The sequence below is a fragment of the Saimiri boliviensis genome, chromosome 14, assembly GCF_048565385.1.
Source record: "Saimiri boliviensis isolate mSaiBol1 chromosome 14, mSaiBol1.pri, whole genome shotgun sequence".
Taxonomy (NCBI): domain Eukaryota; kingdom Metazoa; phylum Chordata; class Mammalia; order Primates; family Cebidae; genus Saimiri; species Saimiri boliviensis.
In genome coordinates this window covers 63,777,913-63,922,091 of record NC_133462.1, presented here as the reverse complement: position 1 = coordinate 63,922,091, position 144,179 = coordinate 63,777,913, and the positions used below count along the sequence as shown (strand labels likewise).

Here is a 144,179-nt window from a genome sequence, read left to right as displayed (position 1 = left end):
ATCTAATTTTGAGGCCCCTTTTGAGATCTTAAGGCTCAAACCAAAGGATCTTGAAACTGACCCAATAGTCTCATAGACAGTTTTCTAAAAAATATAAACATGGAAATGATCCTTCTGGTCTTAAAGCTGAAAATGTACATTCTTTTATCTGAGTTCCTGCCTCAGGAAAAGACCCTCCAGGCCTCTCAAAATGTATTAAAGAACTGAAACTCACCAGATCATCTCATCCAGACAATGAGATGCCAGGTCCCTCATACATCTTGAATGCTTCCTTACCCTCCCCTTTTCTTACACATAGTTACATTTCTTCCCTGCTGTATAAACCCCTAATTTTAGTTGGTTGGGGAGATGGATTTGAGACTGATTTCCCATCTGCTTGTCTGCAGCACCGATTAAAGCCTTATTCTTTGGCAATAATTGTTTGGCAATAATTATTGTCTCAGTGACTGGCTTTCTGTGTGGTGCACAGCAGGACCCAGATAGAACCCCTGGTGTTTTGGTAACAGTCTTCTGAACATGAAATGCAAACTCCAAGCCTCCTTTACCCTGTTTGGCTATTGGGAGTTTATTAATAATGCTAATTACAAAAGTTGAAAGTGTTTTCCAATCAATTCTAGCTTTTCTAAGAACACATTATAAATCTAAATATTTTTCATTCTGGGAAAAGATAAATAAAGTGATGGAATTTATACCACTTGGTATATTCTTACTATATAGTCAGGAAAATGAAAATAAATATATTAGAAATGTGTATTTAGACACTGTGTATTAGATAAGTGTATTGAAATGCTAGATCTTGAAAACGTTAAGGGTTAGTGACAATACCAAGCTGTACAGTATTATGTATAGCATATTATTTTTGCATTTATTGGTATTTTTAATAGCATTATTTATGCAAAGTATAAAAACACAACAGGAACTTATGGGGAAGGAAGAAGAAGAGTAGGTGGGATGCAAGAGGAAACATAAGGATTTCAACCTTATTTTCAAGGTTTCCAAAAGAATCTGCTATGAAATTTCTTCTGATTTTCTCAAAGGGCCCTAAAGGGTAAAAGTTCCTTACCACTTCCTGACCATTTAGTAAGGTAATATTTTGATCTGACTTTAGGTTGCATTTCTATTTCATCTGACTTGAGATTGCATGCCCTAATTCTGGAATTCCAAAATTTGTGAATTTAATTTTTTCACTCTATCCTTACAATTGTGATTTTATAGGAGGTAGCCAGAAAGAGTTCAATCAGAGTTCATCAGACCCAGGGTTAAATCCTAGTTGTATTAATTGTTAGTAGTTTGGTGTTAAGCTAATTATTTGATTCTGTTCCTTTGTCTGCAAAATGGTAGTAGCAAAAACATTCCTCTCTGGTTGGGGTGAGGTAATATATTAACAGAGATATGGAAGTGCTGGGAAGGGAAGAGCATGGTCCCCTTACAATATGGAAGCGGGGGGAACAGAGGTGCTAGGTAGAGGAGGGTGTGGTCCCTGGCTAGGGCTCCACTCCCATGGACCTGGGTGAGGACAGGTATTTCTGAACAAATGTTGCGTTTCCCAAGACCATGGCCTGCAACAACCGCATCCTATGCCTTATTAAAAAAACCCCAAGACCCTAACAGGCAGACACAGGCGGCAGGATGTCAAGAGAAGCACATCAGCGGAAGAAGACACTAGTGGCTGGATGGTGAGAAGATGTAGAGGGGAGCACACTGGCAAAAGAGCACATCAACAAATGCTGGCATGCCAACAGGCCAACCACTGGCAGGATGAGGCAGGTTTGTCCCAGGGCAGTTGGAGGAGAGCTGGGGCTGCCAAGCGCCCGACACCAGGGGAAAACCATCTCCCTCCTGGCTGCCCCATCAGCTGAGAGCTACCTCCATTCAATAAAACCTTGTACTCATTCTCCAAGCCCAGATATGATCTGATTCTTCCAGTACTCCAAGGCAAGAACCCAGGATACAGAAAGCCCTCTGTCCTTGAGACAAGTCAGAGGGTCTAATTGAGCTGATTAACACAAGCAAAACTAAAAGAGCACCCTGTAACACATGCTCACTGGGGCTTCAGCTGTAAACATTCACCCCTAGACACTGCTGTGGGGTCAGAGCCCCACAGCCTGCCCCTGTGTATGCTCCTCTAGAGGTTTGAGCAGCAGTGGGGCACTGAAGAAGCAAGCCACACTCCCATCGCATGTCCTGCAAGGGGGATAAGGGAACCTTTCCTGTTTCAACAGCAACTGGCATAAAGCTAGTACTCAGCAAATGCTAGCTTTTTTAAGACTTAAATCATATTCTTCTTCAGTCTTTGAGTTTCTTTTCTTCAGTCTTTGAGTTTGCAGAAAAATGAATGACTGAATTCCAAGAGAAGTATCTAGTCTGCAATGTAGTAGGTACATTGAGGCAGATGGCTAAAAATTTTACAGGGAAATATAAGTGATACGATAAAATATAAATTACAGTTCATGGATAATTATATTTTAGGGATTAAACAAAAAATAAGTGATATTTTCAAACACACCATTGAAGAGGAAGGTTATACATTGTAAAATGTGTAATGTAAGGAATTAAGTGATTTTTCCTAGCTTCAAAATACCATCAACAGCATTAACTGATTTAGGTATGTTATATGACACATCACATACATTACCTGTATTAACTACAAAAGAAATGTTACGATCCAGAGTTACTAAGAATGAAATGGGTACTGGGTAAACTGCATAAGTGATTAATAAATGTGAAGGTGTGTTGTAGTTTAAATGTAATAGCAGCTGTGGTTAGTGTGTGATCATATTCTAAAGTAATTAGACTATAGTTAATAAACCCTTTAACAAATCACAATCATTCAGAACATTCAGAATAGAAGTCTTGTGTTTTTTTTTATTAGATTCTGAGGCCCCCTTAAACAAAAAGTGGCTAGTCAAATATCTTTCAAAGTAGTCAAATATTTCTTAAGTGTGGTTTGTCTCTCCAAGAAGAAGCAAGTGTATATCATGTGTCTACAGAGACAACACTCTGAAAAGAATATCATTTACGTTCAATTCCAGTCAAAAATGCATAACCTGAATCTAATCCAACAGACAACATCAGCCAAACCCACAGTAAGAGATGGTGTTTAAAAGAACTGGCTTTTATTCTTTAAAATATGTCAATGTCATAAAGAACAGAGATAGGCTGAGGCGCTGTTCCAGACTGAAGGAGAAAAAAGGAATGTTATTCTAAATATAAGATGTGATCCTGGATTGAATCCTATAAGGGGGAAAGGTATTATTGAGACAATCAATAAAATTGGAATATGTGTAACGTATTAGATAGAAGTATTTTATCAATGTTAAATTCACTGAATTTAATAACTGAACAGTGGTTATGTAAAGAGAATATCCTTAGTCTTAGAAAATATACACTTAAGTTTTAAAGGCTATAGAGACATGATATGCAACCTACTCTCAAATAATTTAAGAAAAATTTTATAGAGACAGAGAAAAAAGACTGATATATTAAGTTTGCAAAATATTTAAAATTGATGAATCTTGGTAAAGTATATGTGAAAAATTTGGGGTTGTTTTTCCAACTATTCTGTAAATTTAAGATTATATCAAAATTAAAAGTTAATTTTAACAAGTATCCATGAATCACCTGAGTCAGAATACTGGAGTATTTGCTACAGATGCAGATTCATGAGACCTGCCACTGACTACTGAATTAGAAATTCAGGCAGTGTGGACAGGAGAGGTTACAGCCTGGCAATTTTCATTTACAAAACATTCTTGGTGACTGTTATTCACACTAAAGTTTGAAAACCATTGGGGGTGTACTTCAACTAAAAATCAGTTATGGCCAGTACAGTGGCTCACACCTGTAATCTCAGCACTTTGGGAGGCTGAGGTGGGCAGATCACCTGAGTTCAAGGCCAGCCCAGCCAACATGGTAAAACCCCATTTCTACTAAAAATACAGAAATTAGCTGCGTGTGGTGATGCACACTTGTACTCCCAGCTACTCAGGAGGCTAAGACAGGAGAATTGCTTGAACCCGGGAGGCGGAGGCTTCAGTGAGCTGAGATCGCGCCACTGCACTTCAGCTTGGGTGACAGAGTGAGATGCTGTCTCAAAAAAAAATCAGTTACAATGTGGCTGGGTACAGTGGTTCACGCCTGTAAAACCAGCACTTTGGGAAGGAGAGGCAGGAGGACCCCTTGAGCCCAGGAGTTCAAGATCGGCCTGGCAACCCAAAGAGACCCTGTCTCAAAAACAAACAAAAAATATCGTAATTATAATGCTTTCATTGGCCAATCTATTTTATTTTCTTTAAAAAAAGAAAAAAACTTTAAAACTCGAAAACTTTTTGACTTTCTTCCATTTCTTATTTTTTAATTTTTTTACCTTAAAAAGAAAAAAATTAAATTTTCTGATTGTACAGCTACCCTCCTTCAAGCCAGTGCATTTTTTAGCTTAACTAAATGCCTTAAAGAATACTGCTAGCTAAAATGGTTCATGTGTTTATCATGAGGTAAACACGATACATATTTTATTCAATTCTCACAATAATTTCTATGAATTGCTATAATTATACTCCTTGTAGATAAGGAAATGGGGGCACAGAGAGGTTACACAAATTGCCAAGATCATATAGCTATTAAGGGATAAAGCCAGGATTGGAACCAAGGACAATCTGACTCTAGGGCCATACTTCTGCCACTCTGCTTTTGAGCCTTGCTAGGAAACCACATGGTAAAGTTATTGGCTTTGGCTGTCATAAAATTGACATGTTATTTATCTCTTATAAAGTCAGCCTTTAATTGTACATTAAGGAAGGAAGCAGTGGTGCAGCTAATACAATGAACATTATGATAAGGCATGGAATTCCCCCTGCTAATCTTCCATCCTGGTGACAAAGCCTTGGCTCTGTACCTAAAATAAGGCTACAGCTTGTTGTTTCTTTCTGAGCATTACTGTGATTTTCCCATCACAGATCCTTAAGATACTCTTCAGCCTGCAGGTACCAGGCTGGGTGAGATCTGGGTATACGTTCTTCAGAAATCCACCCTTTGCATTGGTGGATTTCTTCAGTGAGATGGAATGTCATCACAGTTTTAAACTAGGAAAGAAATTGTTCCTGATGAAAGCCAGGAAGTGACTTGACTAAAATAAAAAGTAAGCACTGCCCCAGGGTATAGCTCAGCCTCTTCTGGTATCTCCATTCTTCTGAGGCCCAGTTCTCTGCAGAAACAGCCATTCCACAGAGAGGAGCCTGAGAGGTAGCTTCCTGGACTCTCAACAATAAGCCTGTGAATTGAGTTAGGTGCCCATTAGTCTCACTGATAGTATGGATAGAGATGGACTGAAAACCAGCCTTCCAACTCCCGAGGCCAGGTTCTTCCATAAACCACATTGCCTCCTGAATAAAAGAGATCAATACTGAAAGTTTGTTGGAATCATGGCCTCATGTGTTTGTGCAGATTGATAAGTGCAACCCTTGTGGTAAAAAGTAAAAATGTGTTTTTTCAGCTGTGGCCAGCTGAAATGTAATATATAAAGAGTTAGTAATAATTTTTATTGACAGATTCATCTTTTCTAATGAGAAAAATGGAAAGTTATCAGCAAAAAAATCACTATTTTGAAAAGATTGATGAAGCACCCTCAGCTCAGCCAGACCACAGCGCAGTTGTAATCCTCCATAAGAACCTTCAGGTTGCAGGTGACATAATCTTATCTAAAAAAATCCTAAGAAATCCACTTAAAAACCCTAAGAACTAATACATGAGTTCAGCAAAGTTGAAGGATACAAGATTAATATACAGAAATCAATTATATTTCTATGTGCTTGCTATGAAAACTGTGAAAATTAAATTAGGAAACCAATTCTATATACAACAGCACCAAGAAGAATAAAATACTTAGGAATTTAATAAAAGATGTATAAAATCTCTACTCTGAAAACTACAAAATATTGTTAAAAGACATTAAAGAAGACTAAAAAAAAATGAAAAGACTTAATATTGTTAAGATGGCAATACTCCCCAGGGCATTATAGATACAACACAATCCTTATCATAAATCCATCTGGCTTCTTTATAGAAATCAACAAGCTGATCCTAAAATTCATATGGTAATTCAAGAGACCCAGAATAGCCAAACAATCTTGAAGAAGAATAAAGTTGGAGGACTCACACATCCTGATTTAAAAACTTACTACAAAGCTACAGTAATCAAAACAGTACAGTACTGGCATAAGGAGAGACAGTCATACAGACTGATAGAATTGAGAGACCAGAAATAAACCCTCACATTTATGGTCAATGAATTCTGACAAGGGTTTTAAAATCCTCCAATGGAGAAAGGATAGTCTTTTTAACAAGTGGTACTGGGAAAACTAAATAGTCATATGCAAAGAATAAAGTTGGATCCCTCCTTACCTTGTACTACATATACAAACAAAATGTAGGACTAAAACTTACGTCTTAAGTCTTAGAAAACGTATGTGTAAAATTTTGTGATCTTAAGCAATGGTTTCTTAGCTATGACATCAAAAGCACAAACAACAACAAAATATAAATTGGACATTATTAAAATTAGAAGTTTTGTGCTTTACCCTCAAAAAAGTAAAAAGAAGCCAGGAGTAGTGGATTATGCCTGTAATCCCAGCCCTTTGGGAGGTCAAAGTGAGAGGATCACTTGAGTCCAGAAGTTCAAAACCAGCCTGAGTAACACAGCAAGACTTCACCTCTAAAAAAAAAAAAAGGCAAAGAAAAAGAAAAAGTAGCCAGGTGTGGTGGTGTGCCCTTGTGGTCCTAGCTACTCAGGAATCTGAGGTGGGAGGATAGCTTGAACCCAGGAGGTTGAGATTGCAGTGAGCCATGATTGTGCCACTGCACTCCAGCCTGGGTGACAGAAGAAGACCCTGTTTCAAAAAAAAGAAAAAGAAAGAAATAATGAAAGAAAGAAAATAATAATTGAAAAGAAAATCTGCAGAATGGAAGAAAATATTTGTCATATATACCTGATAAAGAAGTTGCATTGGCCGGGTGCGGTGGCTCAAGCCTGTAATCCCAGCACTTTGGGAGGCTGAGGCGGGTGGATCACGAGGTCGAGAGATCGAGACCATCCTAGTCAACATGGTGAAACCCCGTCTCTACTAAAAATACAAAAAATTAGCTGGGCATGGTGGCTTGTGCCTGTAATCCCAGCTACTCAGGAGGCTGAGGCAGGAGAATTGCCTGAACCCAGGAGGCGGAGGTTGCGGTGAGCCGAGTATCGCGCCATTGCACTCCAGCCTGGGTAGCAAGAGCGAAACTCCGTCTCAAAAAAAAAAAAAAAAAAAAGAAGTTGCATTTAGAATATACATTACAACTTAACAATAAAAAGACAATCCAATTAAAACAAAGCATCTCAATAGAGCTTTCTCCATATATATACAAGGCAGGGTGCAGTGGCTCATGCCTGTAATCCCAGCAGTTTAGGAGGCCAAGATGGGCAGATCACCAGAGCTCAGGAGATCAAGATCAGCATGGCCAACATGGCGAAACCCTGTCTCTACCAAAAATATAAAAATTAGCTGGGCATGGTGGTGAGCGCCTGCTATCCTAGCTGCTTGTGAGGGTGAGGCAGGGGAATCGCTTGAGCCCAGGAGATGGAGGTTGCAGTCAGTAAAGATTGCACCATTGCACTGCAGCCTGGGTGACAGAGCAAGACTCTGTCTAAAAACAAAAACAAATACATAAAAACCAATAGGCGCATGAAAAGATAATTAACATCATTAGTCATCAAATCAAAACCACAATGAGCTACCACTTCACATCCACTAGCATGGCTATAATCAAAAAGAGGGAAAATAAGTGTTGGCAAGAATGTGGGAAAATTGGAACCCTCCTACATTGCTGGTGGGAATGTAAACTGTATCACTATTTTGGAAAAGTCAAGCAGTTCCTTGAAAGGTTAAATGTAGAGTTACCATATGACCCAGCAATTCCAATTCTGGGTACACATCCAAGAGAACTGAAAACCTATGTCCACACAAGAAGTTGTACCTGAATGTTTACAGCAGCATTATTCATAATAGCCAAAAAGTGGACACAATCCAAATGTTCATCAACTGATGAACTAATAAATAAAATGTGTTATATTCAGATAATGGAATATGATTTGGCAGTGAAAAAAGTTAAGTCCCAGTACATTCTGTAACTTGGATGAATCTTGAAAACATCATGCTAAGTGAAAGAAGCCAAACACAAAATGCTACATATTGTGTTATTTCATTGATACGAAATGTCTACAAAATTCACAGAAACAAAAAACAGAATAGCTGTTTCCCAGGGCTATTGGTACTGAGAAATTTGGGGGAAAAGAAATGACTGCTAGTGGGATATGAGGTTTTTGGGGTTGATGAAAATGTTCTAAAAATGATTTTGGTGATAGTTGCACAACTCTGTGAATACACTAAAAACCATTAGATTGCATACTTTAAATGGGTGAATTGTGTAGGAAATGTGAATTATATCTCAATATATCTGATATCTGTTATATATATTACTATATATTTATATATGCTTCTTTACACATATGACCATATATATTTTAATATTTGTCCATATACATGTTTATGTGTATCATCATATATGTATTCATTTATATATGTATAATTATATATAGATATATATGTCTATATTTATATATTTATGATGATACACAAATGAATAAACATATAGTGGTATAAATATATATCTTTATATATTTAAAGAACCCTCAAGTTGCTCAATAGGTTCTTTACTGCTCAGAAGTTTGACGGATTTTAAATAGTAATGGCCAGGCACAGTGGCTCCACCTATAATCTCAGAACTTTGGGAGGCTGAGGCAGGTGGATCATAAGGTCAAGAGTTTGAGACCAGCCTGGCCAAAATAGTGAAACCCCATCTCTATTAAAAATACAAAACTTAATCGGGCATGGTGGTGCACGCCTGTAGTCCCAGCTACTCAGGAGGCTGAGGCAGGAGAATCTCATGAACCCAGGAGGTGGAGGCTGTGAAAATCGATATAGATGGTCTGCCACTGTGGGCTTTATCTTCAACATTGTCTCAATCCTTCTTATTAACAAGAGTTATCCATTTGTAAACTGCTGATTTCTTTGGGGCATTGTCACCATAAACTTTTGATAAGGCATCAATGACTTCAACATTCTTCCACCCATCTATATCAATTTTCAAGGAAAAAATAAATGTTGTTCATGCTGTAATTGAAAAGGACCGATGATTAATAGCACACACAATAGCCAGCACCATAGACATCACAACTGGTTTAGCTTACATAATTCTGACTGAAAAATTAAAGTTGAGCAAACTTTCCACTCGATGAGTGCCAAAATTGTTGTGCTCAAATCAGCTGCAGGCAAGAGCAGAGCTTTCGATGGAAATTTTAAATAAGTGGGATCAATACCCTGAAGGATTTCTTTGAAGAATTGTAACAGGAGATGAAACATGGCTTTACTAGTATGACTTTGAAGACAAAGCACAATCAAAGCAATGGCTGCTAAGAGGTTGAAGTGGTCTAGTCAAGGCAAGACAGACTGGTCAACAGTAAAGGTCATGGTAGCAGTTTCCTGCTCAATGGATTTTGCTTTTTGACTTCCGGCGGGGGATGGAGGGGGCAAAAGAATAATAACATTTATTTATTATGAGAATGCTTAGAGCTAACTGAAGCTTTAGTAGAAAAATGCCTGGGAAAGCTTCACCAGAGAGTACTTCTACACAACAGTGCTTCCACTCATTCCTCTCATCAAATATGGGCAATTTTGTGAGAGTTTTGATGGGAAATCTTTAGGCATCCACCTTATAGTCCTGATTTAGCTCCTTCTGACTTGTTTTTGTTTCCTAATCTTTAAAAATCTTAGGGCACCCATTTTCTTCAGTTAATAATGTAAAAAGACCCCATTGACTTGGTTAAGTTCCCAGGACCCTAAGTTCCTTAGAGACTGAGGCTGGTATCATCACTGATAAAAGTGTCTTGAATGTGATGGAGTTTATGTTGAGAAATAAAGTTTATAATTTTTATTTTTATCTTTTAATTCTATTTTTCTATGAACTTTTTGCAGTCCCCTCATACACAGTTTGTTATACTTATTAAAAAGGTGAAACATCTTCAAAGAATGTTAAAGTTATTACAAAGCCACAATGACAGTCATAATTTCCCTCACTATGTTTAGTGCATGAGTTTAGAAATTTGAAAGAAGCAAATGAATATTTGCAAGTATGGCCAGAAGCACAGTTCTTATGCCAATAAAACCAAGATAAGTAGCTCATGGAAATGACTGAAACACTTACTAGCAGGAGGAAAAAACATTTTAGAGCATATCCAGGTGTAAGTTTTTTTGGCTTAATTTATAGTCAATCTGTGTTGGGTTAGGTGTGGTTGTTAGGCTATAAAGATCGTTTTCCTTGAGGAACACGTTGATTTGAGGTGGCTGAAGTGCTTAAAGGCAGCAAGTTAAGAGCCATAACTTTTCTTTATGGCCTTTGATTTCTGAAACTAAGGCTCAGACCAGATAAGTTTATTTGAGCATACATCGTTTTATTGCACTTCACTTTATTGTGCTTTGCAGATATTGTGCTTTTTACAAATTGAAGGCTTGTGGCAACACTGTATTGAGCAAGTCTAACAGTGCCATGTTTGCAATAGCATGTTCTCACTTCTTGTCTCTGTGTCGCAATGTTTTCAACTTTCATTATTATTATTATTATATCTGTAATGGTAATTTATAATCAGTGATCTTTGATGTTACTATTTTAATCGTTTTGGGGTTCCAAGAGTCTTGCCCATAGAAGACGGTGAACTTAATTGATAAATGTGTATGTTCTGTGTTCCACCAACTGGCCATTCCCATCTTTCTCCCTCCCTTTGAACCTCCCTGTTCCCTGAGGCACAACAATATTGGAATTCGACAAATTAACAACCCTACAATGGCCTCTAAGTGTTCAAGTGAAAGGAAGAGTTGCGTTTTTCACTTTAAATCAAAAGCTAGAAATGATGAAGCTTAGAAATGAAGAAGGCATTTTGAAAGCCAAGACAGGCCAAAAACTAGGTCTTTTGCGCGCTATTTACCAGATTGTGACTGCGAAAAAAAACATTATTGAAGCAAATTAAAAGTGCTACTGTAGTGAACACATGAATAAGAAAGTGAAACAGCCTTACTGCAGATAGGGGGCAAGTTGTAGTGGTCTAGAGATCAAATCAGCCACAATATTTACTTAAGCTAAAGTCTAATCCAGAGCAAGGCCTAACTCTTTAATTCGATGAAGGCTGAGACAGGTGAGGAAGCTGCAAAAAAAAAGTTGGAAGCTAGCAGAGGTTGGTTCATGAGGTTTAAGAAAAGAAGCCACTTCCATAAAATAAAGTGCAAAGCGAAGCAGCAAGTGCTGATGTAGAAAGTGCAGCAAGTTATCCAGAAGATCTAGCTAAGATGATTGATGAAGGGGGCTATTCTACACCCTAGATTTTCTTTTTTTTTTTTTTTTTTTTTTTTTTGAGACAGAGTTTCGCTCTTGTTACCCAGGCTGGAGTGCAATGGCGCGATCTCGGCTCACCACAACCTCCGCCTCCTGGGTTCAGGCAATTCTCCTGCCTCAGCCTCCTGAGTAGCTGGGATTACAGGCACACGCCACCATGCCCAGCTAATTTTTTGTATTTTTAGTAGAGACGGGGTTTCACCATGTTGACCAGGATGGTCTTGATCTCTCGACCTCGTGATTCACCCGCCTCGGCCTCCCAAAGTGCTGGGATTACAGGCTTGAGCCACCGCGCCCGGCCTACACCCTAGATTTTCAATGTAGACAGAATAGCTTTATATTGGGAGGAGATGCATCTAGGACTTTCATAAGTAGTAGGAAGTGAATGCCTGACTTCAAAGCTTCAAAGGATGGCTAAGGCTCTTGTTAGGGGCTAATGTAACTGATGACTGAATGGAAGCCAATGCTTATTTACCATTCTGAAAATTCTAGCCCTTAATAATTATGCTAAGTTGACTCTTTCTGTGATCTATCAATGGGACAACAAAGTGTGGATGACGGCGCATTTATTTATAACATGGTTTACTAAATATTTTAAGCCCACTGTTGAGACTTACTGCTCAGAAAAAAAATTCATTTCAAAATATTATTGTTCATTGACAATGTACCTTGTCAACTGAGAGCTCTGACAGAGAGGTCCAAGAAGATTAATGTTGTTTTCTTGCCTGCTAATAAAGTATCCATTCTGCAGCCCATGGATCAAGGAGTAATTTTGACTTTCAGATCCCATTATTGAAGAGAAATATATTTTATAAGGCTATATCTAACATGGATATAGCGATTCCTCTGATGGGTTAGGGCAAAGTAAATTGAAAATCTAGGAAGGATTCTACATGCCATTAAGAATGTGATTCGCCGGGCGTGGTGGCTCAAGCCTGTAATCCCAGCACTTTGGGAGGCCGAGGCGGGTGGATCATGAGGTCGAGAGATCGAGACCATCCTGGTCAACATGGTGAAACCCCGTCTCTACTAAAAGTGCAAAAAATTAGCTGGGCATGGTGGCACGTGCCTGTAATCCCAGCTACTCAGGAGGCTGAGGCAGGAGAATTGCCTGAGCCCAGGAGGCGGAGGCTGCGGTGAGCCGAGATCGTGCCATTGCACTCCAGCCTGGGTAACAAGGGCGAAACTCCGTCTCAAAAAAAAAAAAAAAAGAATGTGATTCATGGGAGGAGGTCAAAATATTCACAATAGCAGGAGTTTGGAAGAAGTTGATTCCAACCCTCATGGATGACTTTGAGGGATTTAAGTCTACAGTGAAGGAAGTCACTGCAGATATGGTAGAAATAGTAAGAGAACTAGAATGAAAAGTGGAGCCTGAAGATGTGAATGAATTGCTACAATCTCATGATCAAATTTGAATGGATGAGGAGTTGCTTCTAAGGATGAGCAAAGAAAGTAATTGCTTGAGATGAAATCTTCTCCTCCTGGTGAAGATGCTGTAAACATTACCAAGATGACAACAAAGGATTTAGAATATTACATAAACTCAGTTGATAAAGCAATGCCAGGGTTTGAGAGGACTGACTTCAATTTTTAAAGAATTTCCACTGTGAATAAAATGCTATCTAACAGCATAGCATACTACAGGGAAATCTTTCATGAAAGGAAGAGTCGATCAATGCTGCAAAATTCATAGTTGTCCTATTTAAAGAAATTGCCACAGCACCTCAACCTCCAGCAAGCAGCCATCAACACAGAGGAAAAGACCCTTCACCAGCAAAAAATTAGTTTGCTGAAGACTCATGATTGTCAGCATTTTTCAATAATAAAGTATTTTAAAATTAAGATTTATACTTTTTTTTAGACATAATGCTACTTCACACTTAATAGACTGTAGCATAATGTAAACATAACTTTTATATGCACTGGAAACAAAAAAATTTTATCATTCACTTTATTGTAGTGGTTTGGAACCAAAATTGCAGTATCTCAGAGGTATGTGTGTACTTTGGATAAGGCAAAATCCTTTTGTATAGACCCCACTGTTTTAGTGCTCAAGAGTATATAATTAGAGTAGTCCTATATAGGAATTGAATCCAGATTTCACTCTTATACTTGAGTTAATCTATGCAGTCTTAGAAGTAGCATTTCCGTGCTCGCTTCGGCAGTACATATACTAAAATTGGAACGATACAGAGAAGATTAGCATGGCCCCTGTACAAGGATGACACGCAAATTTGTGAAGCGTTCCATATTTAAAAAAAAAAAAAAGTAGCATTTCTATCTCTCACCATGTCCTGCCAATTTTACCCCTAAATTTTTCTCAAACTCATCCTCTTTTCCTCAACTCCACTGTCATCACCCTAGCCCAAGCTACCATCCTTTCTTGTCTGAATACTGCAATAACCTCCTAATTGTCTTCTCAATTGCACTTCTTCCTTCCTACAGTTAGTTTTCTATAAAACAGCCAAAATATAAACTTTAGGAAAAAATCAGATCATATAACTATGAGGGTGACCAATCTTTTGGTTTGTCTGGGGCTGCTCCAATTTTTTTTTTTTTTTTTTTTTTTTTGAGATGTAGTCTTGTTCTTGTCACCCAGGCTGGAGTGCAATGGCACGATCTTGGCTCACTGTAACCTCCGCCTCCTGAGTTCAAGTGATTCTCCTGCCTCAGCCTCCCAAGTAGCTGGGATTACAGGCGCACACTACCATGCCTGGCTAATTTTTGTATTTTTAGTAGAGATGGTGGTTTGGCATGTTGGCTAAGCTGGTCTCAAATTCCTGACCTCGTGATTCGCCCACCTCGGCCTCCCAAAGTGCTGAGATTACAGGCATGAACCACTGCACCCTGCCAGCTGTTCCAATTTTAGCACTGAAAGTCTCACATCCCTCACTCCTAGGCAAACTGGGATGGTTGGGCACTCTCGGATTCTGCTGAAAATCTGCCAGCACTTTCCAATCATCCTTGTAATAAAATGCTTTATGATGGTCTGCAAGACCCCATAGGGTGTATCTCTTGCCTATCTGTCCAGCTCATCTTTGACTAGGCTCCCCTTGGACTCACCACTGTGGGTGCACTAGTTTTATCTTTATTTAGAGAACTCATTGTGACCTTTTTCACCACATGGCCTTTCCCCTTCATTTCCCTTCAGAGGATGTACTTTCTGCCTCTCTTAGTTAACCCAGGTTCATTCTTCATAACCCAGCTTAATTTCGCTTCACTACATTCAGTTCCTCTAATACAAGCTATTGGAACATTCTGTTCCTTTCCCTCAGGTCACATACCTCAGTTTGTCATTATATAATTATCCATTAGTAGTTTTATGTCTGACTGCCATACTAGCCTGTAAACTCTTTAAGTGTAAAAACCATGTGTGTTTTTGTTTATCACTGTGGATTTGACTCCTGGAATATGCCTAGGACATATAAAATGGGATTCAATAAATATCCACTTCAGTTCCACTGCTAATATCACAGGCCAGACTTGAGATCTCTGAAACCTTTCCCTGCTTCTAATCTATTCATCTCCCAAATCATAATGCCAACTAGTGTCATGCTAATCTTCTACATGTGGATGTCCTGTAAATTTCCACAGACATTACTGTGTCCTATATTGGTTTGCTGATATGCCCATTGTATATAATTAGAAAAGGTACACTTATTAAGAGTATACTATGCACCAACACTGTGCTAAATACTTTATATATTTAATATAATTTGCTCCTCACAATCACCCTTGAGGAATGTTCTTCCTATTTTACATGTGAGGAGACAAAGGCTTAGAGAGATTAGGTTACTAATCTATTACTGCATAGAGTTTGTAAGAGATGCAACCAGAATGGTACCTGATGCATAAACCCTTGCATTTCTGTTTTTCAGTTGCATGTTTTATTAGTTACAATTAGGCTTGGCTGTACAAGACAAGAAAATCCAAAATCCCTATTTAGTTAACAGGAAAAAGGAAGATGTGTCTTTCATCCTTTAAGGATACCTTAGAGAAGTTACAGCTGATACTTCTGTTTATATTACATTGGCCAGATTATAGACCTTACTGCAAAGATGCTAGGAAATGTAGTCCATGCTTTTGTTGTCCATAGGCTGAACATAAAAAAAAAAAAAAATCCTCCTCCAATAAGGAAGAAAGAATGAATGGATACTGGGGAAATAACAGCATCTGCAAAACACACGATAGAGCAAGTTCTACTTATGACTTTCAAAATTATCTACAATTTAGTTTCATCCTACATAATGTTCCAGTTTTCCACTTCTCCCTTTAAACCACTGCCACAATGGGCCACTCACCTCTCTGTTTCCCAGACATATGAAACTCATTTTCAATTTTACTCTCCTTGCTTTTTCTCCTACTTAGGAGGGCTTCCTGTCAACCTACATAAATTCTACCCATACTTTACTGATTAGCTCATCTTCCTCCTTCACCATGGGTGTTCCTCTGACTATTCTAGACATTCATTACCTCTTTACTCAAACTCCAATTGCAAACACCTAGTGCCCACATAGCACAGGGATATTTCATTATCCTCTAAAAGTTTCCTCTATATTAGCTTTCTCTCCTCCAAATAGAATGGAAGAAGCCAAGTTCTAGGTACATAGCAAACACCTAACAAATACTTACTGATTAATATATAAAATAGCCTTACTTAACTCTTTTAGCTCTTATGTGGACCTCTGCTTTATTCAGGATTTTTCGGTGTTAGTTTACACCAGGGGACTTCTATAGACCCTCTCCCCATCTCTTGTGAAAATAAATCCACCTAATGAATATTTATTAAGTACATGTTTGGTTTTATTTTAATTTTTTTGGAGACAGGGTCTCTCTCTGTCTCCACTCCCAGGCTGGAGTGCAGTGGTGCAATGACGGCTCACCGCAGTCTCGAACTCCTAGGCTCAAACAATCCTCTTGCTTCAGCCTTCCTAGTACCTGGGACTACAGGTGCATGTCACCATGCCCAGCTAATATTTTTGTAGAGACAGGATTTCGCTATATTACTCAAGCTGTTCTCAAACTCCTGGCCTTAAGCAATCTTCCAGTCTTGACTTCCCAAAGTGCTAGGATTACATGTGTGAGCTACCACACTGGCCATTAAGTACATGTTGAAAGTCCCCATTGCTCCACGATATCCACTCAGAGCTCTCACTTGGTTTCAATTTCTGGATTGGTGTGGTGGTATTCACTGTATTGTAGGGCACTGCTTCTTACACTTTATGTGCATACAGATTACCTAGGAATCTTATTAAAATGCAGATTCTGATTCAGGAGATCCAGGGTGGAGCCTGAGATTCCATATTTCTAAAATATCCAATCCCAGCACTTTGGGAGGCCAAGGCAGGAAGATGGCTTGAGGCCAGGAGTTCAAGATCAGCTTGGGCAACATAGCAAAACCCTGCCTCTACAAAAATACAAAAAGCCAGGCATAGTGGTGTGTGTGTCTGTCTGTTGTTCCAGATACTTGGGAGGCTGAAGTAGGAGGATCACCCGAGCCCAGGAGGCAGCTGAGATCACACAACTGTACTTCAGCCTGGGCAACAGAGTGAAACTCTGTCCCAATAAATAAATAAACATAAATAAGTAAAAAATAAATAAAATATCCAAGGTGATGCCAATGTTGGCAGATGTAAATAGCAAGGCTGTAGAGATCCTTAGATCATCTGCCTCAAATCACATGAAAATGCTTTTTAAAGCCAAAGATCCCTGGGTCCCACTCCAGGCCTATGGGATCAGAATCTCTGGGATAGGACCCCAGAATCTGCATTTTAACAAGCTCTCTAGCAGATCTGCATATATACTAATATCCGAGTTTAAAAAGAACCCTAAGTGATTCTTATGACTAGGCCTGTTTGTGAGTAAGCAGCTTTTTGAAATAATGTTATTCAGTTCAGCATAACATGGAGTAACTGAAGCTACCAAAACTTCAGAAATTAAACAATATATTTAGATGGTTCTAAATTTTAAAAATCCCACACATAAAGCCGCAGCATTTTAGCATCACTCTTCTGCCCATAGCTTTGTTTGATTCATAGCACTCAGAACAGGAGAACATCCCCCAGCCCCACTTTGGGATTTCTCATGGCTGTAGGCTTGCCAGCAGCTGGTTTCAAATAATTCAGATCTCTACTTCAGTATATGATTTGAAGATAAAATCTAAGAGAAACAAAATATTTTAAATTGTGTTTCATAAAATATTTCTTGAAGACATTTCAAGAGAAAATCTTTCCTTAACTTTATTCTTATTTCTTTCAACCAGTAAATACCTGCCTGCTTAAGGGGGTTACTGATAGCATCTAACAAGATTATGTGTGTGTGTGTGCACGCGTGTGCACACGTGTGTGTCAAAGAACTCTGTCAACTGAAAAGCGCTGGAGAAATGCAAGGTGGCATGACTTTCATTACAACAGAGTATCAGTCAATAGGCTCAGCTCCAAAATGATAAATTAATCTTAAACATACAGTTGGAGTAGGAACAGAGTGAAAAGTTCTTCTCAAATCCTTTATGATTTAAGCTGATGTGATGCAAAGCATGGAAAAAGCCAAGCTACACTACAAAAGGCTTGGGTAAGAGAGGGAAATTTAACCCAGGTAAGGACAACTAATATGCTTTAGAGGAAACATTAAACACCACTATCAACCCTGAATGTCTTGTTAACTTCTGATGTATCAGATCATCAGGGATTAAGTATAGCAGATCAAAAAGTGGGGAGGGAGGGGAGCAGGGAGGCTGGATCTCCGTAACCTAAAGGACTGTATGGGGACCCAGGAATCAGGAGATCACATATAGAGCTACCAACCATTTGCCAGGACTGAGGAATTTCCTAGGACGCAGGACTTTCAATACTAAACTATAGAAAAAGTCCTGGGTAAGCCAGGCTGATCTGGTCACCTTGATACCACACCAACTTGATTTCCGATCTACTCTATGATGAACAACTTGCATAATTTCTCCACACTTTATTTTCCTCATTCATAAGTGGAATTATTCTGTGTTCCTTCCTTCCTTTCTCTATCTCTTTCCTTCCTTCCTTTTTTCCTTCCTTCCTTCCATCCATCCATCCATCCATCCATCAGTCCATCTTTCATTTTTGACAGAGTCTTGCTTTGTCACCCAGGCTGGAGTACAACGGCACAATCTTGGCTCATTGCAACCTTCGCCTCCCAGGTTCAAGCAATTCTCATGCCTCAGCCTTCTGAGTAGCTAGAATTACAGGCATGTGCAACCACATCTGGCTAATTTTTTAATTTTTAGTAGAGACAGGGTTCACCATGTTGCCAAAGCTGGTCTTGAACTCCCGGTCTCAAGTGATCTGCCCATCTCAGCCTTTCAAAGTGCTGGGATTATACTCATTAGCCACCACATCCCATCCCTGTCTTCCTTTTCTACAGAAAAATTCCTTTCTCTTGTCAAATATCACTAAATTACACCATCTCAACCCTAGAACAAAGATGTTCCAATTATTTTTTTAAAAAATTGTTGGGGGAACCCAGAAACTTAGGTATTTAGGAGGTAAAAGGTTCCAAAAGAGGTTAGGAGCTTGCTGTCAATGATAGGTCTTAAAGTTATAATATGAAAGAAAGCTTGAGATGTGAGATTCAGTGGTCTCCTGGAGATGGAGGTGAGGACAGAGGAAAAAGGGTAGAAATCAGGGCAAATCACTTAACCTCCCCATTTGTACAATGCGGGTAACAATACGGTCCTTTTAAGGTTCTTGTGGGCTAGGCGCAGTGGCTCATGCCTGTAATCCCAGAACTTTGGGAGAACAAGGCAGGTGGATTGCCTGAGTTAGGTGTTCAAAACCAGCCTGGGCAACATGGCAAAACCAGCCTGTTTCTACAAAAAATAATTTAAAAATTAGCTGGCTGTGGTGACATGCGTCTGTAGTCCCAGCTACTTGGGAGGCAGAGATGGAAGGAATGCTTGAGTCTGGGAGGTGGAGGTTGCAGTGAAGCAGAGATGAGGCCAGGACACTCCAGTATGGGTGACAGAGTGAGACCCTGTCTCAAAAAAAAAAAGTCATTGTGAAGATTAAATGAATTAACGTATGTAAAGCACCAAGAATGTGGCCTGGATTGTTGAAAGTGATCAATGATTGCCAGTGATTATTATTATCTTAACATAATCAGCAATAACATGTTATTATTTTGAATATTATGTTACAAAAATACAAGTTTAAATCTGAACTTGTCCTATTCATAGGTGTACTATGTGGTTTTGTAGGTTCTGTGAATAAAGGAATTTGCCAAAATATCCTTCTCCAAAACATCTTACAAATATATTAAACCATTACAATACCTGAGAATCTGCCAGCAGAATTAGTTAAGGCTTTGGGGATTTTAGGAGTTTCTTTATAAAATACTAATGTAGGCCAGGCGCGGTGGCTCAAGCCTGTAATCCCAGCACTTTGGGAGGCCGAGGCGGGTGGATCACGAGGTCAAGAGATCGAGACCATCCTGGTCAACATGGTGAAATGCTGTCTCTACTAAAAATACAAAAAATTAGCTGGGCATGGCAGCGCGTGCCTGTAATCCCAGCTACTCAGGAGGCTGAGGCAGGAGAATTGCCTGAACCCAGGAGGCAGAGGTTGCGGTGAGCCAAGATCCCGCCATTGCACTCCAGCCTGGGTAACAAGAGTGAAAGTCCGTCTCAAAAAAAATAAATAAATAAAATAAAATAAAATAAAATACTAATGCTTTAGGAAGAGAATTCTCTCTTCCATTTTTTACCCATAAGCACCTTGTCATGAATTAGTTGACCACACCAGGCATGGGAGATAAGGACTGAGCCAAGAAAACACAACATTGGACAGGTGAGAAAGAAGGTTCTAGCTTAGAGTATTATCTGGGGAACAGAGGGAGGTCTTCAGGGCCCTTTGGAAACTAGGGATGATTTTAGTCTTAAGAAGGGAAAAGAGAAGCTAGCTGAACAGGAGAGGAGCCTGGAGGAGACACAGCTGTTTACTTCACAGCATTGTTTAGGGCCAATTGTATTAATAAAAAGAGTTGCTGAAATGGCTTAAAGAGAGCTGCAGTTGGGCCGGGTGCGGTGGCTCAAGCCTGTAATCCCAGCACTTTGGGAGGCCGAGGCGGGTGGATCACGAGGTCAAGAGATCGAGACCATCCTGGTCAACATGGTGAAACCCCGTCTCTACTAAAAATACAAAACATTAGCTGGGCATGGTGGCATGTGCCTGTAATCCCAGCTACTTAGGAGACTGAGGCAGGAGAATTGCCTGAGCCCAGGAGGCGGAGGTTGCGGTGAGCCGAGATCGCAGCGTTGCACTCCAGCCTGGGTAACAAGAGCGAAACTCCGTCTCAAAAAAAAAAAAAAAAAAAAAAAGAGAGCTGCAGTCAAGTCTGGATGATTTGTTTCTTTGTTTTCTTTGAAACAGTCATGCTCTGTCACCCAGGCTGAAATGCAGTGGCACGATCTAGGCTCACTGCAACCTCCGCCTCCCAGGATCAAATGATTCTCCTGCCTCAACCTCTCAAGTAGCTGAGACTACAGGTGGGTGCCACCACGCCGAGCTAACTTTTGTATTTTTAGTAGAGACAGGGTTTCACCATGTTGGCCAGGTTGGTCTTGAATTCCAGACCTCAAGTGATCTGTCTGTCTCAGTCCCCCAAAGTGCTGGGATTACAGGCGTGAGTCACCACACCTGGCCAAGTCTGGATGACTTGGCTCACCCTGTCTAAAAAAGTTTAAGGTTATAAGCCCTAGAACATTTTACATTAAAATAATTACTGACATGAATATAGAAGAGAAAACCCATATATAGTTCCACTTTTTGTTTGAAGTTAAAGCTGACAGCAGTCAGAATGCATGACCCTCTTGGGCTGCTGATTTCAAGCTTGCAACTGTTTCCTAGTAATGTGTGTGTGGCGGGGGGAGGGGGTGCTGTGCCAAGTCATTGATGGCTATTGCTGGTAGGGTTTCTCCCTAGAGAGGAAATAGCTCATTGGAGCTTTAGTGCAGAAACCAACACAGGTAGGCAAAATGTTTTTATAATTGCCACTAGGAAAAAGAGAGGGCCCAGGGAGTACTCTTCTGCTCAAGGGAACCTCTCCCTGGTTATAACCTAATTTGTTGTGTGTATGTGGACCAGATGGGTGGAATTAATCCTTTCAAGGTTATATGGTTAGATTGTTTTCAAATCAGCGGAGATTCCAAGAAATGTAAGAAATCCTCTTTCTCTTTCAAACGACCATTCTCTTGTGGTTCAAAAGTGGGTTTTAAAAACAGAAACAATAATGTATGGGTGGAGTTTGTTTCCCTCTTTTCTCTGTAGGGGTGTTGAAATTGTTGGCTTCATGTTTGTGTTTTGATAAAGATGGCTCTAAGGTAGCAAGATAGGGGACTAGAAGCTAAGTAGTCATTGAAGAAGTTCCTTGTTTTCTACAGACCGGTCTACCCTGGATAACTGGCTGTTCCAACCTTCCTGTTAAAGTCATTCAGAGCGTTCAAACACCTCTCTGACCATGTTGCAGTAAACTAAGCTATGGAAAACTTCCTAAGTGGTTAAAAGGAGGCAGGGCAAAAAAGTTGTAGTATAGGCAAGAGGAAGGTACAACTAACTTAAATGAAATTTGAAATACAAGAAATAAACGTTAAGCGTCATCTGAAATTGTTCCCTGAAGAAGTCAGCCCAAACAGTTTCTTATCTATTATAGGAGCTGAATTATCTTGAAACTGAATGTGATATTTTGGTCAGAAAGTTAAGAAGATTACCACTCTCCTACACCCTTGGCACAAAACCAGGGGTATCTATACCTGGAACATAATGTGTTGTACTGTTTGCTGAGCTTCAAGAAAGTCTAACGAGGTTGTAGGCAATTAATAGGAGGACATCTGAAAGACTGAGGAGATTAGGTTCTCCCTACTCCTTCCTTGAGGAGATACTGAAATGGCAGAACTTTGCAGTGAACACCAAATGGGAGGTGGTGATCAGCAAGCCAAGGAGATAGGCCTAAGAAGAAACCAGACCTGTGTACACTTTGCTCTCTGACTTTGGCCTTCAGAACTTTGAGAAAATAAGTTTCTGCTGTTTAAGCCACCCAGTTTACAAGTTCTTTGTTATGGCAGCCCTGACCAACACACATGAGAACAGATATGATCAAATAATTTAAAATTATGAAGGGACTAGAAAAGAATGTGATCATCTCAGAATACCTCTAGGTTAAGTTTTCTTAAAGCAAGGTCTGCATACTACCTGCATCAGAATCACCTATGATACTTTTTAAAAAGCAGGTTCCCAGGTCCACTGGACCTAGAGTATTAAAATGTTCTAGTATGATACCTAAGAATCTGTTTCTTTGGTAGACCCCACAAGTGCTGTTTTTGTATACTAAAGAGCCAGAGGTCCTGCCTAACCTCTGGCTCTTTTCTGAGCCTGAAAACGAATTCTGGGCCTGGTACTAAATTACATTTCATCAGGTGCTGCTGTGTCTGGTCCTCTGGCAGATGGTCCCTGATCCAGAAATCATGTTTAAATCCCATTGTAGGTTATCTCTCTCCAGGTGTCAGCCAACGTTTACTGAGCATGTGAGAAAGCCGAATGGGATGGACCAAATGGAATCCTTAGAGTTTATTCTTGATTCTGGAAATAAGTATGTGCCTCACCTATGTTACTTAAGAATATAATTACATATTTTGAACAATATTCTAAAGTACATATATTATCACTCTCATGAGATTTATTTAACGATCTTACTACCCATGTCAATTAAGAGAGAATGCAAGGAATAGAATGGGGCATATCTTTCCTTCACCTGTGGACCTAAGAGGAACTGAAATTAGAGAAAGCTGAGAGTTCAGAGCAAACTCTGTGATGAATATTTTCAAAGTAGGCAGAATAGGTGGCATTCTGATTCAAATATGCCAGTTCCCTAGGGAGTGTAAAATCTGCTGTACCCTTATCCCCTCCATTTACAAATGAGATTAAGTGACATAAGGTTTTATATACAGGGTTTTTAAAAACTAAAATTTAGGTAGATCATTTAAGAACGTTCAAGTCGGTAGGTCAATGAACTATTTCTCTATTTTCCTTCAGGTGGTCCAGCCTTTGAGTCAGAATGCAGTGACAGGGACCTGTCTAGGAGTTCTCATGGCCACCGTTTTTTTTTTTTGTTTGTTTTGTTTTCATTTGTGTGTGTGTGTATGTGGGGGGGTGAATATTTACTTAATGCCAGGCACTCGGCTATTTTTTCCTTTTTGACTAACCAGATTTCAGTTTCTCTGTGTAGACCATTCATTCCCACTCAATTTCTCGGACGGGTGGTGGGGGGAGGGGCGACAAATGGGAAAGTGGAATTGCCATTCATGTTCCAACTGCTTTCCTGAAACAAGTCTTTTGACACTAAAAAGAATGAATTTAAAACACTAGACAATAATACTCTGCAGAGGTTAAGAAGAAAAGCCATTAGCGCAACTGTGTTTCATTAAGAATGAAAAGAGGACATTCAGTCTTCCAGGAGACAGGTTCCCAGTTTGGGCAAAGAGAGCCCTAACAATGAGAGGCGGCCGTGTGGGCTGGAACGGGGCTCCCGACTGCTCCGAGGCACTCCCGGGGCGTGAGGGGGGGTGTTCGATCCCAGACCTTTCCGAGCGGCCCTTTCCCTCGGTATGTTCGGTACTCACCGAGGTCCTGGCCGAGCGTCCAGCTAGCCCCGAGGGGCCCGACTGGCAGGCGAAGGGGTCTGAGGCGAGGGCCAGGCGGGGCGCGCGGGCCGGGCGGCAGCGACCGCGCTTTCCTTAGAGGGCGCTGTGGGGGCGGCTCCGCCGCAGTCCCGACTCCCGCCGCTTCCTCCCGCCGCCCCTCCCCGCCAGCCTGGGCGAACGCGGCCGGGCCCTCGGGGACCGAGTCTCGGCGCCGCTGGGGACCGGGCACGAGCCGTGCCACAGCCGGAACGGGGCTAGGGCCGCGCCGCCACCTTACTCCGCCGGCCTCGCCGCCGGCCATGCATTCTTCCGGCTCCTCAGGCTCCCAAAGCCCGGGCCGGGGCCCGGCCAGCCCGAGGTAACCCCCGGCTCAGCGGTTGCAGGCCCGGGAGCGGCAGCGGAACCGGGCCTGGGGAGGCGCTGGGGGCGGGGAAGGGGTGTCGTCGTCGCGTGGCCCGGGGAGGCGGTGGCGGCCTGAGGGACGAGGGCGCGGTAGGCCCCGGGGAGGAGGTGGGGGCGCGGGGCATCCGCCCGCCTCCCCGGGACCCGCCCCGGTGACAGGTCCGGCCTCTGAGTCTCCGCCGTCCCTCTGTCCGCAGGCAGCCGCGAGGGGAGTAGGGCGCCCGCGCGCCCGCTCGCGCCGCGCCTCGGGCCGCCTGGGCCGCCGCCGCGTCCATGACCGCGACCCCTCGGCGGGGCACACCCGCCCCCGCGCTCCGCAGCCGCCCGCCGTCCGCGCCCGCCGAGGTGAGCCCGGCGCGCGGGCCGTGCCCGCCGCCACGACCCCTCCACATCCGCAGAAACCGCTGCCGGCTCTACCGGTCCCCCGCGCTGCGGTGGCCTCCTCTTCGCTGCTGCTTTCATCATCCCCCGCTTCCCTGCCCTCTGGTCGGAGATCTCATTCTCTTCGTCCCCGGTTCCTTGGCTTTTCCCTCTTTTTGCCTTTTGCTCCCCTCCCCCTTCTCCTGTCCTTCCTCTTTTTCGCTGTATAACCCCCTACTTTCTTCCTCTCACCTTTTAAGCTTTTTTTTTTTTTTCTGGGCCCCCTATTTTTTTTTTTCTTAAAAAAAAAAAAAGGAAAACAAAAACCCTATTGCTGCAAATGAGAATTTGGAGGGTAACTCTTCGCTAGCGCCAGAGACCTTTTAAAGGGATGCATCCGTTTGCAGGAATGGTGGTGGCGAGGGGACCGGGGTCCTCAGTATCTGGGAAATCTGATCGAGAGGACCCTGTTTCGGTTGTGTCACTCGTGTCTTCAGTTTGGAGATCCTGAGGGTGTCTGAAGCGAGTGGATCTATTTTTCTAAGTCCACATTGACGACTGCAGTGAGACGCGGTGCGGGGACGGCCACCGGTTACTGAATGGGAATTGTGTTACCATTTGCTAAATATATTGTGACATACCCAGTGCCTTGGTTAACAGCTCCCTTGACCTTGTGCGGCTCCTCCTCCCTCGCGCTCTGTCCCCCCTCGGGAATTTCCCCCGAGAGATCACCGAGGTACTACAACACCCAGAAGCTTAGACCCTCGCCCTGTATTTTCTGCTAGGGGCGATTTCCATGTTGGTGACTGTTTAGATGTGTTTAATCCATTTTCCTTTTTAAGTTAATTTTTCTTTTACCCCAGAAAGACAAGACGGACTCCCATGTGAGAATGGCTATGACTTTGGAAGAAGCTCCATGGCTGGGCTGGCTCTTGGTGAAAGCACTGATGAGGTTTGCCTTCATGGTGGCCAACAACCTGGTTGCTATTCCATCATATATCTGCTATGTAATTATTCTTCAGCCCCTTCGCGTGCTGGACAGTAAGCGGTTCTGGTATATCGAAGGAATCATGTATAAATGGCTTTTAGGAATGGTGGCTTCCTGGGGATGGTATGCTGGATATACAGGTAAGAGTGAGAACACTTTTGTTTAATGCATAAGACAAAATTTGTCAGGAGCCGTGATTAAATATACATTACACTTTGGGTTGAGGATGCTTTCATGTCTTCACTATTAAAAAAAAAAAAAAATCAAACAATTCTATTGGGTTTCTCTTCAGAATCTCCGTTAGAAAGACTGATGTTTTCAGATGTATAATATAATTATATATTGATAAATTTCTTAGATAATGTTTTTATTGTGGATTGAGATACATTTATTAAAACTGGTCTGCAAAAGCTCTGGTAGAGGAAAAGGAGAGCGTTGTGTAGGACTCGAGAGCTTATAAAGTGAAGATGTAAGATATTTCATCTGTTTCATGGAAGATGCCCGTAAACACTGGAAATTTAGAAAAATGATGCAGCCATATTTGTGCTAAGATAGTTTAATAAGTTTCTTCATTTGATGTGCTGTTGCACTGTTAGCAATTTGAAGAAAGCAAAAATGGCTTTATTTTATGTATGTTTCTTTTGTTTACTAGAATCTATATTTTATCTCATAAATTTGAGAGTGTTAAATATAAAAAATTAAGTTAACTTTGTTAAGCTAATTGATCTTCTGAGTGTCTTTAAATAGATTGCGATTTCCACCTTTGAATTGCATTTTGGGAAGCAAGAGTAACACTATTCTGTAGTGGACTTTTGTAGAACTAAATAAGAAGTGGTGTTTATTTTCTGAGCTAGACCTTATATGCTTTGAGAACTTACGCCCTTGCTGTGAAAATTATGTATCACTTATTGTATTTATTTTATTTTTTCCCCCTAAGAATTAAGATAATTTAAAAAATCATGGAGGTTTTTAGCACAGAAATTTCTACCTGATAGGCAGACTCCTTAGAGGTAATGCAGATGCTGTGGTCAGTAGAGGTGCAGTTCATAGCTTGGCAGAATGAGGAGGGGTACTGTCAGGGTCAGGCAGTATGGCAGTTCTCCATTCGATATTCTGTCTCCCTCTTTCCCGCCCAGGCTGCATCTGCAGATTTTATCCACACACACAAAAGAACGACTGACAGTATACAGCTTTTATGGAGTCTGACAGACTCTCGCTATGTCTGAGTGCTCTCAGTTGCACCAGATGAAGCCTTTTCTCCTTTCAGGCAGTGCCATTTATTATTATGCAAGAGCTGAAGCCCTTGGGATAGTGTTTGCTTTGCTTCCTTGTCATCTGTCTGGTTGAGATTCCAATGCTCTTTGGATATAGTAGGTGAGCTTCTGGCCTTTTTTTAGGACTAGGTGGTAGCCATAGCACTGGTAGAGAAAAAAATGAAGTTCCAGTCTATGGTGCTGAATTCTTAGTTGAATTGCACTGCTGTCTTAGAATTGCTTCGCTTGGTATAGTTTGAGTGTTCTCAAATATATGCTATATGGTACTAGTGGCTTTATTCTTTTATAGTATACTTAAGTTTGCTTGTTTTAAATTAGCTTATAGTATTTTCAGAAACCCGTTCTAGAAGTTCATTCTGTTTAACAATTAAATTACTGAAATGTTTGTGCTGGTGTATGGTATATTTAAGCGTTAGCATGCTGGGAAGGTAAAATTAATTTGGTATTGACCTTGAGATTAGAAGGAGTGCAGTGGTGCTGCTTGATGTCAACATTAGTTATCCTACGGCCATAGCATAACTGCAATGCATTTTTTTTTTTTTTTTGAGACGGAGTTTCACTCTTGTTACCCAGGCTGGAGTGCAGTGGCGCGATCTCGGCTCACCGCAACCCCTGCCTCTTGGGTTCAGGCAATTCTCCTGCCTCAGCCTCCTGAGTAGCTGGGATTATAGGCACATACCACCATGCCCAGCTAATTTTTTTTTGTATTTTTAGTAGAGACGGGGTTTCACCACGTTGACCAGGATGGTCTCGATCTCTTGACCTCATGATCCACCTGCCTCGGCCTCCGAAAGTGCTGGGATTACAGGCTTGAGCCACCGCACTCGGCCACAACTGCAATGTATTTTTAAGCATATTTTCTTGGGGTGTCTCTTCCTTGCTGACTATAAAACTGTAATTGCTTTTGCCACCTGCTTGGAATGTGGTCTTGGCATGATCTGCATATTTTAGTCTCTCTGAAGCATCTGCTTTTCTTCAGGCTACTGCATTTTGACAATTTGATCAGTTTGTCTCATTTAAATATAGACTGTTTTAATGTATATATTTTAAAAGGTTTTCCTGTAGGTAGAATACTTGATTTCAGAGGGCCCGGTCATAGTCTGGTCATAACAGAAAATAGTCAAAAAGTCAAACAAATATAGGAATGAATTTGGTTGAAAGCCTCAACTGAGTTTAAAGAAGTACATCTAAGCAGAGGTTGATGAACAGGTATACTCATAAAATCTCAGTGGTTATATTAGCCTTTCTTTAGATTATATTTCACTTTTTCCCTTTACATCAATAGGAGGGTGGGCTTGTGAAGAATTTTTTTTTTCCCTATGCCCAAGTTTCACAGATGGAAAATTGAATATTGCCAAAGGAATTCTGCTCAGCAGATTAAGTATGTTCATGTTTTAGAATAAAAATTGCCAAAATTTGTTGAAAACCACTTATGAGGAAATCTTAAATACTAATTAGGAAGCTAAAAATCGAATATGGGTATATTGGTATAATATGTATATATATTCCAAACTATGGCATTCATTCTAATATGAGTGAATTATTCAGCTCTGCTGATGGGGACTTACGTTGATTATCCTACACAGCCCCATACAGTAGCCACTAGGCATGTGTCACTATTTAATTAAAATCAAATAAAATTTAGCTCCTCAGTCACGCCAACCACATTTCAAGTGCTCAGTACTAGGTGGCTAGTGGCTACTGTATGGACAAGCAGATACAGAACACTTCTGTCATCACAGCAAGTGCTATTGGACAAAGCTGATGTAGTAAGCATAGTTTTCTTAGGAAAACTAAATTTTATCTTTATTTTAAAAAATCTTTCTTTAGTTCTAAACAGATTACTTTTGTGAAAGACAGGAAGATTTATTAAAGTTTTATTAAACTATCTCTTAACTTGAGGCAAACATCTCAAAAATGAGCCCTTTAAATTCACACATACTTCTTGGATGGGGAATGGTGAGGCCAGTAACCTAATAACTTAAATGAACATTCTTGTACTTTAGTTTGCATTCTCAGAGCTGGGGAACTAGCTGTAGACACAGAAGATGGAAAAGGGATTTTCTGGTCTGTTTCTGACTTTTAAGTTACACATTTTTAAAAGTACTCTGAAGACATTGGGGTTTGTACACCCACAGCTTGCTACTAAAGTAGTAATGATTGTTGTTTTCACATTTTCTTGTTTCTTTTTTTTTTTTTTTTTTTTTTTGAGATGGAGTCTCAGTCCATTGTCCAGGCTGGAGTGCAGTGGCACAGTCTCTGCTCACTGCAACCTATGCCTCCGTGGTTCAGGTGATTCTCCTGCCTCAGCCTCTCAAGTAGCTGGGACTATAGGCTCATGCCACCACACCCAGCTAATTTTTGTATTTTTAGTAGCGATGGGGGTTTCCCTATGTTGGCCAGGCTGGTCTTGAACTCCTAACCTGGTGATCCGCCCACCTCAGCCTTTCAAAGTGCTGGGATTACAGGCATGAACCACTGCACCCAGTCTATTTTTACATTTTCTTTAATGGGAAGTGCTGTACAGATATGTTGAGGAACCATTTTATATTGCCTTTGTCTTCATATTTCAAGGGCAAACCAAAAGAGAAAAGAGATACCAGCTTAACTAATGATCCACTTCTGCATGCTTTATTTGGATCTAGGATAAGTCAGTATCCCCCCACCCCCACAGTTTAAGTGACGATTGGCAAATTTTAGAGAGAAGTTTCATATCAAACAAAATGTATTCTATTTATTTAAAATACTTTATTTTAATTTACTTATTTTAATAAAGTAATTGTTATCCAAACACATTTAATTAAAGCCTCAGCCAGGCACAGTGGCTTATGCTGGTAATCTCTTGGGAAGCCAAGGTGGGAGAATCACATAAACTAGGAGTTCGAGGTTACAGTGAGCTGTGATCATGCCACTGCACTCCAGTCTGGGTGACAGAGACCCTGTCTGTTAAAAAAAAAAAAAAAAAAAAAAAAAACAAAAACACTGTGCATGAATACTTTAAAAATATTTATTGTTAATAGAAACTCCAGAAATTTTATTTTTATATAGGATGAGAGTTGCAGGTCAAAGTCTGACTGGAAGGGACCTGGGTGCCAGGGGACTTGCTGCCAAGCTGTTTTTGTATAGCAAACACTATTTTCCTTAAATTGGGCATGATTTGGGGAGGCTTTAGGGAAAGCTGATGGAGATTAGGTATAGTTACCTCCTGCCCTCCAACTGACAGCTGCCATGTCTTTCTGGGTTATTTGATTATTTGATAGCGTTCTGCTTTTGGGAAAGAATACATTGCGTGAAAAAAATTAATTTTTAGGAATTACTTCTGACTTTGAAATTCTACAGAAAGTTTCAAAAATGTATTTCAAGAGCAGTATCTTTTAACCTTTGAGTCATAAAAACATTTAGTATGTGAAGATGAACATTTTAAGAATGTGAAATAAAATAGAATTAAATAGAATATGTCAGAAATGCATGAGTTTGTACTGAATGGTGCTGCACAGTTTATTTTTTACTATGAGTGCAGCCAACATTTGAAAGGCATTGTTCTAGTGGAAAGAGCAATGGGATTTTGGAAAACTCTGGGAGTCAGTGGTCTAGCTTTAACTTTAAATCTGTTCTCACTGGTAGGGGTGAGATCCTTACCTACTCTGTGCCCATTGGCTGGATCTTTATAACCTTAGGGACTAATTTGTTATCTGATGCTCACAGAGTATTCAGTAAGTGTCTAGTTCTTTAATGATCCTTTTTTATTTTATTTTCTTGAGACAGTCTCACTCTGTTGCCCAGCCTGGAGTGCAGTGGTGCACTCTCTGCTCATGGCAACCTCTCTCTCTCAGGTTCATGCAATTTTCATGCCTCAGCCTCCTGAGGCATGAAATTACAGGTACCCACCACTGTGCCTCGCTAATTTTGTATTTTTAGTATAGACAGTTTCACCTTGCTGGCCAGGCTGGTCTTGAATTCCTAACCTCAAGTGATCCACCTGCCTCATCTCCCAAAGTGTTGGGATTACAGGTGTGAACCACTGCACCGGGCTGAATGTTCTCTTTTTCCTTTGCTGTTTCTGAGATTCCCTAGCTGCCTACCTTCCTGAAAGGTCTATTATCAAGGTCATTGCAATCCACAAAATATGAAACCTTGAATCACATCATGTTTAATGTAAGAGATTACATATCTCTTACCACATTCATTGATTATTTTTTGAGAGACAGATTCTCACCCTGTTGCTCAGGCTAGAGTGTGGTGGTGGGATCATAGCTCACTGCAGCCTTGAACTCCTAGACTCAAAAGCAATCCTCCCGCCTCAGCCTTCCAAGTAGCTGGGACTACAATTGTGCACCACCTGCCTGGCTAATTTTTTTAAAAAGTTTTTTGTAGGAATGAGATCTTGCTGTTGCCCAAGCTGGTTTTGAACTCCTGGCTTCAAGGGCTTCTCCTTCCCTGATCTCCAAAAATGCTGGGATTATAGTAATGAGTCACTGTGCCTGGCCACATTTGCTAATTTAACACACCTTTATTGAACTTCGATTATATGTGGGAATAGGTACCCTAGAAGTACCTAATAGACACAAGATGTAATCACTGACTTTTAGGACCTCACAGCAGCCTTGGTGGAGAGACTGCACCAACAATGAGAATATAGAAGTGTACAAAAGGAGGTAAGAGGAGGGGCTCCTGATCTAGCATCAGTGGTAGGTGGTGACAGGGAGGGAATAGGGTGTTTCAAAGTCCTCCTTCAAAGGACTTTGAATTCTTCAGTAATTATAATACATTTAAAAGATGCAGTTTGTGGTGGGCAAGGTGGCTTACACCTTTAATCCCAGCCACTCAGGAGGCTGAGGCAGAAGAATTGCTTGAACCTGCAGGGCTGAGGTTGCAGTGAGCTGAGATTGTGCCACTGCACTCCAGCCTGATGACAGAGTGAGACTCTGTCTCAAAAAAAGAAAAAAAAAATGCAATTTTAATCTTTGTGGCGATGATATTAGCTAAGATTTATTGAAAAATAAACCAGGCAGTGACCAAAGTGCTTCAGTCCCTTAATGCTAACAATAATTTTACCAGGGTAGTACTGTTACTCCTTTTCCTTTTGCTTTTGATGTTGACATTGAAAGAGGTTTCACAGTTACTTTCCCAGAAGCATTAACGGGGTTGATGTTGCCACAAGTTTATTTTTGTATTTAAAGAGCTAATATTGACCTTTATATAATGTTCCTAGATATATGGATATTAAAAGGGCATTTTACTACCCATATGCCCTTTTGCTTTTGAGGCATAGAATCTCTTTCTGAAAATACAACTCTTTAACATCTGAAAGCAATATCATAGCTATAGATTTCTTCAAGAGGTTAAAAACTTGGTGCTTCAGTGGAAATATAGTATAATGGAAATTTCATAAAATCCAGCTTCCTTTAAGACTCTCTACTCATAATGGAGAATAAGAACTCCACTGGAATTTTTGGTTTTGGGTGCTTGAAAGTAGATTGTCATCAGAGTGAGGAGTTACTGCATGATGTTAGGTTGACAACTGATATATATATATATATATTTGAGAGACAGAGTCTCGCTCTGTCGCCTAGGCTGGAGTGCAATGGCAGGATCTCGGCTCGCTGCAATCTCTGCCTCCTGGGTTCAAGCAATTCTCTTGTCTCAGCCTCCTGAGTAGCTGGGATTACAGGCGTGCACCACCACACCCAGCTAATTCTTTGTATTTTTAGTAGAGATGGGGTTTCACCATGTTGGCCAGCCTGGTCTCAAGCTCCTGACAGGCGATCCACCCACCTTGGCCTCCCAAAGTGCTGAGGTTATAGGCATGAGCCACTGCGCCCAGCTGACAACTGATCTTGACATAAATCCAGGAGAAGAGTTTTCAGTGCAGTGTTTTGATTTTTATATGGAAAATATATCATGAAAGGAAATTTTTTTTTCTTCTCCATCCCTATGGTAGTAATTAAAGGTAAATATTACTAAATGCTTTAAACTCAGCAATCTGGTGGTACTACAGATTTGATATCTGGTCTTATTTCAAAGTTAGTTTCTAATTGAATAATTTGTTTTAGATACTTATTTTAAATTATATATAATCATGCATGCACATGTCCCTACATATTACAGAAGCTCAGGGGGAAGTATTTGTAGTGTTTGTAGTAAAACTTCAGGTTCTGGAGTCAGAAAGAGCTGGGTAAAATAATTTTTGGTTTATTTTTGTTTACATTTGCCCTGCATATCTTTGCCAATCCTTTTGTTTTTAAACTCAAACTTTTATAATTTGCCTTGATTTAGATGTGTCTCTAGTACATAGCATGGGTTAGGTTTTGCTTTATGAGTGAATTTGGAAATCTCTTTCTGTTAATATGAGTTGAATTCATATTTATATTTATTCATATGCCAAAAATTTGTTGTGGTTCTGCTATTGTATTTTATGTTTTCTGTTTTTATATACATAAATGTTAAGTCTTTCACTGTGTAGTATCTTTTCTTTGCTTTTCAGTTGTTCTGATTTTTAGGAAGTTTTGTATTTCAGCCTTATTACTTTAATATTCTTAGTTCTTTATTGATAGTAACCATTCATTCTCTTCTATGACCAAAGGTAAAACTCTTTTTAATCCTTCTGTCTTCCCTTTTCTCTTCTCCTTCACCCAATCTTAGTCAGTGATATTTATTTAAAATAGCATATACATTTTTGCTATTATGTATGCTTATACTTTACTACTTGAGCTTTGAGACTATACTCTGACTCCCAGCTATTACATCAAGGTAATCAGTAAGCTTTTTATACTTCTCCCTGCTTTCTCCCTTCTTTCAATTTATGTTATTTGAATTTATACAGTTTTATAGCCTATGATATTTATATCCTATTTTATTAACCTCATTTCCATTTGTTTTTTGTCTTAATTCTTCAGTTAAATGTATATAATGTTGACCCAGGTACTTTTGCAGAGTCATTCTTTGGTTGACTGAAGTTTATCATCTAGCAGTGTCTCAATAAGGCTCATGGGAACAAGATGGGGATATTATTCTTACAGCATTTTCAGAATTTGCTTTTTGTTGCTTTATGCTTTTTTTTTTGAGACGGAGTCTCACTCCGTTGCCCAGGCTGGAGTGCAGTGGCGTGTTCTCAGCTCACTGCAGCCTTGGCCTCCTGGGTTCAAGCAGTTCTCCTGCCCCAGCCTCCCGAGTAGCTGAGGTGACAGGTATGGACCACCATGCCCAGCTAATTTTTGTATTTTTGATAAGATGGGGTTTTGCTATGTTGGCCAGGCTTGTCTTGAACCCCTGGCCTCAGGTGATCCTCCTGCCCCAGCCTCCCAAAGTGCTAGGATTATAGACGTGAACCACTGTGCCCAGCCTGTTGCTTTATCCTGAAGGATAACTTAGCAGGTTATAAAATCCTTGGCTCACACTTTCTTTTTTTGAGTATCTTGCAGGTACTATACAAATATCTTCTGGCATTAAATATTATGTGAAGCCAGATTTAATTTTTTCCCATTATTGCTGACTTGGTCTTTTTGCCTGTCTGCCCAAAGGAATTCTCCCTTTATCTTTCATATCTAGTAACTTTATTAGGATATAGTGTATAGTGGTATTGACTGTTTAGCTCAATTTTTACTGGTACGTATGTGACTTTTTAATATTTAGATTCAAATGTATTTTAATTTCAGGAAAGTTTTCTTTAATCATATTTTTAAATATTTACTTTGTCTCGTTTTGGTTTTTGTTTTTGGAGACCTTAGTTATATATATGCTGAATCTCTCTTTGTATGTCTTTTATATCTGTTATTTTACCTTTAATCCTTTTAAATACTTTTTCACTTAAACATTTGTTTCTTTCCTGTCTCTTACTGTGTTTTCTGCAATATCTTTTTGTTCTTCTATCAGTTTCTTCATTTCTGTGATGGCTTTTTTAATTCTTCCATTTTTTTTTGTTTGTTTGTTTGTTTAGTTCTGCCAATTCATGCTTCTCTATTCCTGTTATCTAGACATTTCTTCCTTGAGTTCTTGTATTCCTTATTTGTGGTCTTGCTCATAGTAATGGTGGCTTCCCTATAGTTTTTGTCTTCTCCACTGTAATAGTTTTCTAGGTGATTGTACTTTGACAGTTGGTACATTATCTATCATTTTTCTTATAGTATCTCACAGTCAGTACCATGCCAGTTACCTTTTTTCCTTTTGATTTACTCTGTTATTTGTAGGAGATTTGGGTGGGGCCGGGGTAGATTTCCAGATTTCTGCCTCAGAGGTAGTTGTTTTCACATGACACCTGGGTGTGTTTTTCTTCTGCCTCTCAAACCAGAACCAGTCTAGAAGACCTTTTTCCATTAATTCTGGACTTTCCAATCCTTCCTATGTAGCTGTGATTGGAGGGACATGGCTCCAGCATGCCAGTGTAAACCACTCCCCCCAACTTTTTTTTTTTTTTTTTTGAGGTGGAGTCTCAATCTGTTGCCCAGGCTGGAGTGCAGTGGCGTGATCTTGGCTCACTGCAACCTCTGCCTCCCTGGTTCAAGCAATTCTCCTGCATCAGCCTCCCAAGTAGCTGAAAGTACAGGCAACTGCCACCATGCCTGGCTGATTTTTGTATTTTTAGAAGCGTCGGGGTTTCACCATATTGGACAGGCTGGTCTCCATGAACTACTGACCTCAGGCGATTTGCCTGCCTCCACCTCCCAAAGTGCTGGGATTATAGGTGTGAGCCACCGTGCCTGGTAACTCTTTTTTTAAAGAAATGTATTGTTGCTGTTGCTGTCTGAGATCTGCCATTGTCAGGCCGTCCTTATCACATGCCATACTGTCTGTCCCTATAGCTGCTCTCCACCCCAGCATAGATTGCCTTGCTCTCACTTTGGTGGTTTTATTTTTTAGATTTTTTTTTTTGGAGACAGGGTCTTGGGGTCTTTCTGTTACCCAGGCCAGAATACCATGGTGCATTCCAACTCACTATAGCCGGTAACTTCTGGGTTCAAGTGATCCTTCTCATCTCAGCACAGGTAGCTGGTCTGCCTTGAGAATTTTAAAGATCACTAGTGCCACCCAAAGTTTGACTAGTAGCTAGAACTACAGGCATGTGCCACTATGCCTGGGTAATTATTTTTATTTTTATTTTTTAGAGATGGGATCCTGCTAAGTTGCCCAGGTTGGTCTCAAACTCCTGGCCTCAGGCAGTCCTTCCACCTGGCCTTCCAAAGTGCTGTGATTACAAGCATGAGCCATTGCACCTGGCCTGGGATTTTTAAAAATATTTTTGTTTTCCTCCTTGGTTTTCTGAAAAAGGAGTTTTGTGCAGTTTTTTCTCCTTGTTGCTATTTGTGTTTTCCCAGAAGATTCGTGCCTTTAACACTATTATGTCCGTTCCAAAAAGTACAACACAAGATTTTTGTTTAACTGTGTAATTATAGTTCAAATAGCACTATCACCATCCTATTGTACATTGGTTGACTATTATAAAATGGAGAGCAATTTTACCATCTAATTAATTTTCTTTGAGGTCTGTTCAAAAGCTTAAAGTAGCCTCCAAAATGTATTTCTTTTATATCCCAGTGGTTTCCAAACTGTTTTAATTCTTAGATTGCTTACCAGTGGTATGTAGTTAAGACATCTACTCCATTTCCATTTGGCTACAGTAAGAAAATGTCATCAAAATAAATGGAAGAAGTACCTTTGGTATTTTAGTAAGGAATATGAAATAAATGTGACATTAATACAATAAAGCTCTAGGGTCTGGTCTGCCTTGAGAACTTTAAAGATCACTAATGCTACCCAAAGTTTGGCAAATATTGTTACCAAAGAGTTTACCATTCCTAATCTAAAATTAGGGTTTACTTTATAGTCTTTGTTTTAGGAGTTAATGTTCAGAGTTTGTAAATTAGTGGCTATATTCAGAAGCTAATGTATTTTATTTGTCCTTAGCAGTATTTAAACTTAAAAAAAATTAGTTGTCAACATTTCAAATTAGGGAGATTTCACAAAACATGAAAATAAATGCCACATTTCCAGCTACTCTTGAGAAACTAAAGATCCGGTCATGCTGATCCTTCATTCCTGCCTAGTAATGATTTGCTGGAGCTGCATGATGACCACCCCTTTACTGTCCAGTTTATCCAAGAACCTGTTTCTTCTTGTCTTATTTTGGGCCTACTTCACTAATTAAGAATACTTGCTTGGATCCCAGAGACTTGAGTGATGTTCATATTAAAACATTTAAGTTATAATTACTAGGCTATTTCTGTTAAGCATAGTTTTGCATTTATATGCCCTGGTAGTGCCTAAGTTGGCCAGGTGCAATGGCTCATGCCTGTAATCCCAGCACTTTGGAAGGTCGAGGTGAGTGGATCACTTGTGGGCAGGAGTTTGAGAACAGCCTAGCCAACATGGTGAAACCCCATCTCTACTAAAAATACAAAAATTAGCCTGATGTGGTGGTGTACATCGGTAGTCCCAGCTACTCGGGAGGCTGAGGCAGGAGAATTGCTTGAACCTGGGAGACAGAAGTTGCAGTGAGCTAAGATTGCGCCACTGCACTCCAGCCTGTCTCTGGACAGAATGGGACTCTGTCTCAAAACAAAAAAACAAACACACAAAAAACTGAAAGTTTGGTAGTAACCTCAACTACTGAGTTCATGAAGCAGAGGGATGTAATAGGAAAATGAAGCGCCATTACCAAAAGCTGTGGTCACAAGGTTTTTCAAGTTTCATGTATCCTATTACTGACATGGTCAAATGTTGCCCAATGTTTATATACTTGTTAGTAGAATGTCTTATTTCTTCGTAAGAATATAGTTATCTAAAATCTAGATTATTTAAAAAAAATTTTTTTCTGTGTTTTGAGATGGAGCCTCACTCTGTCTCCAGGCTGGAGTGTAGTGGCATGATCTCGGATGACTGCAACCTTGCCCTCCCGGGTTCAAGCGGTTCTCCTGTCTCAGCCTCCCAAGTAGCTGGGACTACAGGTGCCCACCACCACACCCAGCTAATTTTTATATTTGTAGTAGAGACGGTGTTTCGCCATGTTGGCCAGACTGGTCTTGAACTTCTGCCCTCAGGTGATCTACCTGCCTTGGCCTCCCAAAGTGCTGGGATTATAGGTGTGAGCCACCGCACCCAGCTAAAAATTATTTCTATTGCTGTTTTATATTTTAAAATATGAAAAACAAAGAAAACCAGGTTGATTTCTGTTTCTTACTTGAAATTATAGTACAAATAACTAAAAATTATATAGATAGTATTACAGAAAGAATAGTTATGATGTTATACTTTTTCTTTCTTTTTTAAAAGTTATTTCATCACATTTTATTTCCTTGGTTATACTTTTCACTTTCTTACATAGGCCTTGCCTTTCAAATGCCTGGAATTAGATTCAGTTTCCCAGTGCTATCTATGTGTGACTATATGTATTTAGATTTAAGTGAATTAAAATTGTATAAAATATAAATTTCAGTATCCTAGTCACATTAACTACGTTTCAAGCACTCAGTAGCCGCATGTGGCTAGTGACCACTGGTTATACTTTTTCTTAAGGTTTATTAGATTTCATCAGCCAGGTACGGTGGCTCAGGCCTGTAATCCCAGTACTTTGGGAGACTGAGGTGGGCAGATCACAAGGTGAGGAGTTGGAGACCAGCCTGGCCAACATGGTGAATCTCCGTCTCTACTAAAAATACAAAAATTAGCCTGGTGTGGTGGCATACGCCTGTAATCCTAGCTACTCAGGAAGCTGAGGCAGGAGAATCCCTTGAACACAGGAGGTGGAGGTTGCAGTGAACTGAGATCACACCACTGCACTCCAGCCTCGACGACAGAGTGAGACTCTGTCTCAGGGAAAAAAAAAAAGATTTGATCAAATTTTACTAGGAAGAAACTTTCCCCAAACTTCTTTTCTTCATTAAATGTTAAGAAAACATCTGAGGCTGGGAACAGTGGCTCACACCTATAATCCCAATACTTTGGGAGGCTGAGTCAGAAGGATGGCTTGTGGCCAGGAGTTCCAGACCAGCCTGGGCAAAATAGCAAGATCCCATCTCTACAAAAAAATTTAACAATTAGGTGGGCATGGTGATACATCCCTATAGTCTTAGCTACTCGGGAGGCTGAGGCAGAAGAATTGCCTGAGCCCAGGAGTTTAAGGTTGCAGCAAGCTGTGTTCATGCCACTGCACTCCAGCCTGGAGGACAGAGTGACATCATATCTCTAAAAAACAAGATAGAAAAGAAACCATTTGAATCATATATCTAATGTACATTTTGCATGTGCTTTTAATTAGAAATTTGTATTATTTGACACTAAAGGAAAAAAATTATAAATTTAAATACATCAAGATGTTTCTGAATCATCAAAAGACAAAACTGTGGGCCGGGCGCGGTGGCTCACGCCTGTAATCCCAGCACTTTGGGAGGCCGAGGCGGGTGGATCACGAGGTCGAGAGATCGAGACCAACCTGGTCAACATGGTGAAACCCCGTCTCTACTAAAAATACAAAAAATTAGCTGGGCATGGTGGCACATGCCTGTAATCCCAGCTACTCAGGAGGCTGAGGCAGGACAATTGCCTGAACCCAGGAGGCGGAGGTTGCGGTGAGCCGAGATCGCGCCATTGCACTCCAGCCTGGGTAACAAGAGCGAAACTCCGTCTCAAAAAAAAAAAAAAAAAAAAAAAAAAGACAAAACCGTGTTCAGTATAGCTTTAGTGTTAAGTGCATATATATGTGTGTTTTTTAATTGTGATATGATTCACCTACCCTAAATTAATCATTTTGAAATATATAATTCAGTAGCTTTGTGTATATCTATGCAAGTATGCATCCATCACCACTATCTAATTCCACAACATTTCATCACCCTCAAAAGAAACCTCAAATGCACTCCACATTCTTTCCTGCCTTTAGTTCTTGGCCACCACTAATGTATGTTCTGTCTCTATGCTGTTGCCTATTCTGGACATTTCATATAAAGAGAATTATATACAACATGTGTCTTTTGTGTCTGGCTTTTTAAACTTAGCATTATTATTATTATTATTATTATTACTACTACTACTTTGTTTGAGATGGAGTCTTGCTCTGTCACCCAGGCTGGAGTGCAATGACACGATCTTGGCTCACTACACCCTCTGCCTCCTGGGTTCAAGCCATTCTCCTGCCTCAGCCTCCCAAGTAGCAGGGACTACAGGCACCCACCACCATACCTGGCTAATTTTTTGTATTTTTAGTAGAGATGGGGTTTCATCGTTTTAGCCTGGATGGTCTCAATCTCCTGACCTCATGATCCGCCTGCCTTGGCCTCCCAGAGTGCTGGGATTACAGATGTGAGCTGCTGTGCCCGGCCCAGCATTATGTTTTTAGCATTCATCTATGTTACATCATGTGTCAGCACTTTATTCCTTTGTGTGGCTGAGTAATATTCCATTATGTCGATAGACCCACCTTTTATTTTTATATTCATCAGTTGAACATTTGGGTTGTTTCCACTTTTTGGTTACTATGAATAATGTGGTTATGAGCATTCATGTAGAAGTTTTTGTGTGAATATATGTTTTCAGTTTTCTTGGACTACGAGTTAAATTGCTGGGTCATATGATAATTCTGTGTTTAACTTTTGAGGAACTGCTAGACTGTTTTCCATAGCAGCTACACTATCGTACATTCCCACCAGCAATGTAGGAGAGTTGTAATTTCTTGACATCCTCACTAATAGTTATTTTCTGTTGTGTTTTTTTTTTATACTAGCCATCCTAAGTGAGTGTAAAATGGTAGTTCATTGTGGTTTAGATTTGCATTTCTTTTATGACTGTAATAGTCTTTTTTTTTTTTTTTTAAACAGAATGTTGCTCTGTTACCCAGGCTGGAGTGCAGTGGCATGATCTCAGCCCACTGCAGTCTCTGCGTCCCAGGTTCAAGCAATTCTCCTGTCTCAGCCTCCTGAGTAGCTGGGATTACAGGCACATGCTACCACGTCCAGCTAATTTTTGTACTTTTAGTAGAGACTGGGTTTCACCATGTTGTTCAGGCTGGTCTCAAACTCCCTACCTCCTGACCCACCCACCTCAGCCTCTCAAAGTGCTGGGATTACAGGCATGAGCCACGGAGCCTGGCCAGACTGTAATAATCTTTTCATGTGTTTGTTGGCTATTTGTCTATCTTCATTGGAAAAATGTCTATCAAGTCCTTTGCACATTTTTTAATTGGATTTTTTTAAATTGTTGAGTTGTAAGAATTCTTTCTGTATTCTGTATACTAGACTCTATTTATTTATTTATTTATTGAGACTGAGTCTTATTCTGTTGCCCAGGCTGGAGTGCAGTGGCACGATCTTGGCTCACTGCAACCTCGGCCTTCTGGGTTCGAGCAATTCTCCTGCCTCAGCCTCCTGAGTAACCGGGATTACAGGCATGTGGTACCACATCCAGATAATTTTTTATTTTTAGTAGAGACAGGGTTTCACCATGTTGGCCAGGTTGGTCTTGAACTCCTGACCTCAGGTGATCCACCTAGCTCAGCCTCCCAAAGTGCTGGGATTACAGGTGTGAGCCACTGCGCCCGGCCCCTATTTATATTTTCATTGGTTACATATGCGTTTAGTGTCCTCTCTAAGAAACCATTGCTTAATCCGAGGTAATGAAGATTTATATCTATGCTTTCTGTTGAGAGTTTAGCGTGTTTTTTGTTTTTGTTTTTGTTTTTTTCTTTTGAGACAGAGTCTCGCTCTGTTGCCCAGGCTGAAGTGATTCTCTTGCCTCAGCCTCCCAAGTAGCTGGGATTATAGGCACCCACCACCACCATACCTGGCTAATTTTTGTGTTTTTAGTAGAGACAGGGTTTCACCATGTTGGCCAGGCTGGTCTTGAACTACTGGCCTCAAATGATCCACCCACCACGGCCTCCCAAAGTTCTGGGATTACAGGCATGTGCCACGTCACTCAGTCAAGTTTGGCTTTTATATTTAAATCTTTGATCCATTTTGAGATAAATTTTCATATAGTATGAGCTAAGGGTCCAAACTTCATTCTTTTACATGTACATATCCAGTTGTCCTAGAATCATTTGTTGAAAATGTTTTTCCACATTGAGTAATCTTGGTACCCTTGTTACAAATCAATTGACCTTAGAGGTATGGCTTCACTTCTTGACTCAGTTCTGTTCCATTGCTCTGTATGTCTGTCCTTGTACCAGCACCACACTATCTTAATTAGTTAGGGTAGCTTTGTAGTAAGTTTTGAGTGTTAAATAATTTTGTTCTATTTTAGTTTTTCAAAAAATTCATGATCCTGGCCAGGCACAGTGGCTCAAACCTGTAATCCCAGCACTTTGGGAAGCTGAGGCTAGGAGTTTGAGACCAGTGTAGGCAACATAGCAAGTCCTTGTCTCTAAAATTTTAAAAATTGGCCAGGTGTGGTAGCCTGCACTGGTAGTCCTAGCTACTTGGGAAGCTGAAGTAGGAGGATTGCTTGAACCCAGGAGTTCGAGGTCATAGTGAACTGTGATTGTGCCAGTGCACACTCTAGCCTGGGTAGGAGAGTGAGACCCTGTCTCTAAAAAAAAAAACCCGATCCTTTTTATTATGTATTATGATATTAATAATGAGGCTAGTTCATGACACAAATATTAATTTAAAACCGTTTTGGATTTAAAAGTGTTTACTGAGTTAGAACAATGTTTTTCAAGAATTAACATATATAATTTGGGTTAAATGATCTTTATCTCCATGTTGAGGAAAATGTTTACTAAATATGTATTTCATTATTAGGAATAACAATAGTTCCTGTTTAATAGTTCTTTAAAAAGCTGGACATCCGGCCGGGCGCGGTGGCTCAAGCCTGTAATCCCAGCACTTTGGGAGGCCGAGGCGGGTGGATCACGAGGTTGAGAGATCGAGACCATCCTGGTCAACATGGTGAAACCCTGTCTCTACTAAAAATACAAAAAACTAGCTGGGCGTGGTGGCGCGTGCCTGTAATCCCAGCTACTTAGGAGGCTGAGGCAGGAGAATTGCCTGAGCCCAGGAGGCGGAGGTTGCGGTGAGCCGAGATCGCGCCATTGCACTCCAGCCTGGGTAACAAGAGCGAAACTCCGTCTCAAAAAAAAAAAAAAAAAAAATGCTGGACATCCGTTGTAGAACTGTGTTTATTGTGTGATTAATCAATCAAATTTTTATTGACTGCCAAGTTATTGATTTATAAATACTGGGCTAGAGTATTCCTACCAAAAGAACTTTGGGAATAGTTTTTATGCTGGTTGGTTTTGATGGATTTTTTTTTTTTTGAGATGGAGTTTCACTCTTATTGCCCAGGCTAGAGTGCAATGGTATGATCTTGGCTCACTGCAACTGCTGCCTCCTGGGTTCAAGTGATTGGGATTACAGGCATGTGCCTCAGCCTCCCAAGTAGCTGGGATTACAGGCATGTGCCATCACGCCTGGCTAATTTTGTATTTTTAGTAGAAACGGGATTTCACCATGTTGAACAGGCTGGTCTCAAACTCCTGACCTTAGATGCTCTGCCCACTTCTGCTGCCCAAAGTGCTAGGATTACAGGCGTGAGCCACTGTGCCCAGCATTGGATGATTTTAAGAATAGTTGAGTTTGTTATGAACTGTATATTCAAAATGCATTTGTGACAAGTTTTCTGAAAAGCAGAGATCAATATATACATTTCCCCCTAATATGGTGTTCCATTTGTTAAAATTAACAGGTTCTTGAAGAGAAGAAAATTAATTGGAGGCTAAATTTGTTTTGTGAAATAAAGTATAGGTTGCATAGATAAGGAACAAGGATGTCATTTAGAATAATTGATGCAGGCTGTTTTATATGGTTAGGATAGAATTTGTTTTGTATACAAGAGACTGCATTGGGCTGCCATTTTAAATAATCATTCTAAGCTGCATTAAGCCTCAGATACCTGTATATAGATGTATTTTCAACAAATAATAGATACTGCAAAATAAGTATAATGTTAGAGATAGCATGATGTATTGGGAAAAAACATTGACTTTTGAGTTAGTATGAGGTTGGTTCCTGTTTCTCCCACTTGCTAGTTATATCTTTGAGCTAACTGCTTAATTTCTCTGAGCTTCAGTTTCATCATCAGTAAAAATGGAGATTATGAAGCTTGAAGGTAAAGTGAAGCATGGTGTTTGGCACTCTATAAATGATTATTTCATCATTACTATTATGATCATTATTATATTAATGCCTAGGAAAAGAATTATGTTAAACTTTTGGGAAAAGGCATATGTAAATGAATAAAAGCTAACTTATGAGGTAGTTTTATAAATATATCTGAGGCTACTCAGGCTTAGCTAATAGTGTAGCTCAATAGAGCTCTTGCTTTAATAAATCAATAAAAATAATTTAGGCCATAGTCTAAATAAAATATTAACTAATTAGATTTTATGTTTGTAAATTTTGCAATGCTTCAAAGCAATTTATTAATTCAGTCACCTATTCTAATGCAAAAATTTGAGTGCCTTCTCTGTGTCAGATACTATGTTGGTGGCTGGGAGTACAGTGGCAAACAAAACAACATAGTTCCTGTTGTTCTTTTTTTTTTTTTTTTGGAGACAGAATTTCACTCTTGTGGCCCAGGCTGAAGTGCAACGGCAGGATCTCAGCTCACTGCAACCTCCACCTCCTGGGTTCAAGTGATTCTCCTGCCTCAGCCTCCTGAGTAGCTGGGATTACAGGCATGCGCCACCACACCCGGCTAATTTTGTATTTTTAGTAGAGACGAGTTTCTCCGTGTTGGTCAGGCTGGTCTCGAACTCCCGACCTCAGGTAATCCGCCCACCTTGGCCTCCCAAAGTGCTGGGATTACAAGTGCGAACCACTGTGCTTGGCCTAGTTCCTGTTCTTAAGGAGTTTACATGTTAGTGTGGGAAACATACAACAGGAATCACATAACTATGGAATCAAATCTTTGAAAAGGGCTATGAAAGGATGAGACAGAGGACTTGATCTTGAGACTAGTGGTGTCAGGGAGGGATGACCCCCTTGAGAAAGGGACGCTGAAACTGAGACCTGAGGAATCAGTAGCAGTTGGCCAGGTGAAGCTAGGAGGAGGGGCAGCATGCACAAAAGCAGACAAGGGTTTGTCATGTTCGAGGAACAAAGGGAAGGCCAGTGGCTACAGCAGGGAAGGAGTGAAGGGGAAGAGGAGCTGAGTGGTTGAGGGAAGCTGGTAAGGCCAAATCCTTTAATGCCTTATAGTACATGTTAAGGATTTTGAAATTTATTTTAAGAGGAAACCGTTGAAACCTTTTAAGTGAGGGAATGATGAAATCAGATTCTTACTTATAATTCTACTCTGCATGCTTTGTAGAAGTGGACTCAAGATAAGCAAGTGTATGTGGCCGGTCAACCACGTGGAATAGTCTCACCTTATCAGGTGAGGGTGATAGTTGATTGGTCTACTGATGATGGCAATGGAGATGGAAAGTGAACTAATTGGAGAGTTTTATAGCAGGGAAAATTGTCAGGACTTGCTGAGAGATTAGACTTAGAGGATGAGGTAGAGGGAGAGGTGACAGGGATGCCCCTAAGGTTTATGGTGTGAGCTGCTGGGTGGATGGGGAAGCTCAGAGAGGAGGCAAAATTGAGAGGAAAGATTTTAAAAATTTAGCATATAGGGTAGATGAAAAACATCCAAGTGGAGCTATGAAATTGACATGGATGTGCAGTCTGGAACTTGTAAGGGAAACTTGAGCTAGAAAGAGAAATTGGGAAATTATCCATTGTATTTAAAACTGCGATCACCTAGTGATATCTCAGTATGATATGATGAGAGGCCCAGGATTCACTTGTGAGGGAATGCTACCATTTGGAGGTTAATAGAGTAAGATAGTGCAGACTTAGGAAGAGTGGCTAGAGAAGTAGAGGGAATGCCAGCCTTATGAATGTAGGGTCACAGAAGTCGACAGTGTTTCAAGGCAGGTGCCTGCTGCATGCAGCTGAGCATTTATTTACATTTTCCAAGATGAGAGCTGACATATCTTTTATTGTATATATAGCAAGACCAGCTTCTTTGAGGTGGTAGAAGTGGAACTAGATTGGAGTGGGTTGGAGATGAATGATGAATGGGAGGGGACAAAATGGAAATAAGAACATATGACTTTCCAGAAGTTGAGCTGTGAAGGAATAGAGAGTGATCATTGGAAGGAGTGATACAGGTTCAAGGGAAGACTTTTTACATTTTTTTATTTTTTAATGTGGAAAAGTAGGTCCTGACTCACTTAGAGTTGTACCTCATGAAATAAATCAGGATCATTTACTTACACACCTAGTGTATTAGGAAACTGTTCTTGGTGAGGATTGAATGAAAGAGTGCATATCAGCACTCCATACATGGAAAGCACTTAAATGTTGGCTCTGTTGGCAGAATCAGGCTGAGATGTCCAGAGCCCCCATGGATCTGGTCCTGTTCCAAGCTCTTTATTTAGTAAGGCTGCTCTCCTGCCTGCTCTCCTGCAGCCCCTCTGCATTTTCTCAGTTTCATTCTTCCTCTCCCTAAAATCTGTTCTTTCATTTCTTTGAAAATTTCTTCCTGCCTATCTAACCCCGTGACACCCATCCACAGTGGTCCAGTTTCCACTCTTTTCCTCCTTCTGAACCTCTTTGGCATCAGCTCTGTAATTGTGGTTCGTAACTATTGGGCTGACATTTCCTGCAGTGCTTCAGAGTTATCTCAGGGGGTCAGGAATCCATAGGCATATTAAGTACAAACTGTGGATGAATAAATAAGGTGTTTTGTAAATATGTGCTAATGTTTTTTAATTATATGTGACTGCTATTTTGATTAATCCTTTAAAAGCATTTAACTTTGTTGTTACTTTTGTTGTGGGTATTTTCACTCAATTCTAAAAGAACTGGTCTATTAAGGCTGGCCACATTTTTTGAGCTTAAAAAAGAATGTTCATACTTGACAAGGTTAGGAATCATTGCTCTACAACATTCAGAATTCTGCTTCATGTTCTTGACTATTGTCTTTTCTTTTCCTGTCTCTTTAACAGATTTGTAAATTGCTTAAGGGCAGGGGTTGTGGTTCTTTCTTCTTCCTTGTACCTTACTGTAGAAGTTGGCAAGCTACATCCCTTGGGCAAAATCCAGCTCACTGCCTGTTTCATAACTCCCCTCCAGCTAAGAAGCTTTTACAGATGAACATTTGCAATCAACCTGATGCTAAGAGAACACTAAATTTGAACTCCAATTAAGCAAAATGTTCTCTCCCAAGAAATAATTCCATTCTTATCATTAGTAGACCTGTATTACAAAAATTGCATTCAGTTATTATTACTTTTTAATTTGAATTTTGTCAATAAAATTCTCATAGAAATTTGTTAGAAATTATGTATGTATATAAGTACATACATAATACTCTCATTTGCCTCTTGGCCTGCATATCTGAAAATTTTGCTGTCTGATCCTTTATAGAAAGTTTGAGGAACCCTGCTTTATAGTCATAGTTCCTAACCTTGTCTATACATCTGAATTATTTGAGAAGCTTAAAGTAAGAAAGCATATATATTTATAAGCATAAGTATATGTATTCCCCTACCCTGGAGATTCTGAATCAGTACATCAGGGGTGGAGCCTGGGAACTTACATTTTTAACAAATTATTGAATTTTTTGGGAATCACTTCCTTTTAATGCATTCACAGAGTTGAACCCCAAGAGATAATGAAATGAATATTAAGTTATATGTCAGAGGATGAATTCTTACTTTAGCATTTAGTAACTATGAGATTTTATTCAAGTAACTACTTGTTTTGCTGATTTAAAAATTTTTTAGTCCTTTGATTTATAGACAGCTTTGCTTACTTTCTACAGTGGTACTTCTTTTACCTTTGAAGGTTTATTAGAACCTCTTTCAGTATCTGATGAAAGTAAATAGCCGCTCCCTCTAGAAGGGTGCACCTGTGTTAGTTTCCTGTGGCTACCAAAACAAATAACTACGGAAGTGCTTAAAGCAACATACATTTATTCTGTCACTGTTCTGGAGGCCCAACATTCAAATCAAGGTGTCAGCAGAGCCAAGATTGTTCCAGAGGCTCTAGGGAAGATCCTTCACCTCTACCAGGTGAAGATCTGAGCTGTGTTCCTGGGCTTGTGGCTACATCACTCACCCTTGGCCTCCAGGGTCACATTGCTGCCCCTTCCCCATGTTATTTCTTACACAAGGACTCTTGTCATTGGATTTAAGGTCCATCTGGATAATCCAGGATAAGCACTTCCTCTAAAGATTCTTAATCACACTTTTTATCATATAAAGTAACATTCACAGGTTCCAGGGATTTGACATAGATTTTTGGGGTTGTGAGGAGCGGGGGTGCATTTTTCAGCTTTCCATAGAACCTTTGCACATGCTCACAATTTTATAGTTCAAGGAATCACAACTCTGAAGTCCACATATGGATCCTATGGACTTTAGGTTTGGGCTCCTTGCTCAGTGAGAACCTTATATCTGTAGTGTGTTCTAGCTAATCTTTTTATTCTTTCCTGTCTCTGTGTCATATTCTTACATTCATCATCCTATTAATACCATTCTTGAAATGATGTTTTTTTCTTATAACCTTAGAGTTTTCCATGTATAGTTTGCTGTTTGGGTTAATTTCTCTGATTCTCTTAAGAACTGTTTATCCTTTGATTAGACTTCTTGTTAAAAAAGAAAGCTCACCCACGCCTTTTTACTTCATTCTGCAGTAGGGAGACTAACTTCTCTGCCAACACAGATAACCAGTAATGCTTCTAGTGAGAAGAAACACCTTGATTGAGTATCTGCTGTGCCAGGCCTTTTAACAAGTGCTTGCACGTGACTTCTTATTTAATATTGAAAACAATCCTGTCGAGGGAAGGTAGTATCAGTGAGCAAATGAAGGCCTGTGGTAACGTGCACAATGTGAGTGATAGAGCTGGCAAGAGCTGAGCTGATCTTTGAGTGAAGATCTCCTCTAAAGCCTGAAAACACAGCACACTTCACTTTTAGTTAAATGATTAGTAATCTCATTAGACAAAGGCTACCTATGTTTTGGTTTCACTGGATTCTAGTCAGATTTACAGTGCTTACTTACAGTATTACCTTACACAAATATCTTTTCTGATCCTTAGCTTTAAATAAGTTTAATACCTGGCTGGTATATCTTTCAGGGTTTTGTAGAAATTGAGAAAATATAGATTGAAAGCCCTTTCAAATAGGAAATTTTTGCTAGCATGTAGTATAAATGCAATTAATTGGTTTCTCATTTCAGTATATTCTTAATACTTTATTCTTTTCCTTTTCTAGATTTCAAGATTTGGAAATGTGGCCAAGCCTCAAGCCAGAGGATATATTAACCCCAACTATGAATTTCTTTGCTTAAAACTTCTTTGATATTTGGCTGGTGTGAATTCTTACATTCTACTTTCTGCTCTTTTATTTTAACGTGCGTCCCCAACTTTGTGTAGCTAGTTTCACTTAGGATATCTACATTTGCAGTAACTTTCTGAGCAATTCTCTTTCCTAGGTCAGTTTTTAACTCCTCTCATTACCTCTTTGCCATGGGTTTACCTGGTAGCTTGGAACTGTGCTCTGGACACTTCCTCTTTTTTCTTGTCTCCCTCCCCTAATTTATTCACACCTTATTTATCTATAGATAGACTCTTCTGCAGGGTTAATATCCCACCTTGCTTGCTTCATCTCATTAATACTGTTTCCTTCTATCTTTGCTCTTATCCTCCAGGATATAAAGATACTCTCATCTTTTTTGTTCTTTAGGCAGAGTCTCACTCTGTCATCCAGGCTGGAGTGCAGTGGTGGGATCTCGGCTCACTGCAACCTCTGCCTCCCAGTTTCAAGTGATTCTCGTGCCTTAGTCTCCTGAGCAGCTGGGACTACAGGTGTGCACAACCACCATGCCTGGCTAATTTTTGTATTTTTTTGTAGTGACAGGGTTTCATCGTGTTGGCCACGCTTGTCTCAAACTCCTGGCTTCAAGTGATTCACCCACCTTGGCTTCCCAAAGTATTGGATTACAGGCATGAGCCACCATGCCCAGCCAAGATCCTTTTATCTTTCAAAAAATCCCGATTTAGCAAACTAGCCTCTCTCATTCCCAACAGCTCATCATTCCTTCCTTCTGACCTACATGTTATCAGTTCCTTTTACCTACTGGCTTTCTGTTGTTTATAACATAATGTTAAGGATTCTGATGCTGTAATAACCTGGCCCAAGCCTGCTTTATCTTTTGGGTGCTCCTTCCCTTTGTTCTTTCTGCTGCAGTGTAGAATGTCCCTCCTATCAAGACCCAGTTCTTTTGTTTGGGTTTCATTTCTCCCTGCTTGCTCAGACACCTTCCTTCATTGTTAATGTCCTCTTTCTTTAACTTTCATAAAAACTCTTGATTTTCAAATTACTTTTAAAGAATTAGAGGATATGGTAGCCTGGGTTCATGTTTCCAAATATCAGCAAGAGACTGGAGCTGAATAGTGGCTCCCCAATTTGGGTGGTGAATGTTCTCTTTATTTAAGCACAGTCCCACTGTTCCCTGTTGTCATATAGGAAGTCTACTTCCCTCTGATGTCACCTGTGTGGTGATAAAACAGGAATTTTGTATTCCCTGGCCTAAAGTCTAGTATCTGACTATTAAAAGTAATCCTATAATCTGAATTTGTATTTAAAGATATAATCTTATTTCCTCTTATTCGTAGTACCAGCTATCTCCCCAAGAAGGTTTCTACCTGGGTATGTTCCCCATGTCTTTGGTATCTCTTCCCTTCATATTTCAGCTGACAATGACTTCTTTTCCTAGATTCTGTGGTACATATTTTCATGTATATTGTGTTATTTCACAGTTTGTTTTTTATTCCCAGTAAGTGAGCAAACTTCTTGAAGACAGGGATTGTATTACCTCAGTTTAAAAATTGACTTAAGTTTTATATAGAAGAAAACATATATTTAAAAAACAAAAGGCACACAGCTAAGTGAGTTACTGGCATGGTGATGGGCATGAGAGCTGAAAATGACAGGGAACAGCATATTCAAGATTCCAGTCTCGTGTACTCCAGGGTATACATCTGTTGACTAGAAAGGCAGGCAAATTGCGTATGCTATTTAAAATGTTTACCTGTTTTTATCTTTTTTTTTTTTTTTTTTTTGCCACCTTCTATCTTCCCTCACTTTTGACTTTCTCTTGAATTACATTAGTTAATTATTTCTTGATAGAATTCTAGTATACTTTTTTATCTTCTGCAGTGGTGGAACCCTGTGTCTCTGAAGAAAATAAAACTAGTTGAATGAATGAATACATCAATAAGTGCTTTGAGGGATAGTGAACAGGAGGTGATATAAATTAATTACATTTACCATCTGTGTTTTTCTTTGCAACTAATTCAATCAGGCAGGGAGGAACCATAGAGTTATGTTTCTTCTACTTGATTTAAAATATCTCAGAATTCATTTCTGGCTCTAAATTTCTTTAAGATCAAAACCCTTGCTGTATATAATAGTTCAGTTCTAAAGCTTTTTAGAGCTCTGTGAGCAAAGCAGAGAGGTATCCATGTTGTACACTTTTTCCTGGCAATTTGGTGTGATCCTTTACCCTTAGGAGAGGTTAGAATATTCTTTTTTCCGGCCAGGCGCGGTGGCTCAAGCCTGTAATCCCAGCACTTTGGGAGGCTGAGGCGGGTGGATCACGAGGTCAAGAGATCGAGACCATCCTGGTCAACATGGTGAAACCCCGTCTCTACTAAAAATACAAAAAACTAGCTGGGCGTGGTGGCTCGTTCCTATAATCCCAGCTACTTAGGAGGCTGAGGCAGGAGAATTGCCTGAGCCCAGGAGGCGGAGGTTGCGGTGAGCCGAGATCGCGCCATTGCACTCCAGCCTGGGTAACAAGAGCGAAACTCCGTCTCAAAAAAAAAAAAAGAGAGAATATTCTTTTTTCCATTTACTCATTTTAGGAATTGTATTAGTACATACCCAAGACTGAGTAATCTATAAAGGAAAGAGGTTTGATTGACTCACAGTTCCATGTGGCTGGGGAGGCCTCACAATCATGGTAGAAAGCAAATGAGGAACAAAGTCATGTCTTACATGGCAGCAAGCAAGAGAGAGCTTGCGTAAGGGAACTCCTCTTTATAAAACCATCAGATCTTGTGAGACTTATTCACTATCATGAGAGCAGCATAGGAAAGACCCACCCCTCATGATTCGATTAGCTCCCACCCAGTCCCTCCCACTACTCATGGGAATTATGGGAGCTACAATTCAAGATGAGATATGGGCAGGGAGACAGCCAAACCATATGAGGAATCTAAAGCAGATACTACTAAATTCCATTACTTTTAAAGTTTTCCCAATGTTATAAAATTAAAGGACCTTTGATTTACATTTGAATCTCTGAATTCAGTGTAGTGTTCTGTTGCTCAACTTATACATAAATGAAAGGAGCTATTTAAAAGGATGAGACAAGAAACATTTGAGCAAGTTGGGGATTTTGTACAGGTGGAAGTACTGTTATTGAGGACATACTGTAGAAAGAAACTTAAGATGTAAAGTCTTAGCTACCTCAACTCTCAGTGGCTTAACATAATTATTTGAACCAGGCTACTTTAGGGGAGAGGTTGTTAGACAGTAAATGGAAGAAAAGAAACAAGAAACAAAAAGAGTGCAGTCCATTTAGTAATGTCCCCCATCATTACTTTGATCTGGAGGAAAAAGATATTTACAATTTGGCCCATTACAGAAAAAGTTTTCTGAGTCCTACTCCAGGATAAATATCCAGAAGTGGGTTTGCTGAGTCAAGTTGTGAATATATGTTTACTTTCATGAGAAACTGCCAAACTATTTTCTAGAGTGGCTGTATCATCTTGCATTTCATCAGCAATGTTCTAGTTGTTCTGCACCCTCACTAGCTCTTGGTATTGCCAATATTTTTAAATTTTACTCATTTTAGTAAATGTATAAAGGTAGCTTGTCATAGTTTTAATTTTTATTTCCCTAGTGGCTAAAAAGTTTGCTGAGTCTTGCTGCAGGATAAATACCAGTGTTTTCTTACACCTGGATAGTGAGATCTGGGGTAATTTTCTGCCTTGCGTTTTTTAGTATTCTGATTTACTACAATGAATGTATGTTATTTTAATATTCAGAAGGCCATATCTTTTTTGAAACCTATTTAAAATAACATTTTTAAAATAAATTTTTGTTGGACATGGTGGCTCACACATGTAATCCCATCACTTTGGGAGCCCAAGGTGGGAGAATTGCTTGAGCTCAGGAGTCTGAGATCAGCATGGGCAACAAAGCCAGACCTTGTCTCTACAAAATTAGCAGGGCGTGGTTTCGTACACCTGTAATTTGCAGCTACTCAGGAGTCTAAGGCAGGAGGATCACTTGAGCCTGGGAGGTTGAGACTGCAGTGAGCTATAATTGCGCCACTATACTCCAATTTGGGTAGCAGAGCAAGACCCTACCTAAAAAAATAAAAATAAAAATAGGTCAATTTTGAGGGTGGATACGGTGGCTTATGCCTGTAATCCCAGCCTTTTGGGAGGCTGAGGTGGGCAGATCACCTGAGGTCAGGAGTTTGAGACCAACGTGGCCAACATAGCAAAACCCTGTCTCTACTAAAAATACAAAAATTAGGTGTATGTGGTGGTGCATGCCGATAGTCCCAGCTACTTGAGACTGGGGTACAAGAATTGTTTGAACCTGGGAGATGGAGGTCACAGTGAGTCAAGATTGTGCTACTATACTCCAGTCTGGGTGACAGAGCAAGACTGTCTAAGAAAAAAAAAAAAGACTGAAAAATAAGCACATTTTCTAGGTTGTATTTGAATTTTATTGTAATTTTGGTGATATCAGTATTTGGAGTTTTTCTTTATTATGAATATGTAAATCTACTTAGAGCTGGGCTATGTATGAAACTGTATACTTTTACTTTCCTGCACAGAGTTTTCCCTAGATTTAATAATTTTTGTTTCTTCTTTTGCTTACTTTGGTATGAAATGATCACTAATTCACCCCCAACTCCTTTTCAGTTTTTGATCTTAAGTCATTCAGATGCTGCTCTGCCAATTTCATCTTTTTTGGAAAGTCTGTCTGGGAAATGCCCAACTTGCTCCAATTTGGACTGGTATACTAAACCTGGTATACAGCCGACATCTTGATTATCTTCCTTCCCTGTCATCCCGGAAATCCTTGTTGCATTCCCAATTTCTTTTGTCACATGTCTTTCTCTTTCTTGGTTTATTTCTCATTTTGGTGAAGCACATCATCCAATAGCTTCATGAGAACAAGAGGTTCATACATTTGAAAATATTTTTCTGTGCTTTCACCTGGTTATTCTAGGTTGAAAGTAGTTTTCCTTTAGGATTTATTTTTATCTTTTTTTTTTTTCCCCAAGTCAAGTGCAATAGTGAGAAGGAGGGAAGCATTAAAACAAGTTTAGTCTTTGTGAACAATCAATTGGAATAACTCACTACCTTTGGACCAGCCTTTCTTCAGGATTTTGACAATCATTATTATTTTAATAATAATCTCCACAATATTTTTTGCTTTCAGTAGCTATTGAGAAATTCAAAGTTAATCTGAATCCTTATCCTTACATGTGTCCTTTTTTTCCTTTCGTACAGTTTGTTGGATCGTCTCTGATTTATTGTTTTGAAATTTCATGGGGATGTATGTCTTGGTATAGGTCTGTTTTTATCCGTTGTGCTAGCTATTTGATGTCCCATGTCAGTCTGGAAATCCACATACTCAAATGCTCTTTAACTATATCTTTGATTTCTTTTTCTCTGTTCTTTTTTCTGGAACTCTTGTTATTTGAAGGCTGGATTTTGCGGAATTGTCTTCTAATGTTCAAGTCTTTTCTCTCTTGTGTTTCATCTTGTTTTTAAATCTCCTGTTTGGAAGATTATGTCAACTTTATCACTCAGTTTTTCTATTGATACTTTTATTTTTACAATCATGTTAATTTCTAACAGGTCCTTTTTTTCTTGTTCTAGTCTCATGGATATTATCATCTCTTCTCTTACCTCATTATAGATATTAATGCTGGTCTCTTTTGAAGTTTTCTCTTTTGTGTAACGCCTCTGTTTTCTCAGATTCTTTATTTTTCTGTTTGCTTTGCTCTGTCTTCCACATTAAGAGCCTTTTTTAGGTCTCTGGCAATATGTGACTATGTAGGGGAGGAAAAACTTTTCCTCTGCCCTCAGGTTTCATAGGTATGGCCCGTGAATTGGCAGGAGAAAAGCATATACATCTTATTTGATGTTAGCATTTTTTATGTGGCATAGGGAGCTTCATAGAAAAGAAGTGAAAACTCCAAAGAAGCATTTAGATTCAGGATTTTATATACCTTTTTCTTTTCTTTTTTTGAGGCAGAGTTTCACTCTGTTACTCAGGCTGGAGTGCAGTGGTGCAATCTCAGCTCACTGCAACCTCCACCTCTCAGGTTTAAGCAATCCTTCTGCCTTAGCCTCCCAAGTAGCTGGGACTACAGTTGTGTGCCACCATGCCTGGCTAATTTTTTTGTATTTGTATTTTTTTTTTTTTTAATTTTAGTAGAGAGGAGGTTTCACCATGTTGGTTAGAATGATCTTGAATTCCTGACCTCAAGTGATCTGCCCTCCTCTGCCTCCCAAAGTCCTGTGATTACAGGGTGGCCACTGTGCCTGACCTTTCTTTTCTTTTCTTTTTAAGAGACAAGGTCTCACTCTGTCTGCCAGGCTGGAGTGCAGTGGTGTGATCATAGCTCACTGTAGCCTTGAACTCCTGGGTATAAGTGATCCTCCCATCTCAGCCTCCCAAGTAGCTAGGACTAAAGGCTTGCATTAGCATGCCCAGTTAATTTGTTTATTTTTAATCTTTTTGTAGAGATGAGGTCTTGCTTTGTTGCCCATGCTGATCTTGAACTCCTAGTCTTTTTTTTTTTTTTTTTTTTTTTTTTTTTGAGACGGAGTTTCGCTCTTGTTACCCAGGCTGGAGTGCAATGGCGCGATCTCGGCTCACCGCAACCTCCGCCTCCTGGGTTCAGGCAATTCTCCTGCCTCAGCCTCCTGAGTAGCTGGGATTATAGGCACGCGCCACCATGCCCAGCTAATTTTTTGTATTTTTAGTAGAGATGGGGTTTCACCATGTTGACCAGGTTGGTCTCGATCTCTCGACCTTGTGATCCACCCGCCTCGGCCTCCCAAAGTGCTGGGATTACAGGCTTGAGCCACCGCGCCCGGCCGAACTCCTAGTCTTAAGCAATCCTCCCATGTCAGTCTTAGCACTGGAATTACAGGTGTGAGTCACCAAGCCTGGCTTTATATACCATTTTAATGAAGGATAATAAATTGAAGAGAAGTGACTAGATGAAGGAAAGGGGTTTGAGCTTTTAAGAGTGGCAAACTGTAGGAAAGTGAGTAGGAACTACATGGGAAAAACTAATGGAGGGAAAGGATTATTTTAGTATTGTTTGTTATGCAGACTCATCTCCATGTTGACTCCCCATTCCTGGTGATAAGAATGTTTTCTTCCTAGTGTCTTGAGATTAAGTTATTCATGGGGAGTTTATGCCTTGTTTCAAGCCAGAAGTGGGGACTACAGAGAGCCCTTCACACATCTGCTTTTCTCATTCCCTTCAGCTGTCTGTTCTTGTTTTAAGAGTAAGGGATTAACATAAAACCTCTACAAGCAAGTGGCTATGTCTGATCAACATTGAGCCTCATTGTAGGTTGATCTTACTGGAATATTTCACTGGGGAACCCCACATCTCAATATTTTTAGGTCTTTCGTCTTGAGGTAATCAGATTTCCTAGAGAAGATGGTTCCAAACTCTTGGCTGTCATATCCTGGGAGCTTAGTGGTTGAAGGGAAGGGAATCATAGAGATAGATCTTTGTTTCCAATATGTGTTTATTTAGTCCTAATATTGTTAGGATGATTCTCACTTATTATTTAACCTCACCTTGATTTTGCCACAGGCTTAAATTCATTTTGACGCTTTAACTTAGTGGTTCTCAAAGGAGATTGGGGTGGAGTCAGGATGTTTAGAATTACCTTTTGGGTTGTTACAGTCTGTTGGGCAGGCAAGCTAAAAGTTTTGCAATACTAATGAGCTGTAGGAGAAAGAATTGCTGCACCTAAAATGCCGCTAGCTCCCCTTTGAAAACAGTGCAAGTTTAACTTAAGGCAAATCTTAATGCCAGTTAACATTAATTTCCAGTTGTTATCTTTGACTTTCCTTCTCTTTCCTAATTCATGCTTGCCAGGGGTGTTTCTGATTTTAATGATATTTGAAATTGGAATTCTAAAGATTTTTTTTACATAGGTATGTGGAGTTAGGAAGTCATTGCAGAAGTCCAGGCAAGAATTATTGGTGGCTTGGATTAGAATGGTAGTAGTAGAGAAGGCCAGGTGTTATGGCTCATGCCTGTAATCCTGGAACTTTGGAGGCCAAGGTGGGCAGATCACCTGAAATCAGGAGTTCAAGACCAGCCTGGCCAACATGGTGAAATCTCATCTCTACTAAAATAAAAATTTAAAAAAAGTTAGTCAGGTGTGGTAGCACATGCCTGTAGTTCCAGCTACTCAGGAGGCTGAGGCAGGAGAATCATTTAAAACTGAGAGGGGAAGTTGCAGTGAGCTGAGATCATACCACTGCACTCCAGCCTGGACAACAGACTGAGACTCTTGTCTCATTAAGAAAAAAGAATGGTAGTAGTAGAGAAGAAGAAAAATAGAGGATGCTGAATATGTTTTGAAGGTAGTCCACTGGACTTAGAGACGGATTGAATGTGGAAGATTAAGGAAAGGGAGTAGTGAAAAATAGTCTTAGGTTTCATCTTCAGATGACTGGGTGAACAGCAGTGTTCTTTGCTAAGATGGGGAAGACTAGAGAAAAGAGCCATTCTGTATTGAGCATATTATATTTAAGATGTCCCATCTGGACCCAAAGAGTATGTCGATTTTTTTTCATGGACATCCATTGCCCCTTTAGACTTGGTTATTATTCAACTGTCATTGAAAAAAATACTTGATTATTTGGCTATATGCCTCTCTACCCCTCCTTATTGCTGCTATCTGGCATCCTTATTTGTTGAAGACTTTGGGACTTGGCTTGTCCACCCTATTCCCTGGCATAATCATGGGCAACTTTAGGGACTGCAAGGGCAATTTATCCAAGTTCCTGTCCTTAAGGTTCTTTGACCTGAAGCATGCCAGCAGTGACAATATGATATTGTGCTTTTGAATCCGAGTACCCCTCCTTTATAACTATGTAAGTTTGAAAACAGTGCTTAACTTTTTATGTCTCATTTTCATCATTTGCATATTGGGGTTGATAGTATCTGTACGGTTGGAATTTTGTGAAGATTAAATCAGAAAATAATGTAAATTATTTTCTATTACTAATTACTAGTGCATGGCAAATAATAAACATTCCATAAATGTTAGCTATTATTACTTAAATGTTTATGTAATAATATCTGCTACTATTATTATTTTAGTTATGTAATCCCTCCGAAAGCTACCTCTTGAGCCTTTCCCTCTCAAATTTTAGCCTCCTAAAATTTAAGTGCCAAAGGGACACTGACCATGATTTCCTAGTGTATACAATGTACTTGCTTTAAAAAAAAAATTAAACTTATCAGCACTTCAATTCCAGTGGTTCTTATTCAGAAGTATGTATCAGGAGGGTTTTGAAAAGTCTGGGTCTTCCCTTGGGAAGTGTTACTAGAATGTTGTGGAGATGGGCGTGGCATCAGCATCTCTATGTGTGATTGCCCTCCGTCCCTTTCTTTTCTAGGTAGTCTGCCATTTGTTGCAAGGCTTCTTTTCCTTACCAGTCTCCCCTCCATTAATCAGTACTTTAAGCCACTTTCACATGGCTTAACACCTTAACTCTTTATTAACACCCTCCCTCAGATGAATCCAATCCTGTCTGCCTCAAACCTAGACTGCTTAAAACCATAGTTCTTCAGCTATGTGAAATTCACTTACGGATTATTTTGGCTGTCTAATTTTTTTTTTTTTTTTTTTTTTTTTTTTTTTTTTTGAGACAGAGTTTCGCTCTTGTTACCCAGGCTGGAGTGCAATGGCACGATCTCGGCTCACCGCAACCTCCTCCTCCTGGATTCAGGCAATTCTCCTGCCTCAGCCTCCTGAGTAGCTGGGATTACAGGCACGTGCCACCATGCCCAGCTAATTTTTTGTATTTTTAGTAGAGACGGGGTTTCACCAGGTTGACCAGGATGGTCTCGATCCCTTGACCTCGTGATCCACCCGCCTCGGCCTCCCAAAGTGCTGGGATTACAGGTTTGAGCCACCGCGCCTGGCTAATTTTTTTTTTAAGAGAGTATCTATATGTGTCACCCAGACTGGAGTATAGTGAGTGGCATGATCACAGTTCACAACAGCCTTGAGCTTCTGAGCACAAGAGATCCTCTGCCTCCGTCTCTAGAGTAGCTAGGACTACAGGTGTGTGCCACCACACCTGGCTAATTTTAAAAATTTTTATAGGGACAGGTTCTCAGCTTTGTTGCCCAGACTGGTCTTGAGCTTCTGGCCTCAGGGGGTCTTCCTGCCTCAGCCTCCCAGAGTGCCGGGATTATAGGTGTGAGGCACCGTGCCCAGCTAGCTCTTTACTTTTTACTATTAAACTGATTTTCATATAACACAGTAGGCATAGGGCTCTTTCAGTTACTAGTGATTCCCAAAGTGACTTTACTATCATATAATCCCATTACCATTACCCAGGATCTCTATGATACTATCAGTTATATCTCCTTAATTTTTTGCAACATGTTTAAGTGGCATTAATTTTATTGTTGTTTTATAAGTGAGCAAATGAAGGCACAGAATGGTAAAATAGTTTGTTGCATCAGCTTGCAGGTATAATAGGCAACCTTTCTTCTCTACGTTAATTCTGTTTCATAGGTCAGTATAATGGATTTAGTGTCACTGTCTTTAAAGAGTTTTTGATGGGTTGTTGTTTCTGTTTTCTTTTTGAGATGTGAAGTGTCCAGATTAATTCTAATCTGTAACTTTTGGGGAAAGTGTATTGATATACATGTTAGAGTGTGTGTGTGTGTGTGTGTGTGTGTGTGTGTGTGTGTTATGTGTATGTAGTAGATGATAACCTTTAGCTTTGGTTTTTCAATAAGAATTTTAAAATGTATTATAATTGGAAAATTTTTCTTCCAGTTTTTATTCAGTTGTCCTTTATTCCTTTGGAAATAGTGGACCTGACCCATTTCTTTTTTGATAATTCATTTCATAGAGCAATGTGTTAGAATATTTTTGTTCTTCTAATCAAGTGCATTGTAAGAACTGGCAGGCATCCATAACTTCTTTTCTATCTCTTGGTTAGGATATTAGCTTTATTACTGTATGTACAGGTCCTGGGATTGTTGGGCATAATCTGAGGAGCATAGCTACTTCATCTGTGTAATAAATTGCCTTTTTGCTACAAACATTTTAATCTTGATTTTGTTAGCCATTTAACTTTCTAACAGTGGTCCTTAAATTATATTCTAAAAGAAGAATACCATATATATTAGAAATATTTGTTGAATAAAATTAGGATTATTGTAAAATTCAACATGACCTTATTGCTACCTCAGGATAATTTCTTGGTAAAAAGTTAATCAAAGCTGAGTACGGTGGCTCATGCCTATCATCCCAGCACTTTGGGAGGCTGAGACAGGAGGATCGCTTGAGCCCAGGAGTCCAAGACCAGATTGGACAACATAGTGAGACCCTGGCTCAAAAAAAGAAAAGAAAAGACGGGTTGATCCTGGTACCTTCCCTTTTTTCTTTTCTTTTCTTTTCTTTTTTTTTTTTTTTTTTTTTGAGACAGTGTCTCACCCTGTTGCCCAGGCTGGAGTGCAGTAGCACAATCTCGGCTCACTGCAACCTTTGCTTCCTAGGTTCAAATGATTCTTGTGCCTTAGCTTCCCATGTAGCTGAGATTACAGATGTATGCCACCACACCTGCTAAGTTTTGTATTTTTAGTAGAGATGGGGTTTCACCATGTTGGCCAGGCTGGTCAACATGTGATCTGCCTGCCTCGGCCTCCCAAAGTGCTGGGATTACAGGTGTGAGCCACCAACCCAACCGTCTTCACTTTTTGATTTAACATGCTATATGAGTCTTCGTAAATTGACATTTAGTCTGAAAATAAATTTTGGCTAAGTTCTGGCTGAGAGATAAAACATGTTGTGGATTAACTCTTAATAATTATACTTTAAAGTATGATTTCTGAAAGTAGAAGTGAACATTAAAAACCATTTGTAATATATAATGTTAGATTATGTATAATGTTCTGAATATTAAAAGTATAATGCAATTCTTTTTCTATACTTGATAAGAAAGACTATAATTTTGGGGGAAATAGAATGGAAAGGGGAGAGAGAGGATGGGGAAAATTGAGGGAGGGATTATATTAATTCCTTAGGGCTGCTGTAACAATTTACCACAAACTGGGTGGGTTACAGTAGATATTTATTGCTTCACAGTTCTAGAAGTTAGAAGTCTTGAAATCAAGGTATCAGCAGGGACTTGCTCTCTCAAAAGACTCTCGAGGGGCTCTTCCTTTGCCTCTTCAGCTTCTGGTGGCTGTTCACCATCCTTGGCTTGTCACTTCAGTCTCTGCCTCTGTTGTCGTCACATGGTGATCTCTCTGTGTGTCTCTCTGACCATATTTTCCTCCTCTTAAAAGGACTCCAATCATATTGAATTTAGGTTTAGGGCCTACCCTAATTCAACATGACCTCACCTTGATTCACAGATTCTGGGTGGACATGAATTTTTGGAGTATACTGTTCAACCCATTACAGAGGGATCCAAATTCAATTCATATTTTCATATTTAAACCAGTCATACTTACTAGATGTATCTGATTTATATAAAGCAAACAGGTAAGATACATTTTATGTAAAAAAATTATTTTTATTTGCAATTATATTGACGTATCTGCTTTCCCACTGCGTGGGCCTAGGTATCTTGTTTTTTCCATTTATGTAGCACAGATTGCATTAAAGGACTATTTGGTTGTGAAACATCTATTAGTACAGATGGAGAGCCAGAAAACTTTCCACATTACCTCTTAATAGCCCACTATTTATAGAAACAAGCTAGACTTTTCTTGAGTTTTAACTGCTGTTCACCTCAGAATAATACTTGAAATGTTCTTATTTATTTTATATCCACAACATCTAACCGTGCCTGATGCTGATTTATTGAATGAAGAATGAGTTAATGAAATATGTGTGTGTGTGCGTGCATGTGTGTGTTTGTATGTCTGTGTGTCTCCATTGGAGGGTTGTCAACGGGCATATGGGGAGTTTTCATTTGGTTAGTATATTCTCTTTCCTTTTTAAAAACACAACTATGGCATCTCTCTTCTATTCTAAACTTTGCTTTTATTACTTAAAGTATATCATTCCATATTAGTACATAAGTGCTATGTTTACATAATATTTCATTGCATACATATATCATAATTTATTTAGCTTGTGTCCCTTAAAATATTTTTAATTGTGGTAAAATACACTAACATAAAATTCACCATCTTAATTTTTTAAGTGTACCGTTCAGTTTTGTTAAGTATATTCACATTGTTGTGAAACCAATATCTAAAACTTTTCCATCTTGTAAAACTGAAACACTGTACTCATTAAACAACAATTACCCCCTCCCCCAGCAACCACCATTCTACTGTTTCTGTGAATTTGAGCTAGTCTCCCTTTCTAGTTGTTTTTCTCTTTGCTTTTAAAATCAAAGTTGTGATAAGTAGCCTTGTGTACATGTCATTTTGCACATAAATGAGTATATCTGTAGGGTAAATTTCTAGAAGTAGAATTGCTAGGTAAAAAAGTTTGTGCAAAATTAAATTTATTAATTTTGAAGTATAGTGCAAAATTGACTTGTAAACAGGTCTCCCCATCCCTATTTCATCCAGAGCTTTTACATAGAGGTGGCTTGACTTCTTTTCTTGTAGCAGTGAGTGAGATAAGGATAGGGTAAAAGAGAATACTAACGTATAATCAGCCTTTGGTAATTCATATCAAAAAATGCTAGACTCTTCTTTGTGGAATCCTGATGTTTGAAAACTGATGCTTGAAGTAAATTTACTATAAAATGAGGTGGCCGAGTGCAGTGGCTCATGCCTGTAATCTCAATACCTTGAGAGGCTGAGGCTGGTGGATTGCTTGAGCCCAGGAGTTTGAGACCAGCTTGGGCAACATGGCAAAACAAAAAACAAAAATTACGGCTGGGTGCCATGGGCACACCTGTAATCCCAGCACTTTGGGAAGCCAAAGAAGGCAGATCACCTGAGATCAAGAGTTTGAGACTAGCCTGGGCAACATGGTGAAACCCCGTCTGTACTAAAAATACAAAATTAGTCGGGGGTAGTGGTGCATACATGTGATTCCAGTTACTGGGGAGGCTAAGGCAGGAAAACCACTTGAACCTGGGACATGGAGGTTGTGGTGAGCTGAGATTGTGCCATTGCACTCCAGCCTGGGCAACCAGAGCAAAGTTTTGTCTCAAAAAAAAAAAAAAAGAAAATTAGCTGGGTATGGTGACACATACCTGTAGTCCTGGCTGCTTGGGAGGCTAAGGTGGGAGGATCACAGAGCCCAGGGAGCTTGAAGCTGCAGTGATTCATGATTGCACCATTGCACTCCAGCCAAGGTAATACAGCAAGATCCTGTCTGAAAAAAAAATAAAAAATAAATAAATGAAATTTGGCATAACTACATGGAAATAGCACTGTTTCCCTTAGAGTATACATAGAGATTTTGGTGCAGTGACTTTTCATCTGATAACTTTAAATAAATTGGCATTTTTATTAGTTTTCTTATTTTGAAATAAAAATATGTATTATTATGTCTGAATATTTTCTTATTAAAGTAGAATTTGGAGGGTTGGGAACCACCTCTCATCAATGATTAGTATTAACAGTTTGAAATTTATTTTTCTAGACTTTTTTCAGTGCATTGAACGACACGTAAATTGTATTTCTGCTTTAAAAAGATGGGATCATGCTATATTTACTGTTTTGTGATTTGTTTTGTTCATAATATGTGTTTTTTGAGTTAGTGAATAGAGATTTCCTCTATTCTTTTAGTGGATTTATACTCTCCTATTACATCATAATTTTCTAGTTCATTCCCTTGTTGGTGAACATTTAAGTTGCGATAAACATTCTTTACACATATATCTTTGCTTATTTGAACAAAAGTTTCCAGAGGCTAAATTCTAGGAAATAGAACTTCTAGATAAAAGGTAGGACCATGGCTGGGCATGGTGGCTCATGCCTGTAATCCTAGCACTTTGGGAGGCTGAGGCAGTTGGATCACTTGAGGTCAGGAATTCAAGACCAGTCTGGCCAACACAGTGAAACTCCATCTCTACTAAAAATACAAAAATTAGCTGGGCATGGTGATGCACACCTGTAATCCCAGCTACTTGGAAGGCTGAGGCAGGAGAATTGCTTGAACCCGGGAGGTGGAGGTTACAGTGAGCCGAGATTGCACCACTACACTCCAGCCTGGGTGACAGAGTTAGACTCTGTCTCAAAAAAAAAGTATGACTATTTTATATTTTAATGTCTATTTGGGGGCTCTATAAAAGTTGTATCAACATTCTAAGTGTATAGGAAATACACTTAGTTCTAAACTTTCAGACATTTTAGCTAGGTGATGTATCATCATTAATATGTATCATCATTAATGTACATCAGTTTTTTCTAAGATAAGTTTTGTGATAATATAAAAATCTTTAAAATGACAGCTTTGAAACTTTTTATTCTTACAGTGATGGAATGGGGAGAAGATATTAAAGCAGTTTCAAAAGATGAAGCAGTGATGTTGGTGAATCATCAGGCAACAGGAGATGTGTGCACACTGATGATGTGCCTCCAGGACAAAGGACTGGTAAGCTACCCTCAAGGCAGAAGGTAGAAATCCAGAAAGGAAGATAAAAAGTAATTAATTCAGCCGTGGTGCCTCACACCTGTAATCCCAGCACTTTGGGAGGCTGAGGCAGACAGATCACAAGGTCAAGAGATAGAGACCATCCTGGCCAACATGTTGAAACTCTGTCTCTTCTTAAAAATACAAAAAATAGTTGGGCATGGTGGCGTGCACCTGTAGTCCCAGCTACTTGGGAGGCTGAGGCAGGAGAATCACTTGAACCTGGGTAGGCAGAGGTTGCAATGAGCCAAGACTGGGCCACTGCATTCCAGCCTGGCTGCAGAGCAAGACTCTGTCTCAAAAAAAAAAAGGAATCTGTTCAAATATCTTACTATTCTTTGGAATATATACATAGACTTTAATATGTATACTTTAACTAAAAATTTAGAAAATATTAAAAGGAAAAATATATCATTCTAAGTCACCTGGAAGGGGGATTTAGAGACTTTAAAAAAAATAACTGGGACAATGTGAATTATGTTTCAATAAGACTTTTTAAAAATAGTAACTGGGATGAAAGCAGGTTAATATAGTTCAAGTTGAGGGCTATCTGGAGGGGAAGAAGTGAATTGCCAATTTGAAAACTACAAACACAAAAAGCAGCTTTGGCCTACAAAGTGGTGCCACTTGTCGTCTCAGCTACTTGGGAGGCTGAGGCAGGAGGATTGCCTGAGCCCAGGAGTTTGGGCTGTAGTTCTCTATGGTGATAGGGTGTCTGCACTAAGTTGAGCATAAATATGGTGACCTCCTGGGAACAGGGAACAACTAGCTTGCCCAAGGAGGGTGAACCAGCTCAGGCTGGAAATGAAGCAGGCCAAAACTCCTGTGCTGATCAGTAGTGGGATCATGCCTGTGATCCACTGCACTCCAGCCTGGGCAACACAGCAAGACCCCATCTCTAAAGCAAAAGGTGGGGAGAATGCTTAAGATGGAATAAATATTTATAAACCGAGTGGATTTAAAAAATAAATTCAGCTTTTAGCCTTAAGAGAATTGTCACCTTAGAAGTTAAAGAGGTTATGTTCATAGAAAAGTACATAAATAGAAAGTATAGAAATTAATGGAGTCGCCGGGCGCGGTGGCTCAAGCCTGTAATCCCAGCACTTTGGGAGGCCGAGGCGGGTGGATCACAAGGTCGAGAGATCGAGACCAACCTGGTCAACATGGTGAAACCCCGTCTCTACTAAAAATACAAAAGATTAGCTGGGCATGGTGGCGTGTGCCTATATTCCCAGCTACTCAGGAGGCTGAGGCAGGAGAATTGCCTGAACCCAGGAGGCAGAGGTTGCGGTGAGCCAAGATCGGGCCATTGCACTCCAGCCTGGGTAACAAGAGTGAAACTCCGTCTCAAAAAAAAAAAAAAAAGAAATTAATGGAGTTAATGTGTGACCTAATAGTAAATAATCAAATCGATGGAAGTTCTTTAAGGGCTTAATAGTTATGATCAGTGACTATAAGACGTGTAAACACCGTCCTGTAAGATACCATTCGTCTCATCAAGGTGCCAATACCTTAGTGGCAGGTGGAAAAGGGTATCACAATGTTTTTGTTTGTTTGTTTGTTTGTTTGTTTTGATGCAGTCTTGCGCTGTTGCCCAGGCCAGAGTGCAGTAGTGCAATCTTGGCTTGCTGCAACCTCTATGTCCCCGGTTCAAGCAATTCTCATGACTAAGACTCCCAAGCAGCTAGGACTAGGGGCATAGGTACCATGCCTGGATAATTTTTGTATTTTTAGTAGAGATGGGATTTTGCCATGTTGGCCAGGCTGCTTTATCTCAAACTCCTGACCTCAGGTGATCTGCCCCCCTCAGCCTCTCATAGTGCAGGGATTACAGGCATGAGCCATAAACAATACTTAGTTGCAAAGTGAGATGGCTTCAGTGAAGGTTAAGTTCACTGTATACTGATGGACGCAGAAAACTTTATGAAGGAGAGAGAACATAAACTTGTCCTTTAAGGACGAGTAGAATTTAGTTAGGTAGAGTGGTAAAGCAAGGACTTCTTTGTTAATGAAACAATCTTGACAAAAACATTTAAGTGAGAACAAGCTCTGGTGTGTTTAGGTTCCAGAGATTTTGATTGACTAGGTTAGGGTAGGGTCAGAAAATAAGAGGAGATTGAAGAAAAATATGTTTGATTATTGTAGTATCTGTTTTTCTTATTTATCTGAAAAGCAGTGGCATAATCTCGTTGAAATGTGGAATAAATTAAGTCCTTTCTTATATTATGGATCTTGAATTGTTAAAAAAGTATCACTGTGTAGTTATATTTGCACTTATTATGAGATTTATTGCCTCTCATCTAAGTTCATAATGTTAAAATTTTGCACAACTAGTTGATTTGGCTTTGTATAAAAGAGAATCTTCAATTAGTTGACATTGTTATTCTTACAGATGGGATCATTACATTTATAGTGATTATCCTTAGGGCCTACAATGTCCTTAAGCATTTTTTGAATCTAAAAGGATGATTAAAATGGTCAATATAAATAGGTCTAACTATTCTAACACCAGTTTGGCATGGATGATAACTGTATTAACCAGAGTATTAGGTAATTTGAAATTCCCCAGTCATGTGGACAAAAGAAAGTTTGGCTGGTTTGTTCGCCTTTATAAAAATATTTGAGTTAGTTTTCTAGGTTCATTTTTCTGTCCCAAGTAATTTTCCATTTTCAGATTAGTTAATACTGAGTATTCTAAATAATGCTCTGATAATATTGAATAATTTGAAATATAGAAGGATTTTTAATTTTTTTCATAAAGGAGTAACTGAGAAATATAGGAGCGGAAGCATTATAATTTTTCCCTGCTGCCTAATAATTACAGAGCAATATTAATTTGTATTTACTAGTAGGAGTATTTACTTATTTTATATGTTATGGGTACATTCAAAGAAGGAAGGCTGTTGTGGGCCAGTTAAAAAATATTACTTGGATAGTAATGTAATTGTAACACAGCTTTTGAATTCAAGAGACTTCTTGAAGCCCCCATCAGTTTCTCAGTGGGAGTACTGTTGGCATTTTATTAGGACAACAAACACTGTTATTCAGAACTGTGCCTGGGCATTGCCAGATATTTTGTGTACCCAACTGCTACATACTAAATTCTAGTAGCACTCCTTGGTCATTGTGACAACCGAAATTATCCTGCAGTTTCCATACTCACCCAATGGAAAACCATTGGCCCTATTATAATTTCAAAAGGACAAAGAGAGTGCAGTCATTTATTAACCTTTCTAGACGATGTTTTGATATGTAGAAAATCTGTGCATCCAGATAAAGAATAATTGATATAGATTGATTTTGTCTCTTAGAAATAATGGAAAAGCTCTGAGTGACAGACCTATCAAACATTGACAGAGTTGATTTAGGCAGCTTACGTTTACTGATCCTTTTTTTGAAAAATATGAAATAAAGGATTAATTGTATTTTCTGAAAGTGTTAGTACCTTTTTAATAAGTGTCTGTGAATTGTCTTGGCCCATGATAAAGCTAAGCATTTTTATTTCTGTCAAAAGAACTTTATTAAATGTTTTATAAACATTTATTGACTTATAACATTTGCCCTAAAATAAGTTGGAACAGAGCTATTCATACAAATCCAGAAGATAGTGTGGCTGTCTTTACTGAATTTATGTGTTTTAAGTGACCCTTCTAACGGAAGAGATAAATCCACTATGAATGAAAGGTTAAATATAAAAGCTACTTATTTGGCATTTAAAACCCAGAAGTCAGTAAATTACAACTGCACTTCATAATGTGTCTAAAGCTAAAATGCTTTATAGGTTGAATCCACTGCTTTTTGTTTGCTTGGGGGACACTTTTCAACAAATTTTATTTAGTCCAAATCTCAGTTTATTTAAACAAAGTACTGTAATCATCATTGCAAAGCAAAACAACATGGGATGCTGGTGATTATCTTACTCTGTATTAGTTGCTTGAGGAATCAGTTCTTTCTTTACTAGGCACATATCTTCACTTTTTAAAAAAGTGATGTAATATAGTAAAGCTGATGGAGTAGGAGTTGTGTAGCTGGAAAACTAAGGCAGAAGCTGTAATATTATATTATCTGTGGGCTTTTACAATGCTTTTATAAAAGCAGCACATGGATATCAGTGTTTTAGTTTTTTCCATATGTGCAAGTTCACATAATTTGGTTCTTAGGGATGACGTTTACATCTATTGTTCCCATGGGAAACCGAAGTAGAACTCGATGCATTCTTGATTGAGTTTATAGCTTTCACTTTAGTTAAGGCTTATAACAAGAAATGCTATTTCCTCAGCAAGAAAAAACAATTCTCCTGCCTCAACCTACTGAGTAGCTGAGATTACAGACATGCACCACCATGCCCGGCTAATTTTTGCATTTTAGTAGAGATGGGGTTTCACATGTTGACCCGACTGGTCTGAAACTCCTGACCTCAAATGATCCACATGCCTTGGCCTCCCAAAGTGTTGGGATTACAGGTGTGAGCCACTGTGCCCGGCCTGTACTTTTAATTTTTAAATTTGCATGAAAGTCTTCTTCTCTTGATATAGGTATTAAATCTTATCAGCAGTGTATAATATTTTTGGGTTTAAGGACTGAGGCACTACAAATATTTTTATCCTGGCAAAGAGCATGTTTGCATAAACTAACAAATATTCTTCATAATAGAATATGTAAATCAGTCTATATTTTAGAATGATTTTTATTAATTAAATGATTTATTAATTAAAAATTAATCAATATATTAATTTTTAATGTTTTATTTCAGACACTAACTTTTTATATTTTAGCTATGAAGCTACACTCAGATTTTAAAAAACCACAAGTGAATGTTCATTACATGTAGAGTCTTGTTTGATAACCATTTTATTGTATTGTTTCAAAATAATTTTACAAGTTATGTAAGAATTACCAGAGACTTTGTTTAGGTAGAACACGTTTGAAACCGTTAAGTACAAATTTAAGAAGTTGATTCAGTTTCATTTTTTATACAGTGATTTATGTACCTGTGACTTAGGATTTGAAGACTTGGAATCAAGACCTGTAATTTTTCATGTAGACTCTATTAGTAACTATGCTTTATTTGTAGAAATAGAGTTAGATTTAATATATTTTGGTTAATTAAAAGTACGCTTGGATGATTATACTTAAAGCTTGGAGACTTGGCTAGACTATTATAGTGACGTTTCTTCTATCCAATATTATTTCTTGCTTTTAAATATTTTAGGTTGTCGCTCAAATGATGTGGTTGATGGATCATATTTTTAAGTACACAAACTTTGGAATTGTTTCTCTAGTTCATGGAGACTTCTTTATAAGACAGGTAAGTAATAAGCATTTTTTTCCCACAGTGATAGCCTGGTCAATTTGATTCTTTATTATAAAAAGAGGTATAACAAAATCAATTATAATAGGTAGGGCTAGTTCCAACTGATCTCAGGGAGCTCTTTTTGAGACAGAGTGTTGCTCCGTTGAGCAGGCTAGCGTGCAGTAGCACCATCTTGACTCACTGTAACCTCCACTTTCTGAGTTCAAGTGATTCTCATGCTGCAGCCTCTGGAGTAACTGGGACTATAGGTATGCCACTGTGCCCAGCTAATTTTTGTATTTTTAGTAGAGATGAGGTTTCACCATGTTGGCTAGGCTGGTCTCGAACTCCTGGCCATGGCCTCCCAAAGTACTCAGATTACAAGTATGAGCCACGGTGCCTGCTTCAGGGAGCTCTTTCTCTGAATCTTTGTTCCCTAACCACTTTTTTCAATCTAAATTTAAGCATGCATAAATATTAAAATGCTTAAAATGCAAATATTCCAATCTCTTCTCCCATTTAGAAGGTATAATTTAGTTGAGTAAGCGTTCCCAACTATTCAGTTTCTTAGCTATGTGAATTGGACAGATTATTTAAAACACTCAAGTTTCTTCATTTTCCAAATTTGAATAATATGTAGTATCCCCCTCAATGGTGGTTGTGGGGATTAAGTGAAGTAATATCTATAAACACTCAAAGTACTCAAAACAGCGTCAGCTACCTTCATCGTCATTTTTATCTTGATTACTACTGTTGTATCACTAGTATTTTTATTTACAAGGCACTGTTATGTAATATAGAAGATATCTAAATTACTAATAAGCAGATTATTAAATAAATTAACCAATAAATAATATAATAATAATAGGAGATGTTTTGGGAGTTCATAGTGGGAAAAGTAAGTATATCAGATTTATGTGAATCCAGAAAAACTTTAGAGAAGAAGATAATATTTGGCACAAGTTTTAAAGAATGGGTACGAATTTGATGGAGGAAAGTGAATTGGGAAGTCCCAAGCATAAGAAATAGTTTAATGTAGAAAGAAGAATCATAGTCTTTTATCAGCACTACATTATTTTCTTGATTTGTTACTAGTATTACATGCTTTATTTTCACCAAAATGGATAACTGAAATACAGTATGTAAGAGATTTTGTGTATGATAATACCACACTCATTTGGTGTTTACATATTTAACAACCTGGATTGTATGGTGCTTTGCACATAATGATTATTTCATAAATAACTGGTGAATCTAATTAAGCCTTTTCCAAGAACCACAAATTCAGAAATAAACTGGAAGTGAGCAGAAAAACTTATAAGTTTAATGAAAATAGGTGTCACAGAACACATACACTTGACTCCAGACGGTTTTATGTACTGGGCATCATATCATTTCTTTTTGGAAACACCCTTCATTCTTCTGAGCAGAGAAACAAATATAAGCATAGCCTGGAACCACAAGAAGTGGCAATGAGGATGGGACACAGGGTCAAGACAAAATAAACTGATTAGGACAACCTAACAAAGATCCTAGCCTAATATTTCAGAGAAGGCAGCAGAACCAACAATTAGAAAGCCTTAGCAGTCTCAGGGATCCAGTGGAAAAGCTAGTTGAGCACCTTACCTCATTTCCACCCTTAGGAAATGGTTGAATTTACAGTATAGTGTAACAGTTGACCCTAATGATGATCCTCAGGCATCAAGAAGAGAGGCTGGGCATGGTGGCTCATGCCTGTAATCTCAGCACATTGGGAGGCTGAGATGGGCACATCGCTTGAGGCCAGGAATTCAAGACCAGTCTGGCCAACATGGTGAAACCCCATCTCTACTAAAAATACAAAAATTAGCAGGGCATGGTGGCACACACCTGTATTCCCAGCTACTTGGGAAGCTGAGACAGGAGTATCACTTGAACCTGGGAGGTGGAGATTGCAGTGAGCCAAGATTGCGTCACTGCACTCCAGCCTGGGTGACACAGTGAGATTCCGTCTCAAAAAGAAAAAGAAAGACTAAATTATACTAAATTATCAGTGGACTTTTAGATAAAAGTCGAAAATTAGGTACTCCAAAATATTTTCTTGTGATTACTATGTGAAGTTTTGTTTACATAAAGATTACATTTCAAAGTATCTGGAAAATTTGCAAATTTATGTCTAAAGAGCAACGTTTTTTTCCCCTGATAAATTAGTAATAAAAATCTATAACATGAGGGGAAGAAAGGGAAAAAGTATTAATGTTTAAAAGAAAAATTCTCTTAAGACTTTGCTACTAGACCATTTTGACAAGCCTTTTCCAAGAATAGTAAAAATATTTTACATATCATCTTGAGAACTTAATAACTTTTAATCATAATTAATTCACCTCAGTAAACTAAGAAAATGTCTTACTTGTTTTCCGTTTGGCATACATTTGAAATGTAAAGACTGAAAGCATACTAATTATTTTGAAGAGCTTCTGTAGTTTTATTGGCTGGAAGATTATTGGCAAACTGATCACACTGAAAGACAAAGAAATCTTTGTGATATTTAGTTGTAAGCTTTGGGCCTTCCTGCAAGTTTTTCTGGATTCTTCTTTTTATATTTCAGATTATTTTATTTTCTCTATTTCCTTCTCAACTAAGATACAGTCCATTAGAATGTCTTTTTAGCCTTACTTTCACATTTTTCCCCAAATGTAACTACTTATCATCAATACGATATAATTGAATCTCATCAAATTCCCTTGTGTGGAATACTGCCAGTCTTCTGACTTAGGTCCTATAGTCTTTTGGTCACAAGAGCCAGCCAGCAGATTTCTTTTTTCTTTTTTTCTTTTTTTTTTTTGAGACAGGGTCTCACTCTGTCACCCAGGCTGGAGTGCAGTGGTGCCATCAGGGCTCACTGCAGCCTCGAACTTGTGGGCAAAGGTGATCCTCCCACCTCAGCCTCCTGAGTAACTGGAACCACTGACATGTGCCACTGTACCTGGCTAATTTTTGTATTTTTTCTATAGATGGGGTTTCACCATTTGCCCAGGCTGGTCAGATTTTTTAAACATGAATAAGATTATAACACTTCCTTGTGCAAAACTATCCAAAGATGTCTGTTCCAAAATGACTTACCATGCATAAGGCTCTTCTCATTTTGTCTCCACCTCGCTCTACAGTTTTATCTCTTACCACTGACTTTCTTGTTTATCACACTTCAGCCACTCTAGCCTTGGTGCTGTTCTTTGAACATGCCAAACTCTTTCCCACCAAATGACCTTTGTCCTTTTCATTCTTGTCACCTGAAATATTCTGCCTTGCATCTTCACATGACTTATTCCCTCACATTATCAACTCTGCTCAAATGTCACCTCATAGGAGCTTTCTCTGACTCTCTTGACCTTTTCTGTCCGTTTACTCTTTTCTTCCTAACACATATTACTAGTTGAATTTGCATCCCACATTTACCAGCTTCCCAAACTAGAGTGTAAGCTCCATGAAGTTCTCTTACTTCCTCCTCTATGTCTGGTGCCTAGGACAGTGCATGGCACATAACAGGCACTCAGTAAGCAGTCAATGAATTGATGAATGACTGAACTTTCAAGGGCAATCAGAACAATTTGCTTTTCCTTTGGAAATAATGGTTTATTTATATAAGTCCTAATACCTTATTTTTACCACTGTGGTCAAAAAGGGAAGTAAGGGGAGTGAGAGTCACTATTCTATTGTATAATTGGATTTTAATTTAGAAGCTGTAATTTCTATTAATTTTATGGCATTTTAATTTTGGATGTACCTGTACTTATTATATGTGTGTGTACTTTCTAGGGAAGATCTTACCGTGACCAACAGCTGCTGCTTCTCAGGAAGCACTTAGAAAATAATTACAGGAGCAGAGATCGAAAATGGATTGTTTTGTTTCCAGAAGGGGGCTTCCTCAGGAAGAGGCGAGAAACAAGTCAGGCATTTGCCAAGAAAAATAACTTGCCATTTCTTACACATGTTACTCTGCCAAGGTCTGGGGCAACAAAAATTATTTTGAATGCACTTGTAGCACAACAGGAAAATGGAAGTCCAGCAGGAGGAGATGCTAAAGAAATAGGTATGATGGTTTTTAGCATTTTTTTTTTTACCTTGTTGGAATTAAAGGATTTTCTGGAGTTACAGAAGATCATTGTTTTTTTGTATTTGTAATTTTTGTTAAATAAAAATAATACTCAAGGGGAAGATGAAACTGTGATTTAAAAGTTTCTGTTTACAAAAGTAGTCCATGCTTATAATAATCTTCTCAAATAATACAGAAATGCATAAAGTCAAAGATGTCTTTCTCCTGTCCTGCTTGTATGGAGCCATTTCCATGGCTGCAGTAAACATTCTTATAAATATCTTTACATATTGGTGAAACTCTTTCTGTAGTACAGATTCCTAGAAGTGGAATTGCTAGGTTGAAAGATGTAACTATAGAAATGACATGTTTGAAAAACTAATCTTTTCATTTATCAAATAATACGTATTTTCATTTATTAAATTGAGAAAGCTTTTTGGTTTTCTGTTCTTTTGTTTGTTTGTTTCTGGGATTTCTTGGGAAGCAGTCTTGCTATATTATCCAGGCTGGAGTGTAGTGGTACAATCATAGCTCCCTGTAGCCTTGAATTCCTGGGCTCAAGTGATCTTCCCACCTCAACCTCCTGAGTAGTTGGGGTTATAGGCACATGCCACCATGCCTGGCTAATTTTTTAGTTTTTTTGTAGAGATGGGATCTCACTATGTTGACGGGACTAGTGTCAAACTCCTAACCTGAAGTGATACTCCTGCCTCGGCCTCCCACAGTGCTGGGAGTACAGGTGTAAGCCACCATGTCCCACCTTGTTTGTTTTAAATACAGAGAACTAATTTAATGCAATTTGACAGTATTAAGAGCATTAAGTGTTAATAAATGACTCTGTTATTACACTACAAATAATATTTATCAAAAGGAAATAATCTGAAATGCAGGCAAAGAAGTTTATTACAGATAATAGCCAAAAAACGAATTAGCCAGAAGCAATAGCCAAAAAACTGGAATTAGCCAGAAGCAATAATGGATTAGTAATTATCAAATATCCATGCAATGGAATACAACACAGCTATTACAAATGACGTTTATGGAGTATATTTGTATTGGCTTGGAAAAATGTTTATGTTCTAATGTTAATAGGGTGAGGAAACATACAACTCTGGTGAAAACAATTTGAATTCAAATATGTAAACAACAAGGCAGTAGGAAATGCGTGAAAGGAAAGACACCAAAATGTTAGCAGTGATTGCTTTTCTGAGTTACAACATTATGGATTATTTTGCTCTATTTATTAATGCTTTTCTGAATTTTCTGTTTTTAAAAATAATGTGTATGTATTACCTTCTTACCAGGAAAAGCAAATCATAGTCAAAGATGCAACTACCTTGGAGATAGCCTGGTAAATTGCAAGTTTTGCAGAAGATGTTTATGTCCATAGTATGAAGACTGTTTTGAACAAGTTTAAGATACTACCGTGAAAGTTTGGTTATAAACTAAAAAGCTGAAAGGCATTCATTAGGCCTGTTTCCTTTGTAGTGTTTTGCTGTTTCTTTTCATATTCTTTAGATGAGAATTGAAATGATTGCCCTTCAGAAATAATGTGTTTTTAAAAGGCAATGAGGACCAGACGTAGAAATAATGCCTGTGAGATTTAACTAAGTTTTCCTTTTATTTGTTTTTCCCAAGCAGCTGCTTGGCAGTCAGCTCTTTTAATCTTTCATCATCTATTAAAAAGACAAATTGAAAGAGTCTTTTAATAGAAAAGGGAAGTTCAGAATAGCCTCACTACTGTAGAGACACTGGCAATGGCAGCCAAGCCAAAGCTTGAAGGCAAATGCCTTCCAAACAGGATTAGTTGCACTAATAAAGACTTCTGTTTTAAAATAGTTTCACCCAGTCAATACCCTGTGGTGTTCTAGATCTCAAAGGTGGGGCAATTGTTATACTGATTGCATAATAATGAAAAAAAATGGTTTGTTCTTTTAGAGAGAACTAGTTTATGTTTATAACTAAAGCAATCTATTTTTTAATCCTGTCTTAAAATTTTTCATTCTTCCTGTTTAGAAAAAAATCATAAGCATATCTGAAAACCAGTTTTACCTATATTTTATTATTTCCTATATTTTGGTACTTTGCATTTTATTTTCTTTCCTGTCCGTATTTACTAGCATTTTATTCCATGTATACACAAACTGTGCCTTTGTGTTTGTTTTAATGTGTGATCCATGCATACATACCAAAATTAAGTTCTGTCTGATTAACTTTAAAAGGATTAGTATTTTTGTTATCACATGATTTAACAGATACTAAACTGAATTTTGGTGTTTCTTTCTCATCATTTTATTATAAAAATTTTCAAACATACATAAGAGTTGAAAGAATTTTATAACGATTATCTGTGAGCTAACTAGATTCTATACTTAACATTTTAATATATTTGTTTGAAATATATATATATTTACTTATATATATAAATTTTAAATATGTATATTTACTTTTATATATATATATATATTTCAAACAAATATATTAAAAATATCTTCATCCTTCTGTCCATCCATTAATCCATCTTGGTTGTTTCATTTTTTAATGCATCTCAAAATAAGCTTCAACAGTATACTTTACTCCTAAACATTTCAGCAGGTGTATCATTGGTAGCTTGTTAAAATGTGTTGTTTTACATAAACCCTATTCATGTAGCAATATGTTATTTAAAAATTAATTTTTTTACTTGTTTTACAAGTATATTTTTCTTCTGCACAATGTTGTTCTAAAATCTTTACAGAATTTAAGGCCAGGTTTTAAATTATTTGACATACAAAAGTAGTATGTCATTGATTCCTTATGCACATTTGGACTTAACACTTAAAAATGAGTTTTCTTTTTTTAGGGATCTCTTACATACATCAAATAAATAATGGACCATTCTACTCTAAACTCTGGCCATCAGTATCCTCTGTGAGGATTCCCTTCTCAGTTCTCACTCACCTTTGTACCCCATGCTGGGATAAAAATAGTGTGCTAAGGATCAAACTTAGAAGAACTTACCATCCCCTCTTTACAACAGTAGTCACCAGTTGTACCTTCCAAAGGACAGGAAGCTTTATTGCTTTATGTATGTATAACTCTTGCTAAAATTGGGGGAGATATTTTACTTTATTTTATTTACTTATTTACTTATTGATTTATTTATTATTATTTTTTGAGACAGAGCCTCTCTCTGTCACCCAGACCTGAGTTCAGTGGCGCTATCTTGGCTCACTGCAACCTTCACCTTCTGGATTCAAGCAATTTTCCTGCCTCAGCCTCCCAAACAGCTGGGACTACAGGCACATGCTACCATATCTGGCTAATTTTTTTGTATTTTTAGTAGAGATGGAGTTTCACCATGTTAGCCGGGCCAGTCTTGAATTCCTGACCTCAGGTAATCTGCCCACCTTGGCCTCCCAAAGTGCTGGGATTACAGGCATAAGCCACTGCACCTGGACTGCTTTGTTTTAAATAAGAGCAACAACAAATAAAGTGTATCCATAAAGAATGCTTAATTTTGGCTGGGCGCGGTGGCTCAAGCCTGTAATCCCAGCACTTTGGGAGGCCGAGGCGGGTGGATCACAAGGTCAAGAGATCGAGACCATTCTGGTCAACATGGTGAAACCCCTTCTCTGCTAAAAATACAAAAAAATTAGCTGAGCATGGTGGCGTGCGCCTGTAATCCCAGCTACTCAGGAGGCTGAGGCAGGAGAGTTGCCTGAACCCAGGAGGCGGAGGTTGCAGTGAGCCGAGATTGCGCTGTTGCACTCCAGCCTGGGTAACAAGAGCGAAACTCCGTCTCAAAAAAAAAAAAGAATGCTTAATTTTGTGCCCATGTTTCAGTATTTATTAATGTCCATCCTAGTATCACAAATCTTGGTGTTTATATTATATTATATTTAGTGAAGGATTTTGTTTTGTTTTGGAGTCTGGTTTTTGTTTTTATGATGTGAGTGTAGTTTCTGACCTTTTCATAGGTCAGTTTTTTTATAGGAGTGTTAAATATAAATTAGACCTTCATAGTGAGTGCATAATTGTATCAGATACTTGAATGGTTCATGTTCAGTAGATAATAGTGTTCTTTGTTTTGAGGTTCATCTACTTTATAACATATTAGCCAATTCTTAGTTTATTCTGAAGAGCATTATAGAACAACAGAACTAAAGTTCATCCTTAGAATTTTTCTTAAAGCAAAAGGTATATTGACATACCTTACACTGGTCAAGTACTATGTCATTTGCTGCAGATAATATAAAAGTTTATTTAATTTTAAGTCTTTTTTTCTTTGGTCTCAGACAGCAAATCAAAAGGCCTCCAGTGGATAATAGATACAACAATAGCTTATCCCAAAGCTGAACCTATAGATATTCAAACCTGGATCCTTGGATACAGGAAACCAACAGTCACACATGTACATTACAGGTAAGAATTCTATATTAGTACTCATAATATATTCAACAATACTATCTTAGGACAGTGGGAATGTTTTAATATTTAGTTTTTAATCTTAGTAGAAATAATTGGCTCAAGTTCATTTTTATGCTGCATTTTTAATATTAAAATACCATTTGAAGTAGCTATTTCACTCAGTGATAGAGACCTCTAAAAATTGTATTCTAAAGGCACTATGATTATTTGGTTGTCTGACACTTTTCAGTAAAAGTTAAAGGGCAAACATCAAGGATAAATATATACTCACTTGGTTAAGAAGGTATGTATTAATAGAAAAGGGGATCCAATCCAGACCCCGTGAGAAGTTCTTGGATCTTGCACAAGAAAGAATTCAGGGCAAGTCCATAAAGTGGAAGCAAAGTTTTAGGAAAGTAAAGGAATAAAAGAATGGCCACTCCATAGACAGAGCAGTCCTCAGGGGTTGCCCATTTTTATGGTTATGTCTTGATGATATACTAAATAAGGGGTGGATTATTCATGCCTTCCTTTTTAGACCATATAGGGTAACTTCCTGACATTGCCATGGCATTTGTAAACTGTGATAGCACTGGTGGGAGCATAGCAGTGAGGATGACCAAAGGTCACTCTTGGTGGCCATCTTGGTTTTGGTGGGTTTTAGTGGTTTCTTTACTGCAACCTGTATTATTAGCAAGATATTATAACCTGTATTTTGTGCTTGCCTCCTGTCTCATCCTTTGACTTAGAATGCCTTAACTGTCTGGGATGCAGCCTAGTAGGTCTCAGCCTCATTTTACCCAGCTCCTATTCAAGATAAGAGTTACTCTGTTTCACACACCTCTGACAGAAATTAAATTTGTTTTTAAATCATTAATCCACATAGATTTTCTGAATGATTAAGTTGGTAATATAGCTATGACTTACACTTTTAAATTTTTAATACTTTAATATGTCTGTCATTTGCATAAACAGTAGCAAAAACATTTATTGAAATCTGTGCTAGCTTTTTTTAAATGTTGGTTTTTTTTAAGGAGTTTATATAAATAAGATAGGTATTTATATGAAGCACAGGCTGATAAGGCCTGTTTGGTTTTTATCGCTTTATATGCCTTTTAGTCTTACTGTGTTTCCATGTGAAAGACCTCAACCCATGACGACTACCTTACAAAGATGAGGAATTGGTCCTAAGCAAGATCACAGTTGTTACAAAATCCCTCAATTCTAGAGGAAAACAACTCAAATTATATACCCATTGATAGTATATAGGTAGCATATTTTTATATGTGTAAACCTTCAGAGTTTTATTAATACAAATATAAGTACAGAGTTGGAAGAATTTGAAACTTAAATTCTGATATTTAAAATTACATAGTTATAGTTGGGGTTTTTGTTGTGTGAGGAATGACTGTACAATTACAGTTGATTCTGGTGTGTGGCTTACATTGAGTAAGGCAGGAGTGTAATTCTTCATGTCTGTTTTCTCAGTCCTTTCCACAGGTTGTCCCTTTTACTTAAGTTATTGAGGACTTATTATGTATAAGGCAATGTGCTAGGCCCTGGAAGAAATTGCTCTAGGAACAGTTTTATTTCCACATATTTGAAATATAGCAAACCTTCAGTAAGTTTTTAAATTGTAATCTATAAACGAAAGACAATGTTAATGCCCAAGCTAGGAATATGGCTCTTGGGTGTATGACTGTATGTGCACTTGATATATGTGCATTGGATATATGTAGATCTTCCTAGCAAATCATACCCAAAAAAGAACAGATGAGGAAGAAAACATTCTGTTGTATAGGCAGTCTAGTATAGGTGACCCTGCTTTTCTCTTTTAGTCAATAACTAGAGGAAATTTTAGTTTATAGATAATCAGGAAAAAATGAATCATAAAGGATCATGGAAATGGAAGAAATGGCCCACTTACGCAAGATTACTTTAACAGGCTCTTAAATTCACTTGAGGTTGGGCGCGGTGGCTCACGCATATAATCCCAGCACTTCGGGAACCCGAGACGGGCAGATCACAAGGTCAGGAGTTCGAGACCAGCCTGGCCAACATAGTGAAACTCCGTCTCTACTAAAAATACAAATATTAGCCGGGTGTGGTGGCACACGCCCATAGTCCCAGCTACTTGGGAGGCTGAGGCAGGAGAATCGCTTGAACCTGGGAGGTAGAGGTTGCAGTGAGCCATGACTGTGCCATTGGACTCCATTGTGGGTGACAGAATGAGACTCTGTCTCAAAAAAAAAAAAAAAAAAAAAAATTCACTTGAAACAGAGGTTTTTATGCTGGGGCTCATGGATAGACCTCAGGTAATTTTTTAACTGAATATATGAAATTTTGAGAATGTTTATACTTTTCTACAGAGAAAGTTCATAGCTTTCACTCTATTCTCAAAATTATATATGACCTCAAGAAATTAAGGACCCCTGACTTAGAGATGAAAACCCCATAAGAGATAGAAGATGAGGAATGATCAGTTTGATACAGAAAAATACTTCTAATAAAGAAAATTCAATGTTAGACTGGTACAGATTAAATCATATGATAATCATACTCCAAGATAGTAAAGTACAAATTATACCTGATTATTTATGAATATACACATACATACAAGCCCTAGGAGTCTTGAGACAGGTAAGGAAAATGCTTTTCTTCCCAGGAACTGATATTATTGTCTAACCAATGTCAGGGGAGAGAAAGGACCTGTATTCAGAAATGGAGAACAAATGAAAAGGGCAAGAAAGAACAGAGGTGTCTTGGTGTCAGGATGGTACTGTGGTTTTGCAAGAAGCTTGTGAGAGAGGATGTGGGCCATATCTTTAGTAGCTTCCAGGAATAGTCTCTATCAACCATAGAGTGACTTCTCACGTATTGTTCTTGGCCATCAGGACACCATGAGGCATAGTGAAAGAAAGAGTGGTTTTAATTCAGACTCTTCATTCATTGGGTTATATTTTAAAAATTTTAAACAAGGAAAAGATGTTTCCAATTAGTTTTTAAATAAAAGTTTTTAAATGCAGCATTAGAAATCACATTATATATAAAAATGTGAATAATATAAATAATTGGGGTTAGATCCCTTTCTCTTTTAATGTGAGGAGATTGGCAAGAAAAACTGGATAGTATCAACTGCTTAAAGTGGGGAATGGGTGCCCAAAACATAAGAAAAGGTTATCTGGAAACTATAAAGTTCAGTAAAAAACAGTTGTTTTGTTTAGTGTTGGCTTGCTTATCTTCACCTATAAGCAGATTTGAAAAACTGTTAATGAAGGTTTTGGTTTTTTTTTCCTGCAGTTAAGCATAATTTCTCCAGAACTCTGGAACTATTAACCCATATGGTACCAGCCAATTTTGTTCCCCGTGATGTAGAAAGGATTTGTTTTTGTCTTAGCAGACTTAAAAAGATAAATAAATAAAGCAGCCCTCTTTCTTGAGAATTTAACTGAAGTGATCACTTAGTGAGTATGGTATATAGCTGGGCAAGTCAGTACTATTGCTAGTTTTTTTGTTTGTTTTTGGTTTTGTTTTGTTTTGTTTTGTTTTGTTTTGTTTTGGAGATGGAGAGTTTCACTCTTGTTATCCAGGCTGGAGTGCAATGGCGCGATCTCGTCTCACTGCAACCTCTGCCTCCTGGGTTCAGGCAATTCTCCTGCCTCAGCCTCCTGAGTAGCTGGGATTACAGGCACGCGCCACCATGCCCAGCTAATTTTTTGTATTTTTAGTGGAGACGGGGTTTCACCATGTTGACCAGGATGGTCTCAATCTCTTGACCTCGTGATCCACCCGCCTCGGCCTCCCGAAGTGCTGGGATTACAGGCTTGAGCCACCGCGCCCGGCTTGTTTTGTTTTATATTTTTTTGAGACACAGTTTCATTCTGTTGCCCAGGCTAGAGTGTAATAGCACAATCTCAGCTTACTGCAACCTCTACCTCCTGGGTTCAAGCAGTTCTCCTGCCTCACCCTCCCAAGTATCTCGGATTACAGGTGCCTGCCACTGTGCCTGGCTAATTTTTGTATTATTAGTAGAGATGGGGCTTCACCATGTTGGCCAGGCTGGTGTCAAACTCCTGAGCTCCAGTGATCTGCTTGCCTCAGCCTTTTAAAGTGCTTGAGCCACCGAGCCTAGCCTGTTGCTAGTTTTTTAGTGTAATCTTGAGGAATATGACATATGACAGTCAGAAAGTCATTATTCCATCCTGCTCAGCATTTATTAGATCCCACTTAAGTTATTTCGTGTATTTTAATTTCTCCGTTTTAAAAGAAATAGTTTAGTTGGTAAAATTTTATCAATAGAGCTGACAAACAAGCATCAGAAGCCTAGAGAGTTCTGTAATTTTAAAAAAAGAGCTAACATAGATAAATCCTAGAACACTAGTACCACTTAAAAGGCAGTTATTATGGATCAAATCAAAACAAATTCATAGGTAGTAGTAATTAAATGAAACACAATTCTAAGAGAAACTCCCAAGTTGAAAGTTCAGATTAAGAGAAAGTTTAATAATTCATAAATACTAAATCTATAATAAGTTTCTATATATTTGAGATACTTTTATCATATTTTAGGTAGATTTCATAGAGGGCAATAACTGTGCTCTTACATGCAGTACATCTTGGTGACTGCCGAGAGCCACAAAATGTGGCTCTGGGTGGCTGGGGTATTATATTGTTATGCAATAGCATTCCTTACCATCAGAATTCACTTGGGAAACAATATAGTTAGCATAATTTATTTAACATTAATCAGTAGTTTGTCTATTTTATATATCTATTTATTTTGAGACAATCTCACTGCAACACCGAGGCTGGAATGCAGTGGTGCAATCTCGGCTCACTGCAACCTCTGTCTCCTGGGTTCAAGCAATTCTCCTGCCTCAGTCTCCCGAGTAGCTGGGTTTACAGGCACCTGCCACCACACCTGGCTAGATTACATATTTCCATAATACATTTATTTTCACTTCTTATAAATTATAGTCCAATATGCCAAATAAATTTCACTACCTGTTCTGTACCTCATTGGAACATAATATGACAAGCGAGTGTATAGAGATCACTGAGCAAAAATGGCATTTTCCCACAGAGTAACTCCCTTCGTACTGTGTTAATAAGTTCTTTAAAAAAAAAAAAAGTTGCAGGCCGGGCACGGTGGCTCAAGCATGTAATCCCAGCACTTTGGGAGGCCGAGGCAGGTGGATCACGAGGTCAAGAGATCGAGACCATCCTGGTCAACATGGTGAAACCCCGTCTCTACTAAAAATACAAAAATGTAGCTGGGCATGGTGGCACATGCCTGTAATCCCAGCTACTCAGGCAGCTGAGGCAGGAGAATTGCCCGAACCCAGGAGGCGGAGGTTGCGGTGAGCCGAGATCGTGCCATTGCACTCCAGCCTGGGTAACAAGAGCGAAACTCCGTCTCAAAAAAAAAAAAAAAAAGAAAGAAAAGTTCTTTATTTAAATAGAAAAAGAATATCTAGATTGCCAGAACGTGCAGCAGAATGTTTTTCTTGATTCGAAATTTCTGTACTGACACTTAGAAAAAAGCATAAGAATGTAATAATTTATTTTAAATACTCTGAAATAAACTATTTATTTCTTCCAATAATAGCAGTTTTCCAGATTAATTTACTACTCAGATTTATGTTGGTTTTTGGGATTTCTAGAGGAGATGACATGTTATATATAAAACACCATAAAATACACGTTATTTTTATGTAAAATACTACTTAAGTACTTAAAATACCACATATATGAGAAAGTAAACATTTGTGGCAGAGTTATATACTAAAGCCTATCTTACAAATAGGTAGTATTGCTGTGTTTCAGAAGTTGAACTTTTAGGGCATGTGTTTAGAGCATATTTCTTAGAAAACTTGTGGCAAATGATGGTTAAGTGCCCAGGCAACTTTGCTAATGCTGGGACTCTGGTGGCCAGAAGTTGCCCTGACTTTAGCAGATGCATTGTTATGAATTGCAAATAATATACAGGTAAAAGAGTCTTTTAGGCTGTACAAGGTGGCTCATACCTGTAATCCCAGCACTTTGGGAGGCCAAAGTGGGCAGATCACTTGAGGCTAGGAGTTTGAGATCAGCCTGGCCAACATGGTAAAACCCCGTCTCTACCAAAAATACAAAAATTAGCCAGGCGTAGTAGCATGTGCCTGTAGTCCCAGCTACTCAGGAGGCTGAGGCAGGAGAATCACTTGAACCTAGGAGTTGGAGGTTGCAGTGAGCCAAGATCGCACCACTGCACTCCAGCCTGAGCAACAGAGCAAGACTCTGTCTCAAAAAAAAAAAAAAAAAAAAAAAAAAAAAAAGACTTTAAACAAACACAAAGCACCTTGTAAATATAAAGCACCATTATTAAGATATAGAAAAAATGATAGATTATTGATAAAACTGGTATTTATAAATCACCATTCTCCATATATTGGATCTCAGCCAATATATGGAGAATATCATCTTTAAGAGAAAAGGTGCTTTTTTAAAAATTCATTTCTTACCAATATTATTGATTGTTTAGGTAAATATTTTTAATTAGTATGCATACAACTACATTATTGAACTTTTTCAAAAGTAATGCTTGTTTTAAAAGAACTAAGACTTACCTAAGGGAAATATCTGAAAGTAAAGAACTGTCTTCTCCTCCTCTCCTCTTTATATTTCTATCAAACTGGAAGACAATTTGTTCCTATTAAGCAAGTAGGAGGCACAGTTCACTGCCGTTCAGTGGTTAATAGGAAAATTAAACATGATTTGATTTAATTATGGGGAGACTATTTATAGAGGTAAAAGCAAAAGTAACATCTGTCCTTTAATATAAATGTCTGTTTCACTTCAATTAGGACAATGAGTTAGAGGAAATGATCCTTGTGCAGAAGTAGCTTATCTTTTCATGTTTAAAATCTTGAGAAACGATATAACCGTAAGCATAGTGGCATAGATAGATTACTAAAAGCAGAGGTGTTGTTTTCATGTCTAAATTGATTAGGACTTTGGTTACTTGGGAGAAGGTATTCAACCATGAACTTTGGGAAATAACTTATTTTCAATTTGGGGAGGGGGGAATTAATTTAGAAAAGAAATATTTAATATTTAATTTAAAGATACATATGCTCTCTACCAAGAGTAGACAAACAACATTTTGACATATTTGCTTTAGGGCATTTGTAGTTGATAAAAGAAATGATACACCACTCAAGCCAGTCAGATATGGAAAAATCAAAGATAGTGACTTTGACACTGATATGGGAAAAGGTGACCTCTTATATACTGCTAACGAGATTATAATGTACTGTGACCACTTTGAGAACTAGTTGACTGTACTTATTAAGATGAAAATGCACATATTCTGTGATCTAGCAATTTCCGTGGCTGGGCACATACATAGCCTACATTAGTTTGGAAAGTATTATTGATTACATCTACACAGTGAGAATTATTGTCAGAGAGATAAGGGAGAGGTTATTTGTGAGAAAAATTACCAACACTTAAAAACAGAGAATAATATTTAGTAATTTTATGGCTAAACCATTGTGTATTTTTGATTAATATATCATTTTGATTTTTCCTTCTATTTTACCCTTATTCTCTAAGACAATGAAACAAAAACTTCATGAGTTTTCATAAGTTTTAGGGGCCATAATTTCAGAAATAGTTATTCCCTCAAAATATTTTTAATTACGGAAACTTTCAGACCTGTACATGAAATCTCGTGTACACATCATACTCCTTCAATAATTACCAACTTAGGGTCAATGTTATTTCCTCTACATTATTTTCAGATCCCAGTGGATTATTTTGAAGCAAGTCTCATATATCATATAATGTCATTTGTAAATATTTCATTTCATTACATATCTCTAAAATGTAAAAACATAAAAGACCAGAGTATTTAGAAAGAGAATACATGTGTTCATAGAGGGGAAGACTCAATATTATAAAGATGACAGTTCTTCCAAATTAACCTACTAATTTAATATAATTCCAAACAGAATTCAGGATCGTTTTTCAAGACACTTGACAAAATTTTGGCTCTAAAATTCATTTGAGAGAGTAAATATAAATGAATAGCTAAGATAGTTCTGAAGATGAACAAAACAAAGGAGTTCTTCCTAACATGTCAAGTTTAGTTAAACTAATGCAATTAAAACAGTGTAGTTATAGGAGGAAGTCTAGATCAACAGAGAGATTAAAAAGTTCAGGTCTAGATTTATTTGTGAACTCACGTATGATTCAGTAGCCCTCTCCTACCAAGGGAGAAAGGACAAACTATCCAATAAATGGCTTTGGGACTATTGATTCACAATATGGGAGAAAAAGTTAGAATTTTACTCCATGCTATATACCAAAATAAATTCCGGGTGGATTTTAATCTCAACAACAATAATGAGATCCTAAAGTATTTGGGTGGGTGCAGTGGCCTGTGCCTGTATTCCCAGCTACTCAGAAGGATCGCTTGAGCCCATGTGTTTGAGGCCAGCCTCGGCAACATAGTGAAATAGGGTGTCTCTAAAAAAAATTAAAAAGTATTTGAAAAAAATATAGGAGATTCTTAATGTCTTCAAGTGAGGTAGCCCTTCCTTACAAGACACAAAAATCAGAAGTCATAAATCATTAAGGAAAAAACAAATATGAGTACATCAAAATGAAAAACTAGGCTGGGCACGGTAGCTTATGCTTGTAATCCCAGCCCTTTGGGAGGTCTGAGGCAGGTGGATCCCTTGAGGTCAGGAGTTTGAGACCAGCCTGGCCAATGTGGTGACCCCATCTGTACTGAAAATACAAACAATTAGCTGGTGTGGTGGTGGGCGCCTGTAATCCCAGCTATTCTAGAGGCTGAAGCATGAGAATCACTTGCATCCAGGAGGTGCAAGTTGCAGTGAGCTGAAATAGCACCATTGCACTCCAGCCTGGGTGACAGAGTGAGACTCTGTTACAAAATAATAATAATAAAAATAAATAAGTAAATAAAAATAAAATGTCCAATTAAAACTAAAAACTAGAGTGTTCAAGAAGCACAATAAAGTAGTGTTTGAAATGCACATAACGAAAATAAGTATTGCATATACAGTCATGTGTCCCTTAGCAACAAGGATGCTTTCTGAAAAATGCGAAATTAGGTGATTTCATCATTGTACGAACATCATAGAGTGTACTTGGACAAACCTAGATGGTGTAACCTATTACACACCTAGGCTATATGATAAAGCCTATTGCTCCTAGGCTGTAGACCTGTACAGCATATTACTGTAGTGAAGACTGTAGGCAATTGGAATACAATAGTAAGTATTTGTGTATCTAAACATAGAAAAGGTACAGTAAAAATACAGTATACAAGTGGGTTTTTTTTGTTTTTTTTGTGTTTTTTTGGGACAGCGTCTATCTGTGTCACACTGGTGGGGGTGCAGTGGCACGATCTCAGGTCACTGCACCCTCCACCTCCTAGGCTCAAGCGATTCTCCCACCTTAGCCTCCTGAGGTGGCTGGAATTATAGGCATGCATTACCATGCCCAGCTAATTATTGTATTTTTTCTGTAGAGATGGGGCTTCACTATGTTGTCCAGGCTGGTCTTGAACTCCTGGGCTCAAGTGGTCCACCCACCTTGGCCTCCCAAAGTGCTAGGGTTACAGATGTGAGCCACCATGCCTGGCTAGTATAAAGGATTTTTAAAATTATACACTTATCATATATGGAGTTAGCAGGACTGGAAGTTGCTCTGAATTAGTGATGAGTGAATGTGAAGGCCTAGGATATTACTGTATACTACTGTAGACTTTATAAACACTGTACACATAGGCTACACTAAATTTATTGTAAAAATAAAGTAATTGTGCTATGGTATTACAATGACTATGACATCACTAGGCAACAGGAATTTTTCAGCTTCATTATAATCTATGGGAACCATTGTCATAATATGCAGTCTGTCATTGACTGAAATGTCATGTGGTACATGACTGTATATGTAAACAGTTCAACAGTTTTTTACAAATAATAATAATATTTAAAACCCAGAAGAAAAATGTACAAAAGAAACAAAGACTTTTCATTATTTATAGAAATAAACATATATGGAAAGATCAGGAAAATGCAAAACAAGGGAAAATACTATTTTTACTCATCAATATCAAATATTGGTGAGCTTTTAGAGAAATGAACACACACAAATCGATGCAGTCAATCTGAAGAGCAGTTTAGCACTATTTTAAGTTATCTATGAAAAATCAATTTTACTTGGGACTATATATCCTAGAGAAGGACAGAGGTATTACCGCAAGATATATTGTAAGAGTAACAAATTAAAAATAATCTAAATGTCCATTATTAGAGGGATGGCTAAATAAAATATTATGTATTATTTTTTGTTGGAAGTTGCTGAGTTAGTGAGTGAGTGGTGAGTGAATGTGAAAGCAGAGAGCATTAAAATATCATGTATTCTTCAAAGGAATATACTAAACAGATTTTTATTTCTGAGTGCTTGACTCTGCCACTAGTATATATGCCTGGCTAGTATAAATAGTCTAATAGTCCTCTTGTCAGAGGTGTTTGAACCAGAGCAAATCCATCTTGAGTAGGGGCTGCGTAAAATAAGGCTGAGACCTACTGGGCTGCATTCCCAAATGATTAAAGCATTCTAAGTCACAGGTTGAGATACAAGGTCGGCACAGGATACAAGTTATAAAGACCTTCCTGATAAAAACAGGTTGCAGTAAAGAAGTTGGATCAAACACACCAAAATCAAGATGGCAACAAGAGTGACCTCTGGTTGTCCTCACTGCTACACTTTCACCAGTGCCATGACAGTTTACAAATTTCATGGCAATGTCAGAAAGTTACCTTATGTGGTCTAAAAGAGGAGGCATGAATTATCCACCCCTTGTTTAGCATATAATCAAGAAATAAACATAAAAATGGGCAACCAGCAGCTGTCAAGGCTGCTCTGTCTATAGAGTAGCCATTCTTTTATTCTTCTACTTTCTTTTTATTTTTTTTGAGACTGAGTCTCACTCTGTCACCAGACTAGAGTGCTGTGGCATGATCTCAGCTCACTGCAACCTCCGACTCCCTGGTTCAAGTGATTCTCCTGCCTCAGCCTCCTGGGTAGCTGGGATTTCAGGCATGAACCACCACACCCAGCTAATTTTTGTATTTTTAGTAGAAATGGGGTTTCACCATGTTGGGCAGGATCGTCTTGATCTCATGACCTCGTGATCTACCCACCTTAGCCTCCCAAAATGCTGGGATTACAGGTGTGAGCCACCATGCCTGGCCTTATTCCTCTATTTTCTTTTTTCCTTTTCCTTTTTTTTTTTTTTCTTGCTCTGCCGCCCAGGCTGGAGTGCAGTGGTGTGATCTCAACTCACTGCAACCTCTACCTCCCGGGTTCAAGCCTCTCAAGTAGCTGGGATTACAGACACGCACTACCATACCCAACTAATTTTTGTATTTTTAGTAGAGATGGTATTTCACCGTATTCGTTAGGCTGGTCTTGAACTTCTGACCTTGTGATCCACCCACCTCAGCCTCCCAAAGTGCTCGGATTATAGGCATGAGCCACCAAGCCCAGCCTTATTCCTCTACTTTCTTAATAGCATTGCTTTCACTTTAGTCTATGGACTTACCCTGAATTCTTTCTTGATGTGAGATCCAAAAACCCTCTCTTGGGGGCTGGATCAGGACCCCTTTTCTATAACACTCTCAAACTGAACTGTGGATTTTCCTAAAAATATATACTTCTTCATAGCCTTTACCATCTCATTACTGATAGCAGCCTCCATCCTTCCCATCACTCAGATCAGAAGCCTTGGGGTCATCCGTGGCTCTTCTTTTTCTCTCATATTCCACACCCACTCAGTCAGGAAATCTTTTTGCATCTAAATTTAAATATATATCCCCTGACTACTTTTCACCCTGGTCCTAGCCACTATCACCTCAACCCTACTCCTGGATTGCTACATAACCTCCTAATTTATCATCCTATTTTTACCTTTGTCCCCTGGAGAATTCCAACATTGTATCCAGAGTGCTTTTATTTATTTATTTATTTTTCAGACATAGACTCTGTAGCCCAGACTGGAGTGCAGTTGCATGATCTCGGCTCACTGCAACCTCCACCTCCTGGGTCCCAGTTCAAGTGCTCCTTCTGCCTCAGCCTCCAGAGTAGCTGGGATTACAGGCACACACCTCTGTGCCCAGCTAATTTTTGTATTTTTAGTAGAGATGGGGTTTCACCATGTTGGTCAGGCTGGTCTTGAATTCCTGACCTTGTGATCCACCCACTTTGGCCTCCCAAAGTGCTAGGATTAGAGGCATGAGCCACCACGCCCAGCTGGGTGCTCCTTTTAACAGTCAAGTCATATCAGTGCTAGGTTCAGAATTCCGTCATGGTTTCCCATCTAAAAACCCTGGAAGTCTTACAATGGTATGTAAGGCCCTATTTGACCTCTTCCTTCTACTTCTTAGTCATTCCCCTGTATCTGTACTGGCTTTCTTGCTGTTACTGAACATCCCAAACGTATTCCTACCTCATGTTCCTACTGAATGTTTCCTCTTCCACGAAGAGTCTTCCCTTGGAAGTCTGTGTGAGGATCACCCTCACTCCCTTCAGGCCTGCTCAGATGTCTCCCTTCTACCCTGTTCCTCTCAGTCTAATATGCATAAGTGGATTTGGGATGATTTTCTAATGATATTTCTTGTATTTGAGGGTTACAAAAATGGTATTCAAAGCCCATTCCATAGAGATAATGTCACACCGTAGATACCAGAATTAAGCTCTGAAAACCACACAGTAGAGCTGTGTATTTTGTTGCATATTAACATCTCTGAAATTGGGAGATAATTTAAAATCAGTGTAATAATGCATTGGTTATAATTTAATTGGACATTTGACAGGCAGCACTTCAAACAAGTCTAAACGATAAATGCTGTTCCTTTCCCTGCCCCACAAAGAAGGCCAGGCAACATAGTGGCTGCCATGCGGTTAGAGTTCAACTGTTGACAGTGGGTGCCTCTAGGGTGGGACTCGTACTTTGCATTGTACTATTTGAGTGTTTTTTTACAATGTACATGTATTCTTCAATTAAAAGTAATTAATTGAAAAAAGAAATTGCCCACAGAATTTAGGATTTTGGTTTAATGACTATTTGAATAATTGCAAGAAAAGCATTTTCACCTGGTAGGTATAAAAATTTAATAAGCTTACATTTAAAATGCATACTATTTAATAAGATACTAAATAGATTTTTCCCTTTTAAATCAAGGATATTGAAATACTCAAATTACGTAGTCTAGATTTTCATATTCTAGTGTTTTATCCATAATTTAAAACTGAGCTTTAAGACATTTTAATTTACATAATTCTTTTTTGACATAAAAATTAGAACAAAGTAAAATAAAATTAATATGGTAAAAATCAGTTAATATATTGGGGACCAAGTTTTAGGTGAACTTTCTGTAATAACTGTGAGTAACTCTAAGGTATACATCCTTGGGTACAATAATGATATATGTTCAGGGCTTCATCACCCTTAGCCCAGCCCCAAAATTACTCATCTAATGATAATATTGCCTTTAGGGATTTTTGAGCTAATAGTTGCATTTTTTCCTCTAGCAGAAGGAAACAGAATCCTATCTTTAGTTTTTCTTATGCTAAGACTTTTCTTTCTAATTTCTTATAATTATTGATAATTTCATCCTTCACTGTCTAATAATTTTTTTCTTCTTGTCTGCTTTTCTTATCATTGCTTGTTTTCTATTGCTTTACATCCATATCCTGCATTTCCCTAGAAAAGTCTGTGTTTTTTGCCATCAGTCACTGTTCAGAGCTTCCAGTTGGAAAAATGGAAAATTACATATTAAATTTAATCAACTTTTTATTTCTGCTTTGCTGTTGTTATTGATGTTCCCCACCTAGAAGTTTGTATTTTCTATACCAGCAGGTTTCCCCTACTTTCCTTTAAAAAAAAATTAATAAAACTTGTCAGGCTGGGTATGGTGACTCATGCCTGTAATCCCCTCACCTTGGGAGGCCAAGGTGGGAGGATCACTTGAGGTCAGGAGTTCGAGATCAGTCTGACCAACATGGTGAAACCCCATCTCTACTGAAAAAAAAAAAAAAAAAAAAAAATTAGCTGAACATGGTGGTGTGTGCCTCTAATCCCAGCTACTTGGGAGGTCAGCAAGAGAATCACTTGAACTCAGGAGGCAGAGGTTGCAGAGTTGCAGTGAGCCAAGACCGTGCCACTGCATTCCAACCTGGGTGACAGAGTGAGACTCTTGTCTCAAAGAAAAAAAAAAAGTTTTATGCCATTCAGGATGGAGACATGAAATAAGTGGTCGTAATGAGGTTTGGCTATATTGTGAATCAAATTCCGTATCTCTGTAATGATGCTGAAGAATCAAGTGAATCATCATTATAAATAAGGTAAAAATTTCATTCTCTAATTAGAAGATATGGCTAATTTAAGATATTTATAAAAACTTTACATGAAAGAAATTTAAATTTTTTATGTTACCATAAGAAGTCAGGATTCTCCAGAGAAATAGAATTAATAGAACATATAGATGGTCCCTGACTTAACGATGGTTCAACTTGATGATTTTTTTTTTTACTTTATGATGGTATGAAAGCAATAGACATTCAGTAGATACCACAATTTGAATCTTGAATTTTGATCTTTTCTCAGGCTGGTGATATGTGGTACAATGCTCTCTTGAGACACTGGGCAGTAGCAGTAAGCTGCAGCTCCCAGTCAGCCACATGATCATGAGAGTGAACAACCAATACTCCACAGTGTACTAGTGCTTTTTGGATATTGTGTTTTGTGTTTTCACATCCCATCATCTCTACAAAATGCCCTTCTGTGTGCAGTGTTAAACACTTTATTATAGAATAGGCTTTGTGTTAGATGATTGCCCAACTGTAGGCTAATGTAAGTGGTCTCAGCACATTTAAGATATGCTAGGCTAAGCTATGATGTTCAGTAGGTTAGGTATATTAAATGCATTTTCAACTTACAATGGGTTTATCACACTGTAACCCCATTGTAAGTCAAGGATCATCTGTATAAAGATATATAGAAAGAGATTTATCATGAGAAATTGGGTCATGTGATTATGGATGCTGAGAAGTCCCACAGTCTGCTGTCTGTAAGCTGGAGCCCTGGAAAAGCCAGTGGTGTCATTCTGGTCCAAGCCTTGAAGGCCTGAAAACCAAGGGAGCCAATGTTGTCTGTTCTAGTCTGAGTCTGAAAGCTCAAGAACTGGGGAGCTGATGGTGTAAGTCCTGGTCCAAGTCGAAAGGAGAATTGGGGTACTGTGTAAGTCCCAGTCTCAGTCTGAAAGCCCTTGAGAATTGGGGTACTAACTGTGTAAGTCCCAGTATCAGTCTGAAAGCCCACGAACCAGGAGCACTGATGTTGAAGGGGAGGAGAAGATGGATGGCCCAGCCCAAGTAGAAAGAGTAAATTTGCCATTCCTCCACCTTTTTGTTCTCTTTGGGCCCTCAATGGATTAAATGATGCCTTGCCACATGGGGGGTTGGCAGCATCCACTTTATTCAGTTCATCAATTCAAATGCTAATCCCTTCCAGAAACACCCACACAGACACACTCAGAAATAACATTTTACCAGCTATGGGCATCCCTTAGCCCAGTCAAGACTTAGCTCAGATGTCAAAAATTAACCTATACACACAGAACTAAAATAGTAACAGATAAAGCTAATTTACTGGGATATTATCAATAGATGAATGTGGACATAATATGATTTTGAAAATGTTATAATTTGGTAAGTAACTGGAAATAAGCATTGGAAGTAAAGAATTCTCTCCCCACCTCCTTGACTCTTTGGGGGTTGACCATGTCTTTTTCACTTTCAATTCTCCTTAAGACCTAGCAAAGTGCCATTGTTATTCCAAAAATACCTATTACTTTCTAATTTAGTTTTGTTGGAAATATTATGCCCCCAAATACAAAAATTCCCAGGCATTTAATTTTAATTGAATAATGTTTAAACGTAATTCTCACTGATAATTGCTGTTTATCTTTTAGTCATTGAATCTGAGAAATGGAAGGACTACCTAGATCTTTTTGTTTAGCCTTTTCATTTAACTTATTCTCAAAATTTGAGGGAGAAAAAATGACAGAAAAAAATAGATCTGGATAGAATGATAAAGCAAATATGAGAAATATTTACATTTGGGGAATCTGGGTGAAGCATATGAGAATTTTTATACTATTTTTACAACTTTTGAGTCTGAAATTATTTCACAATAATAAGTTTACAGACGTCATTAGACACATGGAAAGTATAATAGTGATTTTCTTTTTTTTTTTTTTTTTTTTTTGAGACGGAGTTTCGCTCTCATTACCCAGGGTGGAGTGCAATGGCGCGATCTCGGCTCACCGCAACCTCCGCCTCCTGGGTTCAGGCAATTCTCCTGCCTCAGCCTCCCGAGTAGCTGGGATTACAGGCACGTGCCACCATGCCCAGCTAGTTTTTTGTATTTTTAGTAGAGACGGGGTTTCACCATGTTGACCAGGATGGTCTCGATCTCTTGACCTCGTGATCCACCCGCCTCAGCCTCCCAAAGTGCTGGGATTACAGGCTTGAGCGACCGCACCCGGCCTAATAGTGATTTTCTTAAGCAGATAAACCAATGTCATATTTTACTTACTGGAGAGTTCACTTCTGCTCACTCAGCAAGCATTTGTTAAGCATCTTACTGTGTGTCTCAAAGGATATAAAATGAATGAAGATATAATAAATTCCACTTCTAAAAATGCCATCTCATTTTTTATATCTCCAAGTGGTATTTTGAATGCTTTTAATTGTTGCAAGGAATAAGGCTTAAGAGTAGGGCTCAGTTATCCTTGACTGAGAAGGGGAAGCAGTGGCATAGGTGGTACTTGCCATCTTCCTATCTACACAAACTTTGAAGTCACTCAAAAGTATCTGCTGGTATATCCCTAGGTTTGCTAACCTGTAGAGTCTTTGGAAATATCTGCCTTGGTTTATCTCCTGTATTAAAGTAGGTAAAAGTTTATATCTGAGTTTCTGAAACTGATTTTCAGATAACTGAGTGGTTTCTTTTTTAAACTCTTCTAATAGTTCCGGGGGAAGCTATAAATACTACATTTTAGTGTGTTGTTAGGCCTAAGAAGCTTAGTTCAGGATAATGGCTCAAAGTAAAACTTCTGGGAATTAAATGCTGGGAGATATTCTCATATGTTAAATTTGACAGTTTCTGTTCTTATCCATAAATCTGTTTTTTGTAATAAGTAGTTTCTGGATTTCTGAGTTATTCTTGCCACACTAACCCTGGTAGTGTCAGTGAACATTGATGATTGTCTACAGATGATACTACATAAAGTTTTGTGCTCACAAATTACTGTAATGTAATTCTGTTCAGCAAACCTGAGTTCCTACTAAGGACTAGGCACTGATTTATTTTATTTTATTTTTTTATTGTTTTCGAGACAGAATCTCACTCTGTCACCCAAGCTGGAGTACAGTGATGTGATCTTGGCTCACTGCAACCTCCACCTCCCGGTTCAAGCAATTCTGCCTCAGCCTCCCGAGTAGCTGGGACTACAGGCACGTGCCACCACACCAGACTAATTGTTTTATATTTTTAGTAGAGGAGGGGTTTCACCATTTGGCCAGGCTGATCTCGAACTCCTGCCCTTGTGGTCCACCCACCTCAGCCTCCTGAAGTGCTAGGATTACAGGCGTGAGCCACTGCACCTGGGCTTAGGCATTGATTTATACACTGGGTATGCAAAGCTGAGAATAGCACAGTTGTTAGATGAAACAGGCACATAAGAAATAGAACACAAACTAATAGGTATAATCATAGACATAGTTATAAAAGACAGAATTGGCACTGAGAAGAAATTTGTTTTTTTTTTTGTTTATTTTTTTGCGACAGAATCTATCTCTAGTTGCCTAGGCTGCAGTCCAGTGTCACAATCTCAGCTCGCTGCAACCTCTGCCTCCTGTGTTCAAGCAATTCTCCTGCCTAGCCTGCAGAGTAGCTGGAATTATAGGCACATGCCACCTCACCCAGCTCATTTTCATATTTCTAGCAGAGATGGGGTTTCACCATGTTGGCCAGGCTGGTCTCAAAACTTCTGACCTCAGGTGATCAGCCTGCTTCGGCCTCCCAAAGTGCTGGGATTACAGGTGTGAGCCAGGGCACCTGGCCTGAGAAGGAATTTTTAATTATCTAGGAGAGGACAAGGAGGAAGCTGAAGGAGAAGAGGACAATGGTTTAAGATAGTCAAATCCTTACCTGCTATAATAAGAAGCCAACAAGTAAATTTTATAGGATAATCTAGAAATGGTGCTATTAAAACATTTATAATCTATATGGAAGTAAATAGCAAAAGAAGCAGAAGGGGTTGTATCTGAGAAATAGGCATCTGAGGAAGGAAAGTATAGAGCCATTATTTTTTATTGTCTACCCTGTGGTATGCTTTGACCTTTAGAAATTATATGCATATATTACTTAACAAAGTAAAAAAAAAAATCTTTTATCTAAGTTCATTTTCTGTTAAGGTATCTGAGACTGTGTAATTTATAAAGAATATAAGTTTCTTTCTCATAGTTCTGGAGGCTGGGAAATCCAAGATCAGGTGACTGCATCTGGTTGGCTTCTGGTGAGACCCTTATGCTGCTTCATTACCTGACAGAAGGTATCACAGGGTGAGAGGAGTGCATTGAGCACCAAAGTGGCTTTTAGAATAGACTCACTCTTGTGAGAACCAACCTACTCCTGTGATAACCCATTAATCCATGAATGGATTCATCTGTTCATGAAAGCAGAGCCCTCATGATCAAATCACCTCTTAAAGGCCCCATGTTTTAATACTGACATTGGGGACTAAGTTTGAAAATGAGTTTCAGAGACACACACATGCAAACAACAGCATTCTTCTGTTTTAGGCTACATCAATTGATATCTCTTTTATATGCCTTGTGCCATAAGTAAATACACATATTGCCTCATTTAAACTCATGCAGTAGTTCTCTAAAATCCTCACACAGCATTTATCATATTCTGGTTGTTACTTTTCTTTTCCCCCTGCTAGATGATTAGCTGTTTGAAAGCAGGAACTATTTACTTCCGAATCATCAGTGCTTAGTACCTTACACAATCTTGACATAATTGAATTGAGGGTTTTGCCATGTTGTTTGTTAGCTCACATTGTGGAGTCTTGGCATAAAAATTCAAACGCTTCAATTCTAATGTAGGGGTGCCAGCTGCTAAGTATTATTTTACATTTTTTTGAAAGTGTAATTTCATCTAGTGCTTTTAAATCTGACTGTGGATTTTGGTAGTATATTCTCTATTTAAGAGTACTTTCTGAATTGTTGATAATAAGAATGTTCATTTCTTGAAAATTAGGACCTAGTTTTTCATTTGGGTAGCTATTGGTATTATAAAGGTTTATTTCTGGTGTGTATGCATTTACTTATTTAAATCCCACAAGCACTTCTGTTACTTGATTTCAAGAGGACTGGTATTCAATGTATTTAATCCTTTACCATATTAGGGGATTAGTCGTTTTAATATTTTAATCCTATGGTGACCAATCAGAGTAATAGTAGATTGCTCTTGAGGGAGCATTTGGTCTGCCCTCCTGGCTGTCTCCTAAGGGAAGAGAATATCCCAGCTATTCTGGGCAGACAGTAGAGTAGATTCTCTGTCAGCACATATCCCTGCCCCTATATTCAACCCTGTTGAAGCAATAGATACTTCACCAGTATTCCTTCATTTATTCAATTAGTAAACCCAAACTTCCTCTGTTTAATTCAGCCTTATTTTTAATGTTCCTCTGTTTCGTTCAACTTCTTTTTAATGTCAATTTTATCCTTATAAAGACATTTTAGGTACTATTTCAAGATCTCTTTTAGCCCTGTGGCCCTTGCTAAATTATCCTTAAGTTGCTTAGATCTGATTTTATGTTAACAGAAGCTAAATTAATCTTATCATATAGTAATTACATGCTGCAAGTATTATCTGATGTGATTCAACAAGTTTTTGTCTGTCTTACAAAGAGTACCTATTCTGTGCTAACCACTGAGCTTATGCCTTCTTAGACCAGAGGAAACTTTATGGAGGGTTTATTTATATTAGGCTTTAGAAGATGGTAGATAGAATCTAGGTAGGTAGAGATGGGAAGGGTAGATGGGTGGGCATTTTGTGCAGTAGTAACTATGAACAAACACACAGAACTATGGAAGTACAGCTCATGTGTAGGAAACAAGTAGTCTGTAATATGCATGCATAAATCGAAGTTGTAGGAAATACGATCGGAAAGTTGAGTTCAGATTTTGGTATACCTTAAAAGCCAAGCTAGCTATTTGTATCTCTAAGTAGCTCCAATTCAAACAGGCTTTAAAAATAATAGAATTTATTAGCTCACATGACTGGACATCGAAAATAGGACAGGATGATGTACTTAATCTTAATCTCAATGTGACTCAAGCTGTTTCTCCCAGTTCTGCTTTCCTCTCTGAGTTGGTTTCATCCTCAGCTAGTAGCTGTGAGGAAATTTAAGACCTCACACTTCCATGAAGATAAAGACAAGAGAAAAAATAGATTTTATTTTTCTTGCAATCTCTCTTAAACTTTTCCCTAAAGCCCCTACAGAACTTTCATTATCATCTCCTTGGCCCTAATTGGTTATGAGCCCATTCCTAAACCCCAATACTTATCATGAAGAGAATGATATATGATGACAAGTCTAACATGAGTTCTTAATGAGAAGGGTGCCAAGACTACCAGAATTGGCTGAGTGATAACAGATTGGCAGACATTTGCTTTGGATAATTTATTTAGTTTTTTAATGAAGAGCTAGAGAATCCTTTCCCTTGATGAGAGGATTCCTGCAAGTGGTAGCATGCATAAGCCTTTTAAGCAATAAGTGTCAATAAGGCAGAAATAGAATCGTTTTAGGAGTCAAAAAGTAAGGCAAATATTTGGCTGCTACTCAGGATGGCAGAGGTGAATAGTTAAAAAGTACAACATAGGCTGCAAAAATGTGTTAAGACCATATTATCTAAAAGTGAAAACTTGGTAATTTATAATATCTTTCACTTAAAAAAAGTCTGAGTTTTAAATTTTAAGACATGTCTCTAATATCAAGGTGAAGTGAACTGACTTTCCTAAACATCCAGACATTTAAGGACATTTAAGTTGGAGAAAAGAGAAAGGAACAATTAGATTTCCTGAATAGTTAACATTTCCTGCATAGCTCTGAGCACCCTTGTGTCTAGAACGATAATGTGTTAGCTAACTAAGAATTGTGGAGCTTTATTCTGCTCAGAGCCTGCCCCATGCATACATAGTTCAGAGGTCATCAATTTTAAGAGGCAAGAAAATAGAGTTTGCTTTTAAGTATGCACCCGTTTACTTTTCTGGACCTTACTTTTTAAAGTAGTACTGCTTTATACCAAAATTATTAAAAATATGGGCACCAAAATCCCATGGTAGTACTTAATTACAGATACTTATCTTTATGATTCAGAATGTTTTTATTAATAAAGATTAATGTTGAAATTAAAACACAAGATACCTGTATTCTTAAAGTGACTTCATGGATGGATTTCCAAGAGTATGTCCCCAGTCAGGCATAGCCCAGTTGAGAAACACTACAGCTATCCTCTATACCTAAGTGAGAGCCTTCTGACTTTGTAGTTCTCCAATTTAAAAATCTTTCCATAAGAGTCAGTCTCAGAAATTGATAATGGAAATATAAATTGGTATAATGTTCATTAAGATAATATAGCAATATCTTTCAAAATTACTACTGCATTTAACTTTTGACATGGCAATTTCAGTTCCAGAAATGTATCCTATAAACTTACATATGAATGGACATTTGTATAATGTTGTTTGTTGCCACATTATTTCTAATAACAAAAGATGAGAAACTCCTTATCAGTAGAGAATAAGAGGAATTTAATGTTTACTGTGTATTAAGAGATTACAATGAAATTCAAAAATAGTGTTAACAGAATGATAATGAAAATATTATCTATCTAAAGTTGTGAGATATAGCTTAATCTATGTATAGGAAGGATTTATAGCCTTAGAATGCTAATATTATTATAGAAAGTAACTAAAAATCAGTAATCTAAATATTTATTACAGTAAGTAAGAAAAAGAAAAGCAAATTAAATCCCATGACAGGAGAAAGCAGGAAAAACAAAGGATAATTTATTGAATAAAAAAAGGAAACATGGTAGAAATAATGCCAAAAAATTGTCTCTTTGAAAACACTATAAACTACATTACCAATATCAATAATGAAAAGGGGGATATCGCTATAAATCTTATAGTTAATAAAAAGAGGAGCTGGATATGGTTTGTGTGCACCTGTATTCCCAGCTATTCAGTAGGCTGTGGCAGAAGAATCCTTTGAAGCCAGCCTGGGCAACATAGCAAGACCCCATCTCTAAAACAAAACAAAACAAAACAAAATAGTAAAGGAACATTAAACACAACTCTTTCAGAACATAGAATAAGAAGGGTTAAGCTAAGCTTATTTTATTGAGCTAGCATAACATTGATACCAAAACCTGAACTAAAGATATTATAAGAAAGGAAAATGTACAGGCAAACCTCTTACATGGTTATAGGTGCAAGATAAATCCACCAATATATATTAAAATATGTAATGTTATATAGTGAGGGCACATATCCCAGGATTGAAAGTTTGGTTTAAAATTCAAATCAATCAAAGTAGTTCATGACATTAACAGAATATAGGAAAAAATTACATAAGCATTTCAATAGATGAAAAAGAATTTGATAAAATGCACCTCTCATTCATGATTAAAAAAAAAGAAAGAAAACACTCTTAGCAAATTGGAAATAGAATTTAAGGTTAATCTGATAAACAGTATCTATTTTTTAAAAATACAGCAAGTAATATACTTAATTGTATTAAATTTTTTTTTTTTTTTTTTTTTTTTCCTGAGACAGAGTTTCGCCTTTGTTACCCAGGCTGGAGTGCAATGGCGCGATCTCGGCTCACCGCAACCTCCGCCCCCTGGGTTCAGGCAATTCTTCTGCCTCAGCCTCCTAAGTAGCTGGGATTACAGGCATGCGCCACCATGCCCAGCTAATTTTTTGTATTTTTAGTAGAGACGGGGTTTCACCATGTTGACCAGGATGGTCTTGATCTCTTGACCTTGTGATCCACCCGCCTCGGCCTCCCAAAGTGCTGGGATTACAGGCTTGAGCAACTGCGCCTGGCTAATTGTATTAAATATTTAATCCCTGAAAGATTAAGAATGAAAGAGAAGGATGCTTATTATCACTACTTCTATTTAACATTGTACTAGAGGCTCTAACCAGAGCAATATGACAAGGAAAACAAAAGTATAAACATAGGAAAGGTAAAAACAAAATTGTCATTATTTGCATTAATTTGTCTTTTACCTGAAAATTAAAATTGTAATCTTCCTTGGTAGGTATAAACATTTAATCATTCACTGACTCAAATTGAGCCTAACCCTTATATGTAAATGGCTATTTCATATATCCAGATATCTAGAAACTTCTTAGAAAAGAAGTTAGGAAAGGCACTTTATGAAAGTGACTATTTTTAATCATCTTTTCAAATTCACTTCAAATGGAGATGATGGCTTGAGGCAGGAGTTTGGCCTTTTGCAACCAAGGAACCAAGATATAGCAGGGTGAGGAGATGTGAACCTAGCATGGTGAACATTTTTCAATGGAAACATGTTTGCCTGGTGACTGAATTCTGTAGAATTTCATATACACTGCAAGCAAAGTAGCCTATTAAAGCAAACTTAAGATTTTGTGTATCCTATATAACTTCCCCCCATAGGAATTTTTAGTTAAAATGTAGGGCGAACAAAGAAGAGACAATAAAGTTTTTGGGACATCTTTTCTAACATGACCATTTCTTACAATTCAAAAGATGGAAGTTACCCTTTGAAGAGATGGAAAGATAAACCTGTTTAATTAGGCAGAGACTCTTCATTTGAAATTTTATCTCCTGGTCGCTGTTACTCTGATTTTATCAATATTGATATTAAAAGTGTCTTTAGAATCTCTGACATGAATTCATCTTTCAAATTATTGGTATTGACTTTATTATCTGACTATATGAAAATAGTCATAGAATGCCAAACCCATGACACCTATGTAGTCACTACAACTGTTACTGAAACCAAAGAACCTGGAAGCACAGAAATGCTGGCCTTAAATGATCTGGCACTTAATCATCAGAACCAGTACTAGCATTTGTATGAGTGCTTACCATATGCCAAGTATATGTATATATGTAGGCACTTTACATATATACCAACTTTGTAAAGTAAGTAATATGATTAGCCCCATCTTATAGACAAAGGAACTAAGTCATACAGAGGTTAAACAATTTTCCCAAGGCCACACAGGTTGCAAATAGTGGAGTCAGGATTCAACCCCAGGCAGTCTGCCCAATAGCTTGTATTCTTTTTTTTTTCCCTGGAAATGGAGTTTTGCTCTTGTTGCTCAGGCTGGAGTGCAGTGGCACGATCTGGCTCACTGCAACCTCCGCCTTACACTTTCAAGCTGTTCTCCTGCCTCAGCCTCCCGAGTAGTTGGGATTACAGGCGCCCACCACCACACTCGACTAATTTTTGTATTTTTAGTAGAGGCAGGTTTCACCATGTTGGCCAGGTGGGTCTCGAACTCCTGACCTTGGGATCTGCCTGCCTCGGCCTCCCAAAGTATTGGGATTACAGGTGTGAGCCATGGTTCCTGGCCTGATAGCTTATATTCTTAATCACTAGCCCACACTGTCTTCCGGAATTATTTTAATTGTGCCTAAAAAGCAAAGACTCTCCATGTGTAAAAAAAAAGACCAAAGCAAACACTATTTGTAGAAGGGAATCTCAGCATGGGAGTCCTACTCACACTCAGTGAGGCATATAAGAATCTGAGCTGGACAATGCAGAGGAAAAATGTTTCATTTGAAAGAGATCTTTCAGTTAGGAGTAATGGTCTTAAAAGGGCTATAAATACTAACCTGTAGGATTATTTTATGTACTATAAGCATTTTTAATATTTTTTTCTCTTTTTAAAAATTGATGGCACAGTGGCTCATGCCTGTAATTCCACTTTGGGAGGCTGAAGAGGGTGATCTCGAGCCTAGGAGTTTGAAACCAGTCTGGGCAATATGGGGAAACCCTGTCTCTACAAAAAACACAGAAAAATTAGCTGGGCATGATGGTGCACACCTGTGGTCCCAGCTACTCATGCTGAGGTAGGAGGATCACCTGAACCTAGGAGTTCAAGGCTGCAGTGAGCTGTGATCATGCCGCTATACTCCAGCCTGAGTGAAAGACACTCTTTAATTCATGTTTCTGTTGTTAGCTTATTCAGCGCAATGGGAAATTCAAGTTGTGATACTAAGGGATGGTAGGGAATCTTTTTTTATTTTGAGAGGGAGTTGCCCTCTGTTGCCCAGGCTAGAGTACAGTGGCGCTATCTCTGCTCACTGCAACCTCTGACTCCCAGGTTCAAGCAATTCTCCTGCCTCAGCCTCCTGAGTAACTGAGACTACAGGCGCATACCACACCACCCAGCTAGTTTTTGTATTTTTAGTAGATAGGGTTTCAACATATTGGCCAAGCTGGTCTTGAACTCCTGACCTCATGACCTGCCCGCCTCGGCCTCCCAAAGTGCTGGGATTACAGGCTTGAGCCAGATGATAGGGGATTTTATAGCAGCAAGCTGAAAATTGAGGTTTCTGAACCTCAGGATCTCCTACTCCATTAAGATATTTCATCAACCAAAATGCTTTTATATTACTGCTGTAGAGTAGTGTAGTCTTGTATTTGGGGAGATAGAAAATTATTAAGAATGGGAGAGTTATTTTCTGTGTAAATAAAACTATTTTGGTTATCTTTTATCGTTTCAAATTTTTGAAAGTAAAATTTTAATCAAAACTGTGAGTTTTTTTTTTTTGCTTACTTGAGATGGAGTCTCGCACCTTAGCCTCCCATAGTACTTGAGATTACAGGTGTGAGCCACCATCCAGCCCTGTGTATGTTTTTGAAATTAATTTTTAATAGATTTTTCGTACCACATTCCTTTCTTCTTTCCTCTGTTCTTTTTTCTTTCTACTCACACTTAAATTTGGGTTTTAAAATACCCTCCAATTTGATATTTAAATGTTTAAAATTAACAAGAGGAAGAGGTATCATTATGATGTAACTTATAAGTAACATTCTTTTCTGAATTTTTTTCAGTATTTTCTGGTCTAAATATTGTGTTTACTGACTATACTAAAGAATTTTTTAAATTTTTTTCTTTTTTTAAGAAAGAATCTTGCTCTGTCACCCAGGCTGGAGTGCAGCGGTACCATCTCGGCTCACTACAACCTCTGCCTCCCGGGTTCAAGCAGTTCTCTGCCTCAGCCTCCCTGGGATTAGAAGGACTCACCACCATGCCTGGCCAATTTTCGTTATTTTTAGTAGAGATGGGGTTTCACCATCTTAGCCAGGCTGGTCTTGAAGTCCTGACCTTGTGATCCACCCGCCTTGGCCTCCCAAAGTGCTGGGATTATAGGCATGAGCCACTGCACTTGGCCTAAAATATTTTTATAATGATATACATCATTCTAATTTTCAAATCCCTAGTAAGTAACCAACACTCACTTTGCCTAAACCCAAAATAGCAACGGCAGCCCCTTTAAGAATGACAAGTGGTAGGCTGTGGCCAAAGATAGCAAATCATCTTAGACCTTTCATAAATAACAGGTGAACTTTTCAAAAGACATAGTAGATTGGACTAATGTCTACTTCCTGCTCTCCTAAAACCCCCATAAAATAACACCAAATGGGTTTTCAAAAGGTGTATACCCACAAAGATCAGGAGGACAGCCTGAAAGACAATGGCAATAAAAGTTGGGAAGTTGGAAAAAAGGAGCCGTAAGTAACAGAACCCCAAGCCAGCTATGGGAAAGTCAGGAGCCAGCCTTATACCACAGAATTTCCAAAAGTCTGGCAGCATCAGTACCTGTGGAAATGAGGTTGAAAGCATTACCAAACTTGGGAAGGCTGGTTGAAATCTGTTTAAGAGGAACACAGATCCCCCAACACGGATTACCCTATATCCCCCCACAGCTGGGTAATTTTTTTTTCCATACCCTGGCTAACACTGGAGGCTTACTCTGGAGAGGAAAATAGGGGATCTGTGGGCTGAGGAACAACAGATACAACTGAGGCATAGGTCCTGTAATGAAAACAGCATGGTGAAGTGATGTCAGTTTGCTGAGTGCTAAGATTCCCGGCCCTTTTATATCACAGGCTACCAGAAAGCTAGCAATTGGGCATTCACTCTGTAAGCAGGAAATCAGAGTATCTTTCTCTGGGAAAGGGGGTGAGTTTAAGAGAAGAGACCAATTTAAATGGCTGAGCCAAGATAATCCTCAGTGAGGGTAACAGGCAACAGACTCCACCCGTAAGCTGAGAGCTTTCAATCAGCCATTCGGTCCCACATCTATAAATGTGATGGAACAACAAAGAGTGTCATATAACTAAGTAATCTAATGGACCTGAACTCTGAAAAAGACTAAAGCAAACATAAGAAGGTGACATAGAGGACCAGACTATACAAGGCAAACACTGCTTCTAGGATTCCTAATAGTACATGGAAGTTCATTAACTTTTTTCTCTTCTCTTGTGAATGTTTAAAAACTTCCATTATAATTTTAAAAACTTATTGTAAATATAAAATACGGTAGCAATAAACAATAGCGTACCATAAAAAAGAAACAGAACAATCGGCTCTTTAAAATACCTGAGTATGAGCAATTTATTCATTTATTTAAAAAAATACAATAAAGGAAATAAAAACTCCATAAAACAGTTAGAAGTAAGAAATCTCCCAGAAAAGAGGTCAGAAAGATAAGAGATGGAAGAAAATTGTTTTTAACCTCGAATCCTATATCTAGCCAAACTATCAACCAAGTTTAAGGATAGAAAAAATACTTTGGCAGACATCCAAGATTTCAAGTACTCTTTCTCAAGAAACTGCTAAAGGATGTCCTCATCAAAAGTAATCAGTGAAAGAAAAAGACATGAAGTATAGAGGTAACATTCTATTCTATTTAGGAGTACAGGGAGGGAATCACCAGGATAATGGTGAAGGGAACTGCTAATGGGAGACTACAGGCAGCATCTGGGTGAAAATTCTTTAGGAAGGTGAAATTGAAAGAATGTCTGATACACAGCTATTGTGTATTATTTATACGTTGTCTCTGGCTGCTTTTGTACTACAAAGGCAGAATTAAGTAGTTGTGAGACAGATCGTATAGCCTGTGTCAACTTTAAATAACAAGACTAAGGAAATATGTCAAATGTAGAGATTATTGAAGCACAAAGCTTGAGGACAGCCACCCAGGAAGCACAGATTCCAAAGATTAGAAGTCAGTATACCAAAGTATAGAAGCTTGGGGTCGCTTAGGAGAAAGATTTAGACCACAGGTGTCTGCCCACTGCCTGTTTTTTAAATAACATTTTATTTGAACACAGCTATTGTGTGTTATTTATACATTGTCTCTGGCTGCTTTTGTACTACAAAGGAAGAATTAAGTAGTTGTGACAGAGATCATATAACCTGTGTCAACTTTAAATAACAAGATTCAGGAAGTATGTCAAATGTAGAGATTATTAGAGCATAAAGCTGGAGGACAGCCACCCAGGAAGCACAGATTTCAAAGATTAGAAGTCAGTATTCCAAAGTATAGAAGCTTGGGGTCACCTATATAGACACAGTTTAGGGAAGGTTAACAAAATTTCAGTACTTTTCTACATAAGGCTTAATGCATAGTTACAATGATCTGATTGGGCAAGGTGGTCTTTTTCTTTCCAGAAAGGTATATTTAGCATTCCACACCAAAGATGTAACAGTTGTGGGTTCTTTTGCACCATCTGGTCCGAGTTAGGTACAGGACAGTAAAGGAGGTAGTTAATCTCTAACAAAGGTTGGAGATTAGAAGGGGAGGAGGTCTGGTCTCTGGTGTCTCCTACTCATTTACAGAACAGGAACAGTAAGGAAGAGAATTAATCTATAAGAAGCAGAAGTTGCAACTACATGCTATGTGACTCAGATCAAAGTCACATCTCTCAAGATTTAAAGTGTTTTCAGGATTTCAATAGCTTTTAAATTTTATTTTCACACCTGCAAAGTGTAGAATATTTTCTATCTGGCCCTTTAAGAAAAAGCTAGCAGACCTGGTTTAGAGCATTGATAATAGACAATTGACTGAGAGCTTGTGGTTGAATTCATTACACGTACTACATGGAAATTTAAGCAAATGAAAAACGGTAAGTAATTGCTCAATCCAGGGAAAATAAAAATTGGCCAAGAATGGAAAAGTAGCCATGATTTACTTTGTGACTTAGCAATGAATATATTTACATGATTATAGTAATATAAATGTCTAATATTGAGCTAACCGAAATTACTATACAACTGTATTGGGATGATGGAAAGAATGTGTGTATGCTGTGGGACTAGGACGAGGAAAGAATTTTGTCCTCATCTTCCATAGTGGGAAGTCAGTAGAGAAGAACTAAAACTGAAAAAAACATGATGATAAATACCAAGATAATCAACTAAAAGGGTGAAAATCAATTCTTCTAGGGAGGGCAGAAATGAAGGGGAGAGGGACAGGACTCCCACTTTTCATATTAATACATTTTTGCTGACTTTTTAAATTATGTGCCTTTATACCGTTGATAAAGGGAACAAAATAAAATCCCCCACTAAATTGGAAAACAAAACAGAAAACTCTTTTTCAAGGTCAGCATATACATAGTCCTCATGATGCATGTCTCCTCTCAATTCATGGGTATCACTAATCACAGTCATATTTCCTGGTGAGTCAGGACATTGTCTCAGATCTTGTGAATAGTGTTCCAGTAGCCACTCCCAACCAGTAAAAGTTACCCTTATTCATGAAAGAAATATCTCTGATACTACTGATATTACCAATTTGGGCAGATTTTCTGTGGTTCTCAGACTTTACCACCAAAAGAACATTGCCTGACATTTAGCTAATTAAACATCCTGATTTAGCTGCATTTTAAAACTTCACCTGTTCTAAATACCATTTCTACTTAAACCCACAAACATGGGAAGATAGTTATTCTCTGTAGTTATTCATAGATATAAGGTAATTTAATAGTATGTTTTTAGCATCTAACACTGGACCTAACATGGTAGGCTAGTAAATGTTTGAATGAATCCATAAATGAACTCTGTTGTGTAATTAATAATTTTTAATAACCAAGATAACTGAAAAGCTGAAGAAACCAACCCTTGTTAAAGCAAAAGGTGAAAACACAATTTTATTCAGCTTTTCATCATAAGTTGTGGTTCTGAATGATTTTGATTTCTGAATTAAAGTAGTTTTTGTCCTTTTCTTCTAACCCTTAATAGGATCTTTCCAATTAAAGATGTACCCCTGGAGACTGATGACCTTAACAATTGGCTCTATCAACGGTTTATTGAAAAAGAGGACCTCTTATCTCATTTTTATGAAACAGGTACACAGTATCCTTTAAATAGTTGCTAAATTATAGCAACAATAATGGAAACCTCTTTTAAACAAAACTGTTTGCACATGAGATCTTGAAACTTGGAAATGCACTCTGTAAATTGCTTGTGAGAAGCAAATCCCCTTATGAATCAGCTTACCCAGGGGATTATCAGCAAGGACAAAGACTATTTGAAATGCTGAAGAGTGTTTTTTTTTTTTTTGAGATGGAGTTTCACTCTTGTTACCCAGGCTGGAGTGCAACGGCACGATCTCGGCTCACCGCAACCTCCGCCTCCTGGGCTCAGGCAATTCTCCTGCCTCAGCCTCCTGAGTAACTGGGATTACAGGCACGTGCCACCATGCCCAGCTAATTTTTTTGTATTTTTGGTAGAGACGGGGTTTCACCATGTTGACCAGTATGGTCTCGATCTCTTGACCTCGTGATCCACCCGTCTCGGCCTCCCAAAGTGCTGGGATTACAGGCTTGAGCCACCGTGCCCAGCCCTGAAGAGTGTTATCAAGATGACCTTAGGTAATATTGCTCTCTGAAGTGATCTAGGATTCCTTTCCAGAAATGAATTTAAAGACATCTGCTGACTTTGCATTTATTTTTATTATTAAGATATATTTCATAAAGCATATTGCCTTTTGAAAATAATGTCAGTGTTATATACCTAGTTATTTGATGAAAAACAATTTGTAAATAGAGGGAATTAGCATAAAGTATGCTATTTCAGAAATTATTTCATGTCAGTCTCACACATCCTCGGTCCTGACGACTGTGGGAATCTATAGGGATTCAGCAGAGACAAGGCAGCTAGAGTGTCTGCTCTCAGACAGATTATATTCCAGTGGGAGACATGGCAAACAAGTCTGCAGAAAGAAAGAGAATCGGGATTATGACCAATTGGGAAAAGTTCCAGGAAGGAAATAAACAGAGATGGGAGGGGTAGTATTTTTTCTGATACAGAATGGACGCACATGGGCCAGCTATTCACTAAGTAGAGGAGGAGAGCATTGCAGGTAGAGAAAAGGCAAAGGCAAAGAGGCAAGAAGGGGTTAAGTAGCATGGAAATTGTATTTCAAATGAAATCTCTCCTGGGGCACTGGAAAGTCACCGAAGATCTTTTAACCTACATAGGTACAACTCTACTTAAGCTAATATTCAACTTTTTTCCTGGAGACTTACCACTACAGTAAAGCAAACTAATATTTCTATCTTGTCTTTTAGGAGCTTTTCCACCTTCCAAGGGCCATAAGGAAGCTGTTTCCAGGGAGATGACCCTCAGCAACATGTGGATATTTCTCATACAGTCTTTTGCATTTTTGTCAGGCTATATGTGGTACAACATCATTCAGTATTTTTACCATTGCCTATTTTAGAAATTGACTTGGACTTGTCAAGGTCACCATAGGAATTCAGACTTTCTTTCATAAGTGTGCATTATTTTACATGTACAAATCAGAATATATTTAAAAAAAGCAAAAGAAATTCAATGGATGGATTAATATTTATCCCCCTTTGGGATATTTTAGAACTCTACTAAAATGAGGATTAGTAATATAATGACCTGCTAATATATTTTAAGAACATATTTTAAAAAGATACACTCTGTCACATATTTAAGCAAACATCACATTTGGAGAAGATGAAATTATAAAATCATCCTAGAAGACTATCTGAAAGAAATTCTGTTGCCACCAGTTATACTTGACAATTTAGTTCAAGCTCAGAAAGTTATATTTGTCCCTCTTAGCTGTAGTCTATATTAGGGCAGTACTCTAGAACGCCTACATTTCCACCAACTCAGTAACCTTGAGGGGAGCTGGTTGGCACCTTGTGAAGAACTCTTTCCCTGTCGTTTGCAGTAACAAACTCTAGTCTTCAACAGCTAACTGAGGTACATTATTGGCATTCTCTGTGTGGGAAAAGCAGTGTCCACTGGACCCCTTCTGGTACTGGATGTGTTCTTTACAAAGGCTAGCTCAGTCCAACACTGTGTTTACATGCACTCGTGCTTTTCCTTATATGATTTCTCATTTTGTATCGAAGGCATATCATAAATTGATAATTTTATAAAATGCACTTTTATCAGATGCAGATATAGCAAAGGATTAATAATATAGCCTGAAAACAAATGGGAGCATAGCAGTGTGTGAGGTTCTCAAGAGCTGTCTTGTCTGCGTGTTTATTTGCCTGCCAGTGCTCTCCAGTGCCATCCTACATTAGGCACCACCCTGATGTGATGCCTCTATTGTAGCTCAGAGGCTTTATTTTTTCCATTTTGGTATTGGCACTAAATGCATTTGGGGATAGTTGAAACAAATTAATATAGGACATTTAAATGATTAATTTAAGGGGAAATACGAAAAATAAAAGCTAGTGGCCTGTAATGGTAACAAGTTCTCATGTGGCATCCCTAGGACCTGTAGTGTGTTGAATCATTACATCAAGTAGCTGCCCCTGTCAATGTTAGTGGAATTAGGAAAGAGATCAGCACAAAAGGCTCCCCAATCTTTTCCAGTTGCTTTTTTTTTTTTTTTTTTTTTTTTTTGAGACAGAGTCTTACTCTGTTGCCCAGGCTGGAGTGCAGTGCCATGATCTTGGCTCACTGCAATCTCTGCTTCCTGGATTCAAGCAATTCTCCTGCCTCAGCCTCCTGAGGAGCTGGGACTACAGGTGCCCACCACCATCCCCTACTAATTTTTGTATTTTTAGTAGAGACGGGGTTTCATCATGTTGACCAGGCTGGCCTCGAACCCCTGACCTCAGGTGATCTACCTGCCTCTCCCTCCCAAAGTGCCGGGATTACAGGCGTGAGCCACTGCGCCCATCCTCCAGTTGCTTTTGAAGAGGGTAAAGTCAAGTTTCTATTTCTAGAAAACATTTTTAAAGCAATGTGTCGCTATGTTTATGCAGTTTACCTCATGAGGGAACCATACCCTTCTCCAAAAGTGCTGGTACTAAATCAGTGAGGTGAGTGGGTTTTTTGTTTGGGATTGTAAAACTATTAGGATCCTAGTGAGTCAGTGGTAGTTTACTGTGATGTGAGCATTGTAGATTCCCCTGTTGTCACTAATCACACAAATAACAATTTTGAGGAGTAGGCTATAAAACAAAAATAAAGGTTAATGTTTTCTATTTTTAAATAAACCAAAAAAGAAAAAAACAAACAGAAAAGATGTGAATTTTCCCCAGTTATGTGGGAAAGGTAAAGCAACACCAAATAAAAGCCCACAGCAGCTTCATCTTTAGGATAACTCAGTGCATATGTGAAGGAGAAAGATGCATTAACTGAAATACCTCATTGAATATTATTATACTACTGGTAAAATGCAGAAGACAGTGTTAATGTGTTTGGTTTGGGGACTGGTTGTTATAACATGCAATGTTTTTGAAGTCTAAGCATTTCATTGTGTGTTCTACAGTGACAGTGAATAAGTGAAACCAATCTCAGTTTAGAGGTATGGATGATGACAGAAAGCCAAATAGAACCATAGTGATGTTTCTCATTATGGCCCAGCAAGCACCACTAAATTACTGGGTGAAATGAAATTGCTCACTTGAGAGATCAGTTCAGCCATCTGGGGGAGAAGTTACTCACTGTCAAATACAGCATGCACAGTCCTAGCTGATAGACCTTTTCCTCATTGCTTCAGCAAGCCACAGGGTAGAGTGACCAGTTCTCCTCTCCAAAAATAAATGCATACGTGCATACATAAATGTGGCTGAGGGCCACTTTTGCCATCACTGTGCTCCAAAGGAACATGATATTGTTAAATATTCTGTACACATTAAACTATCCTGTAAGATGCTTTACTTTTCAAGTGCAGTGTCATTTTCACAGTCTCCAGGGTGACAAGTACCAATAGTATGTGAGTTAATTTTTGAAATATTTCTGTGAGTTGTAAATAGATGTGTATTTGATCTGCCCTATCCCTCTTTGATTCTGTATTAACATGTTCTCTCTTCTGTTTGCAAAATCTGTTTATCTGAAAGCATGGGTAGTGGTTTCTTTATCAGTAACTGGAGTTCTCCTGCTTGCACTAGAGATGGTAAAGAGAGAATCTGTGTTCTTATATGGCAATCTGAGGAAGCAGCAATATGCCACTGTACATAAAACAGAAGAAAATTTATAATTTATACTTCATGAAGGGAGATGAAATAACATTTAAACTATACATATTTTGTCAAGAGGAAAGAAAATAAAACTGTGCCAGTTTTATACCAGTACCTTGTAGAAGCTCAGGTCTTCTTGGACTTGGCTAGATTGCCTAGATTCCCACAGCAGACAAGGTTGAGAATCCATTGCTGAAATCCTGGTATTGATGAGTTACAGTGATGGAGCATCTGCTTGGCCACAGGCAGGTCCAGTCACTACAAAAGTGACCAAGCCAGCAGGTCACTCTTGACTTCAGAAGCAATTATTGGTGTTGAGCTATACATAAATTGCAGAGAAACCTATAAGCAATGGAAGGTAAAGAAATATCACAGAACAGAAAATAATGTTTTGGGTAAGCAAACAAATTCATTGAGGATTCCAAAAGTATATTTAAAAAGAAGATAGCTATGAGTTCAGATCTGTTATATTAGTTTTTAATATTACAGGCAATCTTTAACTCTCCACTGTAAAGGAAGTATTACTAGATTAATTTCTGGATAGTTAATCTGGTAATAAATGATAGGTAAATCAAAAATTGCTTTTATTGCCGGGCACGGTGGCTCAAGCCTGTAATCCCAGCACTTTGGGAGGCCAAGGCGGGTGGATCACGAGGTCAAGAGATCGAGACCATCCTGGTCAACATGGTGAAACCCCGTCTCTACTAAAAAATACAAAAAATTAGCTGGGCATGGTGGCGCGTGCCTGTAATCCCAGCTACTCAGGAGGCTGAGGCAGGAGAATTGCCTGAACCCAGGAGGCGGAGGTTGCGGTGAGCCGAGATCATGCCATTGCACTCCAGCCTGGACAACAAGAGTGAAACTCCGTCTCAAAAAAAAAAAATTGCTTTTATTTAGGAGTTTGAATTCTTATTCTCATCAGACTTATTTTTCTTCTAGGGATGCTTACTAATTAAATGATTTCAGTTGTTTCTTAGGGGGTTTTTGCCTATATATTTATGACTGTGTTAATGAGTGGTGAAGAGATATGGAAAGACAGACAGCTATCAGGAAGAGGAAATACAGAAGCCTGAATAATCTATGGGTTAGAAAAAGCATCCCTGAATAATCAAGAGTTGGCAGTATTGGCATTGTTCTCAAGCCTTTTTATGAAAATGAAATCTGAAATCAAATGTAAACCGGGAAACATTCTAGTGTTACTGTCTTGGATTCATGTTAAGAATTCCTCTTTATTCTTTGCTCATGTTACCCACTTCTTGTGGATTTGTCAGAGTAATGTTTTTTTGACAATCACTTCCCTAAAGACTCTTCTGAACTAGTTGGACCTGGTTATGATCATAGAGAGTGATCTTTAATCATAGGTAGTCTTCTTGGATTATTTTTATATTTGAAAAGAAAAATGTTTTATTTGCACTACTGAATACGAAGAGTTAATTGTTTTCTTTGTTCTTTTTTTGAAGTCATTATACAGGACTTCACTCCAGAGTTACCATTATGATTGTGTTCAGCTCTGGTCCACAGAGGATGGATAAAAAATGGTTTGTTACGGTTTTTGCTCTGCAGTGCTATGAGCCTTACATCTGTTAACATGAAAGACAAAGTCAAAAGCAGCAGTGAGCAGCAGGAGGGGCAGAGACTAATACATTTGGGACCAAAACCATCTAAGTTAGAGATTTCCAGATCACAGAGGGGCTGGGTATTCTCTGGAGCAGTCGTTGATTGGTGCTATATTGTAATCATTTTGCACCAATCCCCAACAATTAGGAACTGGACCCTGGGAATAAGCTGAGGGTGCTGAACTGTTGGGGGAGGGTGACTGTAGCCATATGGAAGATAAAATATGGGTTTTTCTGCAAAATTTCCATCTGAGGGTTTTTACGTTTAATATATTTTTAAGACAGTTTAAAGAGCAAAAATTTTTTAAAGTTATTCTAGTTGCAAAGTATGCACACATATCTTGAATGGCTTTATTTTTGTGTAAAACTGTTGAACACTTGACTGTGATGCACAAATTCTTTACATGTAAAGAGTCTATGCATTTTACAGTAACTTATTTTATGATTGGGTAATGAGACAGTTATACATTCAACTGCCATTAGTTTTATTAAGTGCTTTCATTTTTCACAGTTATTACAAAATTATATTTATTTTATACAGATGGGTTTTCATTTTCCTGATGCTGTAATGTTTACTTCAGCTTTTTGACCTTTCTTTGTATTATCTGCATGTTGTAACACGTGATAAGAATGAATGTAAAGGCTGTGGCAACTGTAATTAATTTTTGTAAAGGGCTGGTCACATGTGGATCTGGTTTATGAATGCATTTGGGATGATTTTAGTAACCAGATCACCTTTTCAGAAATTTAGATGTGAACACCAAAAGAAGCATTTTCTCAACAGAAATTAATAGCTGGTTCTATTTTTTTTAACCTAGAAAAATAAAGTTGATTTTTTTCAAGTAAAGTGCTTTTAATCATTAGTAGTGGGAATGGGACATGTGTGCTTTACCAGAGCTATTTGGGCATTAACATCTGCAGGCATGTACTTAAAGCACACTGTGGCAGTTGGATGCTGAAAGCAAACTGAAAAACCAGTTGAAAAAACATTGGACTTCCTTCTTTGGTTTAAAAATATTTCCCTTTCTCCCCATTCTCCCAATCCAGTGGTGTGCTGGTAAATGTTTAGCATTTCATTCTCCTGGGATAAAATAATGTATTCATGTATACAACTATACATGTTTGTTATAAATTTTGCTGATAGCAAGAACATATAACACAATTAACAAATAAGATATAAGTAGTTTATTATAAATCCCATATAGCCAGTGGATTCTCACAGGATACCTAGTTGCTCAGAAAAAAATGAAAATGCTTTTTTAAAAGGATGCTTAATTGCTTTTTGCTGAGCTCTTACAGTCAGCCTATGATTGTATTTCAACTGATTTGAAAAAACGGCAGATCATCCTAATCTAACTCATTTCCCAATAAATTTATTGTCATTCAATCTGATACATGACTTACTGTTAAAACTGTTTCTTACTATGGTACATATTAGACTCATTAAGCTCAAATCACTTTTAGCTTTAACATTTAAATTTATATGATTCAATTTTAATAATGAATGCTTAACAACTGCAGGCAAACTTCTGAAATGTAACCATTGGCTCTTCGGAGCCAATAGGAGCTGTGTCCAGCACACCACTGCCCCATGGTTTTTTTCTTAACTATTATTATTAAATAAACTTCTCATAGTTAATCTACTCACTGAACTCAGGAAATTCCTATCTTTGAGCTTGGCAAGGGCTTTAAAGGGTTGGAAAAGCATTAATGTCAGTCCTACACAGTGAGCTTTTGATTTTGAAGAATGTGACAGAAAGAAAACTTTTATTGAAATAAATGGGAAGCTTGCATATTTCTAAAGTTGGCTTTATACTTTCATTTCTCAAAGCTGAGTAAACTGTGGTATAGATGTCTGTAAGATGTTAGCATTTAAAACATCTCAGCATTTAAAACATCAGTTGTTTAGGTATTTGTAGAACGTGTTGATCCCACTGAAACATTTAAATATTAAAATATTTTGCACAGTCAACCAAATGAGTTAAATTATTACAGTTGTGTCTACCTCTTATTTTTCTAACTGTATTTAGGCTGCTGTTTTGGTGAGATTCTAATTTCTTTTTCCCCTGGAAGTACTTTCTGTGGAAGACAAGGAACAGACTGAGGACAGAGGCCTGAAAACAAACTGGAAGCACTCAGAGATCTATTGCTGACCAGCCCTATTCCTCATGAGTTGGTGGGGGGGGAAGCCATTGTTTTAAATTTTCACTTAATATGAAAATGCTTGTTTTTAAAATGTGTTTTCCTGCTGAACAAATGTATTTTTAAAAGTAAAAAAAAAAAAAAATCTCTTTTGGCTCTTAAGAAGTCAGCTGTATGAGCAGGCGTGACCATATCATAACATGCTGATATGATAGAAATCAATAAATTTTTACCTCTCAGGATCCGGGTAACCTTGTTCTTAAACTCTTAGAGGCTTGAGAAACATAAACCAAGTCTCAGTAGCTCAGATCACATAGAAACAGACACATAAATGGAACGTGGGAAGAGGGTTGGCTAACAACTGGAAATGAGATGGGCCCCTTTCGTAATCAGAAAAGCACTCTCTAGTAAGTACAAAGGAAGAAACTGGAACAATGTTTTCTACTAGTGAGCAGGGAGCATATCACAGAGCTCATTTCTGAGTTTTCCTCTGGAAAGATTTTAGTGCCCCTGCTTTGGAATACTTTGTGCCTTTTGGGGTGTGGGAGCACTGGAGATGGATATGGTAAAGTTCTCACTGTTCACTTACCTGAGGTGAGAGAACAGTCAGCCATTCTTTGATTGCAGCAGCTGCCCGTGTGGTGTCATTGAAAAAAACCTGGCTCTGGGATACTTCCCTTAAAATATTGTTGGTTGCATCTTTATTCCTTTGTTTCATTTTTGATGGAAAAACTCTCTGAAAGGGATCTTACCTTCAGTTTCTTACAAGTGGACACTGCATCAGGACAAGCTGATGGACAATTGAGGGAAAAGCAAATAGGTACCTAGAAGTGGAGAGATCAGAAGACCTTGGAGTGCTAGGAAGAGGAAGCCAGGAGTGTTGGAAGACAAAAGGAAGACCAGAGGCTGCTGTCCACAAACAGGTACACACGTCCTTGATACACGAAGACTTCCAAGGAAGGAAATCAACTTCCTTGAGATCTCTGACCTAAGAGTTCCTTCCCTGGGGACTCACCTGTAAAGGATCCCAACTCCCATTTTATTTAATTGCCCACTTTACTGAGGAAAGGCATACCTCAGCCAGTAGGGATGCCCCTCCAGGGTGACAAACAAAGGGACAATTCGAAATATGACACAAGCTTCTTTCAATCAAGCATCTTGGTCCACAATCAGGCTTTTTGTCTTTCTCTGATTTATATACATTTCAGTAAGGACAAAGGATGGCATTAGAAATGGTGCATTTGGGCTTCTATTGGCTACATTGAATTCTGATATATTTAGTGTGGGACAGTGAGCAATGGCAGCTCAGGGCTCACAAAAGTAGAAGGTATCAAGACCAACATGTTACAGAGCTGGTCCAGATTCAAGGTAGGAAGGTCTGTAAATGGATACAATACTGTTGCATACAGAGAGGCATGCTTCATTGAGAGCTGTCTTGAACATCGCTACCACAGTTTAAAAAAAAATTCCTAAGTTATTTGAATAAAGAACACAAAATGGGTCTAAAAGAGTTCTTGCACTTTGGAAGCCTTGCCCATAATTTCCATTAGTTAGAAATATTTTGAATTCCCAAATACTTTAAGAGGATTAGATTTGTTGATCCATCCCTCATCTCATTCATATAAGTCATATTAATCAAATGGACACCTAGCTAAAAGAATAGAGGTTTTATTTGGACATAATCTTCATATTATTTTTGGCACCAACGGATGTATGACTCATTGGCCCTTAGAATTTCAGAGCTAGTAATCACCTTGTTGGGATGGCAGATTTCATTCTGGTACAATTTTGATGCATTGCTGGTAGCATCAAATGGCTACTTGGTAGAATTGTGGGGACTAGAACCAGCTTTCTTTTATTTGCATTCATATAGTTTCCCCAAAACAGCAGATTGCTTTGGTTCAGATTTATGTATTTAGTAAATAAGAGTTAAATCTAAAGGAACAAGTATACTTATTTAAAGGGTGATGGATCTAGAAGCTAAAGCTTCCATAACATCCTTATCCTCAATTTTAATAATCCCAAAACCCCAGAAGATAATTTTTTGATTAATGTTCCTCTCAGCTGCTGCAGAGATAGAATTAAGTAGAAAAAGGGCCTGAAATTCAAGATTTTTATTTTTTTGGATGTGGAAGTGAAGTGCACTTTCACATTTAAAAAATTTGCCCTACATAGTAGAAGATAAAAGAGAACATTTTTATGTTAGACTGAAGGGAATACAGATTTCAATCTCAATAGTTCCTTTCTTTTCTGAATTCTGGGTGTGAAACTAGAGTGGATAATAAATTCTAGGCCGTGATTGCCACTAGTGCCCAAATACCCCTTTGTCATGCCACCATCAAGTTTTAAGGGCTTGTCAGGAGCCCAAGAGCAGCAGAACCAGGGACCTGAGTTCGACTTTGGCCTTTTGGCAAGTTTCTTATCCTCTCAACCTCACGCTATTACATGTTAAAAGGGAAATGCTCAAAGACTTCTTTTCAGTATTAAGTGAGATTATATACAGGAAGCACATAAGACATTGAATGGCACGTATTACCAAATGTGCAATAAGGAGGCTGTTTTTATCCCGCCCCAACTGGGTCTAATAGAGGATGTACATTATTCTTATATTGAGATGTACTTAAACTCTGAGTGATTGGTGTGTTCCATGCATAAAAGTGGTATTACCCAATGCAGTGGCTCACGCCTATAACCCAATCACTTTGGGAGGCCAAGGTGAGAGGATCAGTTGAGCCCCAGAGTTTGACACCAGACTGACAGGAGATCAGCCTGGCCAATGTGGTGAAACCCCATCTCTACTTAAAAAAATAAAATTAGCCAGGCATGGTGGTACATACCTGTGGTCCTGGCTACTCAAGAAGCTGAAGTGGGAGCATCACTTAAGCCTGGGGGAATTGAGGCTGCAAGAGCTGTTATCATGCCCTGGGTTCCTTGGGTTTCTAAGTTAAACAAATGCAATCAGCATAGCTAAATCCCTAACCCCACACAGTCAGACTAATATATCTAAGGCTCCAGTTAGCAGCGAGAAAAAGCTTTGAGGTTGGAGAGCCAAATAGGAAGGTGAGGAGACTGGGGCATAAAGAAATCAGATCTGCTAGACAAGACATTACATTAAAAATAGGGACCTATTTTTGCTTCTGAGACATGATGTCACTTGTGGTGAAGACCTTGAGCTAATTATCAAAAGGGAGGGAAATATAATTTCTAGTAATTGGAAGCTGTCCATCAGCCATGGTTCTCTGTATAATTCATATGATTCTAAATATAAAACTACATTGAAAGTAGCTTAATGCATCAGGAAATTGAAAGTAATTTTGAAAACCTTTCTCCTTTCTAGTTGCAGAAGCCTGAGAAGTTTGTATCTTGAGAACTGTCGCTTTACCTTCCAGTGGTAAGTTCTGGGTGCTCAGTTCTTAGTGGGTACCAGAAGGAAGTGGAGAGATTAGAATCAAATATTGCTTATGGCTATTGAGGTGATCATAGTAGAGCACAAAGAAACAAGGAAAAGCTGCATCAGCAGATGTGTGTTTGAAGCCTTGCCTGCTGCAGGTGGGGGTGAGGAGATGAGAAGCAGGTGATTTTTCAAGCCTATTCTAGCTCTAAGAACCTTTGACTCCCCAACCAAACATCCAACAGGCTTTCCACCCCACCATTCGCAGAACTTCAGAGCAACATCATAAAGTGGGAATTCCAGGAGAGAGAGGCTGCAGGGAAGCTTGGCATAAACAACAGCTCATGGATATGGAGATGGCTGCTGAGGCATTACGATATTCAGAGTGGTCCTTGGCTGGCTTATTATAAAGAAGACCCATCCTTGTTTTCCCAAAGGATGGCTGGAAAAAGCAAGGGAATGAATAAGTTAATGAATGTGGAATTTAAAAAGCGTTTTTTCCTGGAGGCAGAGAAATGGAATAGTTGACTGCTGAAAACCAGCCTTCAGAATCTGTGCCGTGTCAGATCAGGAATAATAATTGAAATAGTCATTGGAGTGATGTCTGAGGGATGTGGAAACCTGGTGTCACAGGGAGCATTGCCTCAGACTCTGTCTTCCTCTTTATTAGGCCTCGAAGAGGAAGGAGGGGAAGGACAGCAGGGTCACCTCACCAGCTCCTGCCCCCACCCACCAGGTACCTGTCTGACTGCAGTGGGAGATTCTAGCACTGAGGGGGCTGGCAAGCAGGAGTGCCCAAACGGTTTCTCATTTGAAAGGTATTTATCATTAGGGGAGAGTGGGAGGAGAGGAGAGGCAGGCTCGGGTGAGCAGAGCATAGGTACTAGGAACCTGCAAACCACAGACAAGAAGGAAGTGAAAGACCTGAGGGTTTGCTGTAAGGTTCTTTAGCAGGAGGAGCACTGGGCCTGTGGGAGAAAACACACGTGTCTCCTTCCAGGGGCTCCTGCCACAGCCTCAGCCCCAGATATCTTGAGGTTCAGCGTGTCTGTCTGTCTGCCAGTGCACCCCAGTGGGGGTGCATGGTGAGACTTCCTCCATCTGGGCTACTCCTGGAGTGGATTCCAGCTTTTCCCCTCATCCCTGCACACCACTGGGAAAACACGAGCCAAAACTGGTGAGGACCTCCACTCTGGGTATCTTCCCTGCTCATCCCTTCTGGGAGCCATTTTCCTAACTGAGGGGTATTGGTGAAGTGCTCAGGATGTTCTTTGTGGGTGTATTTCCTCCAGGTAAGGGTGGCATAAAAGCCACAGACTTCGAGAAGCCTCTCTTTCTTTCCTTGACTAGCACTTTAACAGGTGTGTGCTCTACCCTCATCAGTAGGGAAGGGAGGGGCTCTGTGACCCTCCTTTATTCTCCCATCTTTCTACAGGGCTCTAATACATTTAAAACAAGCCTGTGAAAAGGCTGCCAATCTCATGCCATTTTCTGACTGTTATTCAAAGTGAAGGACATCTGAAAAAAATACATTACCTATAGCCCAGCGGGTGGGGAATAATAGTACAAGGAATTAGGAGGCATTTCTTCTCTTTTGACAGGCTGAAAGCCTTCCTAGGTGAGAAGAGATTTCCATTGCTGGTTGAAGGAAGGGAGAAGGATGAGTGGGAGGTGCAAGGGCTGGTAATCTGAAAATTAATGCAATTTCCTCAATTTCCACTCTTTAGAAAATGCCTGCCTTGCAAGGAGAGGGTGGTGAGAATCCAGTGAGATAATCCTTGTGGAAGGGTTTGGAGAACCTTAGAACACTTCACCAGAGTAAGGGGCAATGACAATTTGAGTCCATGATGAAAAAGGCCCTTTCTTGTCGCTAGAAGAATTCACAAAGAGGCTGAGTGAGCCTGTGCCAGGGTGCTGGGTGGGAGAACACACTCTGGGTGGAGGGTGGACCAGCTGGCCCCTAAGGTCTCTCTACCCCCAGCCCCCAACTTCCATGTGCCCTTGTCACAGGGACCCTGATAAAAGCTCCCACTGTGCCTGGGTTTTCTGTTGTGCTCAGAGGAGGGAAGAAACAATGAGCTCAGCTTGGCCAGAGGACAGGACTCATTTTGCTCTTGTCACTTGCAGAGGCCTCTCCCCAAGCAGTAAACCACCAGGCAGGACCAGCTTCATCATCTGTGTGACCCAGTACAAAATGAAAATTCGACTCCCTGTTCAAAAAACATTATGAATTTCAAGTCAGCAACAGAAGAGCAGTAAAACACAGGCAGCTCATGAAGTCTGCCCTCTCAGGAGGACCACAAAGGAGGAAATGAGGAATGGGAAGGAGCCAGGCCCCTGGGGGTCATCCATGTTCCCTCACTGTCCCACCTACTAAGGCACTGCACAAGATGCTCTTAGGAGGAGATGAGAGTAGCAAACTGTAGGCTGTGGAAGCTTAGCCCACCAAGGCCTCCCAGAACTGTGCCCCGAAGGCCAGGAGACCAGGCATCCACCCACCATCCCCCAGTGGTTAAGGGCTGCCTCTGCAGTGGGTAGAAAAGGCTTCCATGGTGCCAGAGAAGCCTCAAGGCCAAAGTTGAAAGGCTCAACGTGAAAGATGCTTCCAGGGTGAGCGTGAGTCCTATGGAGGAGGAGCCACCCGCCACAGGGCAGCTAAACACTGAGCCAAGGGAACATGGCCAGGGGCACCTAAGGTATCTGCACAGGGGCCACAGACTTCTCTAGGAACCAGCCTCCCAGTGCAGCATGGGGTAGGTGCTGCAAGGTCTATGGACAAAATAACTTTTACGTTGCTCTGTGAATTGATGTGCCCTTCCTCTCCTCACTGATTGCAGTTCTCCATTATTTGAGCTGCCTCCTTTACTACCCACTGTGCAGACACACCAAGAACGAACACCAGGTTGCACAGGAGAGTGGGACAACGGGTGGGATCAGTCAGCTAGTGTTTACAGAGTGTGTCTACGAGTGGACTGGAAAGGAGGCTGGGGACAGTATACAAGCTCTGCCACCATTGCAGTCACATGTTGACATGCGCAGATGGCATCACAGAGATTAGCTGTGGCAGTGCTGAAGCCCTGCCTAGAGAGGGAGGCGCAAAGTGCAGGAAAGGGTTCAGAGCACATGTCCCTGCTGGCAGGAGGACACTGGAGACATGTGCTGCCTCCATCCTCAGTTGCCCAGGCAGCAGCTCACCTCCAGGCTCCCCCTGGCTGCACACCTTACACTGCCCTGGGTCCAGCAGGCCAACTCGGATCTCTTTGCCAAGTCCTTCCCTCCCCAAGGCCCTCTTTCTTGGCCACATTTCCTCAAAACCACTTTCTAGGCCCTTGTTGCCTCCCACATTGTTCTGAGAAATGGGTTGGTAAATTGCCCAGGCCAGAACCCCTGAACCTTTGAGCAGAGAAGCAAGTTGATCATTGTTATTAATCAATCTTTAAGATGGAAGGATCCAGGCATAGGAAACCGGAATCTTTTTTTTTTTTTTTTTGAGACGGAGTTTCGCTCTTGCTACCCAGGCTGGAGTGCAATGGCGCGATCTCGGCTCACCGCAACCTCCGCCTCCTGGGCTCAGGCAATTCTCCTGCCTCAGCCTCCTGAGTAGCTGGGATTACAGGCATGCACCACCATGCCCAGCTAATTTTTTGTATTTTTAGTAGAGACAGGGTTTCACCATATTGACCAGGATGGTCTCGATCTCTTGACCTCGTGATCCACCCGCCTCGGCCTCCCAAAGTGCTGGGATTACAGGCTTGAGCCACCGAGCCCGGCCAGAGGAAACCGGAATCTTAGGGAATGACCCCAGCTTAGCTCCTTTCTTGCCAGATAGGTTACATTTCCTCAGTTTCCACATCTTGAGACGATAATCGGCTGCCATGAGATCAAATGAAATTGCAGCTGAGAATTGAGTTTTCTAACTAATGGAGTTTTACGTAAACATGACATTTAATTACCACCATTTGCTGCTGTTGTGCCTTCTTCCTGTGCTCTCTCACAGCACACACAGTGGGCTTTGTTATGTGGAACTTGTTAGCTTGGCAAAGTCCCATTGGTTTGGAGTCTAAACTGGACACTCAAACAGGCTGATCATGGGTTGTCTCAGGCTTGCAGGGGCACTTGATCCTGGTTCAGAGCCAGGAATGCGCAGATCCAGCTCTTCAGAGTTCTGTGGCCTTGGGCAAACTCCTTGATTTTCTATCACCTCTCATGACTCATCTCGTGACTCATCTGACAAAGGAGGTTATTATGCCTGCCCTGTCTGCCTCCCAGGTTCCCATGAGGGTCACAGTAGATGTGAATGTTTCCTCATAGGGGCATGCTAGATGGTCAAGCACTGCAGAGATGCAGGGGGTTGTAACTGGGGGCCGGGGGGAAGCTTTCTACCTTGATGCCACAGCACACATCCTCCCATCAGGCCTAATGTGGAAGGGGAGGCAGAGACAAGATCCTAAACCATTTTCAGGAACATCTGAGAGTCAGTGCACAAAAACAAATATTCAACTTCTTCCTAGGCAGGGGCATGTTAGTCCTTACCATTGTGGTGGTGGATGTTGTATTAAGGTTATTATAGGTCAGAACAAAGAAAAGGGGAGGGGATAGAGTGGGATTTGAGTCCCAGGAAAGGAAGAAGAAAATGACAAGAAGTCTTGGGAGACCTGGCAGGAACCCAAAGGGAGGAGCCAGACGACAGCAGGGGATTGGGGAGGTGGCCAGATTAAGGAGGTGGCATGTTCATTCCTGTGCCACCCAGGAAGCTCGTAGAGGGAAGGAGGGAAAGCTAAGAAAGCAGAAAGCTAAGGTGGGCAGTTTTTCCCAAGCGTGGGGCCACTGACTCCTTGGCACATGCAGGCACATGTGGATGGGCAGTAGAGAGACAAAGGAAGGAGGGAAGACATAGGTTTCCTGGAAGGAGCCAAAGAACCATGGTGGTGGTTTGGAAGGGAATATAACTGTGTGAAGGGACAAGGAGGGCAGTGACCCTGGTCTCTCTGGGAGCAGGAGCTTCCTGCACAGGCATCACCAACAATCGGGAGTGAAAGGAAGCCTGGACTTTATTCTTTTGTTCTTCCTTCCCTCCTTTCTCTCAGTCAATATGTATTAAGTGCTTATACTAGGTGCTAGGCACTGTGCCAGGCACTGGGCATACGGCAGGGAGCAAAACAGACAAGGTCTCCTAGAGCATGTATTCTACTCAGGAGAGATGGAAAACAACTGAATGAAATACAGTTGATTCCCCTTCTTCGCAGATTCCATATTTGCAAATATGCCTACTCAATGAAACTTACCTGGGACACCAAAATCAATATTCACAGACCTTGGGATTCATTCGCAGAAGTGCAGGACAGCAGCAATTTTGAGTCGCCTGATGCGCCTGATCGCATCAGATAAGTTCGAACCTTCTTGTTTCTGCTCTCATAAACAAGCATGCTTTTCACAATCTGTTTAATGCTACAGTTTTATTTTATTTTTTTGCATTGTTGTGTTTTTATTTGGTGAGTTAGCTATTTAAAAAGGCCCCCAAGCATAGTGCCGAAGTGTCTTGTGTCTCTGAATGCAAGGAAGCAGTGACAGGCCTGATGGAGAAAATACGTATGTTAGATAAGCTTTGTTCAGGTGTGAGTTAGCGCTGCTGGCCGTGAGTTCACTGCTAATGAATCAGCAGTATACGCAGTTGGCTCTTGAACAACATGAGCTTGAACGGCATGGGCACATTTATATGCAAACTGTTTTTAATAAAAGTTACACCAAGTGTGCCTGCCTCACCTGCTGCCCCTTCCACCACCTCCACCTCTTCCACCTCCACCACCACTGAGGCAGCAAGAGCAATCCCTCCTCTTCCTCCTCCTCCTCAGCCTACTCAAGGTGAAGACAAGGATGAAGGCTGTTATGATGATCACTTCTACTTAACGAATAGTAAATATGTTTTATCTTATGATATTAATATAATATTTTCTATCCTCTAGCTTATTTTATTGTAATAAGAATACAGTATATATAATTCACATACAAAAACGTGTTAATCAACTGTTTATGTTATCAGTAAGGCTTCCAACTAACAGTGGGCTATTAGTAATTTAAGTTTTGGGGAGTCAAAAATTATACATGGATTTTGAACTAAACAGCAAGGGTTAGTACCCGAAACTCCCTCATTGTTCATGGGTCAACTGTATTAATTAAGGTATAATTAACTTAAGCAGAAACACACATTAAAAAAAGGTTATATATTGAAGGATCAATGGAAATGTTGTAGCCAGAGGCTTGCAAAAACCTAACCCTGCATTTCCTCAGTAGTTCAGTATTCACTAGCTCAGTGTTCATGGTGACTTTACAGAGCATATCGACCCCAAATAATGAGGAAGGACAGTAATTTTATTTATAAGTGCCATAAAGAAGAACAAATGGGGATAGATTAGAGTATGATTGGAAGGGGGCTGGTAATCCAGGAGGCTCTCGGGGAGGTGACAGTTGAGCCAAGACTGGGATGACAAGAAGCAGGCAGCCACATGAGGACCTTTGCAGGAAATTCCAGGGGATGAGGACAGCAGGGGCATCAGCCCTAGGGTGGGAAAGCTGTGGTGGGCATTGCCAGGGAAGATTGAGAGCCTGGCTGGACAGTGGAGCAACCGGGAGAGGAAAGCATGACACAAGAGGAAGCAGAGCCCAGCACTTTGGAAGGCCAAGGTGGGTGGATTACCTGAGGTCAGGAGTTGAAACCAACCTGGTCAACATGGTGAAACCTCCATCTCTACTAAAAAATAAAAATAAAAAATTAGCCAGACATGGTGGTGCATGTCTGTAATCCCAGCTACTTGGGAGGGAGGCAGGAGAATCACTTGAACCCAGGAGGTAGAGGTTGTAGTAAGCTGAGATTGCACTACTGGACTTCAGCCTGGGCAACAGAGTAAGAGTCCATCTCAAAAGAATAAAAATAAAAATAAAAGAGGAGGTAGACAGAAGGCCTCTCAGGGCCACACAAGGACTGTAGCTTTGATTCTTAGTCCCACGAAAGTCACTGGAAGGTTTTCAGTGGAACAACGGAACTGATCTGTGGTGTTCACCGATGCCCAGCTGCTGTGTGGGGAATGAGCCAAAGAGACCAGGCTGGAAGTGGGGATCCCATTGGGAGGTGACTGCAGCATCCAGGCTTGAGATGGCTTAGCCTCCGTCAAGGTCGTGGCACTGGAGACAGATTCAGGTGTATTCTGGATGAAGAGTTAAGCTTGATTTGCTGATGGATTAAATGTAGAAAGTGAAAGAGATAGGAGGAATGAAGATGACTGCTGGGTTTTGAGCTGAAACAGCGATGGATTGTGTGGCCATTTGCTGAGATGAGGATGACTAGGGCAGGACAATAATGAACATGTTAAGTTTTAGACACTTGCTAAATATCTAAGGACATGTGAGTGATTGAATACATGAATCAAACTCAGGTCAGAATTGGAGAGAGAAATTCAGAAGCAATGAAAATGGGTGAGGTCACTGAAGGTTGGTGGGCAGTTGGGAACCCCTGAAGGACTCAGACAAGTGGGTTGTGGCAAGAGAGCTGGGTGTGCAGACAGGGTCCACAGAGTTGGGAGTACAGGCTGAGAGGTAGCTGATGTTTCTGGCTGTGGAGGTGGTAAAACGGGATCTGAGAAATGTGGAATCTCAGGGCTTAGAAGCTGAGGAGGCACCCCCTGCAGCCCTGCTCTACAGAAGCTGCCAGGAACACAGCCTTCCCGTGAGTAACAGGATCTACCACCCAGCCTGGGGCCCATCCACAGCTCCTCCAGGCCCTTGTTCTGTCCCACCTGATACTAAGCACCTGAGCTGGATTATAGCTGGCTTCTATTTCTAACCAGCTCATTTCCCTATGTAAAAGATTGTTTGCTACTGGGCTAGACATCCAGTGAGAGGAATGGAGTAATTACCCTTAGGTAATGGGGAAAGAGACAGACGGAGGAGGAAGGACTAGCTGGCAGCCCAGGGCTCTGGCAGTAGCTGTGTTGTGCCCAGTGAATCGGGAAAGGATGATTCACTGCCTTGAGGCAGCATGGCAAGGTGGTCAGTGCACAAGTTCTGGAGCCTGACCACTTGGATTCAACTCTTAGTTCAACCATTTACTAATTGTTGTGCCTTTTCTGTCTGCAGAAGAGCACCAAGCACATAGTGTGCTCATGGAGTGCCTAGAACAATGGCACATAGCAAACACTCAGTAAACATAATCTTGAGCTAGTACTGAGCCCATTTCACATCTCTCTCTGAGTTCAACAATGACTTCCAAGCTGCAGGTCACTCCTGGCACAAATGAAAGGTGGCTGCTGACTGGATTAGGGTGTGATGACAACGTGATAGGCACACACCTGAGCTCTGAATCAGGCACAATAACGGTGAGTTTCACAGAGCCTGTGTAATCACTATGCTTGCTATAATGACATCCTTGATCCCATAACACTGTGCATTTTTCACACTTTTCATTCTGTCTTATGTATTAAGCTCTCTCCTAGCTCTGCCATGATGAGGAGTGCAGGGTTTGTGAATGACCACAAACCTGGTGGCTTCAAACAATAATCTTTCTTTTTTTCCACAGGTCAGGAGACCCAAAGTCCAAAATCAAGGTAGCAGCAAGATTGGACTCTTCTGAGGGCTGCTGAGGAGAAACCATCCAGCCTCTCCTGGCTTCCGGTGCCTGCTAACAATCCTTGGCTTTCCCCAGCTGGTAACACATCACTTCAACCTCTGCCTTTATCTGCCCATCCCCCTTTTCTCTGAGTCTTTCTGGGCCCTCTCTTTTTCTTCTAAGAACACTAGTCATTCGATTCTGGGCCCACCCTAAAACCAGGATGATTCCCTCTTAGGATCTGAAATTAATTATATCTGCAAATAATCCAAATAAGGTCACATTTTGAGGTGTAAACATGAATTTTAGAGGGACACTATTCAACCCACTTTGCCATGGCCCACTGGAGCAAGAAACACAAGTACTACTACTGCCTATATATAAGCTGGAAAGCCAGGGTCTAGAGATGAGAAGTTAACTGGCTTATGGTTATATAGTTAGTTGGTGGGAATAGATCCCAGATTTAAATTCCTCCTCCAGGACTGTTTCCCCACCCAAGATTTTGTTTGTTTTTTGATTTTTTGTGAGATGAAGTTTCTCTCTGTCGCCTGGGCTGGACCACAGTGGCACTATCACAACCTACTGCAGCCTCGACCTCCTGGGCCCAAGTGATCCTCCTGGGCTCAAGTGATCCTCCCGCCTCAGCCTCCCAAGTAACTGTGACTATAGTTGTGAACCATGGTGCTCAGCCCCCACCCAAGTTTTATACACATACATACACCTTGTATGTATTTTATGTGCAAGGAAGAGAGACAGACAGTGAGGCAGGAAAGAACTGCTGGTCTTGTCTGTCCAGCTCTCCTCTCTCGTCTTCTGGCAAATCAGCTTTGGCCTTTTCCAATCATGTGGCTCCATGGAGGCAACCAAGCTCTGGGAGGGCCTTCTTCCTGGCACAGGGGATCCCTGGGGCCCAACACTTGACATCCTTGACTGCATTAGACTGATCCAGAGATGGGTGTGTGATTCAAACTGAGGAAAACAGAGCCAATTAGTTCTGTTTTAGACCGCAGGGCCTGACTGGGTAAGTCTCAGTCTTGTCCTAATGGCAAAGCTGGGAGATCAAGCTGCTGGTGGCCCTGAGGACAAGGCCCGCAGAGAGAAGAGCAGATGTAGGACGTACAGAGGGAGGCCTGGTGGACCTGGAGATGTTAGTTGCAGCTGTCCCCAAGGCCCTTCCCATGCTTTGGTTACTTGAGCCAACATATTTCCTCTTTTACCCCATTTACCTAAACAGGTTCACATTTGTTTTCTGTCACTGGCAACCACAGCAGTCTGAATTATCATCTCAGTGCAAAAATAAATGTTAGCTCATGTTGGTAATAAAGAGGTCAGTAAAAAAAGAAAGAAAGAAATCAAGCTGGACAATGTTAGAAATCAAGCTGAGCATGGTGGCGCACACCTGTAACCCCAGCTACTCAAGAGGCTAAAGCAGGAGGATTGCTTGAGCCCAGTAGGTCAGGGTTGCCGTGAGCTATGGTTGCACCACTGCACTCCAGCCTGGGTGATAGAGCAAGAGCTCTATCTCTAAAAAAATTAAAAACAAGGAAATCATGTTTGGTTTTCAATTTAATACTTGAGAATAAAGTATTTAAGTAAATTAGTGTGTTTTAATCATGGGGTTAACAAAAAAGTATTGTTTATTCAGTATGAAAGAGCAAAGGTTACATGTTTAAATAGTCTCTCTCTCTTTTTTTTTTTTTAAACGGAATCTCGCTCTGTTGCCCAGGCTGGAGTGCAGTGGCCTGATCTCCACTCACTGCAACCTCCACCTCCCAGGTTCAAGTGATTCTTCTGCCTCAGCCTCCTGAGTATCTGGGACCACAGGTGCTCATCACCACGCCTGGCTAATTTTTTGTATTTTTAGTAGAGATGGGGTTTCACCATGTTGGCCAGGCTGGTCTTGAACTACAGACTTCGTGATCTGCCCACCTCGGCCTCCCAAAGTGCTGGGATTACCTGCCTGAGCCACTGTATTCGACCATAGTCTCATTTTTTTAATGGCTTCATCTTGTAGTAGGCAGACTTATAAAATGGTTCCCAGTGATCCCCATATCTCAAAACTCTTATCCTGTGTAATTCCCTTTTCAGGATAAGAGAGGAGAGGGGAGGCCGGGCGCAGTGGCTCACGCCTATAATCCTAGCACTTTGGGAGGCCGAGGTGGGTGGATCACCTGAGGTCAGGAGTTCAAGACCAGCTTGGCCATCATGGTGAAACCCCATTTTGAAAAAAAAAAAAAAAAGAGAGAGAGGAGAAGGGAGGGGAGGGGAGGGAAGGGGAGGGGAGGAGAGGGAAGGGGAGGGGAGGGAAAAGGGTGAGTTGAATCTGGTAACTTGCTTCTGACAAGTAGAATATAGCAAAGGTGATGGAATATCATGTCTGTGATTAGGTCACAAGAGATTGTGATGCAGGCTCTCTCTTGCTTGTTTTGATGAAGTGAGCTGCCATGTTAGAGAGGCCCACATGGCCAGGAACTGAGGGTGGCCTCTGCCAACAGTTAGCCAGGAACTGAGGCCCTCGGTCCAGCAGCCTCTAAGAAACTGAATCCTGCCACCAACTGCTTAGAAGCAGATCAGTGCCCAGTTGAACCTTGATTGCAGTTGGGTCAGACTCCCAGCGAAGCTATGCCTAGATTCCTGACACACACAAACTGGGAGATAATAACACATGTCTGGTTTGAAGCCACTACATGTTGGGGTAATCTGTTACAAAGCAATAGATAATGAATTCAACCCTAGTAATGAAAGTCCCATTATATAAAAAGCAGGTAGATTTTTTTTTTTTTTTTTTGAGATGGAGTTTTGCTCTTGTTGCCCAAGCTGGAGTGCAATGACGCAATCTCAGCTCACTGCAACCTCTGCCTCCCACTTTTAAGCGATTCGCCTGCCTCAGCCTCCCAAGTAGCTGGGATTACAGGCATGCACCACCACACCAGCTAATTTTGTATTTTTAGTAGAGATGGGGTTTCTCCATGTTGATCACACTGGTCTCGAACTCCTGACCCCAGGTAATCTGCCTGCCTTGGCCTCCCAAAGTGCTGGGATTATAGGTGTGAGCCACCACGCCCAAACAAGCAGACAGAATTTTTTAAAAAATCAACAGAATAAACAAATAGAAGTGAAGTCAAGGAACTGCTCTGTGTACTCAAAGTACTTAAGTATGAAAATTCCTTACTTTAAAAAAACCGAAATATATTCAACGTTATTCCTATCATTTATTTTCATATGGTTACCTCTGAAAAAGAGCTGGAATGTGTTAGCTGCATTTGTGCTGAGCCCATGGATGTTTTCAGTCCCATGAGCTGCAAAGAGATGATTCTGAGAATATCTTTTCTATGGCACAATATTCAGTTCAGAGGATTCAACTTAGAAAAGTTTTCTTAGAAAAATACTCAAAGGACTTTACATCAATACCTGTAATGTGTACAAGGATAGAGTGGGTGACTATGAGTGTGTGTGTGTGTGTGTGTGTGTGTGTGTGTGTGTGTGTATACCTAGCTTAAGGAATGTTTTTCATACAGCTATGTTAGGAATACAGAACCTGTAGGGGCAAAACTCCACCAAGGGCTACTGTAATATGAAAATTAAAACTCAAATTCACAATTCAGAAAAATTATGTGACTGCTGACATTTTCAAATTAAAACAGGTAACATAAAGCATTTCATGTACACACACACATGCATACACACACACTGCAGATTTCAGTTCTATATCATGCATAGTTGGACAAGGTAGAGAGTTACAGAAAGAGAGGAGATAGAAGGACAGACAAATAGAACATGGGCCGGGTACAGTGGCTTACACCTGTAATCCCAGCACTTTGGGAGGCTGAGGCAGGGGATAGAGACCAGTGTGGCCAACATGGTCTCTATGTTGGTGAAACCCCATTTCTACTAAAAATACAAAAATTAGCTAAGTATGGCGTCACATGCCTGTAATCCCAGCTACTTGGGAGGCTGAGGCAAGAGAATTGCTTGACCCTGGGAGGTGGAGGTTGCAGTGAGCCGAGATTATGCCACTGCACTCCAGCCTGGGCAACAGAGCAAGACTCCGTCTCAAGAAAAAAAAAAAAAAAAAATGAGCATTGGGAGTTGATGAGGAAAAACTTTTGTTTCAGAGTGGTTCACTAAGGCCTTAGATTTTTTTTTCCTTTTTTTCTTTTTTTTTTTTTTTTTTAGCTATAGGGTGCTTTTATTTGCCAATCTTACTGAAGGGCTGGGGTTGTTTTCATCATGTATCCAGTGTCTATAGTGCACTAGGTGCCATCCTTGCAGCTGGGCTAAGCAGTGAAAAACAGAGCTCCTGCCCCTGAAGCATCCTTAGAGCATATGCACACAGCACACAGAGCCAGACAGTAAACGGTTGTGAGGCAGGGTGATGACTGCTAGGAGAGGGAGGTGGACTACTGTGTTAGTCTGTTTGCATTGCTGAAAAGAAATACCTGAGCCTGGGTATTTTATAAAGAAAAGAGTTTATTTTGGCTCATAGGCCTGCAGGCTGTCCAGGAAGTGTGGCACCAGCATCTACGTCTGGTGAGACCTCTGGAAGCCTATAATCATGGCAGAAGGTGAAGGGGGAGAGGACAAGAGAGAGAAGGGAAGAGGTACCAGGCTCTTTAAACAACCAGCTCTCTTGTGAACTAACAGAATGAGAACTCATTACTGTGAGGTGGCCACTAAGACATTCATGAGGTATCCACCCCTGTGACCCTAACACCTCCCACTAGGCCCTACCTCCAACACTGGAGATTACATTTCAACACGAGATTTGGAAGGGACAAATGTCCAACCATATTAGCTACCAAAGCCAGGTCTGACTCAGGCTAGGCTGGGGAACAGGAAATTCCCTGAAAGAGCAGATGCCTTGATACAGGTTAGGAGGGCCCATGATAGTAGTCCTGGCAAGAACAGGCACAGGCCTGAACAGACACAGGCAATGCTACAGAATAAAATGGAATGGCTCCTTGAGAGGGACCCCAAGGATTCCCGCAGTTTGCAGTTCATGACGTTGCAGGGATGGAGGATACCATTAACTGAAATAAGGAAAGAATAGATAAGGAAAGAGAATAGATCTATGGGCAAAAGGATTTTTCCCCAAATAATATAATCTGATCATATAAATATCTGATATAACATTTTTGAAAGATTCTCTATAGCTTTCAGGATAACATTCAAACTGTATTGTTTAGCACATATGGCTCTGTACATTCATTCTTCTTTAGGTTTATTTCTTGTCACCCACCCAAGTTCATCCTTAGATCCAGCAACATAAAACTACCAGTAATTCTCAGCCACATTCCCTGGCTGTTGAATGGTTTTGCATGTGTGATTCTCTCTGCCTAGAAAGCTCTCTGTTATGAACATCTGTTGCTTTAGTGTTCTCAGCATCCGCCCTTTGGTTACCACCTGCCTCATTCCATGAGATCCTAATGGAACTGCCAACCACAGCATCCTGTCCCCTGGCCCCAGTGCTGGGTAGCAGATCCAGGCCTCTTCAATCACATACCCTGACCACAGTGATTGACCCGGGATTGGCCCATGTCTCAAGCTGGGCCCATCAGAGCCCTTCCCTGGGATTTTATATGTGGGTGCTGGGATAATTCTCTCTTTTTTCTGGAGCCAAAAAAACCGGGTGGCTATAAGCCTGGAACTGCCTGTGGCCAGGGCCCTCCTGCCCCTGCAACCTGGAGGAAGATAATCTGATTAGGAGAGAATGAGTCCAATACAGAGGAAGCAGCAGCAGAGATGAGTGTGAGGCGCAGCAAACCCGAATGCCTGTGTGTCGAGGCCAGCTTCAGACAATTGTCCCAGTTATACAGTTCCCTGGTTTGCTTCATCTGGCCTGAGTAAGGTTTCTGACATTTGAAATTGAAACCATTCCATAGCCAAATCCCAGTTTCTTCTCACTTTCTACACATTCTTCAAACCTTAGTCCCAGTCCTCTTCCTCCAGAAAGCCTTCTCTGAAGGACCAGTCGCTCTTCCCCTCCCACTACAATGCTCTTCCCTGGGTCCCCATAACATCTGTGCATATATCATTTGTATCCCTTAGCAACTAGACTGGTAATAGGCAGTTCACATCTCTGTTTCCCATCAAGTCATAAATTTCTTGAACCTCGTGTATTGACTTCATATTTAAATGTCTGGTGCAGAGGAGGTGTTCAATCAGCTTTTGATGAAAATCAAGTTTGTAGTTTTCTGTTTGGAACACTCAGGTGTCTGTGATGTATTTAGGTATTTAAATCACAGAGGGGGGCCAGGTGCAGTGGCTCAGGCCTGTAATTCCACCACTTTGGGAGGCCGAGGTGGTCAGACCACCTGAGGTCAGGAGTTCAAGACAAGCATGGCCAACATAGTGAAACCCCATCTCTACTAAAAATACAAAATTAGATGTGTGTGGTGGCACACACTAGTAGTTCCAGCTCCTTGAAAGGCTGAAGCAGGAGAATCACTTGAACACGGGAGGTAAAGGTTGCAGAGATTGCTCCATTGCACTCCAGCCTGGGCAACAGGGCGAGACTCCATCTCAAGAAAAAGAAATAAAATAAATCACAGTGAGGCTCCACTTCTGTGGACCAGGAGGAGGAAACCAGGGGGCAGTGTGCAGTGGGAGGAGAGGAAGGGGGTACAGCCCTCAGTCACTTTCCAGTGGCTTATCCAGGAAGGGAAGGACAGAGGTAGAGTAGCAACTGGAAAGACAAAAGAGACTTTAAGATTTCAAAGACTGTGCTCACTTCGGCAGCACATATACTAAAATTGGAACAATACGGAGAAGATTAGCATGGCCTCTGCACAAGGATGACAGCAAATTTGTGACCGTTCCATATTTAAAAAAAATAAAAAGAAGATTCCAAAGACCTGGAGTATTTATATGTTGATGGGATGGAGACAGTGGAGAGAAAAGATGAGGAGGAAGTAGAAGCAAGACCACAGGACAAGGGGAGGGGAGGGGATGGACCCAGAGCACAGGTGGAAGGAAAAGGAACAAGAGTGACCAACAGACACTCCAGTTTAGACAATGCCTTAGATGGTGAGAGTAACCTCACTCAGCCTCCCCCAGGCCACAAGGTAGGGAAAAACAGAGCCTCCATATTTTTTCCTAAGGCTTCCAAAGCATTCGGCTTTCTTTTTCTCAATTACCCTTTACCTCCCAGCAAGTGGAGGCCCATTACCGAGCTTAAGGGGCCCTTCTGGGTCACTGGCCTCCACTAGGTCCAAGTCTCCCCTGGTGCTGGCCAGAGTTCAAGGTAATCCTTTGGATTGTTCCCCTTGTTGTTGTCACTGGACCTGGGAGATTGGGTTACCCCAGGATAATGTTCACAGACTTTGTCCACGGCCCTGTGATCCTGTAAAGGGAGGAGCATGGATGTAAATTATTAAGGAAATCTCAGGTTCTCAACAATTCCCTAGAGATTCAACTATGCCAAGAAACCTGAGAGAGCTCAGCCCTTGGGGTGCTGCAGCTAGGATTGAGCTGGCATTACTTCCCAGGCCTGCAGGCCTCCGAGCCTGCCAATGATTAAACCCCAAAGTCTGATGGCTCACTAGGGCCCCATGTGAAAAGCCCTCTGCAGCCAGGATTTCTCAAAAGATCTATAGGGTTGAGACAGCAACATTCCATTAATAGAAACCCAACTCAGAAACCATGCTTATTCGGGGCCCTCAGCAAGTGTGAAGACAAGGAAAAAGCAGTGCTTTTTTTCTGGCCAGGAATGGTGACTCACACCTGTAATCCCAGCACTTTGGGAGGCCAAGGCCAGAGGATCCCTTGAGGTCAGGAGTTCAAGACCAGCCTGGCCAACATGGTGAAACCACGTCTCTACCAAAAGAAAACAGAAATTAGCCAGGCATGGTGGTGTACACTTATAGTCCCAGCTACTCAGAAGGCTGAAGCATAAGAATCACTTGAACTCAGGAGGTAGAGGTTGCAGTGAGCTGAGGTTGTACCACTGCATTCCGGCTTAGGTGACAGAGTAAGACTGTCTCAAAAACAAACAAACAAAAAAACAGTACTTTTTTTCCCCACTGGAGGATCCCAGGAGAGGCAGGGTCTTCCCTAAAGAGATGCTCAGCTTAACTGTGGGAGGCATGACCCTTGCTCTTAGGAAGCTCCTGGCCAGATAGAGGACATGGACACACCACACACACACACACACACACACACACACACACACACACGACACCATGATTGCAATTGATAGCTGCTAAAACAAATTACAGGCTAAGTATAAGCACTGAACAGGAGGCCAAAACTAACCCCACTGCAGTAGGGGCATGGCCCAAAGGTGAAGGTCAGCATGGAAGCTGCCCACCTCCCTGAGGCCTCCCTACCATCTAGTGCAGAGCTGAGCCAGTTCAAGATCTGAACTGGCTTGCTGCTTTCTGGGCATCCTCAAAGGATTCTGTGGTCCTTATGGGAGGCAGTAGCTTCAAGGATCTCGCCTGCCTATTGCCTGAAGTCCTACTTTCTGGAAAAGAGAAAGAATAGTTCAACATTCAGCTTCTACAACTTTCTTTGACTTTGGTGATCAAGAGAGAGCGCAGATGTTTGCTTTGAGCTCTCACGTGTCTGCCTCTTAACACCTGTTATCACGCTCAGCTTTGTTTCTTGGGCTGCAAAGATTGCTGAGTGTCTGTGTGTTCATGGGCACTTTACAAGTATTTCTGTGTGGCTGGCCATCCAAGTGTATGTTTGCAGATATCCATGTGGCTGTGATCATGTGCGACAATTTCTGTTTTTGCTTAAGCTGTCCCTGTGCATAAATGAGTGTGTATGGTTGTGTGCACTCTGGACCCTCTTTCGCAAACACACTGAGCGTTCATGTATGAGGTTTTAATGTCCAGCAGCATGATGACATCAACACAGCAGGCTGGACATTGAACGGAGCCTCACCACTTCCCTAGCTTTACCCAGAGATGACACTTGCACATGTACTCTAATGTCCCAAACTTTCTTCCTCGCTTGTCAGTCTGCCATGAGTTCCTTAAAATTATTGTATGCTACACGCAAGACTTTCCCAGAAGGGCTGAGAACGCCTCCTCTTTTGTGTTTCCACTGGATGTCGGCTCACTTGTTCATTCATTCAATCCTGAAACTACCACTGAGCTTCTTCCAGGCCAGGTGCTGTGTTAAGAAACAGAAATACAGAAATAAGTAAGACATGGCTCCTGTTTTTATGAAATGCATACTCTAGTCGAGAAGAAAAGCCTGGACACAGCTAATCAAGTTCAAAGACAGACTCTGATAAACCATGGAAGGACAGAGAAAATTCTAATGCCCCCTGAGGAAGCTAGGAAGTCTTCATTGAGTTCACATTCAGCCGGGTCATGAAAGTTGAATCGAATTTTGACAAGTAAATGAGCAGAACAGCATTCCAAGCAGGTGAATGGTGTGATCAAAGATCTAGAGATGACAAAGCCATGGAGCTTCTACTTGCAGACACTCCCTTACAACTCCAAGGGACACCTCAGGGTGTCCCCTGAGCTTGTGCAATGCTGTGGTCCTGCCCTTCAGCTGTGTTCTTATCAGACTGTGCACACAGCCTTATAAGCCTTACTCATGTTGCATTCAACCAATTCCAAATGGGAGGACATGAACTAAAGTGGGGTTTGAAGAAGGGCGGGGGGAGCAGCTGCACCTGCAGTGGGAGAGACTGAGGGCAGTCCTGTGGAAATCTAGCACAATCTATGAGGGCAGTTACAATCACAATGCGTTATTGAGAATGATTTCACTTATTTCATTTAATCATTTACCCAACAAACATTCATATGATGCAATCTCTGGAGCTCTCAGGGAAAAGGGAAGAAAATCATAATATCATATTTGTTCATGATGACTTGGCTTAATGTTCCTTCAAGTATGTTCCTCAGAATAATAAATAATCCAGAGAAGTTCTTTTTTTTTTTCTTTTGAGACTGAGTTTCACTCTTGTTACCCAGGCTGGAGTGCAATGGCACCATCTCAGCTCACCGCAACCTCTGCCTCCTGGGTTCAGGCAATTCTCCTGCCTCAGCCTCTTGAGTAGCTGGGATTACAGGCATGTGCCACCATGCCCAGCTAATTTTTTGTATTTTAGTAGAGACGGGGTTTCACCATGTTGACCAGGATGGTCTCGATCTCTTGACCTCGTGATCCACCCGCCTCGGCCTCCCAAAGTGCTGGGATTACAGGCTTGAGCCACCGCGCCCGGCAATCCAGAGAAGTTCTGAGAGCAAGTAAGAGTTAATAGGAGATCGCGCCATTGCACTCCAGCCTGGGTAACAAGAGTGAAACTCCGTCTCAAAAAAAAAAAAAAAGAGTTAATAGGATCAAATACATTTAGGAAACATGTCAACAAAGCAAACAGGTTTCAGTACTACCATTGAGAGGTGGCCAACAATATTTCCCAAAGTTATTTGAACTGTAAATCACATATGTTTCATAGGGCTGGTAGAGTTGATTAAAACTTTCCTGGAGAGGGCCGAGCACGGTGGCTCAAGCCTGTAATCCCAGCACTTTGGGAGGCCGAGGCGGGTGGATCACAAGGTCAAGAGATCGAGACCATCCTGGTCAACATGGTGAAACCCCGTCTCTACTAAAAATACAAAAAATTAGCTGGGCATGGTGGCACGTGCCTGTAATCCCAGCTACTCAGGAGGCTGAGGCAGGAGAATTGCTTGAACCCAGGAGGCGGAGGTTGCGGTGAGCCGAGATCGCGCCATTGCACTCCAGCCTGGGTAACAAGAGCGAAACTCCGTCTCAAAAAAAAAAAAAAAAAAAAAAAAAAAACTTTCCTGGAGAAACCCAAGATTGGGGAGAGGAGTTCTAAGGATTTCTCTGTGATAATGGAAAACAAAGGAAAGAGCATTTGCAAACTCCTGGGCTGATAATGTGGCAAGAAGTGTCATCTTTCTCCATCCAGGAAGACTTCCTGGAGGATGTCTTACCTCAGAAGCCATTTGGTGGAAGAAAGAGCAAACTGAAGGGACCGAAGCTTAATTTGTGTCACACAAAAGCAAAGATGAACTTGGGTGAGAATAACCACTCCGTAAAATGCTATGGTGTTAAATATCTGTTGGAATGGGCTTGTTTTGCATGTTTTAAGGGAAGGATGAGGAGGAAGGAAGAGGCTTAGATCTTGCCTGCTCTCAAGTAGCACCTAGTCTGATTTAAAAAAAAAAAAAAAAAAAAAAGCATAGCCCCTGCCTTCTGAGAGCTCCTAGCCCAATGGTGGGATATAGGCAAAAGACAGTGACACCTGAGAGATGGGAAACAAACTAGGCAAGTCTTACAGTGCTCTATTTGCTGCCTTGGGAGAGAAATGTGCAGGGAAGAGACACCAAAGTGGAGCCCAGCAGATTTTGTAAGTGAAGAGGAGCTGGGAGTCTGGGGAGGTCGAGGCAGCTGCAGCACACAGAACAGAGTACCCAAGAGGAGAGGGTCACACAGAAGAAAACCCCAGAAATCTGCAAAGCCTTCTTTTCAAGTACTGAGCAGAGCACTGACCAGCATGTGCGCAAAGAAAGAACCATCCAAAAGGGTAAGAGAGCCAGAGTTCACATAGGCCTGGGACTACTTTCCAGCCCCACCAGTCAGCCTGGAAAAACTCATCGTCAATGGAGCATTGGGAAGAGTACTCAGAAGGATTTTGCTTCAGCAGTGGAAAAGAATTAGCTCCAGTCTAAATACTGCTTTCATCCCACTTAACAAATTTTAAAGACCTGAAATATAAAACTGCTTCAAGTTATTTAATTTTTTTTTTTTTTTTTTTTTTTTTTTTGAGATGGAGTTTCGCTCTTGTTACCCAGGCTGGAGTGCAATGGCGCGATCTCGGCTCACCGCAACCTCCGTCTCCTGGGCTCAGGCAATTCTCCTGCCTCAGCCTTAGTAGAGACGGGGTTTCACTATGTTGACCAGGATGGTCTCGATCTCTCGACCTCGTGATCCACCTGCCTCAGCCTCCCAAAGTGCTGGGATTACAGGCTTGAGCCACCGCGCCTGGCAAGTTATTTAATTTAACTGCATCCCAGAACAAAATTCCAATTCCAGAATATTTATAGGAATACAAAAAATATCCAGGCTGGGTGCGGTGGCTCAAGCCTGTAATCCCAACACTTTGGAAGACCAAGGCAGGTGGATCACTTGAGGACAGGAGTTTGAGATCAGCATGGCCAACATGGTGAAACCCCATCTCTACTAAAAATACAAAAATTAGCCAGGCATGGTGGGGCGCACCTGTGGTCCCAGCTATTTGGGAGGCTGAAGCATGAGAATTGTTTGAACCCAGGAGGTGGAGATTGCAATGAGCCAAGATTGCGCCACTGTACTCCAGCCTGGGTGACAGAGTGAGATTCTGTTTCAAAAAAAAAAAAAAAAAAAATCCAGCATCCAAAAGTAAAATTCACAATGTCTAGTATTCAACAAAAAACTTACCAGGCATGCAAAGAAACTGAAAAATGCAACCCATAATGAGGAGGAAAATTAATCCTTGAAATAGACCAAGAACCTACAAGCAAAGAGACCAACTGTCCTGGTTTGCTCAGGACTATCCCAATTTTAGCAGTGAAAGTTGTGCATCCCTGGAAACCCTTCAGTCCCAGGAAAACCAAGCTCACTGGTCACCCTACCTACAACTAATAGCAGACTTAATGGTGAAAGACTGAATGCCTCCCTCCTAAGATCAAGAGCCCATCAGAATGTCTGCTCTCACCACTTGTGTTAACATTTTGCTAGAGACTTCAACCAATGCCTAAGTAAAGAAAGAAAAGAAACACAAATTAGAAAGAAAGAAGTTAAACTGTCTTTATTCTCAGATGATGTAATCGCCAAGGAAGAAAATCTGACTGACTCTACAAAGAAGCCACTGGATTTTCACAAATATCAGGTGGGTATCCACAAATCAATTGTATTTGTATATGCTAACAATTAATTGAAATTAAAATAATGGTATTATATTAGTTCCTTTTCATGCTGCTGATAAAGACAATACCTGAGACTGGATAATTTATAAAGGAAAAGAGGTTTAATGGATTCACAGTTCCACATGGCTGGGGAGGCCTCACAGTCATGGTGGAAGCTGAAAGGCATGTCTTACATGGTGGCAGGCAAGAGAGAGAATAAGAACCAAGTGAAAGGAGTTTCCCTTATAAAACCATCAGATTTCATGATACTTACTCACTACCATGAGAACAGTATGGGGGAACCACCCCCAGGATTCAATTCAGTCCTTCCCACAACACATGGGAATTATGAGAGCTACAATTCAGGATGAGGTCTGGGTGGGGACACAGTCAAACCATATCAGGTATCTTTTTCAAGCACATAAAAAATATGAAATAGGTTTGGAAGGCAGAGGTGGGAGGATTGCTTGAGGCCTGGAGTTCAAGGCCAAAGTGAGCTGCAATTGCACCACTGCACTCCAGCCTGAGTGACAGGCTGGAAACCCTGTCTCTAAAATAAATAAATAAATAAATAAAAGGTTTGATTTTTTTTTAAGAGATAAATCTGATAATAGATGTGAAAGACCTGTACACCAAAAACTATAAAATATTGCTGAGTTAAATTTTGAAAGATCTGAATAAATGGAGAGACATACCTTTTGCCGGGCACAGTGGCTCACGCCTATAATCCCAGTACTTTGGGAGGCCAAGGCGGGTGGATCATGGGGTCAAGAGATTGAGACCATCCTGGTCAACATGGTGAAACTGTCTCTACTAAAAAATACAAAAATTAGCTGGGCGTGGTGGTGCACACCTGTAGTCCCAGCTACTTAGGAGGCTGAGGCAAGAGAATTGCTTGAACCCAGGAGGCGGAGATTGCAGTGAGCTGAGAATGCGCCACTGCACTCCAGCCTGGTGCCTGGCGACAGAGCAAGACTCTGTCTAAAACAAAACAAAACAGACAGATCTTGTTTACAGTTTACACTAAGTCAATGTAATATTGCCAAAAAAGATCGATGGAACAAAAAAAGGGAATCCAGAAATAGACCTGCACATAAATGTGTGAAGTGGATTGACTTGTGTCCCACCCAAAAAAATGTGTTCCCTGGGACTTGTGAATATGACTTTATTTGGAAAAAGGATCTTTTCAGATGTGATTAAAGATCTCGAGATTATCCTGCATTTAGAATATGCCCTAAATCCAATGACAGGTATTCTTATAAGAAGAGGGCCACACTGAGAACCACTTGGCTAGAAGGCCTTGTCAAAATGGAGGCTGCTACAAGCCAAGGAATGTTGGGAGCCACCAGATGCTTGAAGAGGCCAGGAAGGGTTCTCCCCTAGAGCCTCCAGAGGGAGGATGGCCCTGCGACATACTGATTTCAGACTCTGGCCTCCAGAACTGAGAGAGAATACATTTCTGTTGTTTTAAGCCACCAAGTTTGTGGTAATTTGCTATGTAACCCTAGGAAACAAATACAATACATAACTGATTTTAAGAAAAATGCAAAGGCAATTCTATGAAGAAAAAAGTATTTCCAACAAATGATGATCAACAATTGGATATGCAAATACAAACAAATAAATACACTTTTATTCATACCTTTTACTATATACAGTAGGCACCCCCCTTATCCAAATGGGGTACATTACAAAACCCCTAGTGAATGCCTGAATAGGGATAGTTGTGGGCCCTATAGTGTATACACCATGTTTTTTTCCTATACATATATACTGCATAGCGTGGATACATTGGACAAAGGGCTCCTTCACACCTACAGTGAGATGGAGCAGGACAGCATGCACATTAAAACTTATAAATTGTTCATTTCTGGAATTTACTATTTAATACTTTCAGATCATGGGTAATTGAAACTGTGGAAAGTAAGACTTCAGATAAGGAGGGACTAGTATATAAAAATTAACTCAAAACGGATCAGCATAAAACCAAAGCTATAAAACCTCCAGAGGAACTC

General features: G+C 39.7%; 1 protein-coding gene and 2 non-coding genes across 4 annotated transcripts; all 3 read left to right on the top strand.

Annotated features, from left to right (window-relative positions):
* The first annotated feature begins 13,630 nt into the window (after nt 1-13,630).
* On the top strand, nt 13,631-13,737 carry LOC120361607 (U6 spliceosomal RNA). The gene has a single exon (XR_005577776.1). It is a non-coding gene; the product is annotated as a U6 spliceosomal RNA (small nuclear RNA).
* A 10,685-nt stretch (nt 13,738-24,422) lies between these two features.
* LPGAT1 (lysophosphatidylglycerol acyltransferase 1) lies at nt 24,423-117,541 on the top strand. 2 transcript variants are annotated; one of them, XM_039463479.2, is made up of 9 exons: nt 24,423-24,503; nt 24,745-24,892; nt 25,771-26,035; nt 64,929-65,047; nt 70,299-70,394; nt 74,175-74,448; nt 78,729-78,855; nt 109,322-109,428; nt 110,653-117,541. In XM_039463479.2, exons 2-9 carry the CDS (start codon nt 24,821-24,823, stop codon nt 110,802-110,804), a joined length of 1,212 nt encoding a protein of 403 aa, XP_039319413.1. In that variant the 5' UTR covers nt 24,423-24,503; nt 24,745-24,820; the 3' UTR covers nt 110,805-117,541. The 2 variants fall into 2 exon arrangements, with proteins under 2 accessions (XP_039319413.1, XP_074241253.1); XM_074385152.1 differs by lacking the exon at nt 24,745-24,892 and having other exon boundaries at nt 24,424-24,503.
* Nucleotides 117,542-136,011: 18,470 nt separating this feature from the next.
* LOC120361610 (U6 spliceosomal RNA) lies at nt 136,012-136,116 on the top strand. The gene has a single exon (XR_005577779.1). It is a non-coding gene; the product is annotated as a U6 spliceosomal RNA (small nuclear RNA).
* The last annotated feature ends 8,063 nt before the right edge of the window (nt 136,117-144,179 follow it).

Excerpts from the sequence above, each read along its gene's own strand:
- LPGAT1 (XM_039463479.2), top strand. The coding sequence starts at position 24,821 with ATGACCGCGACCCCTCGGCGGGGCACACCCGCCCCCGCGCTCCGCAGC. Across the intron at positions 65,048-70,298 it reads GCCTCCAGGACAAAGGACTG|GTTGTCGCTCAAATGATGTG; the intron begins GTAAGCTACCCT and ends TAAATATTTTAG. Across the intron at positions 109,429-110,652 it reads ATCTCATTTTTATGAAACAG|GAGCTTTTCCACCTTCCAAG; the intron begins GTACACAGTATC and ends CTTGTCTTTTAG.